General features: G+C 33.7%; 10 protein-coding genes and 2 long non-coding RNA genes across 21 annotated transcripts; 7 read left to right on the top strand and 5 right to left on the bottom strand.

The window, feature by feature from the left end:
* Positions 1-2,337: 2,337 nt before the first annotated feature.
* LOC142975502 (uncharacterized) lies at positions 2,338-5,002 on the bottom strand. Its single transcript, XR_012959621.1, has 3 exons — positions 4,714-5,002; positions 3,697-3,874; positions 2,338-3,179 (listed from the first exon to the last, which is right to left on the bottom strand). It is a non-coding gene; the product is annotated as an uncharacterized LOC142975502 (long non-coding RNA).
* Positions 5,003-20,536: 15,534 nt separating this feature from the next.
* LOC142975220 (uncharacterized) lies at positions 20,537-21,467 on the bottom strand. Its single transcript, XR_012959603.1, has 2 exons — positions 21,400-21,467; positions 20,537-20,772 (listed from the first exon to the last, which is right to left on the bottom strand). It is a non-coding gene; the product is annotated as an uncharacterized LOC142975220 (long non-coding RNA).
* A 3,061-nt stretch (positions 21,468-24,528) lies between these two features.
* LOC142975200 (uncharacterized) lies at positions 24,529-27,577 on the top strand. 2 transcript variants are annotated; one of them, XM_076117912.1, is made up of 4 exons: positions 24,529-24,600; positions 26,125-26,268; positions 26,789-26,920; positions 27,356-27,577. In XM_076117912.1, the coding sequence occupies exons 2-4, from the start codon at positions 26,137-26,139 to the stop codon at positions 27,518-27,520; spliced, it is 429 nt and encodes a 142-aa protein (XP_075974027.1). In that variant the 5' UTR covers positions 24,529-24,600; positions 26,125-26,136; the 3' UTR covers positions 27,521-27,577. The 2 variants fall into 2 exon arrangements, with proteins under 2 accessions (XP_075974027.1, XP_075974026.1); XM_076117911.1 differs by lacking the exon at positions 24,529-24,600 and adding an exon at positions 25,708-25,824.
* Positions 27,578-30,564: 2,987 nt separating this feature from the next.
* On the bottom strand, positions 30,565-34,439 carry LOC142975246 (uncharacterized). Its single transcript, XM_076117982.1, has 6 exons — positions 34,319-34,439; positions 33,032-33,172; positions 32,558-32,752; positions 31,835-32,059; positions 31,046-31,232; positions 30,565-30,744 (listed from the first exon to the last, which is right to left on the bottom strand). The coding sequence occupies exons 1-6, from the start codon at positions 34,437-34,439 to the stop codon at positions 30,648-30,650; spliced, it is 966 nt and encodes a 321-aa protein (XP_075974097.1). The 3' UTR covers positions 30,565-30,647.
* Positions 34,440-64,255: 29,816 nt separating this feature from the next.
* LOC142975245 (uncharacterized) lies at positions 64,256-66,169 on the top strand. The gene is made up of 4 exons (XM_076117980.1): positions 64,256-64,373; positions 64,888-65,031; positions 65,384-65,515; positions 65,990-66,169. Exons 1-4 carry the CDS (start codon positions 64,287-64,289, stop codon positions 66,167-66,169), a joined length of 543 nt encoding a protein of 180 aa, XP_075974095.1. The 5' UTR covers positions 64,256-64,286.
* Positions 66,170-72,295: 6,126 nt separating this feature from the next.
* On the bottom strand, positions 72,296-107,200 carry LOC142975754 (lipase member H-A). The gene is made up of 8 exons (XM_076118802.1): positions 106,903-107,200; positions 102,404-102,518; positions 101,503-101,648; positions 100,400-100,493; positions 99,704-99,855; positions 74,597-74,788; positions 74,032-74,203; positions 72,296-73,668 (listed from the first exon to the last, which is right to left on the bottom strand). The coding sequence occupies exons 1-8, from the start codon at positions 106,958-106,960 to the stop codon at positions 73,611-73,613; spliced, it is 987 nt and encodes a 328-aa protein (XP_075974917.1). The 5' UTR covers positions 106,961-107,200; the 3' UTR covers positions 72,296-73,610.
* LOC142975752 (aldehyde dehydrogenase X, mitochondrial-like) lies at positions 79,620-85,716 on the top strand. The gene is made up of 11 exons (XM_076118800.1): positions 79,620-79,769; positions 81,373-81,477; positions 81,620-81,887; positions 82,416-82,532; positions 83,021-83,208; positions 83,561-83,663; positions 83,966-84,147; positions 84,384-84,548; positions 84,763-84,920; positions 85,248-85,322; positions 85,551-85,716. The coding sequence occupies exons 1-11, from the start codon at positions 79,740-79,742 to the stop codon at positions 85,627-85,629; spliced, it is 1,470 nt and encodes a 489-aa protein (XP_075974915.1). The 5' UTR covers positions 79,620-79,739; the 3' UTR covers positions 85,630-85,716.
* Positions 87,979-98,637, top strand: LOC142975753 (aldehyde dehydrogenase X, mitochondrial-like). Its single transcript, XM_076118801.1, has 11 exons — positions 87,979-88,135; positions 90,684-90,788; positions 91,628-91,895; positions 94,118-94,234; positions 94,711-94,898; positions 95,354-95,456; positions 96,234-96,415; positions 96,709-96,873; positions 97,233-97,390; positions 97,910-97,984; positions 98,388-98,637. Exons 1-11 carry the CDS (start codon positions 88,106-88,108, stop codon positions 98,461-98,463), a joined length of 1,467 nt encoding a protein of 488 aa, XP_075974916.1. The 5' UTR covers positions 87,979-88,105; the 3' UTR covers positions 98,464-98,637.
* Positions 107,201-108,096: 896 nt separating the features above from the next.
* On the top strand, positions 108,097-115,296 carry LOC142975686 (sodium/hydrogen exchanger 9B2-like). 7 transcript variants are annotated; one of them, XM_076118680.1, is made up of 14 exons: positions 108,097-108,253; positions 109,350-109,472; positions 110,116-110,163; positions 110,855-110,878; positions 111,584-111,620; positions 111,969-112,111; positions 112,806-113,037; positions 113,198-113,367; positions 113,709-113,923; positions 114,013-114,184; positions 114,262-114,416; positions 114,495-114,659; positions 114,769-114,949; positions 115,032-115,296. In XM_076118680.1, the coding sequence occupies exons 3-14, from the start codon at positions 110,139-110,141 to the stop codon at positions 115,091-115,093; spliced, it is 1,581 nt and encodes a 526-aa protein (XP_075974795.1). In that variant the 5' UTR covers positions 108,097-108,253; positions 109,350-109,472; positions 110,116-110,138; the 3' UTR covers positions 115,094-115,296. The 7 variants fall into 7 exon arrangements, with proteins under 7 accessions (XP_075974795.1, XP_075974797.1, XP_075974798.1 ...); XM_076118682.1 differs by lacking the exon at positions 109,350-109,472; XM_076118683.1 differs by lacking the exon at positions 110,855-110,878.
* A 136-nt stretch (positions 115,297-115,432) lies between these two features.
* fy (fuzzy planar cell polarity protein-like protein) lies at positions 115,433-118,891 on the top strand. Of its 2 annotated transcripts, XM_076118686.1 has the most exons (8): positions 115,434-115,666; positions 115,901-116,022; positions 116,339-116,612; positions 116,929-117,126; positions 117,441-117,640; positions 117,834-118,012; positions 118,343-118,475; positions 118,555-118,891. In XM_076118686.1, exons 1-8 carry the CDS (start codon positions 115,589-115,591, stop codon positions 118,610-118,612), a joined length of 1,242 nt encoding a protein of 413 aa, XP_075974801.1. In that variant the 5' UTR covers positions 115,434-115,588; the 3' UTR covers positions 118,613-118,891. The 2 variants fall into 2 exon arrangements, with proteins under 2 accessions (XP_075974802.1, XP_075974801.1); XM_076118687.1 differs by lacking the exon at positions 116,929-117,126 and having other exon boundaries at positions 115,433-115,666.
* A 1-nt stretch (position 118,892) lies between these two features.
* On the bottom strand, positions 118,893-126,187 carry LOC142975685 (polycomb protein Sfmbt-like). Of its 2 annotated transcripts, XM_076118676.1 has the most exons (11): positions 126,055-126,164; positions 125,828-125,966; positions 125,542-125,759; positions 124,656-124,886; positions 124,163-124,335; positions 123,823-123,961; positions 123,215-123,690; positions 122,595-122,796; positions 122,188-122,365; positions 121,661-121,908; positions 118,893-121,366 (listed from the first exon to the last, which is right to left on the bottom strand). In XM_076118676.1, exons 2-11 carry the CDS (start codon positions 125,940-125,942, stop codon positions 120,980-120,982), a joined length of 2,367 nt encoding a protein of 788 aa, XP_075974791.1. In that variant the 5' UTR covers positions 125,943-125,966; positions 126,055-126,164; the 3' UTR covers positions 118,893-120,979. The 2 variants fall into 2 exon arrangements, with proteins under 2 accessions (XP_075974791.1, XP_075974792.1); XM_076118677.1 differs by lacking the exon at positions 125,828-125,966 and having other exon boundaries at positions 126,055-126,187.
* A 2,117-nt stretch (positions 126,188-128,304) lies between these two features.
* Positions 128,305-143,151, top strand: LOC142975684 (protein argonaute-2-like). Its single transcript, XM_076118675.1, has 22 exons — positions 128,305-128,491; positions 130,874-131,584; positions 131,688-131,818; positions 132,153-132,329; positions 133,234-133,322; positions 133,581-133,680; positions 134,335-134,455; positions 134,783-134,922; positions 135,239-135,408; positions 135,894-135,987; positions 136,149-136,253; positions 136,505-136,632; positions 136,723-136,834; positions 137,776-137,943; positions 138,267-138,371; positions 138,674-138,793; positions 139,127-139,216; positions 139,496-139,627; positions 139,846-139,955; positions 140,313-140,409; positions 140,730-140,932; positions 141,276-143,151. The coding sequence occupies exons 1-22, from the start codon at positions 128,479-128,481 to the stop codon at positions 141,370-141,372; spliced, it is 3,213 nt and encodes a 1,070-aa protein (XP_075974790.1). The 5' UTR covers positions 128,305-128,478; the 3' UTR covers positions 141,373-143,151.
* Positions 143,152-144,179: the final 1,028 nt, after the last annotated feature.

Genomic DNA, 144,179 nt, shown 5'->3' with positions numbered 1-144,179 from the left:
TATCCACTGCTGAGTGCAAGGATACCAGTAGCTCGATTCTGTACTATTATCGACTATCGACTACCGACAGCCGGCTTGTCATCGAGAAATTGTATGTATGAAAATCTGATCAGCGCCCCTGGTGGGGGTCGTAGGAACTATTTTGGTAGTACATTCTAAATGTCAAACTTTCGATACTCGACAGTACCGACTTTACATAGTCGCGCTACTGTATTATATGCTTATGTATGCATTTGACCCTGAATCAAGGTTCCGAAGAACATTCTTTGCTGTATGGACTGGCCAGCCTAAGGATGGAACCCAAAACCCAACCGATAAACATCTTCACAAAAATCAATTACTTGAATAATAGCTATATAAAATAACATGATTTACAACAACGTTTTACAACAACGGGTTACACAACATATTGTTATGTTATGTAATGTGTACACACCATTACAAGATTAACCTTTTCACCGCCACGGACGTTAAGAGACGTAAAATTGAAAATCGCTCACGACGCCATCGACGTGATAGCACGTCAAAAATATCACTTTTTTATAGTTCAAAATAAACATACAACAATACGTTTCAAGTGTTTTCTTTCTCCTGTTATTATTACCTAAACATATTTATTACATTATTACACAAAGACATATAATAATTAGACAGTTGTACCTGAAAAAAAAACAAAGTAAATCATCATGCAAAATGTATAAATTTAGCCCGCAAATCCACGCCACAGACGTGAAGACGCGTCAACTAGTGATGTGCAAGGAAAAGGACTACAATCTAAACACTTTATGCAATATTTCGAAAACAAATTGAAATACTTCACTCCTTTCTGAAAAAAAAATTTTTTGTCTGATATGTTTTAAATTAGATTCAATACAAACCTAAATATGTAATAAAACTACCATATCTAGTGATAAACTCATGACTAAATAAGTGCAAATCGATCATTTTGTGGCAACTCTCGCGCATCTCTATTAGCGGAATCCCTTACAGTGCTTCGTACGCCACTGACGGAATCAGACGGCGCGCTCTGACGTCACCCGCGCTGCTGGACACTCGTAGTGTTGTTGCAATACGTTATTAATAATAGGTACATAAATTCTTGTGTATAATAAATTTTTCGTACACCATCTGCGCCACAAAAATGTCTTCAAGTCAAATGACGACAGAAGAGCTGTTGAGAGTGTTAGAAGGTGTAGAAGATGATGTTACATATTCTGAAGCAGAATCTTTAAGGAGTGACGATTTAGAGGTAAGTTATTGTTTGAATACATTAAACAAACAATAAAGGTATTATTAATGTTGTAGGACTAACAAAAAAACACAGTTATCATGCCAATACGTACTATCTATGTTTATTGTACCTTTTAGGTATAGTTACTACTTTTGTCGTTATTCAATATTAGAAATATGTTATCACTACATTGTATATTTGTATGCTTAAATCTTTAAAACTACGCAACAGATATTGATGCGTTTTTTTAATAGATAGAATGATTAAAAAGGAATGTTTTATGTATAATATTACATTCAAGAAATAGTGGAGAAATATTGTTATTAAATACCCGTGCTAAGCAGGAGCGGGTACGAAAATTACGAAATACGATAATAATAATATTACGAAAATTTTATTTCTACATTTATTAAAATCGTAAGATACGAGTACGAAACAATTGTGCAAAATTGAGTATTGATTATAATTTAACGTATTCAGATGAATGATTAAACGTAACGATATATTATACTTCACTCCGACTTGCCACACTGGTACATCTCTAATATAAGGCGGCAAAATTTGAAATCGCAGCGCTGACCACGCCAGTGGCGTTTCTTAACGTCAAAAGGTGTCGTCACAACTGGGATTAGTGCTGTGACTTTTTGAATAAAATATTTGAATTAAGTACTTTTTTTATGCAAATTGTTCGTGTATATCATTGTTATTTTTGGGTAATGAGTACTGAGTAGTGTAAAGTTGACACATGGGAGAAATTCAATAAAATTTTGTGGTACTTTTATGCAATTTTTACTCATAATATAAGAACACGTAAAATTAATCGAAGTTTTATCGATATACACTTTTCCCGTGACTATTATTTTGTAGGTATAAACGAAGGAATTTATTGCTTGGCGTGGGGAACACCGATTTTCAATATTACTCTGGCGGTGAAAAGGTTAAGGTTCAGTGTGAATTTTATGTATCAGATATCTTAACTGATACATAAAATTGAAACAAATATTTTAAAAGAACTGTCAGAATTCCATCCCATTAGCTATTGGTTGGATATTTAGAAGCTGGACCTATAACTCGTTTGATGTTCTAAGTCAGTAAATAAAAGCATATGTGTTGTAATATTTATTAACTATCTAAAATTAATACAAACTTCGTAACTTAGTTCTATAACAAATTCCACAACAATTTTACATACTAACTGAAGCAGTCTACTCACACAAATGCTTATGTTCTCTTAATTAAGAACACTTGACACAGTACAAAAATTTAATATTGATATAAATAAGAACCAAAATGAAGAAGCAAATACAGTTTTGACGAAACATACATACGCTTATTGAGATAATCCGACAATCATAAACTATGTATTGAAATTAATTAACAATTCTTGCATTAAAACATTTTTTTATCAATAAATCCTTAATAACAAACTCTAACAAAAGTGATACGGTGGTAACAAAATGTTTATAATTCGCTTATATGCCGCCACTGTATGTACCTACTAGCTATCAAAAAAATTGTATGAAAATCTGATCAGCGTCTGTAGCGAGCGCCGCCGTAGGAACAATTTTTGCAGTACATTTGAAATGTCTAATGAGAAATTTAATGTAAGAAACCATTTAAGAGATTGCCCCCGATAATAATGTATTGTTATTACACCTAATTGAACAACGCATCGTCGCATATTGGCAAGCCTGTAAATCTAAATTGGGTCAAATCAATTTAATTTCTTAACTTATACAGACTCATCAATTATCATGTACTATTTAACATATTTGTATAATTATATGTAAAGTTAAAATCTGTGCTCCAATTGGCAAAATCTGCAAAAGAATCCAGGCTTCCATATTCACTATCATCACTTGATAATAATTTTGGTAGATTTAATGACTTTTTCACATCTTCAGTAATTATAAACATAGTGTAAAGGAGGGTTCCCACCAACAAAAACCTGCAAGAATACAAAATTATGAGAAATATATCACGAAAAAGCAGTGAAGCCAAGTGCTGAATGCGAATGTTTTTAGCACGAGCGAGCTTGGGCAAAGCCAAAGATCAAATAAGATTTTGACGACTTTTCGTATCTTGAAAAAAACATGCATGAAGGAGGATTCTTTGACCAGTTCTTGAACGAATACAACATTTTCAGCTCTCTGCCGGCTATTCTCTGCCAGAAAGGCGAATGCCATAGGTCAACAAAACAATTGCTACCGGTAGAAAACAGCTTAAAATCATCGGTTTGTCTTTCCGGCTGATAGAAAATTCTCCGTGGCATTTTCTAATTTCAAACGAAAACTTAATTATTCACGATATAAATAGGTTTACAGTAGTGCTACACCTTCCGATTCTAAATTGATTGCAACTAATTTATGTCCCAAAATAGAAAAATGTCGAAAAGGTTACTTTCATTACGCTTATTATACCTCAGGAATTTTATTTTAGGCTATTTTAGCAGAAACCATACAAACCCATAGTTTTCATTCTACGTATTCAATGAACTCTCCAGAAACAGTTGTCCAGTTTATAAAGGGTCTGGGCGTGATTCTAGGTATAGCTGTTGTTGTGTTCCCGGTTGCGCTGTAAACTTCCCGAAAGAACTTTGTAGTCCAGAAGGCAGTGAAAGCGAAAGCTCCAAATAAAAGGACTCTGTAGGAGAAAGAGAAGAAATTACGATTCTACATAGAATAAGGGTCAATTTCACAGTTGAAAAAGTCTAAAATACTCCAGTATATATCAGTTTCCACCTACCCGATATATATTCTAAGTCGTGAATCTGGCGATAAGTAATGTTTTTATTTGTTTTAGTGAAATTCGGTATCAAATAAAAACGATAATAAAAATGAATAATTACGACCATCGGTTCAGTTTACAATATATTTTTTTAATACTGAAAATGATTCAGTACTTTATTTTCTAAAATACACAATAGCCAGAGACAACAGATTACAGAAGTTTTCTCCCCTAAATAGATAATTGACACCATTAATAAGAATCAAATTTTTGTCTGCCGTTTTGCTACTAAGGCCAGTATAAATAGTGCCAAAATGTCAGGCAAACCGAAGTAAAAAGAAAATTACAACATGAGCCCAATAAAAAACCGAAGTTCACTTGGCAACATAGATAATGATTAATTTTCAGATTTTCTAAAAGACGTCATTTTCTGCAAGTTTTACGTAAAAATACATTAAACGCTATCGTCAATTTAGTCTTTGTATATTAATATAAAATTTCTAAACAAAAGTCGGTTCGCAAAAACGTAGAGTTAACCCTGCAAAAGTAACTTTAGAAATTTGTTTTACAATAGGAAATCACTCTCGTAACACAATACAGTAAGTCGCAGAAAGAGAATTAAAACTTTTCTAATCATGCCGTTATTATTATCAAAACTTTTCTAAACAATTTTGATTTAATTTTCATTCATTATTTTGATCTAATTGTTCCCTATTAAAAACACAAACAAGTAAAAATAACAAGAGTATACTCACAATCCCGCTGCCATATTTAAAAATGATTTACACAATAGTTTTCTTGAGTTCACTGCTGTTAACGGCGATCATGTAATGACTAACACTAAATCTGAAGATATACATTAAAACAATCAACAATTGTTCGTATATTATAAAGGAACGGATGTTATTTATTAGTTGCGGAAGTTATATTGATTTGATTTGAATATTATAAACTTGGGATGACAAAAGGTATTTGCACTGTGGATATAAGTGAGACTGGCCGAAGGGGACGAGCTAATATGACGAGATAGACCTAATGGGGTATATCCTTCAATGAAGACAGATGAGTGTACGGTCCAGTTCAAAAGTGTTGTAACATGCAGTGATGGATTGACATTCTAGTGTCGCTTACGACGTTTTTGTTTGCAGTCATTTTTATTGGAAGATTGCAAGCTTAAGGATAGATTACTTATATGATTTAGAACGCAGATCAATGACCCCTAATACAAGTACACTGAATAAAGATGTCAAAGTTTTTTAAAATAATTTGATCTTAACATCGATTTTCCGTATGTTTGGAAACATAACAAATAAAAAATGACAATCCGAAGTGAACTTGTCTTTTAAGGCCCGTTACCGAGCTTATAAAGCATGTGCTAAAAAGAAAGCATAACAAAATAACTAAATAGGACCCTGTAATTTTTAGCTTCAAACATTTCACACCTTTAGCCTTAGGGTACACCTTATGATCTTCATGTCACCTTAATCCTGTATCCGCTTTTACATAACAGGTAGGTAAGCTACAAAATAATAACTTCTTTTAAAAACGAGCTCTACATTAAATCATCACAATCACACATCATCGGTACTTTCTCCTTTAAAGCAAAACATCATAAATTTCGAGCATGGTTCCGTCATCTCATTGTCCAGAAATAATAGTGTCTATAGTTTTTGTTCTTTCAATGCAGTAAATATAAATAAAAAATATAATAATTATACAAAATGTAAGGCAGACATTTGGCCAAACTGAACAGGCATCTGGTCCAGACAACCGCCAGTACGTTTGGAGATATGGAGTATGAACTGAAGAAGTTTTAGTATCCCTATATTCAGTTTATCCCTAAATTTAAAGAGAACTTCAAGAAGTGAGAGGTTTTTTTTATAATAATTAATCAGTAAAATATATACGAATAAAAATATATCACCACATTGTATGTACGCGCATAACTTTTGAACAATTAAACTAAATTGGACAATTTTTTTTGTGTTTGTAACTTACTGGACAAGGGTATAAAGGATCGATGGGATCAAAATTCCCAGCGGAATGGCATAGAATAGAATTGTATTAAATCTGGACACAGCCGGGCTAGTGCGCTAGTAATAAAATAAAAAGACAAAATATAATTTTAATATTTTTATTGAATTCGGTGGTTCCTTAAATGATTACATTGCTATTTCAAATATGACATACAAAGGCATGTAATACAAATCAACATAAATATCAAATACATTTCGTATTAGATGTATTGACTTTTGTTACAATAGTTTATCGTCTGCATTGATTATGTTTTGTAGAATAAAGATATAACATGTCGCAGGGAAATAAAAAAAAACAGGCTTTTACTAAAATATCGCCATAATAACATCCCAAATGGATATTTATATCAACGAAGAAAGTTATAATAACTACTTATTCAAATCTCATAATACAAAATTGATGTGTTGAGAATTTTAAGGTTTACAATACGGTCAACCTGTGTAACTTTGAATCATTTGGGTAACATTGACAGTGAGAATTTGAACTAGTTTCGATTATTTTTTTATATGAAACCAACAAAATTGATAAAAGTTTGCAAAACTAAGATAAACCTTTATCAATTGTTTTGGTTTCATATGAAAAAATAAGCGAAACTAGTTCAAATTCCCACTGTCAATGTTACCCAAATGATTCAAAGTGACCCAAATTGACCCTTACCTTATTTGCTGCCCGACATTTCGATCGAATTGCATCGACAGTGGTCAAAATTTTCAATACTTAGGACCCGTTACCAATTTTGTATCATGTGTACATGCCGCGATAGTTTAAAAACTACTCAAATCTCATTTTTTATATTTTTCTGCGTCAATAAAATTCTACTATTCAGAATATTCTAGAAACTCAGGCCGTAAAGCCATTCTGATCTTCACGTGTTTCAGTAAATTTGGTACTTTAGTCGTATGTTTAATAATAATAATCCTTTTGTCTGTAGATATTTCTTTGCTATTTAATTTAGAACGGTCTTCATGTAAGTACTTTCCTGTCCAGAATGATGCAAAAGTGAGAGCGGCAAATAACAGAACGCTGCAACAAATTAACAGTTTTTGAGAAGTGACTCAATAGCTACTTCCTAAATGGGTTAATTTCTGAAATTATGTTTTTGTAGTGTGCTTTGATTTTTGGTAAGTAAAGGGCTATTTTCTGTTAGAGTTAGTTATTTACCCCCGCAACCTTACTTTATAATAATTAAAATCATAAATTAAATCATTATTACCAGATATTTACAAGAAATTTATAACAGACTTGAGAAATTAAAGACAAACTTACAAGCCTCCCGCCATGCCTAAAAGTACTGAACTGCGTATATTTACTGGTTTTTGATCAAAACAAACACTTATTTCGAAGTTTTATATTCTTTTTGTTTTATAAATCACTTGGCCATAGCAATACATAATTAATTTTAAATTTATATCCCAACGAAATATATCCTAATATTAAACTGCGAGTTGATTTTTAGGCTACTGTTTCACGAAAGTGCGACTACACTGTATGAACAATACAATCAACTAAATTCTCTCCAAAGGCCTGTAGAGAAACAACAAAACAATAATATTTGTATTTCAGTCTATTTGTTAGATGATCACTAACATCTAAACAAAAATAATACAATAGCACAAAGCGACATTAGAGCGCCTTTACACTAAGCGTATTTATAGCTTCTAAACTTTTTAAAATATTTGTATCACTAAATATTCAAATGCTATATTAACGACTTGCAGCCATTATTCTTACTAACGGCTGCCCACCACTTCGTAACGTGAATTTAAGTTCCAGCTTCAGTCCTATTTCCTTCCTGAATATATGTATATTCAGGTCAGGTCCATATGGACTATTCAACACAAAAAAGTTTTTGTGTTTTTGTTCCTGAGATTAGGGCGTTCAAACTAACGTTTACTTTTGAGTTTTATATTTTATTAAGTCTAGATAGAGATTAATTTATGCTGCATCTAGATCGGCTGTTTGTTTGTATTTTTTTCGCAGATTGGCCATTAAAACGTTGACCATTAAAAATTATATTGCATGCACTAACTTTTACATGTTATTTCCCAAATAACTTTAAAATTTTAAGATTCCCCACACTTTCCGCAAAAAAAAATGATTTGTCAACCCGCAACCATTGTGAATACATCCTAGTTTCTTCACTATGAAGGTAGAAAGACCCAAAGATTAAACATTTGTCACTGATGCAAGTTTGTAGTTACTAACAGAACTAACAGAACACAACAAAGTATCAATTCTATATACTTTGAACTTATACTGTCGAAACATGTTTTTAATATATGATCATGTTTATTTGAAAATAAATTGTATATATCCGGCACTTTGTTCTAACGGACTATGACATTGTGAAACTCACTTTGTGCCCTACTTTCAGGAAGAAATAATCACAAAAATATAATATAATAATAACGATTCGCGCTTGCGAGTTTAACGGAGTTCTTAATGGGTCCGCTCTGCTCGCAGTGGGAACCGAGCTTAAGTATCATACTTGGGCTTCATCTGCAAATGTCTAAAGCGATATCACTGTTTGAAAATACACAAAAGTATTGAAACACATAAACAATCACTTGAAACATTGTTAAATCACACTGTCCGCTGTAATTTTTTTACGTTGTCGTTTCGCTTTTCCTTCGATCCATCTTTGTATTGACGAAATTCTGACTTAATCAATGGATTTTCTAAACGTAGTTGCCTTAAGATTTTTGCCGTTTCGGGTAGATTCTTTTCATATTTATCTACCAGACGATGACGCGCCTTCGGTGGCATCGGTTCTTTTGGTAAATAGGGCCTTAGTACTTCGATATTAAATAGGCCCCAAAGTGTAGTTACAGCAACGACGCCAATAATCGTAAATCTGTAAAAACAAAAGTATGGTAAATAACAGAATGCCTTGAGATATTATAAAGTTATGATGATGATTTCCGACCGATTTCAGCAATGGCGACCACTTCAACTCTCCATATAATTGATGTTGGTCGATGCGCCCGGAGATGGCTTGTATAGCCAATTTTTGTAGATAATTCTTAAACGTAGAGCGCACAAATAAATAATTAATTATCTGAATGTTAATAATTATTTTGTAAACTTACGGTCCCATGGTGACATGGGCGTTTGGTGTGCACCATCGAGTTTTGTAATGGTACTAGACTACCATTTACATAAACTGTAACCTTTCACTGGTCAAAATGCTCCTGACACGTGGTACTATCTCCTTTTTCATTTGCAAGTATGTGAAATCTCGATTTCCATGAGTTTACTTTATCCGACTACTTCCGATCAATAACTAAGAAACACTGAAGTTATAATAATAACGCCTTTGTGGATGATTTTTATTGTTCAACGACTTCTATAGACATTATTCCTATTCTTCGAATTATTTGAATGGCTTTCCATACCGCGTATTTGCGTCATCCTATTTATTTTTTCTATCAATGTGGATTGTTTCGACGTTTCTATAGGTATATACCAAGATTTCCAACTAACTTACTTCTATACATATAGTCAGAGAAGAGGTATCGGTGCAGTAAGAATGAATGTTGCGATAACTGGGACTTTAGAAGTCACAAACAGCGAAAGTAATGTTGAAGCACTCCTGATTCATATTTTTCTTATTCAATCAATTTCTGCCCAAGAAGCATTAACTTTTACTAACTAACTAACTCTTAAAATGAACTATAGTTTTATAGCTAACGTAATAACATCGCTGACAGAACCACAGGCAAAACTTGCTATTCTAATACATAAAACCTGATTAATAGTTTTGATGTGAATCATACAAACTTTCAGAGATCTCTCATAAGTCCAGTGAGTAATTACTTACTGATAAAATTTGTTCAACTGAATATTAGGCGTCAACTTCTTCTAGGCTATCTAGTTGGAGTAAAAATATATATATGACTGTCCACTGAATTTTGCTCCTCTTTTCATATCAGTAACTTTATCATTCAATTCTCTACAGTCAATAATTTATTAAGGCGCGACCGCCTGCTAAGACGCAGATCAGATTTTTGTACAAAATCTCTCGATAGCTAGGCGACTGCCAATAGTGTTAGAGAATCGCGCTACAGTTTTTTTTGTCTGATTGCCCATCAAACAAATTTTGTGAAACCTCCAACATTTATGTTTTTGATGGGATTTTGCATTTCAGAGGATCAGGATAAGGCCCACACCGTAGTGAATATGGTATTGTGCATGCGGTTCCAGGATAGTTTCCCGGGTCGGGCAAATAACTATTGGTATTATCTAATAATAAATATTTGAATATTTTTCAATAGTGGCCCAAAGTTTGCCCGTTTGTATCGTGCCCGGTAAATGACAATTATAGGCTGACCTTCTAAATCGTAAATGGTGTATTTCGTACACTTCTGCCTACACTTCCGGGAATAACAGGCGTGTGTAACAGAGATAGAAATAAATGAGACAAATGCTAGGAACAGGTATTTATTTAAAACTACATTTTATAACAATGATAGATACACCCTTAATAAAAAAATACATATTTTTTTTTAAACAATATTTGGAAAAAAATAAATTTCCAAAATTACTGGAAGATTCGGAAAGATTTCTATCAATTATAACAAGCGATAACAAAGGTATTGGGTGAACCAATTTATGTAATCACTTTATTTGAAGATGTATCAACGTAACACGGTACAATAGTCAAAGAAAAAAAGGTTTATACTTATTGAATTTAGTATCGTAATTTAGTATTCGTCCTATTTTTTAACCAAGATTTTAAGGTTTAAAATGATTTTGCTCCCTTACTCTTGACTCTCAAATTCCTTAATGTTTAGTTCGGGCCTTGTCAAATCATGCTCTTCAATTATAATTTAAATCATGTTTAAACTCTGCATTCGGAATTCCAGTGTCAGGAATCAGCTCTTTAACTATAGAATAAGACAAAATAAACAGTATCTTATCTGAATCACATTATATATTTCAAGTAATCTGTCGTACAGTTCTCCTAGTACTAGTCTCTCATAAGTGTACCAAGATTATGAGCATTATTTCTTAAAAATAATAATTTCTTTGTGAAAGAACGAGTAAAGAGTACGAATAAACTATTTATTTATTTCATATTTAGTATTATTAACAAAAACCGTTACATTCGTATCACCTTCTAAAGATATATTCGTAAAATTAACACTCCAAGCTGCAAATTGTTCGTAAGACTCTTGCTCTCCTCCGGGGTCGTCTCCGTCCAACAGTACTTTGTGTGCTTTGATGTGTGCCGTTATGTGATCCCTTATTTCATGTGTTAATATATAAAACGCAAAACCAATCGCTCCCATTAACATTATTCTGAAAATATAAGATTTATTAAAATATATGTAAATATATGTAGTGTGTACTGCTTTATATACAAATTCTATAATACTTAAAAAAGATTTTGTGTTTCCAGGAACAATATCGAAACTCGGATAGTATTTTTACCAAAATTATAATATACATATATCTTAAGTATATTATATAATTATACCACTACATTATTTTATCAAAAGACAAGTTACAGAAAGTTCCATAGCTAAAAAATACAAATATCAGAAACATAGGAACATATAGGATTAGTACAAGTCGGAAACATACAGGCTTTGTAAACATAAATATTATTTCATATTCGAATCGAACCGATCACCTCGAACTGTTACACCATCCACGTCTACTCCTCTACGTCTCCATCTACTTAGTAAGGTACGACTACACGCAGAAACATCATTCAATTTAAGTATCAATTCAAAAGTATAATGATCGTTTAACCACTTCCAAATAAGAACAAGTTAGCATTTCAAGTAGAATATTTGAGATAGATATTTTCATACTTTTGTTTTCGCTTTATCTATTGGATTGGTTATCCGATACTTATTCATAAGGGAAGTAACTGGTCCTAAACATCGCAACTATCTCTGAGTCACTGTCAAAGTGATAAAGATATATAAAAGTTACATACAATTGAGGGATGTTTCTGAAGTCAGTCGTAATATTCTGTAATCCTTACAAAAATAAGTTCACCACATTACATAACAACCACAAACCATAAAAAGCTTATTCTATAGTTAAAAGCGTTGAATTAAGATTAGACGAAAGGCGACTCTTCTTCCGAATTCGACGATTCTGGTTGCTTGCGTCCCATAATGGAGCTAAATTCGTTCCAGTGTATCAAACTCCAGGCTGCTGTAAAAACAACAGCTCCCAAAAGCACAAAACTATAAGGAAAAGAAAATAATAGTGGTAGAGATAGAGAATTAAGACACGTTTTTATATAACAATACCAGAGGCAATTTTCTACCAGTATCGACTATCAAGAAATTTTGTATAAAAATCTAATCAGCGCCTCTTTTTCAGTCCATTTTAAATGTTGATATCTCGCAACTCGATTGTAAAAAATGGCGCTAGAGAAGGATAATTTTGTGAAGAGGATTTTATTCTTACTGCCAAACTGACAATAAAATGTATTATGATAAGTTACAGATAAATAGATAATCAAAGCTGAAAATGATAATCAAAGATGATTTTTAATAAAAATATTATAAAAAGTAGGTCGCCACAAATTATAAATAAATTTTACTTGTACACTGTATACTAAAGTCTGTGATGAATATCACCAAGTCATCTTATTAGTACACCTTGAAGCATATTTTGAAAATAAGTTTTTCAACTAGGATTAAATGCCCTCTTACATACCCATAACCTTTATAATAAATCACAATAATAGATAACCTATAATTACAAATGTTATTGCACACAACAAGTCATATTTACACAACCCCAAAAATAATAAAAATAAATAAACTCACAGGCCTGACATGTTTATAAATATTGTTAAAGCACTTCCACCGACGACCTCTGCCTAAAGACTAAAGGTAAATAAATATGGGGATTAAAATAACATCATAATATCATCATGAATTGTTCCACACTATAATGCGATTACGTAATTTATTTACAAGATTTTACATGAATGGAGAAACTCGGTATTCATTATACACGTAATGCACTTTCAATCCAGTAGTGTCTCTTAATAGGGCAAAGGTTTTCTGCCTTTCGTTCATTCCTATCCGTGGCCTCAGGCCGGTCTCAGGTCAGTCTTGGTAAATTCTAGTCTCAGTAAATTTTATTCACTGACGCAAATGCTATTCTTGTTTAATAGGCGTATTGATATCATTGGACTTTAACTTTCTCAATTAGTAACATCTATTTCTCCGTTGTTGAGCGATTTTTTTTCTTTTATTTTTTGTATAAAAATATACTTTATTTTCTTGAAACAAAGTCAGAACGTTCCAAAACAAATAGTGGTAAGAATTCACAATTTCGTCAAATACGTTAGGTTTTGCTCAATAAATCAATAAAACCCTACATAAGAACTCGAAATAAATATTTTTCATCAATTAAATACGACGCAACTGTTTTTGTAGCCCAATTTTTTGTATGCGTACAATACGATAAAACGTCAGATTATTTTGTTCTTGCGAGGACTTCAAGCTTATGGAAATAAAATCTGGTAATTATACGCTACACCATTTATTTAAAAACTTACATTCTAAATTATTTGTACATGCATCTCCAATTCTTCATATTTATATAAGATCAACAAGCATGATTCATTCAATACTGCTTCTATTAAAATTATTCTAACGAGTACAGAATACTCTCAACATAAACAAATATTTCTGAGGTAGAAAATAAAAAAAAGAAAGATTTACAAACTGTAGCAGATGCATAGGACAATTCCGTACACTCCTTAACCCTTTGACCGCCACGGTCAGCTATACTCGACAAATCAGGAAGTACTCACGACGCTATATTTTTGTCGACATTTGCCAACGAAATCGACCGTGGCGGTCAAAGGGTTAATTATATTATAAGAACAAGATTAAGCTATAAAACTGCACTTAAAATTAGCTCAAGAATTGTTTCTTCGTCATACAAAAGGTGCTAATCCAGTAAGATTCATAATAGGTATGTCATTGTTCTTGGCATCCAATCGGACTAGATAGAACCCCGTCACGAATACGCCGACCATCAATGCAGCAGATAGTAATGCACTGAAACACAAAATTAGGATTAATAAATAACCAAATAAAGAAAACTCGGCAATTGAATTGATACCATGGGTATCAATAGCGGTGACCAGACAGAACATCTTGCAAAAAATATATAATACGACTTTTATTGTTTCTTTTTTGTATATCTCGGGATTACAGTGTCCTGGACATTTGGAGGGCAGGCGTAGAGCTGAACCCAACACGTAGAGGCCTTTTTAGATGGCTTTTATCTTTCAGTATTGTATGGTGACACAATCCGGTGATTATCCATTTTTATACTATAAAATGCACCAGGACAATCGCCGGACAGTGTGGAACATATTATCATGTGTTGATATTAAAGAACTAATTTTGCAACCTTAATAAACAATTGAGAAAGGCAAGAACGATAAGTATGGGAAGTTTTGTCAGAAAATAATTACGAAAATCTTAGTATTTCGTGCAACCACGATTTTCTCTGGAAAACCTTAAGATTTACGAAAGCAGGAAACGACTTCATGAGTTTTGTAGGCGTTAACATTGATTCTTAAAATTGAAATTCTTAATAAAATAACTACCAAAGATTCTGCAAATGTAAATAAAGTAACCTTTATTATTTTTATTACGTTAATACATTTAAATTCAATCGAAAACATTTACTTAACATAAACATAAAATAATAATCAAAATATTACTTACAATCCTGCAACAACCATTTTAGCTTCCTTTTGCAAGCAATTATACAACACTGTTCTGCAACAGCTACAAGAAAAACTAAAGAAAATAATTGGATTAACAAGAGATTTGTTTGTTTATTTAAAACATTACTTATTTACTAACAAGCTTCCTGTTATGAATGGCTTGTCTGTAAACAATTATATAATTAAACACATTACATAATTAAGATGATGATTTCGTCGAAGAGTTACGTAGATATTTGCATCTTTAACTAACAATTACCACCAAAATTACTACTTCAGAAATGACCAAGGTTTTAAATTATGGTTTCGTATTTGGTAAAAGATGCTTAAGTAATTTGACACACATGCATACACACAACAATGACGCCTCCCTCCCATAGGGGAAGGCAGAGACCAAAGAACGCCATGTCTATGATCCCAACAAGCTTCCCTTGCTTCCTTCACATCCATACATCTTGTCATCCAGGACCGGTTACAAGTACTAAGCAGCTAACTTTTTTGAGAGGCATTGAGATAACAATTATATATCAGTCAATACTAGACTTTGAATTATTAAAAGTAAGTAGAACAAGTATGGTTCAGAAGTATTTTAGAAATAAAGGCAATTTATTTTAATTATAGTTATTTTCGTTGGGCTAAGTCGGGTTGGGTCGAAGCAAACAACAAAATATACTTATTTAACTGTTAATTTAATCTTAAACATAAAAAATGTACTATCGCCTTCCAAAAAATGCTATTTTTCTATCCATACACTACTTTGCCTTGCATTAGTTTCAGGAGTCTTTCTTCGTCTGAAAGAAAATAACATTATTTACATGAAAAACTGGCTGAAACACGAGAAATATAAATCAAAGTTGCTTTAAATAAAAAGACAACTGAAAGTATTTCATTTTCAATTTAAGTGTCCACAGAATCATTTGTAGGTCAGTCAATATTCCACTTTTCCGTTGAACAGTATACGAAACGGTTTTAAACTATTGCGGTTTACACACATCGACGGTCCCTACGTACATTCCCTCAAGTGGTACTTAGGGGATTTGTCTTTTTTGTTTCCGTGACCTTCCGATTGTCATATATTTTCGATTGATTAAAGAAAAATTAGTAAAAATGCTTTAATTCTACCCAAAATCAACACTCGACAAACCCCAGAACTACAACATTTCCAATGTAAAATGTCACTTGTGAGAGTTAAGTCATTTTACACTGGCAAGTCAACAACACCCCCGCGCGCCTCCCCCGTAACTCCCACATGCGGGCTTGTTGCGCTCGCGCAAAAAGGAAAATGAAAAATGTAAAAGATAAAGGTAAAACCAACAAAATATCATCAGGTAAGCTGAATTTGACGTTTTATTTTATTGTACCTTCTTCAACTTTAATTATTTGTCAGTAAAAAGTATATTTTTAATTACATTATCAACTTAAATTACTTTTTTGGTAATCTAAACAAGCTTTATTCAATTCCGACGTAATTAGTCGCTTTTGGTAGTTACGTTATTTTACTTGAGAATGTTTTGAATCAAACAAGTCTTAAGTGTTACATAAGTGTTTTTACGTGGGAGAACATATACTACTGTTTTAAGTAACTGCCGCTTAAGTTATTTTACATCGGGAATATTAAATTAAAAATGTAAGTAATTACCATTTCTGTTATTTTACGTTGTTTTTTGTTATTTTTTTCGGGTCCATTTTCGCTAGCATCAAAAGATGAACACTAAGATCTGGCTCAAATCCATGCAAAAATGAGTCCCACGCCACCCTCGGCTCTATTAGTTTCAAATTTGCTCGGTGATAAAATACTGTCAGATTCAAGTATAGTAGAAATATTGGAATCGCCACAACCGACGTCTTCTCTTTGGCTCCAGGGGGTTTCTCAATCACCTTCCAAACATCGTGTTCCTTCATGGACTCCAACTCCCGCTTCATCGCTGCTATCCACTTATGGTTACCAGGTCTTCGAAGGACTTCTTTGTACGAACGTGGTTCTTCCTGTAACTTGCATGTACTGTTGTAGCAATATAGTTCACTTTGTGCGCTATGAAGCCTATTCCTCAGAGGATACCTAGGCTCTTCCTCGATATTCACACTTACTGTTCTGACTCTTGTATCACAATGTTCAGCATCAGATTCATTTGAATTCACAGGCTCCACAGATTCAACACAAGGATCTGTATCCACATCTGCTGAGTCTGAGCTCTCCTCCGCATCTTAAATACTGTCTGGGTCTGTCAGACGTGTTTCGTTCTCAACATGCCTCACGAAGTCTTTGAAAAAGTTCAAAGCTTGAGATTTCTCCCTGAGAAAGATATTTACTAGTGAAATCGTCTACTATTACGAACATGTTACGAGCTCCACCATAAGAACGTTCCGACATGGGACCACACAAATCAGCATGTAATAAACTGAGTTTGTCTTTCGCTCGCCTTGCTTCACCCTTTGGAAAAGGTAATCTATGTGCCTTACCTCTTATACAAGCAGCACAAGGTTCCATTACACTTTTACCTCCAACCTCGATGTTAGGCAACTTCCGTAAATCATTCAAGTTAACATGCCCTAATCTACGATGCCAAAGTGCCAACGAGTCTTCAACTTGAACCGTAGCCAAAGCACCATCTACAATAGGAAAACAATCATCCAACTTATAGATACCTGAGGCTTCACTAGCAGTAACCACAAGTTTACTCGTTATCTCGCTTATCGATTGGTGAAACATCCTACAGCCAAAAATAACTCTCCATCCATTCTGTACCAACTTAGATACCGATAAAAGATTAACTTTCAAGCCAGGCACAAAGAAACAATCTTTTACAGTTAACAAAACTCCTTTGACATTAACTATAATATCACCTTCGCCTTCACTTGACATTCTATCATCATTTGCACACGTCACAATATTCTTATCAGTAACCTTAAAGTCTCTAAACCACTGCTTCTGAAAAGTCATGTGTGTCAAGGCTCCACTATCGAGATAAAACGTCGAGGGGCTGAAGGATTTGTGCACCGACAGTGAACACTTGAACAGCATAACGCAACTTTCTTCGACTTGAGGAAACCGTTGGTAATCGTGCACCATCCACATCCTTGTCCAGCATCGGACAATCGGACTTCTTATGACCTTTCTTTCCACACTAAAAGCACTTGAGCCTTAATACTGACTGTTGTTTCTTCACTACTAAAGCCGAGTTCGACGAGGAATCATTTGAAGAGTTCTGAGCGCTATCTTCTTGTAGAAGCTTTTGCCGAAAATTTTAATAAAGTAATCTTCATTCCTGAATGCTCTAGTGCCATCCGTAATGGTCGGTAAATATCAGACATACCTCGCAAAAGTACCACGGCAACCAAATCGTCATCGAAACTTTGATTGATTTCTTTACGCTTTTGAGCGTGACTCATGACAGCAGATCGGTGGTTTTCCAGTTTTTCATCCAAGAGACAGTCTTCAAAAATTATTGTCAATGAATCCCACACTTCTTTTGCGTAAGTAAGATTTTGAACATACGGATACAGATGAGATTCTAAGTAAAGGCATATTAACGTGTATGCTTCTTGATCCTTCTCGATCTCGGCTTCATCATCCTTCTTTGGAAGTGTTGATGTATACTTGAAACATTTTTCTCGAGCAACCATATTCAACAAGTACCTAATTATGATTGCTCAATATTATTACTATGTAATATTTTATATCTTTATGATGAAGAAAAGGGTTGCCTATTGTGAATTTAATAAAAAAAGTTTTTAAAATATTTCTTTTTATTTTATTATCAGCCCTTACCTCATGGCCCCCAGTATGAAAACACCGTAATTTAATATTATACTCAACGTAAAATTTAGTAAAAGGCAGTTACAATTTAGATCGTTGTTCAATCCCCCAAGTAAAGATCAGTAAGTACCACTTAGGTAAATGCTAGTCAGAATGTTTCCGATGTAAAACGACGGTTGTGACCAATAGCACATAAAATGAATATATTTTAACGTTTTTATTTTATTTTCTCATAAAAGACAACAAACAAAGACTTCGTGCAAAATTTCATAGCTCTGCGATTGATAGAACTTGAGATACAAGTGTTTGAAACTTCAAACCGCTCTCCTGTAAAATTTGCGTTTTGCAATTAGGTTATTGTACGTAGGGACCGTCGACATTAAACTGAATTGCTAAAAGGGTCTTAAATGCGATTAGCATTTTTAAGGCTACAAAACGTCGGGGTACAAATAAAGTATTGTAACCTTTTAATTCTCACCTCGTTAGTGTCCCGTTTGTTGTATGTTCCCAAATAAAAATCTTTTTACTTTAAACTTAATACTTAACTAGTATAATATTCACTTACTTATGCCAGTTAGGTTTGCTACAGGAATATCATTGTTTTTGCGATCTAATTCTATTATGTATCTTCCACCGAGAAACACCGTGATCATGAGAGCGGCCATCATCAAAGCTCTGAAAAAAACGATACTCTATTTGTGTATTCTTATAATATAGTCTTTTGCACTCTCTGGGGATACACGATGCACAGCTTTCTACGATCTGTGACAATAAGTACAATAATAAACAATGTTCTCGTCACGTTCTGTCAAAACAATAATGTTGTCGTTATCCAAAAAAAAGAGTACCGTATTACATACTTTTATATTCTTATTGTCATGATTTTAAAGATTAAATAATTATTTTAAAGATTGCTTATTGAAAATGGTCGACTACTACAACAATAAACGGATTGGCACAAATTTAGGGCCAAGAGCTAAGAGATAAATTGAACCCATTACATCCCCACTAGTGAACGTGGCCATAGGTATAGCCATAGGCTCCCAATGAACCAGACTGGCTAAAGCCGACATATAATTAATAAGGCAAATGACTCCCAGTCACACAGAGTTTTTTCACAATATTTTCCCTCACTGTTATATCAAGTGATAATAATCTCTAATACACACATTACTTCGAAAATACGTTTCTTTAACACGGTTATTATATTATTGATGAATGTATATTTTACTAACAATCCAGTCAACACCATTTTCTTAAAAGATTTAACTATCCCTCCTCACTGAAGATTGCAAAGAAAAGACAAATTTATCGTGAATTTTCCACAATAAAACTGTTTCGTGTGTTTATTTATTTCACTACGGAATGCATGTTTTCGGTAATGCTATAAGGTGTGTCGGATTTAAGTAAAAACAATATTTCCATTGTTTCTTGTATAAGATCAGTAACATATTATTATTTTGATCTTTTAAAGAGAAATTTCGGACAAAGAATCATTACAACAACAAGATCCGATTTGTTGCATTCTTTTATCCGAAAAATACGGGTTATAAATACGAGTAGATATAGCACTAAGATATTAAACTATCTGTGGATAGATATATTGGCACCTAATTTTACAAAAATACGAGATTAAAAAATGGCTGTGACGATACCACAAGGCAGGAACACGTTCACGGAAGAACTCAATCGGTCGTGATTGTGTTAGGAAAGGTAAGAAATTAGATTCTGATAAAATGTTGATTAATAACATCATTAGATTTCTGTTTATGCCCATTATTTTAAAAGCAATTCAAAAAATTAATAACCTCAGGATTTTCATTTTTATTGAAATTTTGTTCTCAGTACTTCACTATCACATCATATCAAACAAAATCCCTATTCTAGTATCTATATGTCTATTCGTCATAAACAAAATATGCAGCACAGATTTTCACCAATACATAGTGTTTTCTGTTCCAAGTTATAGTGTATAAAACGATAAGTTTAAACCTGTTAACCCAGTCTAAGCCGAGACAAGCCGCTAGACGTATTTATAAATGACACAAAAAAAACAACACTAGAATTTTCAAATTATTTATTATAAAATGTAAAATAACCTTAACATAAAACCAAGTACATATTTATTGCTACTTTATACTCATGGCGGGTTGGGATTGTGCGTGGTGTGTTGTTTAGAAACCGGGCATTGGTGTGGTGGTGGTGAGGAATACCGTGGTACTCGTGGGTTCAGGCATATTCATTAGGTACTTCGTCGTCCAATATGCACCGAACGCCAATATTCCCGTGATTAATATACTGAAATAATAATGAAAATCATTAGACAACTCACACATGATCATCTGATTCCAAATAAAGCAGAACTTGTGCTAAGGTATCTAGATAAATTATATACATCCTTCTATACTGACGAAATAAAGAAGAAAGTGTTTAGATAAATGTACAAATAGGCTTGAAACAGATACTCGTGCTCGTTAAATAAATATTTGCCACGACTGGGATTCGAACCCACCACACGGGGCTGTACGGTTATTGCGGCGAGGTGACCACGTCAAACACTGCTCCAAACGAGCAGTTATAAAAAATAAGATTTAGCAGAAAGTATTTAAAATAAACAAATTAAAGCTGTACATAACTGAAACTTAATTAATTGTAATTTGATTATTGCACTCTAATTTTGTGAAACTAGAACAGAACAGTTGCCAAAAATCATTAAAATTAAAAGACAGTGTCACATTATAGTACTACAAAACGAAAAACTACAAAAAAATATATTAAGATGGATCTAGCAGTCAAATTTATTTTAACTAACAATGTTTCCAAAAATGAAAAAATATCTGAACAAATCATACATTTGTTAAGACCAAATGCTTAATAAACAGTTACATATTATTTTAAAAAACGTAAAAAGCTATATGTACTTACAATCCAAAAGGCATCTTTGTATTATCTGCACATGAATCCTGCACACATCACAATCTAATACTAAAAAATGAATAGTGTAACGATGAATACTTTATATAGACTGTCAGCTATAGGCCGACGTTATACTACAAAGCGAGGCGATTAATAACATTGCGATAACTCCTCCTGACTTACCTCTATCAAAAACATTGAAATAAAAGAGAACATTTGAGCAAATTACATTTTAGTAGATAATACAGATATTTTAAAAAGGATTATGCGATTCTTCGAGAAGTAAATGAAAAAGAAACATCAGAGAGTAAACATTTACAGCAAAAAGGCAATACCTAAAAGAAGACGTAATAAGAAAAGCTTCTTATGTAGAATTCTTGGACACGAAAAATTAGCGTAATGATAAATAAATAAGTAAATGTAAACTGATATTTTCGTACGTTTCCTACGTGGTTTTTTGGCTAAATATCATGGAACAGTCGCTCGTGAGAAAACCTAATCGTGAAATTATGTTAACGTGGTACCTAAAATGGCAGCTATCATTATATTAATATATTTATTTAGTACTTTTAATGTACAACAAATTGGAATAATCTGTAATGTTGTGAATTTCTGGATAAATAAATACTAAAATGAATAAATTTGTATTTAGTTATAGTTCGTGATAATTAGGAAAGCGATATTTTATATTACTCAGTTAGTGTGACACAACTAGTTTATTCTTTCCGTCTTATGTTGAATAAACACGAATTGTAATGTATGAATATGTTGCTAAGAATTGTAAATATATGCCTTTGTATACTTAGTCATAGATAATTCTGAGTGACTTAATATAATGGACAATGTAATATTGACAACCTGTTACGGCCTATTATGGTTATAGGCCTATTGTAGTGAAGCCATCTGGTCCGTCTTCCGGGTGTATTGTAAAACCTACTTTGTAACCTACTGTTTTAAAGATAGTTCAGCGTTATTCCTAGGATTCCAGGAAGATTTTACACGGCGGCACTTGCGTGTATAGAATATGTCAGGGCTTATCATATACATATGTTCAAATTATAATTTCCCGTCCTAAAAATACATAAATCTTAAGTTGCTCTTTCCAAAAACCCTTCACATTATGCATTGAACTCTTTAAATAGAAATCTAAACATGTAGTTCCGATAACCTAGTTACCACCTTTTACATTACCCCTTTAGTGAATATGATATCACTACGCATTTATTCATTTATTATTCCTTTAATAATGTATGTGAAACTAAAAGGCTTCAGCAAAATAAAATACACATAATTTCAACAAAAACTTTATTATAAATAAATAAACAAGCAAAACATTTCAAACAGTTTAAACTCCACCAAGAAAACTAAAACACAGAAATGAATCGTACAATTTATTTAGTAAAGTACACTTATCAAAGAAATAATATCACAATAAAAATAGAGTGAGAATGAATACGCAGCTCTTGAGCAGTCCTGTCACGAGAAGTAAGAGTCCCATGCCAAAGTACACTCTGTCATAAGTACGACTGATAGTTACGTTACTTCCCTGGATTGGGTTCATTGAATGCAATTTTACTGTTCTACATTCTCGTACTATCTGCAATATAGATTTAATTTACGTACTATGAAAGGTAAAAGTACAAAATTCCAGGGCTAATTCTTATAAAACTATTCCTCAAATTGACGACTTGGGCTAAGACAGAAATCACCTTAGTGAAGGCTACAGTAGATACGTAGCCAAAGTAGATTTATCTGATGTGTAGCAACTAAAACCTTTTGATGTGCACGTACCACATATGATTACAAAACAATAATTGGCCATAGTTAAACGGAAAGGATCCAACCCACACTATTAAAACACTCCTTGAAGTTAAAATTTTAATATCACGAAAACAATCCAAGTAAAATTCAAACCCGCCATGAAGTTATAGTCCTGAGTTAGTCCCCAAAATTAAAGTGGAGAATCAATGACGGAATACGATCTGAACTTTAAAGTTAAATATCTCGAAACTACGTCTGTGTGGGTTGGATCGTTTCTGTTTAACTATGGCCAATTCATGATGAAACCGAAACCTATTCAATATTATTATTCATAAAGTTTTATTTCCCTAGTAAACGGAGTTATTCATAAGAAAGGTTCTGTCGCATAATTGATATCTCAAATTTCCGAAAAAAAATAACTAAGGTCCGAGGTAAAACGCTCAACATACCAGAACAATCGCTGTGGAAATCAGGAGTATAATCCCAGAAAGCAAATAAAATCCGTTCAGTACAATATTGAGGGGTTCTTCAATGATTTTTGACATTAGCAGGCCAATAGGTATAATGATCTGACTCCATATCGTGCCACCTATGAGGGTCTGTTCGTCTCGATACTTGGGTCTCATGGCTGATGTCGTACCGGCCCAAAGACCCCCGGCAGCCATTACTAACCCTAAACAGATAATTTCTGCTACTATTTCAGTTACTTTTAAAACAAGAAGCATTTAAAGCAACGAATGTGAATACATTATGACCTCAAATATTCAACAGTTTATTTTTGATATAACATGTCATCGCAAGTCATAATATGACTATACGATACTTCTGACAGAATTTTGTACGTTCAGAAAATTCTGTGAAAATATTGAACTGACCATGAAGGTTGTGATAATTTGAAAACAACCCGATTTATAGAGTCAAATGCTACAGCAATTTTGACTGATTATTTACTTAATTACATAGACTTAAACATAGGCTTATAGCTCGATTAATCTTGGTAAACGTGAAATATTATTACCTCAAGATAATTATGTACTGAGTCTACTATTGCTTTCATCAATTAAATAAAGAAACGGTTCCTAGCAACATTTGTACCACAAGATCGGTCTTAAAAAATGTATGAAAATATCAAGATGTCCTACAGTTGAACAACGACTTAGCCCTGAAAATCTTGTGCATGACTAATAACTGCGATCGCCTGAAAGCATCAAGTTCTCCCATCATTCATAGCTGTAATTGATAATAATACTTAGTACTATGAATGGGAATACATGAGTCACAATAGATATTATTCAAACATTGATTATGTTTGAATTAAACCATCCATAACATTCGGATGGACATTATATTCGTTTTTATCAAAATATATCTAAAAGTAATTAGGATGGACGGTATTATACGGTACCTCCACAGTTTTAAAATAAAATTATACCAATGTGACGGTTGCGAGTAAGTACCAACTAATATACTACTTTTTTAATAAATTGAAAGTAGTTACCAATATTTCTAAAAAACTGTATCAAGTGCATCAAACTCAAAATTATTACTAAGTGACTGAATTTTAATAATCTTTTATCTTTTATTTCTAACAAGTGGCGGTTGTGATACACGTGTAACGGCACAATATTATTACAATAACTTTATTATATTATTATATGAAACAAAGACTTCAGACCGTGTAATTCCGTGAGAAAACTGTAGGCATAATAACTACTGAAAAGATTTTCCCGTAAATCTAATAAGTGCGATTACTGATTCGTGAGAAAGTTATTAGTAATATAAGTTATAAAATATAGAGTAATGCTTAGTGTTATGAGCCTTCTTAATAATAATACCTAAATGTTTTCAACATTGTTATCGGCAGGCGCCATAGTCCCCATAGATCCACTGGTTTCTAGTCCATGAACACCCCATCCCAATAGACCAAGTAGTTTTTTCTCACTAGCTTTGCCAAAGTTCCACACAGTCCTTGGGTGCATTTTATATCGTAAACAGGAATAATGACCGGATTGTGTCACCATAAATATTGAAAGATTAAAGCCGTCTAAAAAGGGCCTCTACGTGTTGGCTTCGGCCCCACGCACGGCATCCAAATGTCCGGTACTCTGTAGTCCCGAGATATGAAACAGGCGTACATAATAATAATAGGTTTATTTTATATCCTACTGTGACAAGGGGTGCATGTAAGACTAGTAACTGTCAAACAACTAGAGAGCCTTGTATGGAGAGAATGGCTGGCAGAGGTATAAAAACAAATACAGCACGTCAGTTACCCACAGCCTTATGCAGCTGAAGATGGCCTTTGGCAAGATTACTTTATTTTGACAATACTCAGAATTGTTAATTATCTAGATAAGACAAGCATTCCAAGGCACTACCTATTGATCAGTAAATTTTTTTACGCATAATTGCCCCATTCGTGGGGGGAGTCTCCTCCCAAACCAAGGAGAGATTTGACCTTAGACCTAGTCGGCTGTAATAGGAAAAAAATATCGTAACTGTTACGATACGTAGAATATCATCCATAACTAATAGCAAATGTATTTTATTATGAACATATTTTAGTTAGTGTGATATGTATTGGAGTAATGATATATCATAATGAACAAATATGCAATGATATTTATTGTTCTGTGTACTTCATGTGATGTACTTAGCGGTGTTATTAACTATGTAAGTATAATTTATTATTATCCTTCAATATATTTTTTCTATCAGTGACATCTCTAAAGGCAACAATATAATTACATTAAAAATAATGTAAGATATGAATTTCTAATAAGTACACAATTTGGGAATCGAACCCAGAACTGATATACATCAATAATAATAATTAATAATTTCACAAACTTTTCCTTATATGAGAAGTAAAAACTACCTTTGGTTTAAGCTGAAATAATCCTAATCCCTAATCCTAGTAAATTAATAAATAGCTGGAGATAAATCCATTAATATTTTGCTGTTCTTTTTCAGGGCCAGTATGATATGGTGCTGAAAGAAGCCAAAGTTTGTAAGGGACCCAAACGCAAGGATTGTGCCAATACTACGATTCTCGTCACTGGAAAGTCAAGTATATCATGTAATTTGACAGTGCCCGAAACCTTAAATTCTATCAAAGTAAGGCATAGGGACTTTAAAATACAAATGTCGTATTTATTATCACTACTATTTCAATCACTAAACTAATTTTAAACATAAATAGGTACTGACCATTAGATTGGACAATATAAATATTCAACATTAGTCAATACAGTATAGTATACAGTATTAATATAATTAATGATACAGTCGAAAAAAATGAGGAAAATACTTTCGTCAAAAACAAATATAATCGTACAATAATGACCATAGTTTATGAATTCGCAAAAGCCACTCATAACTACCTACAATACAAGCACACATATACGAGTACAAGCGCAAATGGTAATAGATGTCTCGTATCTATTTATTATGTTTACCACACGTTTAGTTACCAAATTTTACGCAATTGAACAATTATTATATTCAATTTTAACACTATTTCCACAAGTAAAACTTAAGATTCTAAACTTAGGTTCGAATACGTTGATGATTTATCAATTTTCTTCATCATTGTATATAGTAAATAGTTGATGAAAATGTAAAAAATATTTTTCAGGTCAAAATCCTCGGTTGGGTGGATAACAAGGAGGTTATAAAGATAAGTGTAGCTAGGATGTGCGACCACATATTCTTTGCTCCTCTGATGAAGGTGCTTGTTAAAATGACGGATGACTGCAATATAACAAAAGTGAGTAACAGCTATTTTCAAAATTCTTGAGTACCTTGTCCTGGCGCATAAAGAAGATATTGTTCTAACTCTCCAAAAACACAATATTTCTAGATGCTAGATTTAGTCCTAAGCATGCCACATTTGTGTTTCAGTATAGTCGATTGCTTAGCCAAGGCCCACTTTCAATCAAAGTTAATTTCAATTTCAATTAAGCTCATAGGTTAGTTAATAACGCTTGCCAAATATTTAAGTTCAAGGAGCCTTTGCTGGAATCATTGTTTACATCGATAGTTAGTGAAGGATATTAATATAAACAGGGTCCAATAACATTTATCGAGAAAATCTTCTAATAACCATATTTCTCTTCACCTATCAGAGAAAAGTACGTCTGAGTAATAATAATATTTTGTAGTCCAACAAAGCTACAATTAAAAAGGTGTTTTTATTTTCCAGGGCATTTATTCGTTTTCACTGAATTTGGAAGACATAATGAAGAACTACCACGGTGCCAGCTTCATGTTCGGTGATTGGACTTACAAAGCACTATTTTATAACGACGACTGCAATTTTACGTGTGGCATTTTCCAAATGGTTGTCAATGCTAAGAAAAAAATATAACACTTTTAAAAGTACTAGCACGTTTTCTAACAAATATAAGATTGAATGTTTTGTGAAAAATACTAGACCAATAAACGTTTTTATTTCTTTTTCGTTCTATTTATTTTGTAATTACCTTTAAAAGTGGAAATTTACATTTCACTACGATAAGCTTGCTTCGTTTGATGTATGATTTTATGTGTACAACATACGTACATAAAATCACGCCTTTTCCCGTCGGCAAAGACCAAAGAACGCCACGTGTTACGATCCTAACAAACTTCCCTTGCCTCATTCACATCCAAACATCTTGTCATACATGACCGCCGGCTACAAGTACTACGCACCTGACTTGAGGAGTAGTATGTCTTTAACCCTTTGACCGCCATGATCGGCTATACTCGACAATTCAGAAAGTGCTCACGACGCTCTCGTCGGCAAATTTCGACAAAAATATAGCTTCGTGAGCAGTTCCGATTCGTCGAGTATAGCCGACCGTGGCGGTCAATAGGTTAATAAGAGAAGCTAAACCTAGAATGTTAGATTTCATTTTTCGTTTAAAACTTTCACGTTACATGACAACAACAAATAGTTTGTGAACACAGCCAGTATAATCAGCGCTGTACATCAAAGAAACCGAAGTAAAATCTAAAATGCATGATTTGCTTTAATTGCCGTTTAAAATTAGAATAAAATAGATGAGTATCAATCCCCTAAGTGTCATGTAAATTAGTGCGTAGAAAATAGTAGCTATAAATAAACATTGTACTGTACTTTGTGCGTAAAAAGTAGATAAAAATAAAATGGTCATAATTACAGCGTTTACAACGCTTTACTTTGTATTATAGATATGTACAAATGTATAATCAAAATAATAATATTTAATAGGTGTCTCATAACCTACTATAATTCGGAAGGGTCGCCACACAGTCGCCATTTTATGACGACGGTTTCCTGTGAAAAATTGTTAAAAAGTCATGTGTAACAAATATAAAATTATATTTTTTATTACATTTTCTCTTGGGGTACTATCAGAAAAGCCGAAGAATTACGTGAGTATTTTTTTTTTCAAATTCAAATCCGACTTTAGAATTCAGGATAACGTTGTAATTGTATAAAATACTCTATTAATAAATAGTTCTCTGTAACAGTTACAGTCCTTCTTTAAAAAAATGAATAATATCTAGATATAAAACATCTACACCTTTTGCCTAGTATCAACTTGATCCGAAAGACAGACTTAAAAATATAACAATATTCAGTTCAGTGTCTATATTTAGAAATTATTTCATTCGTTAAAAGTAATTTGTCACAGGGCCAATTCGACCTAACAGTAACAAGAGTGGAACCTTGCAAAGGTCCTATGAAAAAGGACTGTGGGGTGTTTACGATGGAAATTCTTGGCAAGTCTACAATCAAGTACGATTTCGACATGACGGAGAACATGTCACCCACTAAAGTAAGATGATTAAAATACTGAATATATTAGGTCGGCGAAAAAGTCTTTTCGCATTAAAGTATGTATGGACTTGTAATAAAATACACGGTTCATTAGGTTTCGTTCAGTGAGCTCATGAGGTACCCAAATATTTTTGTGTAGAGAAAATATTTTATGTTCATACATACCTACTATAATGCGAAAAGACTTTTTCCCCGACCTTATAGAATATATTTAAAGGAATAATAATTGAAGTTTTGATTCAACTTTTAAGCTGTATATTAAAAATTTTAACCTTTAATTTAAAACGATTTAAGTATAAAAATAAGTTGAAGTAAGGAAACTATTTTAACTAAATTTAGGTGAGCTTAATTTTTGTATGACGAAACGAAACTTTCATTTGGTTTTCTCGCCACCACCATAATGAAACTAGGCTTCCGGTCGATCCTGCTGTTGTATTTCTTATTTTAGAATTAAGTATTTATTTTTCAATAATGAAAGCACGTGTGGTGATAGTAAAATATTTTTTCTTTCAGGGAAAAGTGATAACGATGTCAAATGGCAACGAAATGTTTCGTCTGCAAATAAATAAACCGTGTGAGAACTTATTCATGAGACCACTAATGCAAGGTCTGTTTAACATCACGAGTAACTGTATCATTAAAAAAGTATGTTTCTATTTTAAATTAATTAACTGCAAGTGAATTGTTTGTCGCCTTTTTCACGCCTGTGTCTAAATGAAAAGATCACAATCGACACTGCTAGTTCATCACAGAGCTCGTCAATCTAGCTTTCAACATCATTTAAATATCTTCGAAAAAAATATATACCTATCAGGTTGCTCAATACGATCCCGACTGTCCTCTTACACTACTTAGCTACAGCATTATATTTCGATTGTTTTTGTTTGCATCGCTCAAACAGTAGTACTATTCTGTACAGTCGGTACTTTCGATCGAGAGTTTGACATTCTACCGCGATTCTCTACCACTAGTTATCGAATTATTTCGTATAAAAATCTGATCAGCGCCTCTAGCGGGTGTCGCAGGAACAATTTTTGAAGTGCATTTTAAATGTCAAACTCTTAGGACTTGATAGTACCGACTGTACAGAATCGCGCTACAGTTTGCTCGATTACCATTTGCTACAAAGAGATTCATAGACAGATTTTAAAAAACCTAAGCTAAATTCTTGTCATGTTTCCAGGGTCACTATACATTTAATATAGATTTTGAAGATCAATTGAGGAGATATTATGGTGGAATGCACTTGTTCGGAGTGTGGATGTTTAAATCTCACTTTTATGGTAACCACTGCAATATGGCGTGTAGTACCATCGAAGTAAAAATTATTGGACAAAATGAATAAAGAAAAATATTTCCATTAATATTAATCAATCATACATAAATGGATTTACTATGCATTATGTTAAATAATATATGCTAAAATTATTGACAAATTATATCAAATCGAGCAGACAACTGATTTATTATTTTGCCGAATCCACCCTTATAAATAAATTAAAATCCAGGCACTAGCAGGTCCAAAGGTAGGTACTACTAAAAACCAAATAAAGAAAAGAAAAAAATGCCTTCACAATAAAACAACTTTCGTCTTCTTATAATACTTTATTGAACATACAAATGTTATTACTGACTAATGATCAGACGCAACAGTTGCCAAAAACAACCACCGGGCTCTTAGCTATTACTATAAAAGCTCTCCTGGAACATGTAGACCGAGTGACTGTGAGAGTGCATATGTGGTTGACGGCGTAAAGGTCTCCTGAGCAAATTCTACTTGGGGCCTGTGAAAAATAATACTTATAATAACATATTAAAAGAAACACTTATTTTTATTAAGGTTATACTACTGCATGCCAAAAACAACCAGGCTCAAAAAATCTAAATCTCTTTGAAACCACCCTTTTTTTATTGCAAAAGCAAATATTATGAACCAGAAGGATATCGACCCTCTCAATCTAGGTGTTTTTTGTTTATTAATCATACATGTATATGGTAAAGCAAAAAGAAATTTTATCTTCACCTGACTGCCAATTCTTTTTTGTTTTAATTATGGAAACTAATCTATAATAAAATTATACATACATGTTTGTCTGTCTGGGCGGAAACCGAACAACTGCAGGATTTTTTTCGCAGACAAAAGATAATTTGCTGCTACAATCGGAGTCATCCAGCTGGCCGGTATACGTGTCCAGGTAGCCGCAGTGACGTGGCGGCACCACACGCTTCGCACCCTGCCACCATGAGTTGTAAAGCTGCTCGACTGGCTGGCCTGAAAATAGTCAAGATTACTTATTACGTATTATGAAATAGGTATATGAATTAAAACTTATAATAGGAGCTTGGGGCTAAGTAACCACAGCCGCACGGATCGATCTCTGAGGTTAAACTACGCTTGCCGGGGTTGTCGTGTGGATAGGTGACCATATTCTACGTATCGAGTTCCTCTGTGTTTCGGAAGGCACGTTAAGTAGTGCATCCCAACTGTCTAAATGATTGTCGGATAAAACAGTGGTCAGAAGCTTGGAAGTCTGACAATCAGTCTTCACTAAGTATATCGTGTCATAACCCAGGCAAATACTTTGTTGAGGTCCGATAGGCAGTCGCTCCATGTAAAATACTGGCATACAGCTGCATACGGGGAGCCTGAAAGACGTCTCTAACATAGTTGGAAGAAAGGCTAGGCTGACCTGTCCTATCCCACAAAACCGCACAAGCGATTTTTCTGTGGGCTATGAAACTGATATAATTGGAGTTCACAAAAAATTCGTAGACTGAACGCCAGGACCTTATAAATTTTAAAAAGTGTCAACTTTCAAGCATCCCACCAACTCACCACCCCTAAATTTTCCAAATACTTGCAGTAATTCTTACCATGGATACTCATCCAATTGTTATCAAGTTCCAAGTCTCGTAGACCAACATACAGATCGTATTGCTTGTCAACTATTTTGGCGGTATGCAACTTAGCTTCCTCTTCGTCATTAATAATGGCCAAGTATGCGCCTTCACGCGCACAGATAATGTTTGCTTCATCCCAAGTCTTCAGCTCCATATGGTACTTATAACAGCTACCCGTCGTCTCATTTAACTTGTACTCTGAAAAAGAAACGATTTGTCTAATTTTATTGTAAAACTATACGTCGTTCCGTCCCGAAAACTTAATAAAACATCTCAGAAACCGTTTACTTCTGAAATCTCTCTTTGTAGGTAACTTCTAAGTAGTCAAGCATAGAACTTACTAAGTAAAATAAATGTTATAGACATTTCAAAATGGCTCAGATCTTTTATTGATGTAATAACGTATTAAATGCTTATAATTTCGGTATATGATTTAACTTTTTCATTACTTGCATGTTGTTTAAATAGTTTGTTTCTGGGATATAAAGAACTAAGAAATCTATTAATCAGATAATTGTAAACTGTATATCGGTAAACAGAGTCGTACACATACAATTAACAAACACACGTTATTTATTTTGGCCAGCACCATTTATCAGATTATAATTTATAGTTCTAGATAAACCCAAAAAGAGAGAAAAAAAGTTTTATGTAACAAGACAATGTTAGCTGCATAAATAATAATTCTATATTTACCGTCATCATAAGTGCCGCATTCATTCGGTTCTCTGTTCTCCTCGAGATGTTGCTTTCGTTTGTAACACATGTAAGCCAGTCGGTGAGAACACGGCTCAACGCGTATATTAGTGAGATTCATACTAAGACACCTTCCATGGAGAGACTCGAGTCTAGTTATCATAGCCGTCTCGGGCAAGTCTTCTAGTTTAATACCTGAAAACATTCAAAACATTATTGGCCCAACCCAAATGGACTGGTATATCATACCGGTTCTTTAATTTATTTTTTAGCGATCTTGTTGAATTTAATTTTTGGCCATAGTAAATTTGGATTGCCAGAGAAATATTTTTTTTTCAAGCGTTTCATATCGATCTTATTTGAGCAATAATTAATTCAAAGCCAATATAATACGCGACATTTTACTTGTAACAATGGTACCTATTTACTCTCCGGTATCATGAATCTAATGTTGCATAAATATGTAATACAAACCTTCTTGGGACACAAACTGTTCAGGCGCAAACTTGGAGTTCATCCCGATAAAGAAATACTGGGACTGATCCCTTTGATCAAGAATAATTGATTTCATCGCACTTAACATCGGCTTGTCAATCGGAGATGCCATTATTGCACCTGTGAACACAGACGTTTAGATATAGCGTCGTCAAAAATAGTGATTTCATATGAGGCGCCCATAGCCAGTTGCGCTCACCGGTCGATAAACGATCAGTGGGTGAAGCAACCGTTGGCGCGGTCATTCCATAGATGGGTGACCGCATAGTGGTATTTGTACTGGGCGTCCCCGTGCTTCGGAGGGCACGTAAAATGTCGGACACGGTTGTTGTCGATCAAGATAACAGTCGTTAAGCCACGTCAAAGGCCTTCGGGCGGCTTGAGCAACTTTGCACTAGGTTGACCACTAACCATACGATAAGAGAGAGAGAGTGATTTCATTAGCAATAATTAATATATTAGTACAAATACAGAGGCAACTATAATACCGGCTATTGCATGATTGAGCACAAATGTACTGCAGGCCACTAAGACAATATTTACATGTACCGCTAAATTACTTAAAAGTAATCATTTTCTAACAACTTAAAAACAAAAATTGGTTCTCAGTGTCACTCACGTCTATACGAAATATTACTATTCTAAAATAGTCGGATGCTGACCAATAAACGATGAACATGAACAATAAAAGAAACCTAGTCAGTCTCTTTACATTTAAGAGCTAACTTAATATCTTTAAAAATAGTAGCTAAAATTCGTTTAAACCTACTCGTATAGTGAAGAAGAACAATCTTGAATAGCACGCGCCACGGTATTTGGTTAAGCGTACAAAGAATATTGAAGCGCCTACTACATATTTTACTAAAGCAAACTCACACAAACTGTTTATTCAGGGTTTGCTAATACAATAAACAGGAGCTAATAGTATTTAAATCTATAAAAGACTTTGCTCGAAGTATGTTATGTCAAGTGCATTAAAAAACTTCGCATTGCGTTGCTTTCGTAGAAAAAGAACCACTAACAGAGTAACTGGGCATAAAATCTAGGTCCCATGGTTAATCGAACACAACTTTTGACTACAAACCAATATTTCACTTATTTTTTTTGTAATCAGTTCTAGCGTTCTCCAGTAACACCGGGAAAAATATTTAGGAAAATCGCATGCTATTAAAATGTCCTTTTTTCAAATTACTCTAAAATATTTTTTGCCACTTGTTAACAATGCTTACTTAAAAATAAGTTATATACAAAGTTCGTATTTCTTACCTGCAGAGTAACATCTCTCGGCTGCTTTATCCCAGGTAGTAACCAGCTTAAATGGTTTGATCCATCCTTTTATATTCTCGTGGTATACGAAGCCACTGTACACGACATCTACGACACACATTCATTCAACATAATTAATTGTAACATTTTTTTTATAACAGTGAGAATTCATTTATTTATGAGGTCCTGAACAATACTATACGCACTGATAAAACTCTATTTACATCTTGGTTTTGTATGCGATTAAATAAACTTGTCAGACTTTGCTTGGATATCTAGTCTATACATATAATATCATTTGGTTTTTTTGACTATTTTGATACTTTGTATAGCTAAATCATAGTTAGAAGAAAAAAGAACAGCGAACATTAGGGATTTAAAACCAACTGCCCGACTTATTTTTTCTATTGGCATCATAATTTTTCATTCATGTATTACCCCCTGAAATTGTATTTTTTGCTGATAGCACATGATCATTGATTCTGACAGTAAGTATTGAAATAAGTACAAAATATACTTTTTAACTGAGTACGTAACTGAATTTTGGACAAACAAACACTTCTATTACTAAAAAGATAAGTAGTTTTGCATGTCCTATTTACGAATAAGATAATGACATTAATCTAGGGCTTGAGTCATGGATAATTCTCTTAACGTCACTAGTCGGTCAGTGTAATTTACGAAACTATACTACTTGTAGAAGATCACATTACATCTGTCATACCCGTCGGTGTCGTTAGAGCTGTAGCAAAAACTAATTTTGAATGCAAGAGAATGATATACTAGATGATAGAATAGATAAGCTAGTGGTCCCGCGTGAAGTCGCGCGAGTCACTTAGGAAAAATTAAGTTGACTTTCAACCATCTGTTCTAATCCGCTGGGGAATTATTAATTTTGATCTATTTTGTAGTGTTTAGCCAGCGTTTGCAATGTAAGCGCAAAAAAATGTTCTTTACTACTGCGCATTAGAAACGTGAAAATAATCAGTAGTTCTTTAATATATTAAGCAATCTTTCTATTTAATAATCTTAGCATACATGTTTGTCCAGACATGGGAAGCGACTTTGTTTTATACTATGTAGTGATAAATTATATTATTGCATTAAAATTATTATCATCTATCTTCCAAAAGTTTATAACATTGAAATTAATGACGTATTACAAACAGCCACATATTTCTCTTCAACTTGCAATTACTACTATTAAAATGATTAAAATTTTGCGTATTTAGTATGATTAAGATAATATCAGCCTATTCAGTTGGGATAGTAACGTATACAATTAACTATATTTATCTATAAATAGCAAAAAAAATGCGATTAATAAAATCAAAGCATTATACATGTAGCAGCATTGTAAAGTGTCGTTTTTAAATTTCAATTATTTTGCACACCTGACATTTGTTTTTATTGTTTGTCTCTAGGGTCATTTAAATTCTATTCTAATGGATATTATTGTTATATGTTGAGTCGTCGGTTAAAAATAAAAGGTCGAAAAACTTTTTTTAAGACGCTTTCGTGATGGTTAAGTTGTGTTTATTTATTGCAATACTTGCTTCGGCCATTTTATGTACACATTCAACGAACAATTATGTAAGTATAAAATATTATCATCATTGAAATCTCAATTTTGGTCTGAAAATCTTAATTTAGTTGGAGTTGGACACAGAATTCGATGTTTTCACTATATGCTATTCTGCCTTCAACCTGCAATAATATTGAGTCTGCAAGTTTTTTATCGAAACTATAAAAAATAATGCACTTTATAATAATATTAACACTCAAGGCTTAACAATTTCCTCCGGGAAGCCCCGCAGTGATCCAGAAACTGGTGAAAAAATAAATAATCCCTAAACAGTAATAGTATTACAAGACTAATGATTGCTTAGGCCGTACTTAAAAAATACCAAATGTCTACCCATTTTTTTTATTTCAGGGTACCTTTAACCTAACACTAAAAAGGTTCGAATTCTGTAAAGGGCCAAAAGCCAAGGACTGTTGTCAAGGCAGCACTAAACTGGACAACGATACAAGTGTAGCAGTCGAAATGATCGTCACTGAAGACGTTATACCCACTAGAGTAAGATTTATTACTAAGAACATTTTATTATAATGTGCCATTTAACTTTGTATATAAACACATACATAATGTCCAGCCTGTTATACCCGAAGGTATAGACAGAGGTGGATGAAATACACCCAATACCGTTTTGCCGATAATAATGATAGCCCTATGTAATAGGGGCGATCCCATCGCCATTTACCGAACACGTTACCGGAGAATATTCTATTATAAATTACAAATCCCAATAGTACATTGCCCGACTGGGAATCAAACCTGAGAGCTTATGATAAGTAGCCGAATATACTTCCGATTGCACCGCAGAAGCCGTCACTTAGCCGTTAACTTTGTGTGTTGGAATATAGCAACGAGTTTTACTTCCGCGCAACGGCTTGAACTAAATTCAGATTGCCTCTGTAGTCTGAGCGGATATGTATGCGGCTGGGTATCATAAAATCTCGGGTTTATTTTAACGGGAATACCTTTGGCTTTTTCAACACTTTTTGGAATATTTTCAGTAGTAAAGAACTTTAATAACCTCATAATATATGGAACCAATAATAAAAAGAGCTAAAGCCGATAAAAATATTTTCATAAACTCTACCTTCACCTTCTGGCATAACAAGCGGGATTTCCAGCCAAAACAGGCAAATTAAAAATAATGTCAAATTATAAAGTTTATCTTACAACGTAAACAACAGTTCAATAAGTCGGATTAACATGATAACGCGACCAATTATTCATTGTGTGAACTGTCTAATACTTTATATAAAAATGTGATGGACATCACTTAAAACTTAAAACATAAAAAAAACATATTGTTTTATGTGTAACTTAAAATAAAATTAGTATGTTTGTACAACTCACACACGGTCATTTGATTCCAAACTAAGCAGAGCTTGTACTATGGTAACCAAATAAGTGATAAACATACTTATATACTTCTAAATACATACTTATATAGATAAATTGACAACCAGGCTCAGAACAAATACTCGTGCTCATCGCGCAAAGATTTGTCCTGGGTGGGATTCGAACAGTTATTTATATTGATAATGTTTCAGGGCAAAGTGGTAGCATCTTCAACTTCAAGCCCAGACACTATGCGTCTGCTGCTAAACAAACCTTGTGACAACCTGTTAATAAAACCAATGATGCAGGCTTTCTTTGGAGTGAACAGCAAATGTGTTATACCAAAGGTATTAAGTATATTAAGTCATTTACAAAGTTTTTATGTATAATACAATGTATATTGATGGTATAAGAAATCTGTTATCCCTGCGTAAGCCTATGGGACAATCTATTATATGATGGTTAGTTGTTTAAGTCGCCTGCAATATAAGGTATCCTAAAGTATCCCATAAGGTCTAAGTACTGCAAATAAAGTAACACTATATTAAAAAGGATTCTTGGAAAGCATCGGATAGAATTGAACTCTTTTTTTCGCTTGGTACCAAATATACAACAGGGTGTCCCAAAACTCAACGATAATCCGAGACAGGATGAAAGGCCAAGTCATACCGGTTCTAGATAAAAATTTAAAAAAAATCCATGTCACTTAGTTCAGCAATAATAGACATTTTTCAAAAAAGTTAAAATTCCACACCCTTGCTCGCATTTTCAAGTCCTGTGATCACCAATGTCACAATTTCGCTGTGTTTTTTTTAATTTCGTGATCTTCATGAAATATGCTATTAATCGTAAAACAAAGGAGATCATCCATTTTGGGCCTTTTTTCAAAGTGCCGGCCAACAAAAAAAAGTGGCATGTATCGATAGAGCTAGCCATTTGAAGCAATAGTTAGTATGGCACGAAACCGGTAGGATCGCTTTGAACCGAGTTATACAGGTTTGAAGATTCATAATATTCAAACATTAATTCATTTCTGAAAGTGCTGTAAAACAAAAAATAATGATTGATTTTGCTAGAATTAACTATCTAAAGCAAACGACCACTCTGAAGTTGATTTAAGGTCGTAAGCACACGTATCAACTCGGAAACGGGTCGTCACCGTATCAACTCGAGCTCATCAGTATTATTTGTATGCAATTCCCTACTGTAACACACTTATCGGAATCGTTATGTGATCGCCCCGGCTCACGACCATAGGAGTGGTTCGTATGCGCATTATGCATACACCAGCACCCAGGGTGGAGTGCAGGACTATGTGCAAATTCCGATAGAAGGGCGGGCATACCTTCTAAACCGCAACATGTGTCCTCATAACAAGGGCCCTCATCACAAATGGTGCCCGAAGCACAAAATATTGTTCCACATGCCGATGAGTCGGACATAACAACCCAACGGCAACACTCTAGGTGACCTCTTACCTAGACGATGGTTTGATAGTTGCACACAATCGAGGGTGCGGCCTCTTAGGTGCGAGTTTGATTCCCCCGGCGCCTCAATGCGTCGCAACTGGACTGGTCACTGGCGACTAGCGCAAGGTCAGCGCATCCTCCCTTAGCGAACCCAAGGGGCCGCACCCTCGATTGTGTGCAACTATCAAACCATCGTCTAGGTAAGAGGTCACCTAGAGTGTTGCCGTTGGGTTGTTATGTCCGACTCATCGGCATGTGGAACAATATTTTGTGCTTCGGGCACCATTTGTGATGAGGGCCCTTGTTATGAGGACACATGTTGCGGTTTAGAAGGTATGCCCGCCCTTCTATCGGAATTTGCACATAGTCCTGCACTCCACCCTGGGTGCTGGTGTATGCATAATGCGCATACGAACCACTCCTATGGTCGTGAGCCGGGGCGATCACATAACGATTCCGATAAGTGTGTTACAGTAGGGAATTGCATACAAATAATACTGATGAGCTCGAGTTGATACGGTGACGACCCGTTTCCGAGTTGATACGTGTGCTTACGACCTTAAATCAACTTCAGAGTGGTCGTTTGCTTGAGATAGTTAATTCTAGCAAAATCAATCATTATTTTATGTTTCACAGCACTTTCAGAAATTAATTAATGTTTGAATATTATGAATCTTCAAACCTGTATAACTCGGTTCAAAGCGATCCTACCGGTTTTGTGCCATACTAACTATTGCTTCAAATGGCTAGCTCTATCGATACATGCCACTTTGTTTTGTTGGCCGGCACTTTGAAAAAAGGCCCAAAAATGTATGGAGCGTGGATGATCTCCTTTATGCACAAAACATTGTTAATTTCATAAAAAAAGTTAAGTTTTAGTGAGTCATGATTCACAAAAATATCGTTAGTTAACTTTGACGCTTCGTATTGAAAAAAAAATGTACAACACTACCCTTGGCAAGTTATTTCAAAAGTTGGCGCATTTAATCAAGATTTCAAAATGGTGCAACACTTGCCACTTTTCTTTCCATTAAAAATGTTATTTTTATTTGAACGAAGAGTATCCTCGCAAATGGATCGGACGCAGTGATTCAATTTTATGACCTCCTCGTTCCCCCGATCAAAATCCAGTAGATATTTTTGACTGGGAATGCATAAAAGAAAAAGTCTATTCGAAATCATACAAAATCTATCAGAACTTCGCCAGAAAATTGACACAGCGTCAGAGGAAATAAATGCAAGGAATTTTGCTTGACTGGTGCAAAGGTCTTTTGTAAGGCGTTGTAGAGCCTGTATTCGAGACAGACGTGGAATTTTAACTTTTTTTAAGAATGTATATTATTGCTGAACTAAGTGACATGAAATTTTTTTTAAATTTTTTCTGGAACCGGTATGACTTGGCCTTTCATCCTGTCTCGGATTATCGTTGAGTTTTGGGACACCCTGTATAACTACCTTAAATTAAAAAACGCCTATAATGTTCGACTATTTCGTTTATATAACGTTGTATTTATACTTTCACAGGGTCATTACCAATTTCGCATGAACTTTCAAGATATGGTGCGTAAATATTACGGTGGCAAGCATTTCTACGGCGCCTGGAAATTCAAATCACTATTCTATAGTAACGACTGCAATTTTGTTTGTACACAGACTGAAATACACTTGGTCCCTGCTTAGATCTTTAATTAAAATAAAAGAACTTGGCTTTTTTCTTTTTTTATTAAATGTGCTGCATTTTTACCTGAATCTTATTTTTTTATTACTATATTATAATGATTATATAATACACGCTGCCCCGATAGACTTAGATCTGAAAATCAAGCAACTTTTCTAGCATAAGAAATGATTAGTTATTACTATTTTCTTGTTCTTGTCAGTGTTTCATTATTTATCTAGTAATATCCGAATTGGTCGAACAATTCCCAAGTTGCACTTTAAAAAAATTGCATTGAACAGTACCTACTAAACTGTTCCAGTTAAAATTTAAACAGCTACTCATGCCATAGAACATTATCATGCGTTCTACAATAATTATTTTCGTTACAATTTAGGCCTAATCTATGTATTATACTTTACATAATTATTACAAAACCATTTAAAATCGATCAACTGATCATTATTAGTAAGCTCATATGATTATTTCATGTGTAACAGGCCACAGACTACGTGCCGTACCAATTACAAAATAATCTATTGGCATTCATCAATTTGTTTAAATTTATTTAACATTTAACGAATCTGAAATTCGTAATTATGTTGAAACGTCTTACTATCTTGTGTTCGGTGATCGTGTCTATAATATCAACAGCGGAATACGTAAGTAACTGATAAGTGGTACAACGAATTCAAATTTCGGTCAAAATAATACATCAAAGTATTTTATTGTATCGTAAATATATTGTACTGGATAATGATATAATAATTATTTGCACCAATTTGACATTTTCAGGGCGAATTCGATTTAAAGTTAACAGGTCTTGAAATATGTAAAGGACCTAAGCGTAAAAACTGCACAACTAGTTCTGCGACAATCGAAGATAGCGTTTTTATAAAATACGATATACTAGTCTCAGAGAATATGTCATCGCTCAAAGTAAGTCAGTTTTTATGAATATAAAGGCACATTGTTATATTATAATAAGTAATTTGAAAGTCTAGTCATAATAGTTGTAAAGAAAGGTATAAAGGCGTTCAATTTTCCATGATGCCTAAAGATCTGCTTTTGTCTCGTAATTCAATGAATGATTTTTACAACTTTTACAAATGAATCGATAATGTATACTAAAATTGGAGTATATAATAGCATGGGGATGGAATGGAACGTTTATTGGAACATTTGTAGCAGTGATAGCCGAGTACTGACAAATGAAAATGTACCCCACGCAAGTAGCCAATAGTTTAAACTTCAGGAAACAACTATTCGAAGTAGTGTGTGCATTATAAATAATAATGAATCACTTGTTCTAACGTTAAACGAAAACATCGTGATGAAGCCTTGCATGCCTAAAGTTCTTACCACTGCTCTTGAAGGAATGTAAGTCACCAATCGGTAGACGGTGACTTACATTAAAGACGGCAAGACGTAATTTAATTTATGTTGTACTAGCTGACCCGCGCAACTTCGCTTGCGTCACATAAGAGAGAATGGGTCAGAATTTTCCCCGTTTTTTGTAACATTTTTTATTGCTACTCTGCTCCTATTGGCCGTAGCGTGATGATATATAGCCTATAGCCTTCCTCAATAAATGGGCGATCTAACACTGAAAGAACTTTTCAAATCGACCAGTATTTCCTGAGATTAGCGCATTCAATCAAACAAACAAACTCTTCAGTTTTATAATATTAGTATATATGAAATCAACTGATTTGAATAAATTATATTATTAAACATGATTATCAAAAATTATTATAATGGCAGGCCTAACTCTGGCTAACCAACTAACTCTGCTTATTATACTTTCAGGCCAAAATTGTGGGCAGGTTGAATGATAAAGAAATGGTCAGACTGCAAGTAAAGAATGTGTGCGATCATGTGTTTTATAAGCCATTGTTCACCGCGTTGTTCCACGACAAGGATGACAACTGCGGAATCCATAAAGTAAATATATTGCTTCACTCAAGTTATTACTTAGTATCACTTTTATTGTTTATTGCTTACTAGTGTCAATGTTGTTCAAGTCGCTCTTCTGACATAGCTTAACGATTTTATCGAATTGACAACAACTGGTACAAAATGTATGTGCCCTTCAAAGCACGGAAACGCTTAGGTTAAATACCACTAAGCGGCTAACCATCGATGGAATATCAGCGCCAAAGGTTCCGTAACAATCAGAACGTTTTTCCGATTGGTCAGCGCAATTACCTATGCGCGTCTAAAATAACGCTTAAAAGGTTCTAATGTTTTTATTTTGTATAGGTGTATCAATCCAGTTCAGAATAACCATTATTATAGACCCAAATAGGATTTCAAATGTAAACCTACATTGTCCATTTCCGACAAAAACACTGAAGTTTTGGAGTACTGAATAACTGTTATCATTACTTTTTCCGATTTAGTGTATGTCTGCCTCACACGTAGGTAAAGTCCAATAAAGCCTATTACTCTACAGGGACACTTCGTATTCAAAGTGGACTTACAGACAATGGCAAGGAAATTCTATGGCGGCAAGTTTTTCTACGGCAACTGGACTTACGACATGCTCTTCTGGAACGACAACTGTAATATGCACTGTGACCATTTGTACTTCATGATGTTGCCGAAAAAAAATAATGTACAATAAAACAGGTTTTCCTTATAAATCGTTATTAAGTATGTACTCTTTTACTTTTTTTAGGTTATCAAGTTTCTATTTTAGTTCAATATACCTAAATGTATTTACAAAGTTCTTGTGATGCAAATGTTTTGAAATTTGGATTTTCATTTCGTTCGGTTCCTAAAATAATATTATAGCAATCAAATGCATAATCAACTCACCTTCTACAGGCTATCTTGTTATCATGGCTCTTAGTGTTCGAATAGTAAAGTAAAGTTTATTGGAACTATAATAGATACTCAAGCTCTTATTGCAAACTTTTGTCATCCAAGGTATTGGTATAATATACGGCAGCAGGCATATTTTAATAGAATAAAGTTTTCCAGAACAGATTTCGACATAATTGATGAGCAACCGACCATATAAACGTAAACTTGTACGCTTGGAAAGCAACATACAAATCATGTCACAGTTAAACAACTAATCCGGACATTTTGTCATTCGTAAATACTTTTTACTCACTTAGGCGTTTCATAAAAACGCGCATTTGCATGTTTTACAGCGACATATATGGCTAAATATAGATAGCAAGGTATACATTTACGAATGAAATGTTATTTTAAATAAGGTCCCAATCATGTTCAGATATCTGATTTGTGTTATATTTTATTTAATCGTAGCAAATTCTGCGCCGGAGTATGTAAGTACTTATCTATTTCATCTATTGTAACACGTGTAGTGTAGGCTATAAACGTCACATACAGCCTAGGAATACTAAAATATGGCATTTCTAGAGCACACTTGTTATGGATATAAAGTAAAAAAGAACTCAGCATAAAGCTTATGGGTGCAATTCCAAAAAAAATAAACAAAGCAGAAGGCAAGTATTTTTTAAAAGAATTATATTTGTAACGTCTCGCCGAAAACATATTAGGATTTAGCGACAAAATGGAGATATTGAGGGTGGGTAATAAAAAACTTCAAGTACCTTAATACTTGAAGACGTGTCAAATACTAAGAGAATCTCAATATAGGTCAATTTATGTATCCAGCAATAATTTACCCGAGCTCCCTTGTGTACTTCTTCTTGTATACTATTTTAATTTTAGGGAGAAATGGATCTGAGGGTTACAAAACATGAGCTGTGCAAAGGACCAAAACGCAGGGATTGTACGAGGGGCACAGTTACTTTTGACAAAGAATCGCTTCTATATTTTGATGTTGAAGTGATAGAAGATATGCCAGTAATCAGAGTAAGTCTATTTTACAGTCGACTTATTCGTTTGTTGATCAGTGAACAAGAATTGGGTCAATTCCTGTAACTTTTGTCAGTGAAATTAACGTTTCGGGATTAAAACAACATCGTTTACGTAGAAAGAAGAGAAGATACATTTTAAACTTTATTAATTACAGCTATTGAAAGCCTTCTGGTTCTGGCTATAAGACCCAGCTTGAGCAGACATTTGTTTATTAATATATCTTATATTAAATATATCCTAAATACAATTGTTCACAGTTTGGAATTGTTTTTTACAGGGAAAACTAGTCGGGAAGCTGAATAGGAAAGAGATAATCAACATACATTTTAAGGACGTATGTGACCATATATTTTTCAAACCACTCTTTCAAGCATTGTTTAACGAAACAGAACGTTGCGGAGTATACAAAGTAATATTCTTATAGTTAATATTTAATATAATATAATTGTGATATCTTACATTTTAGTCTTGAAATATTTGATATATATTTAAAAACAGTTTAGGCATCCATGCATTCATTGTCAATGGCAAAAGATTGTAGAAATTTTTGCATTGGATATGGTCTTTTTATACTTCTAGAAAGTTCATAACTGGTAGTGTAAAATATATAAATTCCCAAAAAAAAACCTAAATTACAACGTTTAACATATTAACAAATCTCCCTCAGCTCCAGTATACCTCTTAATATAATAAATGCTTAAGTTTGTTAAACCATGCCAAGGCTACTGAACGAATATTGATGTGTATTATTTTTCAGGGTTTCTACAAGTTCATTGTGGATGTACCAACAATTTCTCGAAAGTTCTATGGTAACCAATACATGTATGGAAACTGGACATTCCTATCTACGTTTTACACTGATTTCTGCAACTCGCACTGTGATCGAGTCCAAGTTATAATATCACCAAAGAAACGTCATTGAACCAACGTATATAATTTTAAAAATAATAATAAATGTCTTATTGAAACTGGTGACATTAATAGACATTAATAAAGCGCTCTTTTTACATATGTTGAATGGAATAACAAAATATGTATATTGTAGTAGCAATTGAAATAAGCAGGATTGAACTCGTGATCCGTTAATGAGTGATTAGGTAAATGTGTGTATTTTTTTCTGGTACAATATACTACGAAGATCTATTGTAATCTTGTAATTCATTCTGATGCATGGAAGGACATACTTGATCATATTATAAATACTGTATATTTTCATCAACTAAGCTTGATTTAAAGTTGAATGTGTATTAAATGATACTAGAAAGATCTTACTGCGTACTTTTTTACTTATCCCGCATTTAGTAAATATAGTTTACCATAATTTATTTGACCTTCATTATTAGATAATAAGTACGTAGTAAACAGATCGATTAAAACCCTAATTCATTTAACCCACTCGACTGTAACGTTCGTATCAATATTTTGTAAGTAGGCATTTATTGTAATAACTAATATTGTAATTGTGTGTAGATCCTGATAAAATGTTGAACCAACGGACCATTAAAATGTTGTTTATTATGTTGCTGGTATATTCGGAGATTCAAGTTTTGACATAAAGACTAGACATAGGACCAAACTATAAAAACAAAATATACGGGTAGAAACAAAAATTATGCACAATACTTACCTTTACACCAAACCGAAGAAAGATCATACTGCAACGGCTAAATAAATATGTGCTAGAAGCTTGTCTTACTTTAAGCTTTAAAAGTAAAGAAAAACTTTTATTATTTTGAGCTACAAGTCCAAAAAATAACGTAGCGTGGTACCTACTTAATTTACTCAATAAACCTGGATTTCACTATCTACCTGCCACACATAAAATAAACTTTATAATAGCAATGTTTTTTGTCTGTACATTTAATCTATTTAATATTGTTGTAAGGTTGTAAGCATTAACGTAAATCAAATAATGCTCAAATTTTTACTTTGTATTCTACTTTATTTCATTGAAATCAATTCTCCGTTGGAATATGTAAGTATATTTTAACTAAGAGGGTACCCTTCAGTTTATAATAAATATCGTATTGTATTTTATCCATTTTTGTCCCACTGCTTGACAAGGGTCTCAGTCCACGCTCGCTAAGTGCGGATTGAGGATATCGAATTCCTTGAAGAACTTTATTAAAGATATTTCAGGCATACCAGGTTTCCTGACAATGTTTTCTTCCTCCGTTCAAATAAGGGATAATTATTACTAATACAAAGATAACTTCGGAAAGTCGAAGGGGTGTTACATGGGATTCAAACCACCGACTTCTTAAAAAGGAGACGCACAGATTATTGATATGTATTTACAAATACTTCCTAACCACGTTAGCACAAAGGTACTCAACTACGTGTCGCAAATCAGCCATAATAATGTAAAGTCCTCCGGAACAGATTAGGCTTATATTGAAGGCCGGGCGCTTGAGAGGTTATTAACGTTTAACCATTATATTTTAAAGGGATATATCGACGTGAAAGTGGAAAAGTTCGAAAGATGTAGGGGACCAAAGCGAAGAAACTGCACCAGAAGTACTGAAACTTTGGTAGACGACGGATTTATTAATTTTGATTTTTATGCACTCGAAGATATAAAATCGATGCAAGTAAGATGTTTTTTTATTATATTTTATATCTTGCATTTTATTATTACTTTAACTCCCCATAATTACATTAGGCCGGCTCGGGGCTACAGATAAAATGAAGTCCTCCGGGCTTCTGAGTACGGATGAGAGCTGGGTTTCTTGAAGACCTGTGTAAAAACTCCTTATAAAACATAATGATAATACATACATAGCTTTGAAATCTTTTTGGCGTGTTACCTGAATTTTGAACTCACTTTCGTAAGAGACGAAACTTCTACATCTCAGTTATTTGGGATAACTATTATTACACTGTTATTTTAATTAATCTACCTTTTTTATTTTCAGGCCAGAGTGGTGGGGACTCTGAATAAAAAAGCCATAGTCAGAATGCAAATAAAGAACGTATGTGATCATGTATTTTTAGGGCCTCTAATCCAAACGTTGATGAATGGGACACATTGTGGTGTACATAAAGTAATTAGTTATTATTTTCTTGTAATCTTATCGTATGTATATAACTAGCTGACTCGCGCAACTTCGCTTGCGTCACATAAGAGAGAATGGGTCAAAATGTTCCCCGCTTTTGTAACATTTTTTTACTGCTACTCTGCTCTCATTGGTCGTAATGATATAGCCTTCCTCGATAAATGGGCTATCTAACACTGAAAGTATTTTTCAAATCGGTCAAGTAGTTCCTGAGGTTAGCGGGTTCAAACAAACAAACATTTCAGCTTTATAATATTAGTATAGATTTTAGGCGAAACATAAAATGTGTAATAGTGTCAGTATTAGCCAGTAAATTTAAATAATATGATAAACTTAAATCCTTTTTTCCTTCCAGGGTCACTACGTATTTCACATGGATCTGCCATCTATAATAAAAAAGTTCTATGGCGGTAAATTTTTGTATGGCAATTGGTCGTTTCACAGTGTACTTTTCACTGACTACTGCAATGTCCATTGTAGCATTATCCTACACAACATATCACCGAGAATAAAACCTTAATTGTGTTGAAATGACTAATAAATGTGAAATTTAAAAGAAATAAATAAAAAAGGGTTCTCCAGCAATGCAACTAATTAAATAAAATCTTGACAATAATTATATGCCCGTTTTTTTCCCTTTTCTTTTACTAATCGCGTTTTATCTACACAAAATCTTCCTGCTATCTCGAAAAATATTTTTAGCTTTGCTATAGGAAATGTGGAATATGTAAAATAAGAATACGAAAGCTATAATGCTCCCAAACTAGCTAGAAACTAGTGCACCTTCCCAATAACTTATATTTAGTAAGCTACAGATTTCTAACAGTAACTCCTTTAATACCCCTCTCTTGATAAGAGTGGCTAAAAGATTATTATTATTATTCATTCTAGTTTGCTGTAGCAAACTAGAATGAATAATAATAATAATCTTTGACGTGTAAAGTTACCAATATTGGCCCTTTAAACGTCAGTGTTTTCAACAATCACCTTAAATTTTCAATATTTTGGTCAAATTCTGTCATAAATTAATCAAAATATTTGTTAATTTCTGGTATCCAGCTGCATCCGGTGAGACTGGAAGCCGACTCCAACATAGTTTGGAACAAAGGCTAAGCGAATATATATATATATATTCTGGAAAGTACACAAATATAAAATCATTAATTAAAGGAGTGCCAGCAAAAGGGAAGTTTCTCTTTCCTTGAGGAAAATGGTATGTCGCTTATATTGGCATTTTGTTTTCATATAAAAAATAAGCTCGAATAAGTTATAATAATCGATACAAATTAATAACCCAGGAAACGCTATCGATTCGCATCAGAGCGCTGAAATGTTGCTTTCAATGTCGCAGACATGTTCAAAAAACATTGAATAGATAAAATGCCTAGAAAATGAGTGATATCCAAAATTCTATATCAGCTTGATACAAAATCAAATATAAGAGTACTATTACGAAGTCACTATTCGCTAACTAATTAAATCTTTTAGAAAAGAAAAAAGTACGTGACTAATATTTTTACCATAACTTACAATATTATTTTGTTAACTAGGTACCTTTATGAAAATAAATCGATCTATAACTTTTGGTTTATTTTCTCTTATTCTTAGTCGTAAAATATACTACAAAGCTAAGGCAACTGTACGTAATTTAACTCAACTAACGAGTAGCATTCCAACATTCTTAACTACACATGCTATTATTTATTTATTTCTATATCCTTTTTAAAACCCCTCAAATCTCAGCGAAATATGGCTACGAAATGTAACATTCGCTACGACTGGTACAAGAAACATACTTAGATTCCTTTCTGGCCTTTCATATAGTAAAATTAATTCACCAGTTTTACCGTAAACGCTTAAAAGAAAGACGGTCAAATTAAGTATATTTAGTATATTTTTTTAAACGGATTTGATTTCCTTCAAAACATCAATTTTATAACTACACTGTGGCATTAAACAAACTTTTAACCCGATGGCTACCAACTATGTCATAAATATCATTTATCGTTCAAACTGTGATTCAACATGAAACGTTTATTATTTTTAACATGCGTCATTTGGATCGGTGGTCAATTGACCGTAGCAAATACTATATTGAAACAAGTAAGTTTAGTATTCAGCAAATTAAAATGATTATTAATATTACATTCTTAATTTTTTACTGACAAATAGTCACCTAATACAATGAGACATTCTATCTATCTATCTATTCGTCCCATTTCTACCCACTGTTGAGTACAAATCCTACTGTGTTTGTCTCATTTATTGCAGCCTAACAATAGTAGGAATGTACATATTATTATGTGTAACGGATTGAAAACAATAACTACTTTAGGCTCGATGCTCATTCATTTCAGCAACGAAAAGATCCTACAGCATGCCCTACATGCATGCACGCGCACACTGTTGGAGACTTTGCCATAGCATGCCTAAGGACTTCCCGATATCCCTAAGGGAATTTCAGGGAGCTTTCTTTACCTACCTTCATATGCTATATATTATGGAGAACAAATATATCAGTATCAAAATCTGTCTTAAGGCCATCTCAACAAAAAGCGGTCTCAATTTAATTACCTCAATATCGAAATGTATATTTCTAACAAATTATGTATATTTAAATTTTCAGGGAGAATTCGACTTCAGACTAACCAACCACGTAGTTTGCAAAGGGCCGAAACGTAACAATTGCTCCAGAAGTACATCATTTATAGAACAAGAAACATATCTGAATTTTGATTTAGTAGTTACACGAAATATAACAACGTTTAAAGTGAGATGCCATCCATCATTTTATGAGTAAACGTTTTCAAACTACCATTACCATTACCATTCATAAAAAAATATATAGCAACTTTATAGTCCAACATCTAGTCTTACGTGCAAGTCTCTCTACAATATTGCTGGCCTATATTTTAAATACCAATAGCTTTCCGAATATATATTATACAAAAATCTTAAATTTTATACATGGTGCTTCTCTATCGTTGTTATAAAACTTTATTATTCAGAAACGAGCGTCTATTTTTGTAACATAATAATATTGCAGCTGTTTAGATATACTTTAATTTTTTTTCAGGGTATTATAGCCGGTAAATTAAACGGCCAGGAGTTAGTCAGACAACAATATAAAAATGCATGCGACAAAATATTTCTCCGGCCTCTACTTATGACGATATTTAATCAAACAGAACGATGCGGCATATTCCAAGTAAATCCTTTTTAATATTAAAATCAGTAGCTCAAAAAAAAATTGTACAATACTAGCAATTTGTTAATGCAATAAAGATTTATTTCTACAAATTGCCAACAGGCAACTTTACGATCTATCGGGGTTTCAATTTCAAAACTAGTTCAAAAGCTACTGAGTCCGTGCCTTTTTCTTTTTAACGAGAGAGAGGTAAAGCCTGGGTTGTTAAATAGGTCTCAACGCCTTTAACGTTCAGAACATCTCAACAAAGCAAACAAACAGAACTGAAAGTAAATGCAATAAACTATTTCTTTTTCAGGGACACTACAATTTCCGCGTTGACGTCTCATCATTGGCACACAAACTTTACGGCGGCCAGTTTATATACGGCACCTGGACTTTCTACACATCGTTCTATTCTGACTTTTGTAATATACACTGTGACGAAGTCATTATCGTGACGTCACCAAAGAAGAGCAAATCGACTGGCTGAATCGAAATAAAATTTAAGAAAAAAAATGTTTTTTTGAATACCCCTAAAATGTTATCAACGATGACTCTTTAACTCTATTAAAAACAAAAATGTACGTTAATAATTGATGGTCACTATTTAGTACATCGCTGCTTTGACGTAGCGTGGCTTTCAAATAGTTGCCAACTGAAATACTCGATAGCGCTCTTATCTGCCTATTTCAAAATTTTAATGTCAGAGTTCTCAAAAAAAAAGAAGTTTCATCATTTTTATTGTCCTGAAATTGTAATATCAGGAATTCTAGAATCTTTGATTTTATAGTGTGTAACTTTAAAATACATTGGCAACGTAAAAACTCTCTTTGACATATCTCAAAAAATATGTAATTTATTTTTAAATACGATATTTATAAACCTTCATGGTTTCCCTCAAAACAATAATTTGAAGTCAATACACAATATAATAATTCAAAATCAACCAACCATAAAATTTCGAAATATGTTACTGTAAACATTATTAATGGGTACTTTCGTAAAAACTAAATAATAAACACGAATAATAACATTTCTTATAAAAAAAATACTTTGTCTTTAATCAATTAGACATATTTTACCGATACAAAATGATAATGTTAAATAATTACCAATAAATAAAACATGCTTGTATTGTGATATGTAAGGCCATTTTGTGTTGTTTAAATATGACTATATTATAAGTCATATTTCAACAACACGCGTAAAATGTCGCGTAATTTCTTTAAAATCCGTATTCAGTAGTACTGCAGCGACACCGGCAAAAAGTTTGTAATAGGAAAATTATTGATAAAATTAATCTACATGTACTTTGCATTGAATTCACTCAAACAAAAACTTATTTAAAAATGTTCAAGTACATAATTTTTATTTCAATTTATTTATCATTTGGAAATTCTATGCCAGATCATGTAAGTAAGTTAAATTATAGTTTATACATTACTGTCCCACTATTGGGCACGGTTCTCCTCCCGGAATGTGGGAGGGATTAGGCCTTGAGTGTGGACTCTATGCTGGGCAAGTGCGGGTTGGGGACATTGTATACTGTTCTAAAGATTTTACACACATAACTTCGAAAAGTAATAGGTCTGTTGTCTCGAGTACGAACCCTCGGCCATTTGCGGCTATCATTGCTCGGCAATAACAACAAGGTGCTTTTATTATCCCATGACGGTCCCACAGCAAATCGATAACATTTTAATTCTGACCTAATGCCAATATGGTTTCAATTTCAAAAATGCTTAATACACACAATACTATAAAAATAAGCTATGTACTTTTGCTTCTTACAGGGTGAATTTGACTTAAAAGTGACAAACCACGAAATTTGCAAGGGACCAAAACGTAACACCTGTACCAGGAGTACAGCTACATTAGAAGATAACGCTTTCCTCAATTACGATTTTGAAGTCTTACAAGATATGACCAACATCAGAGTGACGTATCCATTTGAAATATTTATTTAATAAATCAGTGCCTCTAGTAAAGAAGGGTCCGATTTTGTCAAAATTAGTTAAGAAATTAGAGTGCGCTTTTGCAATATTTTAAATTTAAGTTAATAAACCGCAATATATGTTTTCACCAAATTTTCGACAAAATCGGACTAAGGTATTCCCTTATTCACTAGAGGCACAGAAATAAAGATGTAATTTTTAAATACCTACTAATTCCCATCTTTCGTACATAAGGGTTTGACATGCTTGATATTACAAAAACAATTTAAAGATTTTCTTTTGAAATACCCTTTAGCCTTTAAAAGCGCTCATTCGTTTTTAATTTCAATATACGAAAAGGAATAGTCATTTTTAATGGCCCCGCTGAATTTGACAAACCAAGCCTTTTTTAAAATTAGGTTATAACATTCTCTATACTACCAAGTACTACAACACTAACTACTATAACATCTAAACCACCACTTTTCATATTTTTCAGGGCAAGATTGTCGGGCATTTAAACGGTAAAGAGTTAATAAGGATGAACGTGAGAAATATATGTGATCATGTGTTCCTCAGGCCGTTGATACAGCTACTTTTCAACGAAACAGACAAATGTGGATTTTTCAAAGTAATCATAGAAAATAGAGCACCGGACTACCTAGTTATACTTAATAATGGTTCACATTTATGTTATTCTTTATTATGTTATTAACAACACGAATTCTCCCCGTGAATTATGTAAGCAACATGAAAATAAATGTCCGGGATAGCCATCCACATTAGATTCGTGGAGCTGTCACAAAAACAAACATTCAGAACTTAAAACAGTTTAAATTCTTTATTTTCAGCTTTACTTAATATGGTGATTTTTTCTTTCTTTACTAGAGAAACATAATTTACTAAGCTTTGTATATTGTCAACAGGGTCAATACTATCTTCGAGTGGATGTGAAGAAGATATCAGAAAACTTCTACGGAGGAAACTTTATTTACGGCAATTGGACAGTCAGCTCTCTGTTTTGGGTTAACGACTGTAATGTTCACTGTAATCGCATTTATATGACCATGTCACCAAAGAACAATAAAAACTTGTAACTCATGAATATTAAAAAGCTTTTTTTTTGTATATATTTCCTGTTAAAATGAGAATTTACGCAAAAACCTATTATAACAGTCAGAAGCTAACCAGGCAACGATACAGCAATGCAAGCCACAAAATATTTCTACAGTTTTTACTTAGGACGATATTTAATCAAAAAGAACGATGTAGGACATTCCAAGCAAATCCTTTTTAAAATCGAAACTAAGTTGCTACACAGCAAGGAACTTATAAATTAGTATCTAACTAACAATATATTTATGTAGTAGAAACCCATTTCTACAAATTGCTAAAAGAGAAATTAAAATTTACTACACAAGGGGAATCACCAAGGTTATAAATTTTATAACAGGTTCAAAAGCTACTGGGTCCATGCCACGAGCCTCTTCCTTTATTATTGTCCCGAAATTTTAATCTCAGGAATTCAAAAATCGTCGATTACAAGTTTTACCTTAATGCATTGCTAACCTAAAATCTGCATATGTCATAATATCTCAACATGTCGCTCCTTCAATGCAAAAGGGCCACAACTCAAAAAAAAATGAAAATCGTTTTATTGCAAAAATGACACCTGAACCGCCTATATTTTATAGTAAAAAAAAAACCCCATCATTTTTGCTTATATTATGGCTGCACTGACTTACTGCCCTTTTTGCATTAGCTCACTTTGACAGGTAATGTCAGTGCAAAACAGCCACTTTGTGAGTTGCGCCCGGAGATTCAACGCAAATGCTCGTCAGTTGCGTGAAAAAGTGCCACAATCCAAAATACGTCTGTGTTGGGTGCAAAATTTCAAGTTAATGTGATTATATTTTACAATACAAAACTGCCATATTTTGGAAAACGTCCTTTTTGCATTCTAACTATAGTATTTGTTACCATATTTTGTAATACAAAAGTGCCATATTTCTGAAAACGACCGTTTTGCATTCAAACACTAGTATTTGTTATTATGTTTTGTAATATAACAGTAGCATATTTTGTAATACGTCCCTTTTGCATTAAATTATTGTGGAATAAATAATTATTTTTAGCATGCTAGAATGGGAAGGCCATAAATATGGCCGTTTGGCATGATATTAATTTTAGTTTTCGTAAAAAGTTTCGAAATAAAATTTAACATTTTGATGCAGGGGAAGGCAAGGGGGGACCCTTCCCTTTCAAATCGCCCTTTTAGCGGCAAGATCCGACTAGTCCTTTTCAAATGCGTCTAGGACATCCCGCCATCTCCGTTTAGGTCTCCCGCGTCTGCGATGACCATCCTCTGGCATCCAGTTGGTAGATACGCGGGCCTACCTTGTGGCCGGCCCAGTTCCATTTCAACCTGGCGGTCTTCTTCCCTAAATCGGCTATGCGAGTTTGGGAGCGCAGTATAGAATTTTGGACGTGATCTGTTCTTCTTACATCTGATATACTACGCTCCATTTCTCTCTGGTAAACCTTCGGTTTCTACTTTTGGTTTTCCGTAAGGGACCATGTTTGGGCACCGTAGGTTAGGACTGGTAGTATAAACATTTCGACGAGCTTCCGCTTTAGTGACAGTGGAAGGTACCTTTCATTAGCTCTTTCATGGACCAGGAGCTCTTCCAGGCACTTGTGGCACGTTTGTCCAACTCTTTGTCCCGTCGGTTGTTAAAAGAGGTTATCTGGCTCAAGTAAGTGTACTCGTCGACATAGTGTATGACGTGCCCGCCTAACTCGACCCTACGTTTTGTGTTGTTGGTCATAACCTGGATTTTTGTACGGTTCTTACTTAGTCCACTCTGAAGGCTTGCCGTGCTCAGATCTTTGAGCATTGATTCGAGATCCAATGCAAAGGAAAGAAGAGGACAATGGCGTCTGCAAAACGAAGGTTTGTTTACTGTTTGCCACTAACAACAATACCTTTTGATTGCCGCCAGGCTACTGAAAATTTTTTCGAGGGTGCTGGTAAGTAATTTGGGAGATAGCGGGTCTTCCTGTTTCACGCTTCTTTGGATTTAGAGAGATTGTTGTACTTATATTGCTTTGATGAGTTTGATGTATGTAGCTTCGATTCTACATAGTATCTTTAAGAAGGTCTTGGTTATGGAGTGATGATTCTATGGCGGAATGACTGATGCTGCCAAAAGCTTTGGAATAATCCACGAATGCTAAATATACAGGTACAGGTTTATTAAACTCATAAAACTTTTATATTATCTCATTTCTTTAATACTCCTGCTGCACTCAGTCTACCCGTCACGTTACCTATTGATTGATCATGATGATTGATGTTTAATTTTACTGAATAATGAAAGTTACGCACAAAGTTGATCTCTATTATATTACTTACTTAATAATAAGTAAAGATTTTTTAATTTAGATTGTTTAATACAATGTTTTCCTGGTGTCTATTCACTTATGGTTTTATATACTAATAAGATTTAACTTTTTGATACGGTTTTTTACCAAAAAATGTACAATAAACCATTTTTATTTGCAAAACTGTGTTTAATTTTTGACATATTTTTCATGATATTGGTTAAAATTTTGAATGCAAAATGGACTTATATGCTTTTTTTTCTTAATAGGTAACAGCTATTACAAAGTTTATATTGTAGATAGATAGAGCTAAAAAATACGCATCTAATGATATATTAACATCTTATATTTAATTAATAAATATATAAAATATTATAAAAAAACAGTTTCAAAAATTTGTTTTGGCTCTCCTGTAAAATTTATAGTTTTCGATTTGTGTCCCTTTTGTATTCAAGGAGCGATGTATAATGTATAGTTTATTTATAGTCGTTATTTTAAAATATTCATGGTTTTCCTCAAAACAATAATTAAAGTCAATAGACCATAAAAACTGAAGCTATGTTGCTGTAAAAATGAAAAAAAAGCGGTTTTAAAACAACCATAAAACCTAATTAGAATAAATTTCAGTTCCCAAAAATTACATTTACTTACTTCGTGTACTATCAATTGGTCATATTGTAACATAATCATTTTACTTATCTAGAATTGTTTCGAATAACGCGTTATTTATTCAAAATACGTATTCAGTTGTACTGCCGCGGCAAATAGCTTGTAATAGGCAAATTTATCTACTTACATGTACTTTATATTAAATTCAGTCTAACAAAAACGTATTTTTAAAATGTTCAAGCACATAATTTGTTTTTCAATTTATTTATCATTCGGAAGTTCAATGTTAGATTACGTGAGTAAGTTTAATAGTTTAAAAAAAGTTTTGTGATGCCCATGTTAGACACCTATTATCATTTTACCAGGGCGACTAACACCTGCTAAAACAATTAAAGTCTAATCTTGACTTAGGGTCTACCTAGTTTAAGTTATGAAAAGCCAAAATCGATGCACAAATAATGTTAAATACACACTCATTATTATAATTATTATTATGTTCTTTTTCTTCTTACAGGGTGAATTTGACATAAGGGTGACAAACCACAAAGTATGCAAGGGACCAAAACGTAACACCTGTACCAGGAGTTCAGTTACATTAGAAGATGAAAATTTCCTCAATTATGATTTTGAAATTTTGCAAGATATGACAAACATCAGAGTAACGTATTTCAAATATTCATTTTAGTTATAATCCTGTCATTTTTACATAGCGCACATACTTATTCTCAGCTTTCGTATACCTAAGGATTTGATGTACTTCTGTGTGTGTATCTGATATTACAGAAATATTGTACTTCCGAAATATGTGGCAGCCGCGATTTGAGTTGATTTCTGTTTAGCGCTCATTATACGTCTTTTATTTAAACAGAAATCAACTTGAATCAATTGTGAATTGTAATCACGCTAGCCGCACTGTTTCTGCTGTTTCATATGTATTACCTAAAGTCAAGTAACAGTCAGTCTCCTGTCTCATGTCTCTGTCATGGCGCGAACCGCAACCTTTCGACTTTTGACTTAACATTTTAGAAACTATTTACTTGCATTTTACTAAGAGAATATTGACAATTTATATTATTGACATCATTCAAAATAACCTATTTAATTATTATATTATATATCTATAATTTTTCGGTCTCTATTCATATTTTCCAGGCCAAAATAGTCGGGCATTTAAATGATAAAGAATTGCTAAGGATGAATGTGAAGAATATATGTGATCATGTGTTCTTCAAGCCGTTGATACAGCTATTTTTTAACGAAACCGACAGATGTGGACTTTTCAAAGTAATTATAAAACGTCATGTTACCAAGTAAAAATTTAAAAAAATCTTAAAATCACGAAAATGTAGTTGCACTGAATATTGATTCATATTTATGTATTTCCTTTATTACTACCACTAACTCTTTGTAAAAATCGCTCGCACTTGTGTTGACGTAAACGTCAACAAAAAAAAAATTTAGAATAGATAATAAATATAAAACAAATCTTTTAGAAGATATAAAGAAAGGTGTAAATTTATTGCAGCTTTTTTTTAATGTTGTACATTCCTTGATTAATTGAGTATTATTATTCGCTTAGCTTTTAATATAATATGTTCAACAGGGTCACTATAGTTTTCGGGTTGATGTGAAGACGATATCAGAAAACTTCTACGGAGGACAATTTATTTATGGCAATTGGACGGTCAGCTCTTTATTTTGGACTAACGACTGCAGTGTTCACTGTAATCGCGTTTATATGATTATGTCACCAAAAAAAGATAAAAGGTCATAAAAATGTCGTTGTTTTATTTATTTATCCCTCATTCAGAACCATTGACAATTAGCTGATTTAGATTCACATTAAAACGAGAATTACGGAAATATTTGATTGATACGAAAAACGCATTCGTATATGTTATTTAATTTAGTGAAAATGCCTACCTCTCTATGAAATTACATGTTTTAAATTGCGATAGCAAAGTAAAGCTAAGATAATAAGTAAAATATCTGTTTAATGCTAATCAATAATTGTGTGTAGTATATGAAAAGATTTTTTTAAATTCAGATGACCATATTCGATTCAGTTTTCAATTTAGTATACACTTATAATTTCACTTAAAATGAAACATCACTTACAGATAATGTTGTATTTGGTGTCAACCCCATTTTATTGATAAGACGTATATTCAACACAACTAGAATAAAATATGACGTCACGGAAATATTTAAAATTAATCTAGATTATTTTGGAAATGATTTCACAATGGTTTGTAAGTCTGAAATTCTATTTTTAGCTAAAATGCGTGATTATAATAATGTTTAACATTTTTAATAGATTGTAGGATAATATGAGTATACTATTTGTAAGCAACAGACCGAAAAAATACAAATAATTATAGGTTACTATTAAAAACAAACCTTTAGATACACGTTCATAACTAAACGTATTATAATGTTCAAATATCTCATTTGTATTTTGTTTTACTTGATTCTAACGAATTGTGTGATAGAATATGTGAGTATATTACTTTTATGATATGAAAGGAAATCTTATTGATGCCTAAATAAATACTAAATGCCGGGAACAGAATAAACAAAAGAAAGACAATTATGAATGTTTTAGAACATTAAAGCGTCTATGGTTATTTTTTTTATTTTGTTTAAGGCTAATTTAATTTCGGAATTCAATTTAAGTTCTATAAAATGTTTGATCTTCTTTTTTATTGAACTGCCTCACTAATAGACATTCTGTAAGTTCCGATTAGCTAAACAGGGGTTTGCATTTTCACTCATAAACAGGTTCAAAATTGATTGAAAGTGATAAAACACCGCATTCTCATTCTTTCTAAGCATATTCTGGTAGTATATTATACGAATTATTTTCATAATTTTCAGGGTGAATTCGACTTGGTGATAAGAGGATACGAGCATTGCAAAGGCCCTAAACGAAGAGATTGTGTAAACGGCACTATAACAGTACTTGATAGAAGTAGTGTGCGGTATGATTTCTTTGTAAATAGAGATTTACGATTGATCAAGGTAAATCTGACTGTTTTACATATAATACAATTTAAAGCAGACTTTTACATTTTTATGATGTTAAAAACAGTTACTTATCTTATAAATTTAAGTGACAATTGCAAATGTTGGCCATAAAATTAATAATAGAAAGAAATAACTAGGCAAATTAAAATGCATCTGATTTCGTTTTGAGATTTAACTTTGAATTGTAAAACACTCAAATACGAGTCTGATTAAAACATTCTTTACCCATCCATTTTTATTAATTAGGTACTTTATGTTTTGTTAAACGTTTAATAGAGAATGCATTGAATACTGCGAGACTATTCTTGTTTCAGGGCAAAATGGTTGGTAGTTTAAACGACTTGGAATTATTACGATTACAGCTAAAGGATATCTGCGAACACATATTTTTAAGGCCGTTAGTTCAATCTTTATTCGGATTGTCTGATCGCTGCGGTATGTTCAAGGTAAATTTTCTAACATTTACTCCTTCAGATTAAAAAAACACGTTTGATTCCGTATCTATTTAGAAGATAGAACGGAAAATTGTCAGTGGCTCTATTTTGGTCAATTAAATTAAACGTTGTCGTTTTTTTTATTATTTATAATATTAATTCAATTATGTAAATAAAAACTCATGCAAACACACGTGCAAATTTTTAATTTTGTTTCACTTAGAGACAAAATGTTACAGATTTACATAACAAGGCAGTAAATTTCGTGTCTCTGTTTATCGGATATTTTTGAAGAATTATCTGTATAATTATATATCACTACAGGCGGCCCGCGACATCGTCCGCGTTGAAACCCTTTCTGTGTAAATCCTGACCCCTAAGAACTCTGGGATAAAAGTATGCTATTATTCTGGGTCTTCAGCTACATACATACCAAATTTCATCGTAATCGGTTCAGTAGTTGCATGAAAGAGTAACAAACATCCATACATACATACATTGTCACCAAATTTCGCATTATAATATTAGTAGGATTATTCAAATATGAAAGATATTTTTTTTCCAGGGCCACTATACATTTACTGTAGACATACAAGCCATGGCTCGCAAGTTCTACGGAGGCAAGTTTATGTATGGAAACTGGACAACTAAGGTTTTATTCTTTACCGACTACTGTAATGTACACTGTGGTCACATTTACATATCACTGGTACCAAGAGCAACTGATATAAATTAAATAAATAATAAGAATTAGCGTTGTTTTTCTAACCACTAATAGGAACTGAATCAATATTACATTGTTCATTTTTTAATAACTAACTGACTTCAAATAAATGAGGAGGTTCTCAATTCGACTATATTTTTTTCTGTTTGTTACTTCATAACTGTTTACTGGGTGGACCAATTTTGATCTGGGTGGACAATTTTTGATTTTTCTTTTTTTATTTGAAAGGTAATGCTTCTTTTCAATTTAAAAATGAACACATTTGAAAATGTTAAGAGTGAGCTTATTATCCGGCATTTAATAGTTATTTGGAAGTACTGCAACTAGTATATTTAGAATGTTATATTGACTTAAAATCAACTATAAAATATTCGCAATAAATACATAGAGAAATATTTCACACGTCGTAGTGTTTCTCTTTATCATCGAGTATGTACCCAAAATTCTAGCAGCATTGCTATGTGAAAAGAAACTTGTTGGATTCAAACAACATTTTCTTTTTTAAGTAGCCTGTTTCTGTGCCCCACTGCTGAGAAAAGTTCTTTCCCTTGAATTTCCAGTCCTCTCGGACGCTCGCTGCCTCAGGCCATCCGTCTAGGATCCATCTCGCCCTCTTTGGTAATAATATTGGCAAAAAATGTGCAAGCCATGTGGTCCTTAAATAATATGCAAATAATTAATTTTGTCTAATATAGAAAAGATTTTTCATAGCATGGACGGAATATTCATATAAAGTATTTGTTTGCTCTCATGTATGTACGTATATACGCATGTTTTTGAAAGTTTGCTACTTAATACTTATGAGTATAAACATCAGATTATGATCAGCGAACCGTTATAATGACTACAATTACAAATAAACATGTAGTATTTAAATTATATTTAGCTTGTGTATTGTTATATAGTTTAATATTAGAAGCAAACATTGTTAAACGTTGAACAATGATTAAACGTCTCGTTTGGTTTTCATTTTATTTTGCTGTTGTCAATTCTGTTATGGAATTTGTAAGTACGTTTCTGAATGTATCTACTCGAATGTAAACGCTTTAAACTATCTATTACCAACATTAGAATTTACATGAAAACATATAGTTCTTTTAAAAACACAGTATAAGCATTGAAAAATATAGTTCAATCAGAATACGCCAGGGGCGCTGATCAGTTATTAGCACTAATGCTACCTGAAATTCCACATTTTTATTACAATTATGTGCATTTACTAATTGCCGCGAATTTATATCTATATATCTTGGCAGTATAGTAAGTTGTACACCACATTATAAGACTGGGAATACTGGCCCGTATCGCAATTACATCTAATACTAAATAAAATAACTATTATTTTAGGCCAAAACTAAAGCTGAACGACCACCGCCAGCTGAAATAAGTAAGTGCAGTATAGCTTGCATAGTTAAGCCGGATTTTTTATACATAGGCGTCGTGATGCAGTGGTCGCACATGTATTAACAAAAGGGCACAACTGTATAAGCTATAATAAATTGACTTATTTGCCGTATAGCTAACGTTCGGGCTCAACTATGCTAATTTATTTTAGGTGACAGTAGACGTTCGGCTTACGGTTGTATCTAAAAAATATTTCAACCCAATTTCACAATATACGGATAAGTGTCTTATAACTTATCGTCTAGTTAGATCTTGTATTAAAAGAACTAAAAATATCCTTCTGATAAGAAAATAAATCCTTGAGGCGTATAACATTATGCAATGTAACTGAAATTTTCCAGGGCGAATTCGATCTGTCCATTAAAGAATACATACAATGCAAAGGTCCGAAACGCAGAAACTGCATGGATGAAACCATTACGATCCTTGACAACACGACTGTACGATATAACTTTAATATAAAAGAAGAAATGCGAACTGTCAAAGTAAGTAGAAATCTATAATGTACTGGCACTTCTAATATCCACGTAGGTAATGAACTTATAAACTAGCTTCTGATTACATAAATACACAGGCTTTAATTACTTCTTAAACAAAGTTTAACCTGCTAAAAAACAGGAACAAGTATAATACTAAAAATATTAGTTTTACCTAAGTTTGAAAGATATGCGAAACGAAAATTTTCAAAACTAACCCCACAGAAGCAGTGTGCAAAAAAAAATAATATTATTCAAAATTATATCAGGCTTAAAAAATAATACAGAATATTCTCAGACAAATAACTTAGAACTCTATAAACAAAAAAGGACATAATTCTGTTAAAATTGTTGATTCCAGGCTAGAGTGAGTAGTATTTTGGAAGAACAGGAACTACTGCGGATACAAATGAAGGACTTGTGTGATCACGTGTTCCTGAAGCCACTACTTCAGAGTTTCTTCCGTTTAAATGATCGCTGTGGCATTGCCAAGGTAAAAAGGAAATTGATACATCTTATGTTCTTGAGATTAGCGCGTTTAAACAAACAAACAAACTCTACAGCTTTATAATATTAGTGTAGATATACAACACGTCACTACTGTTATACCCAAAGACATAGGCACGTTTTGCCATTAACAATGTTTGTCCCGTATAATAGAGGTACTGTTGAGTAATAGTCTAATATTTATTAATAAGAAAAGGCTAATATCGCTTCACCCAACCCGGGAACCCTGGGCCTAACGTCTAAAAAAATCTAATCATTTTAATTCTGAAAAAACGTTTTGGAGAGTTTTAAAGTGCCCCTTCGACAGTCAGCCAGCGTGATCATTTTTTAAAGCCATACCTCTCCAAGTCTCCTTGTTTCATGTTTATTTTTATAAAGCGTTACCATATTTTTTCACCATCAGGGTCGCTACGTATTTACAGTGGATTTTCAAGCAGTTTCACGAAAATTCTACGGCGGCAAGTTTATGTACGGCAACTGGACGACCAAAGTTTTGTTTTACTCCGACTACTGCAACATGCATTGTGCAAATATACATATCTTATTAACTCCTAAGAAGTCTGTATCACCATGAGAAAAATAAAAAGAATCCTTATTTATTTCGAAATGTGTGTTTGCTTGTCCTTTTTCAAGTCAAACCAACTGTACTGGTTTGGTAAAAATTTGACATGGTGATAGATTTTTTCTGCGTCAGCACATTATGCTACTAATTGTAACAAAAAATGCATCACGGGTGGAACTAACATAACATAAACTGTTTTTTAAGTAAACTTGGTTGCTATTTTGCTGTTTCATTTCACCTTAACTTTCTTCCTCTGTATTTATAAGTTCATAATGGTACTTAACCACAAAACCAGTGTCTGTTATTTTCTAAAAGCTAAATATTATTGAGATTTTATTTGACAACTTATTGTTTTGGGTGAATGTTAGTAAACAGTGTCTATCTTCTCTTGTCTTTTTAAATAGAAATCCAATGTACCATAATTATTGCCTCCTGGTTTTTGTAGAAAAATTATATCATATTATTTAATTAACCATTTTTTTAAAATATTAACATATTTTCAAACTGAAAAATGGGAAAAGGAGAAAATAATTGAATGACAAAGCAGATTTATCACCATCATTATACCTTGTATCAAATTATTTCCAATAGCATACGAAATCAATGACAATGGACAATTTCCTACAATTTGGTCGTCCAACGAACCGTTTCATTATTCTCCGTGATTAAATCGAAACTATATTTATCACAAAGGTATTTTAAGTACATTTTATAAGCACTTGGCTGGTATTTCTCACTTGGTTTAATAGTTTCTTAGTACATAATGATTGGAAAGTGCTTAGCGCTGATTACAGCGTTGTACACATTGCGTCTGATATGTATTGTTAATTCGGAAGCGCAAAAAAACTATGTAAGTATTACACAATAAATATTTTCGAATAGTTTCGACTGTCTATTTTAGCATACTTTGAGCAAGTGCTTTGATATATACTATAAACATAATTCTAGAAATACGAGATCTTAAATAATAAAAATAAAACTTCAATCAAACAGATACTCTAAAACGAAAATATTTTCCTTATTTGGATCTTAAATGGGTAATTGTGGGGAGTTGACCACGTGCCCTACTGCATAGGTGCATGCAATGGAGTTGCGAAAACTGATATTATTGCCAAGATATATTATTATATGATTCAAAGACGTCCAGGCAAGTTGAGGAAATGTTGGCGTGACGATTAAAATTTGGACACATATCTGAAGGGGTGACAGGAAATGGCTGAGGATAGAGACCGGTTGAGGAGTTTGGGGGAGACCTTTGCCCGATAATGGGACAGTATACGTTAAAAAAAGATTATAGCAGTAACTGAGTCCAAAAGCTTCACTAGAACAACTTTCTTTTAACCAAATAACGTATCTTTTTACAGGGCGCTTTCAATTTATCAATAACACAATTCGATGTATGCAAAGGACCGAAACAGAAAGATTGTGCACATGCCTCAGCTACTATAAGCAGCTATAATACATTAATGTATAAAATAACTGTGACCAGGAACATCATTCCTTCTAAGGTAAGTAGATTCATTAATATGTTTTTGTTAGAACTTCAAGTCAACACAAAACTGCTATTAACATCGCAACGGAAAAAAATATATCCACTACTGGCTCGTCGAATTGCAAGTATTTGAGAATTGGTTTCGATATTCAAGTACCGGTAACTATTTAAGTTGTACGTCCAAAGAGTACCTGTTGAGATTATCGTCTCCGCCACCTCTACACACGTTTATTTGATTTCAATTCTCACACGAAATAAACATTTGCGAGATCCAATTTTCAAATTAATGTTTCTTACAGTGAAAGACAAAAGAAACTAGCGTTTATCATTTTTTATGAGATACTTTGTTTTTCCTTGATTTGTTTTAGGGCAAAATAATAGCATCTTCGAATGGTAAGGAGTTTCTTAGATTGCAAGTGAAGAAAACGTGTGAACATTTGTTCCTGAAGCCACTACTAGGAGCATTGATGAATCTCACCGATAATTGCTTGGTTCAGAAGGTAAAAGGTTTAAAATAAGCTCCTATAACTATGCCTTTCATAATAATAACTCATCTTTTAAACAATAATAAAAGCATAATAGACACATTTAATTACTTTCGCACTGAACATAGTCTAGTCTGTTTGAGTGTACCGCTGCTGGGCAAAGAGTTTCTCCCTTTCCTTCCAAATCACCATATCGGCAACAATTTTCGACCAGTAGCGCGATTCTCTACCACTATCGACAATCGGTAACTGGATAGCTAATAAGAAATTTTGTATGACTATCGAATCAGCGCCTCAATCGGGCGGCGTAGGAATTATTTTTGCAGTGCATTTAAAATGTGAAATTCCCAACTGTCGCTAGTACCAACTGTAAAGAATCGCGCTACAGGTATCCGCGCTTTTATATAACTACGTATTTATTTATATTTTGATTTTATTTTGTCCAGCGCTACCTCTCCCAACCACTTTTTTTAAATGTTTTGTTCACAGGGACACTACGAATTCTCGATTGATATAGAAACGATTGCTAAGTCGTACTTCGGCGGAACATTCGTGTTTGGCAACTGGACATTTAAGTCTGTATTCTACGGAGACGACTGCAATTTATCTTGCTCTATCATTAAAGTTGAGATGGCTCCTCGAGAATATACCAGCAATGCACGGATTTAATTTATATTTGTTTCATTAATAATAAACTGATCTAAAAAGAAACGTTTCTTATTTAATTAAAGTGCTTCTTCTTCTTCTTATCGTATGGTTAGTGGTCAACCTAGTGTCAAAGATGTTCAAGCCGCCTGAAGGCCTTTGACGTGACTTAACGACTGTTATTTTAATTGTCAACAAGCACGGTTAATATTAAAGTGCTGTAAAATCTATTTTCTTCACAGCAATCTATCATTTATCACCATGACAAATTTTAGTTTAAAAGCTTCAACTGTTTTGGCGTAAAAAATAAGATACGTTCAAACTCACATTTATTTATAATATTGATATCAAAAATGTAAATTGCGACATATTTTTTAATTCATTTACTACCACTATATCTATCGGATAGTTTATCAGTAAGTAGTGATACCGGTGTCAAAAATTATTATTTAACATATTTATATTTTCTGAATACTCTTATCGGATTAATAGCTTGTACATTTTGACCGGCTTCCAATTGAATATTCAATTTTAAAAAACACTTAAACTTTCATTTAATATTTAAAATTTTAGAAATTAGCACACACGCAACGTGAATACTTTTTGTACCCGAAGGTGCAAGTAGGCATAAAACACAGTCACGTTTTACCATTTGAAATATAGGTCCGTTACAGGGGCTATTCTGACCTCATGATCATCATCAGTTGTATACCTACAGGACCTCGTAGACCCATTTTTTTTTAATATCATGATTTTGGAAAATTATATCATACTTCTTAATATAAAAATTACCCTTTACCGTCTCAATGTTTTACTACGTTTTACCTCTTTTTCTTCACTGTTCAGAATATAAAAAAATATTTATTGATCGGACTATAGGGATTAATTCAACCTGATATGGTTTCGAATACTTATTAATAATTATAAACTCTATTAAATGTTATAGGTATTATTACAATTGAATCGATACGCTTTGAATATACAATATTTAAGTATATATTTCTGATAAATTATCTCGATCGACCAACCGTTAAAATAAACGTTTTAATAACTTTAATTGAACTCAAAACTTCAAAACGTATTTTTAAAATATTTTGCTACACATTTTCCTCTACAGTTTCCACAATTCTGCAAGAATGATAAAAATATATTTGATTGTATTTTTATTTTTGCTTTTCTTTGCGTACAATAATGTTAATTTCACTAACGCTGAAAAGAAAGATTATGTGAGTATTCTTAATATTTTAGTAAATTTACGAAAAAAAAATTGTTTGATCGGGATATAAGATGTCATGTACACTAGACTACTTTATACTTATGTAATGTTCGTAAGATCCAAAGATTCTTGTCTCGCGTGTTATTTAGATTTGTGATATATGTGTCTGCACAACTGATCAATCTTAGCAAGAGAGGTGTTAAAAGACAGAAATAAACAATTCATTTATTTACACGTTCAATTTATCAGAAATTCGAACATTGTGTTTCAGGGTATATTCAATCTGACATTGAACAATTTCACTCTATGCAAGGGCCCAAAACAAAAGGAATGCGCAATTTCTGACGTCACAATAGTCGGACACAATTTATTGAGTTATCGCATTCAGGTTTTGAAAAATGTCGTTCCTAATCGAGTAAGTAACCCACTTTTTTTCATTATTATCGTAGATTGCATTAATATTCCCATAACTTTATTTTATGTTAGGTTAAATTACAAGGCAGTACTTTTCACGCTAGCTTCAGTGAATGAGAAAGAGATGGCACTATACATATCCTATAGCGCTATCCTGCTATTACGCTAGATCTTGGATCGTTGAGTACGGACACAATTCTGTGTCGATATTAATTCAGTAATATTAATGTGGGTTTAAAACAAAGGCATTTGTAACAAAGCAAAGGAGTTATCCTGAAAAATTATTTTATTTGTGCAGTCATGGGCACAAAAAGAATGTTACAAATTATTGTAAAGAAAATACAGAAATGACTGTAGTACTTACAAACTTTTTGTTTGGTGATAAACGGTTCCAGGATAAGAATATATTATAGTAAATATAGACAGAGATAATATATCTATCGTCTAGATCTTCCGTTGGTGTAGGTATGTCTAGGGTTATTGTACCTACATTGATAAGTAACACCCTTTTTCTTTAAACCACTGCTGCACTGTGGACATCTTATCAAGTTTTGTATGAAAACCTTATCAGCGTATTATGTTTTCATAGGTATAATTTAAATGTCAAAAGCTCACTACTTGTATTTTGTTGATTACATTGAGTGGTCTGTAGGGAATGGCGCTATGCGGCGCCAACAAATACGCAGTATTATTAACATAACAACATTTCGTAACCTTATGCAATATTTTGTGTATCGATTTTCTGTTTACAGGGAAAAGTTATATCTGAGAAAGGCGGCGTGGAAGTCCTCAGATTTCAAATGAAAAAGCCGTGTGACCATTTGTTCTTCAGTCCCCTCTTTCATTCTCTTCTGAATATCACAAAAGGTTGCGTCGTTCAAAAAGTACGTTTATCTATTCTTTGTACTTACTTTTGTAAATGCGATAGTTTTTGCGTCGTTCAGAAAGTACGTAAATTATATTCGTTCTACTTCGTTCTAAAGTTATGCGGTAGTTTGTTATAATTTGCAAAGGCGTACTGCTCTTTGAAGCAACAACTACTTACATACTGTTTTATCTGAGGGTGGATGTAGAGGCATATGAAATACTCTCAGGTCCCGCTATTAACAATGTATTACTATTATGTAGTCCCATATTATTATATTATGTAGAAGGCTTACTGCCTCTTACCGGGCGCGCTACTTTAAAATTCTTTTTATGAGCAAAGTCGCTAGCTGAAACAGCCTTACATCATTTGGAAGACCGTGACGTCAAAGGAAAAATACTGTTAGGGTTGTTACCACACCCCGCTATGAAGGTCATGGATTCCCATGCGGAACTCGTATATATTTGTGTACTCAGCAAATATTTGTTTCGGGTCTAAATATACTTTCGGTCCGTTACTTGTTAGGGTTAATGTTTGTACTGGTAAATACAAATTTATTGTGTTAATAAATTTTCTTAGATTGATGTTATTTTATAAACTGTTCTTCGGTTTAATTTTAGATCAAACGGTTCAATGTCCCACTGCTCAGCAAAGGCCTTGAAATGAAATTCCGTTGAAATTTAGTCGTTTTGCTATCTACTGTCGTAACGTTTTTGAAAATATCAAGGACTGCAATAAAAGGAAGTAAAATAAATAAAAAATTAATTAAATTAATAACAGTAGTTTCCTTAGATCCTTAGTCAAAAGGGGCCAATGATTGTATTAATATTACGCGTTACCTTAGTTACTAAGTTCCTTTATTGCCGCTTTAATTGTTTTTCAGGGCGACTATGTATTTAATGCTGACATTCAGAAGATCGCTCAAAGCTACTGGGCCGGCAGTTTCCTCTACGGCAATTGGACCTTCAAATCCGTCTTCTATAACGAGGAATGTAATCTTTATTGTTCCATCCTTTATGTGACAGTTTATAAAAATACTAATTGAATTTAATAGTATTAAATGAAGTAAATACATTTGTTATTGTTCTTATTTGTTTAGATTATATCACCCGGCGACTAATTATCTTTGAAATAATACAGAAAAGACACTACATACTAGACAACTGTAATATTAGGTATACCTAAATACTTATATCAAATTAGATCATTTAATGACATCGCAAATGCGAATAGAAAAAAATTAGGTCCAGATCCTAAAAAAGTTACCTATCAAAAATATATATTATTTGTCGGAGATACAATGCCATACGCCCACTTTCATTTAAAATATTTATGTGTTTTATATACAGATAGGAGCTTGTTTAATATTTTATTACCTTTTCTGATTGTATACTTACGGAAATAATGTTAAATTGGGTATTAATATATTTTCTGAGTTACCAATGCTAATAGTGTTAAAGTGTTTGCAAAAAAACGTCTTTTTGTCTCATAACATATCACAAAGAGGTGATACCTTATTTACATATAAATATTTAAAATAGGGCTTCAAATCAACATATATGTTTTACTAAACCTGTTATTATTTAAAACGAAAATCACTACATAACAAAGATAGATAATACACATTATTATAATTTAATCGGTCTTGTTATCTTTATATTATTCAAATCGAAAACAGAACACATGACATAATTCCGTTAATTATCTAAATCAACTATCCGAAAAAAAACAGTTTAATAACTTTGAACAAACAACCAAATAGCAAAACATATATTATTTAAAATACATAGTTTGGTCTATATTGTTACAAGAAGGTTTTGTTAAAAAATGCTGAAATATTTGATATTGTTTGCATTTCTTACTGTCGTTTTCGCCAATGAAAAAGAGTTTGTAAGTATGGTTATAACTAGTAATTATAAACATAAGACCTAGGACACCCTTTAGCTATAATTATATGCTGTTTATACTTACGAGCAAAAAACTATGGATTCCAAAGCAAATTTTAAATATAGTATTTTTTATAGAAATTGGAGCCTGATTTGTTTGTTTTAATAATATTATGAGGCTTAAAAATTAACCAAGTAAAACTTAGACATAAGTATTATATTAATTATAGAGATAACTTACTATTTATTATAAATAAAACCTCAAAACGTACTTTGTAAATTGTTGTAGGCCTATTTTCACAGAATTAAGACTGTTTTTACCGACGGTAAGTTTCGTAATAGCTACAGTTAAAGACAGCAACGGATTATAATTAATGGATTTTCCATATATTTATTTAAAACATTATTGTGCTTTTCTAGTGAACAATTAATTTATTTTAAACTTTAACTTAAACACTATTTACTATCTATATAAATTACAAAATTATAATTTTCCAGGGCATATTTAATTTAACTTTAAAGAGTTTTACTCCGTGCAAAGGCCCAAAACAAAAGGAATGCGCTTCGTCTGATGTTACCATAGTCGGACACAATTTATTGAATTACCGTTTACATGTTTTGAAAAATACTGCACCTAATAGGGTAAGTAAAAAACATAAATACATAATATCACGGCCTTTTCCCATACGGTAGGCAGAGATCAAAAAACGCCACTTCGTACGATCCTTACAAACTTCTATTGCCTTTTTCAAATTCATACATCTAAAATTGTTATACATGATAAAAAAAGCAAAATTCATGTAATAATGAAAAAAAACCGCTATATAATTTTACAGTTGATTTTTAATGGGATCCTAAATAAAAATATTTAAATATGTTAAAAATAAAGAGATCGTTTATTTAATTTTGAGTTAGTAAGTTATACATAATTGTCCTTTTTACCTATACAGGGAAAAGTAATATGCCAGAAAAGTGGCCTAGAAGTCCTAAGATTTCAAATGAAAAAGCCTTGTGACCATTTATTCTTCAGCCCACTCTTTCATTCCTTGATGAATATCACCAAAGGTTGCGTCGTCCAAAAAGTAAGTACCTAACATGTTTTTTATTCCTACTCAGATAAGAGTAACGGTGCGAGTTCATTGGTTAAGATTATCACTTTATCATTTTAGTAGCCAATTAGGTTTACTTGATTCTATCTCAAAAAAAATCATGTCATGTAAAGATAGGTATTTCAGTTTGACTATCTTTTGACCTATATGTGTCAAAATTATTATTTTGTACATTTTTTTTCTTTTAAAATGTCCGAAACTGCTGATAACTTTCTACGTGAAAGTTCTCGAAATCTGCTCAATAATGGTATAAATTCGATCACTTAATTTTTTTTTACGCATTACCTACTCACTGTTCTACCGTTGTCCTTCCCCACTGCTGGGCAAGAGTCTCTTGCCGTCTTGAGGGAGGGGTTAGACCTTGAGTCCATCACGCTTGCATCACTGCAAATATTATTTGCTAAAAACATCCTAACTACATGAAAGGATTATAAAGCTTATAAATCTCCTATAATACACACTTTTGTTCGCTTTCAGGGTGACTATGAATTCAATGCCGATGTTCAGAAAATCGCTCAAAGCTACTGGGCCGGTAGTTTCCTCTATGGTAACTGGACTTTCAAATCCATCTTCTATAACGATGAATGCAACTTCTATTGCTCTATCATGGAAGTCGTTATGTTTGCAAATACTGATTAAAATTGGTATTTAATAAAAACAACATATTATTATTAATTATTACTATTTATTTCTATATTGTTTAATTGTCTTCTCTCTGAAAAGTGTAAAAAAAGTAATCGATGAAAATATATAAAATAATAGTTATTTGAAAGGAGTACCTCCTTCTTTTTCAAGTCAGTAAAAAGCACTGTTCAAAATACTTAGTTACACATACACATTGGAGACCGATATCATCATATTTATACGCGAAACAGCAAACAACTAGCTATCTCGTCTGACACCTGTGTTACCAAACAACACTACATAATATTATTTGTGTCAGTTTATAGCAGACATTTTATTCGTAAATACTGAAATGATTAGCAACGCACAATAAACGAATATGCATCAAATCGGGAAGGGTTGTTGACAGGGTCAACGAAAAATGATTAAACTTGTACTCATAAAAGATCCATCTAAAATACTGAAGCTATGTCATTTTTTCGTAAATAATTTTGAAGTTGTAATTATTACAGACTGAAGTATTTTATTAGGCACTCATTTGATACCAACGAAAATGCAAAAATGTGACGTCACTACACCAAATTTCTATGCTAAAAAGTGTTTTTGTCGTTACATAAAAAGTACATAGCTGATTTGTGTGGTCGCCAAGTACCATATTGAACTTGTCACAGCAAATGTAATGACAAAACCTACATTATAGTATTGGATAAAAGTAAATATTGTTTGTGAATACAGGTATGAACTAAGTAACGACGAAATCCTCATATCTATGCGACGCACGACGCGTCCGCTTCATACTCCTCCCATATTATGGTACTCATAGGTATATTTCGTTGTGTCGTCGTGTTCGACAAGTACGACCATTATCTATACTTTATTGAATTACGCTAAAGTGGTTTTTGTTTGAACGCTCTAATCTCTGAAACTAATAGTCACTACTATTAGTTTCAAAGATGTTATTTCACATTTCCTGAAACAGAAGTATTGTATACAATAACAAAATTTTAACATAAGAGCTATTGAGCTATCAAACACACTTCACAACAATATACAAGAGTTTAGTAATTACTTCAAACTAAACACAGTTTGTTATTTCTATTAAGATGAAAAACCAATGACACATGTAATTAACAAGCGGCATTACTCATACTTTTTTCAGTTTTTCAAAAATATTTAATAAGAAACAGCTAAAAATAGTATAACTAGATAACAAAAAGCAGTAAAAACTTAGATAAAGCAATAAATTACTTAAACGACATTTGCTTTGGAGATTATTAGGCTAAGTCTAACAAAACCTTTTGGGAATCAGATCACAAATACTATTACAACTTATAACTAAAATGGTAAGTGGTTAGTCAAAGGGACAATCTTCTGTATTTTCGAAGCTAATGCAAAACATTCCTCGTGATCTGAAACAAAAATATATCAATTAATATAATTAATGACTTATTATTTGAAAGTAATCATTTCTCGATTGTTTGTAAGTCATTTCCTATTATAATTCGCCATGCGAATTCATATTTTATTTTTTGGTACTATGTATTACAGGACTTGAGGAGACTATATTCTGGACAATACCCAAAGAAATTAAATTAAATAATTACACAAACAAGAAATCTTACATGCCCTCTTAATCAGGGAATTGCCAACAGCACCGCTTTGCTCTTAGAAAAACTTATATTCACTCTTCTATCAAGACTTATATCAATTTTTTCAATAGGTTTGAGTTTTGTATATGTATGTATTCTTACATAATAAATTAAAACGCTTACCCATCAGGAACGTCATCGCCTAACACCACCGCTCGCCTCTGTGGATTAATGCCCCAATACCCTCGCTCCTTGGGACATGAAGTGTCACACGGAATTCCTACTAACCGTCTACTTCTCCGCACACTTGCGGCAAAGTAGCAGGAGCTCATGAAATGACTGCATCTGGCGATACCTGGGATCAAAGGAATATTATATTACTAATCTTTATTTAATAGCCCTATAACAATAAAACAAAATGATCTACATAGTTAATTTCTTAAATCTACTAAGTATAAAAGCACAAACAAACTTAGCATCCCTACTAACTGGATAAATCAAAACAACTAAGGACTAAAATCGATTCCAGAAACCTGTTATAGGATACCGACGTCGAGACGTTAAGATTCAAGACATTGTTAAAGATTTTTTGTCACATCCTTGCTCACGATTTTGCCGATGATCCACAAAGAGCAGTTGCACTAGCCATGACACATTACTGGTTGTAGTTTTACTTACTTTGTTCAGTTAACTCACTCAATAGCCAAACAAATAAAAAAATCATCGTATAAAATTACATCCAACTTACGCATAATATGCCCCTTACAGCCAGGTTGTTTCTGTCCTCCATTGAAGCAGAAGTCAGCGTGTCCGACGAGCCCGCTCTCTCCAAGGAAGCCAGCGTTTGTATGTAATACATGAACTACGTGAGCATCATCACGACCCAGCCTGAACTGCCGTGATCCGTAAGCGGACACCAAAGGCCGACCTGGATCTAAACCTGAAGACAATAAAAAAATTTATAATTAATATAAAGGTGTGTTTGTTTGTCACAATTTTACTCGAAAAAGCCTGTATACCGATCTGCGGGCTGATCAGGTATATCAGTTGACATCGTAAAATTCGTAAATGATCATCACTTTCTAAAAGTTGCCAACGATTTCGTGTCAAACTACAATTTCGTATCATCTAACTCTGGTTGCCTACCAAATTACGTCATCAAAACGATAGGCCTTAGTGGACATTTAGGAAGGTTCAAAATTATATAGGCCTTTCCATATAGACTGTCTTTTGAGTCTACAAAACCGTGAGCGTAGACTTGAATATTAAAAAAATTACGTCAATGTCATGTGAACTGAAGTATCTATACGGGAGTTGTTTAAATTGACTGTACAAAGGTCTATAGCCCGGAAGAACGGTAGACTGACACAGGTGGGGAGAAGTAAAGCCAAACTGTATTGTAAACATATAGTTATCCTAACCTTCATAAAACGGGGCAAACATTGAATAGATATTTTATTAGCAGGAAAACTCAAGGACAATGTATTGATTCAATTAGGGAATCAAACTGTAAGAGCAATGCAGTATAAATGGAGTTAGGTATAGGATAATACTGACTTCTGACTGCCGTTTATCGTCAATACCAATTTCCTAAATTACAAAATTACTCATTCTTTCTGTGCAACATTTTTACCGGCAATTGACCAGTGTCAGCTTTATTGAACAAACTTAATTAGAGTTTTAATTCATTAACACGCACAAAAATAAATTGCATTAAACCACTTAATGTAATTAACATAATAATATTATCATTCATAACACTTTGATTGACCTGTATTGAAAGAAAGTTCAATCATCAAATAGATAAGTAATTCGTACCTCATTTACCTTTGTAAATATTATCTAAACGACGTGTTATAACTGAACTATCTCAATAAGATATTAAACAAATAATATTTTACACAACAAACTCAGTAAAAAGTATTCTTTAATTATATTTTTATATAAAACTTTTTGTGGCATAATGCAGGAAACACACAAATGAATGCACACCGAAAGATGGGCTAACATTGCCACGAAGTGGACGCCACAAGATGGTCGGCGCCGAAGAGGAAGGCCTAAACGGAGATGGCGGGATGACCTGGATGCGTTCCTGCATGGATGGCCAGACGCAACAATCGACCGAGGGGACTGGAAACTCAGGGGAGAGGCCTTTGCTCAGCAGTGGGACATAGAAACAGGCTAAATAAAAAAAATAAAAAATGCAGGAAACTTATGATATTGCACAAAAAGACCATCATTTAGCAACATGAAAATATGATAAATAAACGAACGTAGGTATTAAAAGAGGCTATAAGAGGTAATAATATACTTCCAACTAATATCTGATAATAGTGATCTCCACTATAAATATCTTATTTAATAATTATAATTAAACTATCATTCAATGAATAAGGCCTAGTCAATATTCGGCACTGGTGGCCATATACCTAATTGAATGGATAAGAGTTATTATCAAGAAGATGTAATACGCAGATACTCTTAATTTCTTTCATAACCTGGTGCAATAGTGGTCCGACAGGATTGGCGGGAGGCCAGGCACGGAAGTCTATATACTAAACTTCTACTCCAGGCAATCACTTTGCCTGAGAATTTTGTGACAGATAAACTTTGGGACTATTTTTAGCCCAATTTGATTACGCGATCTGAGACCTCTGCGAGGTATTCGTGCTCTATACTCTGCGTAACATGAAATCAGTAATTTACTTATAAAATGGTATATGTAATCCAGTACTGTCCAACTGCAAGATACAAATCTTCTTTTTTTTTATTTAGACTCAGAGTCAAATATTACCTGTCTTATATGTGAACATGAATCGCCAAAGGTGTTGCTAAGCGCTAAACTTATTAGAACTTTAGAACGGCTGAACCTATGGCACTAAATATCTTTTTATTATATTCCTTGAATTGCGAGGATGGTTCTTACGTAGAGAAAAATTAAAAAAATACAAAATGGCGGTACGAAGTTCGTCGGGTCAGGTAGTAGCTTCATAAAGTTGTGTGTCAGTTCCAGTTGGCGATCGACAATAAATTAGTACATACATTTTAAATGACAAACAAACAATTTTAATTTTCCTCTTGATATATGGAAATGAAACGCTAATGATACCTATTTACTTCAATCACTAATTATATTATGATTATCACACCTTGTTTGTTAGTAAACTTATCTATATTATCTTGAAAACATGTACCTATAGATATGATTGATATTGTTCTATCAATGTTATGCATTATTATGTAAATTTCTATTAGCAAATACATGTTACCTAAAAAGTTAGATTTGTTTACTAAACATATACCTATTATACATTGTTTCTACATATTTCACCAAACATATACCTATACACCTAATTGACATTTGAAGGTAGTTAAAATGAAGGTACTAAGTAATCCAAAGGGCTTCGTTCACGCATTGTAAAGTACAGTCGGTTGTTATTTTTCGTAGTAAGTTAGTTCAGTAAAAATGTATGCCGTCGGCAATAAATAAACTCTTGTCTCGGAAAATAAACTATATATTTAATCGTTTTGTTAACTACTTACTAAAATATAGAAAAAATATCGTCTGTTTAACTAATATCTAGTTTATCTTAGATTTTTTCCAATTTTCTACTATCTTTCTTGTTCCTCACAGTGCCCTAATGATCTTATAAATTAAAATTTGATATTAAACATAAAATAAATTATTGAGTAGGTTCCATAAATGTACTGTTTATCTGGAACCCTTACAAGATCTGTAAGTTCTGATTAGGACCAAGCAGTTTGGAAAATTTCATACAATATTTTATCTTGATAACAAAATCGTATCTCTTACTGATAACGATTATCAATGCAAATAATACAACTTTTTGCGGTTGGAGCACTCGAAATAAAGACGCGAATTTGATGTTTATGGCCAAACACCTTAACCCACTACACTGAATTAGATACAAAAAAATTTGAATATTTCTACGCCGTAGCTAATAAGAATAACCAAAGGAACCATGTATTACATAATATTTGTAACAGCAAACCGTGCACGAATTCTATATAATATGTATAGTTTATCCTCACACACCCATAGTAATGTATTAATTGACCTCGGTTTTGCACACGCACACATAAAAATAGGTACCACACACTAGCACAACGGGCGAACCATACAAAACAAATTTAATTTTTCGGGATTGCACAACATGACATAACATTGTGCAAGTACTAACTAGATACAATGACTTGTATAAATATACAATATGTACCGTATCCCGTATGGGAGACGAGGTACCTACAATATTTTATTAGTTTGAAAGAAATCTGAAGAATTTTTTGACCCTTGCACCGCCAAAGTATGAAATACGCTACTTTTCGATGACGTCATATCTACGACCCAAAATATTGGAAGTGGGCACCCAAATGTACAGTCAGCAACACTGCCGTTCAAGGGTTAACGCACATCTCGTGTTTCTGTATTTCACGTTGACTGGTTAACCTTGACTCGCCTATTCAAATAACTCTTTAGACATGTCTATTGATATAACGACGAACATCGCTATAACGACAACGACCGTTCACTACCACTGTTTTGACAATTCGGTGCAAGCTATTCTATTACTAGTATTCTAATAGAGAGATATTAGATATTAGACTAATATTCTATTCGTTATAAAAGACGCTTAATTAATACGAAAATTTATAAATAAACGCTGAATTAAGCTACTGTTACTGAAATAATGGTCTCATTCAAGCCGAATGCATCCGTTATCTTAATGCCTTTCATTTCACTGTATAGTTTATTATTTATTGTCAGTGGTTTGATAAGAAAACCTTATGTTTTTAATAAGGGGTGATAAGAGGATGCTTCAGCAATTTTTTTATATCTATATTTTTAATAATGTGAAATACTGTGTAATATAAGTTTGAGATATGATGTCTATATGCGTTAAAGGGGTGATCAGATTTTCGGATAACAAGATATTTTTTAACTAAAGTGATAATTCTTTATCGCGCTTTTGTGTTGTTATTTTTAACTTGTTAACAAATATGTTGTAATAGTATTATTATTGGAATAGGAAGCTTTTTCTGTCTATTGGAAAATTGCACTAGACAATTTAGTGATGATCTTTATTTTTAGGGATCAATCGTCTCCCGTAACGTGTTGACAGACATGCGATATAAATAGAAACAACATGCTTAGAAAAAGTAACTGCATAATAGCTATTTATGATCAGGAAATTTTCTGAATCACAAAGTTTACGTCTATTGAATAAAATATATAAATTATGGAATTATGGAGTACTGAATCATTAAAAAGTTATTTTTAATTTTACAATTAAAACATAAAACTGGTGTTGTTATGCTTGAAAGACACGTTTTTTGAAATAAAATATTTGCAGAAAATTACAAGTAAAAGTAACTATTTTATAAAACCTCAAACACATTATACTTTTATAGATTATTACATACCTCATATACATTATTCCACAAACCATGAAAAATAACTCACTGAATATATACTGCTATATTTCTTATTGAAAACATTTTCAGTAAGAAAAATAAAGCACATGTACTTTATAATTTCCATCACTGTACAGTTTAACAGTCACCCCATTAGATCCTTAAAAATACATTAAAGAAAACCGAATAAAAAAACAAATAATTTTCTCATTTTATAACCCTACAAACACGATTTCACAACATACCTATCCACGAAAAATTTCTTTACAGCTGAACAAATGAACAGAAAAAAAATATACGGAACTTTGTTAACGCAAATCGTCGTTGCCGGCGTTATCTACTAGAGATGTTGTGACGTATCGTTCCACTCGCCCTGTATATAACGTCTAGGCTCCGAGCCAGGAGTATTCACTTGTGAAAGAACATCACAGGCGACACACGTACGACCAAGCTTCACAATGGTTAAAGTAGACATCAAATACACCAAGGTATGTGTATTTCTATTACTATCTGTTAAATAGTAAATATTTATTTAATTGCAACTCTAATTCGGTAATTGTGATTTATTTGTGGTGAGAATAGAAAAATATCGAAGTGAAAGATTAAAATTTTCGATATTCAGTTAATTAAATTATTTGGAATATCGCGAAATGTAAATATTTGGTGAAATAGTTTCATAAAAAAAATCATTTGTTTTAATTTTTTTTTTTTCAGTTTCATTACTAAATAATAATTTCAATATACTTATTAAAGAATATTTTTTAAAATTTAACTAAAAATCTAAATACAATTAAATAATCCAATAAACGTTTCTTATTTAGTAAACTTTGATATATTCCCATGTTTCTCGATTCAGACGCACCGCAGCGTGTAAACATAGCAACGAACGGTTTAATCATAATTTTACTGAAATCTAAATTTACAAAACATACTATGAAAATTATAACATTTTCTTTATAACATTTCTAATTGAGCAACTTCCGCGTTATTCAATTTCGTGTTTAAAACAAATTTAGGAGACATAGAACTTGTATCATAAAACTTATTTTTTGTGTATCACAAACAAAATTATAATTATTTTGTTTTTACGAGAAACACAATAATTTATTGTAAATCCAAAGAATTTACATATTTGTTCAAAATACGTTACCAAAACATTAAAAGCCGGTTTTTCAAAACTTGATCGTGTTCAAACTAAAAATAATCTATTGTCAATTCTTTTACTAAGTAACCATAAAATAAAATTCATACAGTCCATGTTTCAGTCATAAACATTTCAGTTTAAATGCATCCCACGGCAGTTAAATAAAACGGCTAGCAACTCGCAAGTAATTTCTAACTTCCGTACATGCTACTTGTGGTTAATATTGCAACAGTATGTGCCGCCCAATGGCTCCGATAACCACAATAGGTGATTCTCGGTTCAACACGCACTATTATATTGATTTTCATTCGTTGTATTGACCATTGTATTGAGGGAATGTCGATATTGCGAGTAGTAAATGGTCCATGGTAAATACAGGAAAATGTTATCTTAAACAATATTGGAAACTCGTTATGTCGTATTTTGTTACATTTATATTTTTGATTTGTATTATGTCCGAACTGCCTCTAAACCAGTAATTTCAAAGTACTGTTTCTTACAAATACATAAATAAGTAATTATGTTAATGCCTTTACTTTGCGTTCTTACGCGAAAAAAATGTTGTCTAACAATGAGCCATTTTAAAAACCAACAGTTTGGTTTAACATAGATACAATACAGACGAAATAGTACATAAACATAACGTTAGGAAATAAAAACGTTTATTTACTCGTGCCTGTGTTTGTAACGGCGCAGTGCCAAACAGGTACAAAATAGGATCGGAAAGGAACGAGTAAAAAACTCAAGGCCAGACCGCTAGACAGCCAAAACTGAATCTGGAATGCTATTGTTTTTGGAAAATGTTTTTTACATAAATGTTTAACCAAACTAGATGGAATTTCGGCCTACTTCTAATATTTATGAATGAACACAGAAACGTTTGAATCTTTTTAATGCTTTCAAACATTATGTTCAAGTTTCTAATTTGTATTTTTTCCTTTGTCTAGTTGTTCATCAACAATGAGTGGGTGGACTCAGTCAGCAAGAAGACCTTCCCCACCATCAACCCCCAGGATGAGACCGTCATCGTCCAGGTGGCTGAAGGCGACAAGGTAAGCATACAGGGACTTATGGCTAAAAGTTTTACAAGATTGACTGATTAAGTAAAGTTTCTAACATATTTTATACAATATTTTAAGTAGTTTAGTTTTTTCTTTTAAAGCTTACTAATATGACAATAATTGTTGTTCACAGGCTGACATTGACTTGGCTGTAGCCGCCGCCAAGAAGGCTTTCTACCGTTACTCTGAGTGGCGCAAGCTAGATGCTTCTCAGAGAGGTCACCTTCTTTACAAGTTGGCTGATCTTCTTGACAGAGATGCCGACTACCTCGGAGAACTCGAGACCCTTGACTGCGGCAAACCCGTGAAGCAAGCTATTGCAGAGGTTCACTGGTCTGCCAATGTTGTCAGGTACTTCGCTGGCAAGGCTGACAAAATTCTCGGCAACACCATTCCCGCAGGTAATTATTTGTTCCTTTCGAAGAAAAAAAACAAAAACATACTGAAACAGTAGAAATTTACGAGACTGAACAGTCCATAGTTATCGCTGTATCCTTATCCAACCTCAGTAATGACAATTCACATTTGGCCCATATCATCAAACCGTCTAGTCGCTGTCCAAAACATACATATTTCTATTTTTATCATTGTATCAGTCACACATACCTACTTTGTAAATTATCTGTTACTCTATATCTGGTAGCTTCATTATCCCCTAGCTACGAAGATAACATAAATTGAAATATTTATCAGTCACGGTTTGTTTATGTCAATTGTTGCACAAGTTTACATAATAGATTATACTATCTTCTTACAATGATTCGCAATTTTTAATGCGTATGCGAATTAAATAAAGATCAATCAAGCTCGAGCTGGGATTCGATTGAAGAACTGCAAGAGTTCTTAAGCATGAAATAGTCTTTACAACACATAACACATTAATAGTTAATTGACTGGTTAATAAACTCTATATTATTGTATTTTTTCAGACGGTGAAGTCCTGTCTTTCACCCTTAAGGAGCCCGTAGGAGTGTGCGGTGGAATCCTGCCATGGAACTACCCCATCCCTATGTTTGTTTACAAGGTTGCCCCTGCTTTGGCTGCTGGTACGTATATTTTTTACTTCAATAATAATATGTTACAACATAGGCTTCATATTGACAAAATAAATCTAATTCAAGAAGAAAGTCGAATAAAAATAAATAGAAAATATTCTTTCAAGGCTTTGAACTTAACCTTCAGTATGTGCTGAAGCAATAAAGACTCGTATTATCGCACGATAGTAATAAACAGTTTGTACTCTGTGTGGTCTCGGCTGCCTGCATTACGAGAACTTCCTGTCGATAAGATACTTATTGTACATAACGAAAGTGTACAATGCGAAGTATGCATTAATTGCACATTTCATCAGTATCAATACTAACATTTGTAACAATTTGTAGATTTAAGGTTACAATGGTTATTTTCGTCAAAAAAAGAAGTCGCTTTAAGATTATTTCGCTCCATATACTAAAGTAAAAGTTTATTTCAATACACTAATTAAAACAGGAGTTGCCGCTTCACATGATATAATTTTATCATTTTCTGATTTTAGGTTGTACCGTCGTCATCAAGCCTGCAGAACAGACTCCCCTCACGGCTCTGGCCGTCACTGCCCTCATTAAGGAGGTCGGCATCCCCGCTGGTGTTGTCAACGTAGTCCCTGGCTACGGACCCACCGCCGGAGCTGCTCTCAGCTACCACCCTGATGTAGACAAGATCGCCTTCACTGGTTCCACCGAGGTAAGATTCCCTTAAATATGATTAAACTACTCTCATGAAACCTCAATAATTCCCTTTGGTACTAAAAAAAAGTTGGCGCTACACGATGGAAGGTTCAATTTTGTGAGGGGAATTTCTAGTCTTATTACTAGTCCTGAACCAAATTACTCCAAAAGACCAAATCTATAACAGAAACAACTTTTACTAACGTAAATATGTCACAGTCACAACGAGTCAAATTTATACCACGCATTAATAAAGTGAGCACACTTACATATTTATATATTCTCTTCAAAAAGCGACATAAGGAATACATTATACGAGCCACTAACCTACTATGAACAATATTCTGATTTTTTTTTTGCATTTCCAGGTTGGTAAGCTCATCTTGACCGCTGCCCCAGCTGTCAACCTGAAGCGCATCACCCTTGAGCTCGGAGGCAAGAGTCCTCTGGTCGTCTTCAACGATGCTGACAGTAAGTACCCAACTTATAAAAAAAAGCCTTTTAATTTATAATAGCAACAATTCACACAACCGAGACAGTGTACAGTACATAAACATACTTGATTGCCATGATTGCTACTCTAGTTAAGAATACCCGTACCATTCAATTGGTCGTAAAGGATCCAATTGAGGAGACTAATTGAATTTATAGCTTATTGAGACATCGAAATGTAGAATGCAATTTTTTAGTTCTTTAACTGAACCTACTTCATATAATCATCGAAATAATGATTTGCAATATATTTACTAAATTTTTCTTTTTTCTTTTAACAGTCGATGAAGCCGCTGAGCTCGCACACAAGGCTGCCTTCTCCAACGGTGGTCAGTGCTGCGTTGCTGGTACAAGGACCTATGTGCAGTCTGGCATCTACGACAAGTTCGTTGCCAAGGCCGCCGAGATCGCCAAGAGGAGAACCGTCGGAAACCCCTTCACTGATGTCCAGCAGGGACCTCAGGTAAATAAAAGCAACTGTTTTGCCCACTATTGCCGTTTCAAATTAGCTAGCTATTGCCCTTACTAATAATATTTGCAATTCGATGCAAAACGATAATGCCGACGCTGATTGAATAAGCACAACATTACTCTATGAAGTAAGGATTTCGCTAGTTTCTGAATGGTTCCAGCTAAAGTCTGCAAGATCGACCTAAATCGAGACCATACAATACTAATGTACCAATTTGTTATTTCTAGGTCGACTCAGACATGTTCGCTAAGGTCATGGGTTACATTGATGCCGGTAAGAAGGGAGGTGCTCGTTTAGTAGCTGGAGGTGACCGCCAAGGAAACAAGGGTTACTACATACAGCCCACCGTCTTCGCTGACGTTCAAGATAACATGAAGATTGCCAGGGAAGAGGTAAGAAAACGAAAATTTAAAAAATCCTTCTTGAAATATATAAGAATTTTGATACATCCTAATACTATATACCATTTATTACATTTGTATCTTGGTCAAAATTGTTTAATGGATGCTTGATGTGACAAGGTTGTCGATATCTCAAAAGATACATACATCTTGGACGCTTCTAAAATTCGAAGTAAACTCTATAATATTAATGTTTTTCTTTTAGATCTTCGGACCCGTCCAAAGCATCCTGAAGTTCGACACCTTCGAGGAAGTAGTTGACCGCGCCAACGACTCCAACTACGGTCTTGGAGCTGGTGTCATCACCAACGACATCAACATTGCCCTCGCTTTCGTCAGACACGTACGCGCTGGATCCGTCTGGTACGTAACTTTGATCCAGTTTACTTCTCGATTCTCTACCACAATTGACTACCGACAACCGGCTAGCTATCGAAAAAAATGTATGACAATCAGTTCAGCGCCTCTAGCGGGCTTCGTAGGAACTACTTTGCAGCACATTTTAAATGTCAAACTCTCTATACTCGATGGTTCCAATTGGAGAGAACATTGGCTACAGTTCACTTTGATGTTCTTGAATATTTTAATCCTTTTATTAATAGATGAAATGAATCTACAAAGTAATATTGTCAGTTCTATTTTAGTAGTTGTTACGAACTCTTCGATTAATTGTTTGGTTTTCTCTTACAGGGTCAACGTATACGAACACGTGTCTCCTCAGTTACCCTTCGGAGGTTTCAAGGAGTCCGGTCTTGGACGCGAAATGTAAGTTTTCTTTTTCTATTATTCTACTCTAGTACAATGCAAGACAAACTTAAGTAATCCCTTTCCAAGCTAAAGATAAATTGAATCATTGCAACAATTTTCACTAGCGTCAACTTTTGACCTAAATGATTAATTTCATATAGAGCAAAATTGAACTTAATTTCACCAGCTCACAATAATTGCATGTTTGTAGGTGAATATTTAACTAATATAAATATTTTTCTATAGGGGTGAGGACGGTATCCTGCAATACGTAGAGAACAAGACCGTTGCCGTGAGCCTACCAAAGAAACCCCTGCAAAAGTAAAACGACGAACTGAACACTATACCAAAATTCCATTGCCATGTAATACTGTAGTCATATAGTTTTGATTAATATAAAGTTTTAATTAAATTTCATGTCTATTTTTTAACTAACCCGCTATACTAAAAGCAACTACCTAACATATTACACTCAAAGATACTGTTTACCTTTTTAATACAAGTCGATAACTATTGAAATTACCTATCACATACAAAGAGTTTTTACTTTAATATAATATAAAACATTTCTCAAATACTTCTTAATTAGGAACAGTATATATTTTGATAAGATGCTTAAGCTAAAGTCCAACATAGGCTTTCTATATTAACACATAATACTTTCCTTGAAACATTTCAAAGAAAAACAGTGCTTACTTATAAGATGCTAGTGTTCAACATAGCTAGCCTTACAACAGACTGGAACTAGTTTTACAATTCAGGTACTGAACCCGTATTCCACATCGGTAGGAGAGAAATCCAGTTTTACTGGACTGTTGAACATCATTACTCAAAAAATAATACCATGTTCGATAAAAAAGGGATCTAGGGTTTTATGAACGTGCTTTAATGATTATAATATTATAATATATACAAATTTCGAGCCTTTAGAATAGCTAACTTTACAAGGCATTAACATTATTTATATTTAAGCCATCTTAAAAACAAAATGATGTTTCATTCTCTAAAATGTAAAGGTATAATTACATGATTTAGCTGCTATTTGATAATTTTAAAACAGCCTAACAAAAAAAATCTTTTAAACATGAGTGGGTGGATGTCATTGTTTGCATATGGTTTGCATATCAATATTTGCACATTGTTATAGCTCATTATAACACTTAGAAAGATAATTAGAACATGTAGGTAATTTTACATTTATAATGACGATGCAAATTATTTGCTCGATAAGATTCTAATCTAAAATTTATCAGCTCACTTTTGCCCGATACTAAATGTTTCAGATAGCAAAAAGACCAATGATTATGTTTATAAAACTTTGAAGTGTTTTCAAAATGTGTGTGACAGTTTTGTAGATTACCCCCCACAAACCAACAAAGTTTATCGCTTACCTAATGGGTACCTGTCAGCAATCATGATAATCTTTGAACTTTGCAGAACTAGCAAAAAAGTTTTCTTCTGTATTTTTCTATATGCCCATAAACAATGAATGCAGGCATAGCATTGTTGTTCAAATGCCTAAAGTCGACAAAAGTACATAGATATCATATGTTAAATAAGACAATATGGATACTCGACTAAATAAACTTTCGTGCGTATATTTATAACAAACTTCACATCTATCCACCTTAATCTATACAATACACAGCTACATTCGTTGTTGACGATATAAAAATAGAATCTTAAAAAAAAAAGCTGTTCTGAATATTATGTGTTCGTTGCCAAGGAATTAAGATCAAAATCACATAATTCCTGCCATATTATCTGTTTGCGCTTACCGCATATTGATTAGAATTCATTCATTTCTTATATGACCTATGAGATAATAGTGCACAAATGAAATGACACCTTATGACGTTAACATACGGACTATTTCGCGATGTAAGTACTATCTATAAAATGGATAGCTCACGGGTTCAAGTCCAAGAGCAATGTTGCCAGATAATGAAAATTTCCACTACTTGTGTTGTTGAAAGCTACAGTACCCATATATTTAGAAGTAAATCCAAAACCTATACGGATTAAGTACTACGAATGTTATCTATACTATACTAATATAATAAAGCTGAAGAGTTTGTTTGTTTGTTTGTTTGAACGCGCTAATCTCAGGAACTACTGGTCCGATTTGAAAAATTCTTTCAGTGTTAGATAGCCCATTTATCGAGGAAGGCTATAGGCTATATAACATCACGCTACGGTCATTAGGAGCGGAGTAGCAACGAAAAATGTTACAAAAACGGGGAAAATTTTGACCCATTCTCTTAGGTGACGCAAGCGAAGTTGCGCGGGTCAGCTAGTGTACCCTAAATTGTAACGATTTTCCATAAGGCATGTGTCATAAGGTAATGCCACAAACTTATTACACCAAAAAATGTGTTCTGTTGAAAAATGTCAACAAACGTAAGTTGTAAGCGTATTGATCACTATTTATTTATTTCCTAACATTTGTTAGTAAATGTATTAGTGTGAAAAAAAGTTTGTTAACATATAAACAGCAGTGTGACAGCACCAATAGAAACACCTGTTCAAATTTATATTACTATAAAAATCCCGTTAGTAACTATGATTTTCAGTTTTCATAGATAATAGATAAAGTGATAATTATAAGTGATTCGACACATGATACATTAATATTTGTTTTCTCACGCAATCTGTTTAGTGTACAAATGTTGCATATCATTGGAAATTTACCCTGAAGTATGGCAATACTGGGAGTATTTAACTCAGTTTGCTCGAAGCCGGCTTTGAGCGCGCTCGTTTCAAGTCCCTGTACTAATAGAAACTAAACTACTCCTACAAAAATGGTGAAAGTAGACGTGAAATACACTAAGGTAAGACTTTATAATACTATATTTTAGTTTTTAGTACTATATTCTTCATATATTTGATTAATTGTTGGTATTTAGACGCAACATACGGAAGAAATTCTCTAAAGAATATTTTTAGACGCGTAGTTCGCGATATCTAGAAATGTTATGCCGGTACGTCTCAGTGTTTGTGTTTGCTTGTAAACTTTTCTAGATTATGGAAACATGATTAAATGCCATAGATATATGAATTAAAAAGAATTAGGACAAATGTCATGTGCGACGAATCGAACTGTTAATATTATTTACAAACTTGTGAGTATCTAAAGTTTTCCAGTTTTAATTTAATATCCCGTGATTAAGGTAATCGCTCTTATATTTTCTTTAAAATACGAAACATTTCGTCGCACATTACATATAAATAATAATTATAACTAGGTACCCGCGATATTGTGTTTTTACTATCCCGCCAGAGTACCGTAAAAAATTGCAATTAAAATAAATTATAATAATTTTAAATCTGCAAACTCTTCACTATCGCTACAAAAATTCTCTTGACAACAACGATAAATAAAATTCACGAAGATAAGTGTAATAAAACAGCAATAACAAACATCCAACCGGCTGTAGATATTATTTCAGTTAAACGATAAATAGGTACAATTTGAACGGGTTTTTTTTATTCAATATTGTTTTAAGCATTCGTCTCCCATTATCAATAGGTATTAGAAAAGATACCATTTAATTTAAAGAATAGTTTATTAGTATTGTGAGGGTAGAGGAAGACCGTTAAAAAAGTTAAAAAATAATACAAAAATCAAGAGATCCTGTAACTCTAATGCACTAATGAAAGAAATAAGTCCAATGTTTTCATTTACTAAAAAACATTCGTTGCAGTATGTGACAAAGGAATCTGAATATTGTTTTCATATTCTTTAAACTAGGGTAGTTGACACAAACCAGTATTTTTCCAATACAGTTCATTCTAGAGCAATTTCCTTTAAAGAATCATAATTACGCTAATCCTCAATTAATATGCAGAATGAGTGTGCCTTGATCACTGATCACTACCTTAGCGTATAAATAAACGCATCGTTGCAATAAATAACTACATTACTGCCGATGACAAATTCTAGGACAATCTTTTTTTATTCTACACTTTATTAAGTACCCACAGGATCATTAAAGTAAATAAAATAATACTAAAGTAGAATTTTTTATGTATTAACGGTTTTAAAGTATCGCGATTTCAACGCATTCGCAAGTTTCAATTCTTTATTCCAATATTGTTTGCAATAATTCATAACAGTTTTTCATATCGTATATAACATTTCATTTGGAGTTATTCCCCGCACAAACAGTTACTCAATAACATTAGACCTAGACTTCCATTATTTAGATAATAGTAAGTATAATAAAGACTAAACAATACATATACTTATTGTTATGACACTCTTATTATTGTTCAAATGAACCATAAAATGCTTTATTATCATGTTAAGCATGCTGAGTTTGTTTGAGATTAACATTTCTGATGCAAAATAAACACAAAATTGACCATAAATGTGACAAATGCTAGTATTCACATAAAAACCGTTTGCTAAAGTTTATTATGGTACTGTCTATAGCAAAAATTAAAACAAGAAAGTGTTTCTCGGTATCATTTATTTTAATTTATTATAGTGATATTATTCCCAAGTAACTCCCAAATAAATAACCGTAAAAATATATACCTATAATATCACACGTTGATGAAATGTGTATCTCTTTAACCGTGATTGCTATTCCTGAATTATCTAGCACATTACCTACGCTTTCATTCATCCTTTTTAACAGTAAACAACTCATTAAATTAAGTATACTGTTTATCTACTTCGAACAGAATCTTATCATAATCTAAAGTAGACACTTGTAAGTAACAACTTGAAATCATGTACATCCATTTGTTAAACTACTAGGAAGAGTATATTGTAAACTAACTTCAATTTTATATCAAAATTATGACTTCAGTTTAAGATCAAAAGTACTTGTTATAAGAGCTATAACCAAACTTCTACGAAAATGAAGAATGTCAAGTTAGTACCTAATGCTCAAAACAGATATAAATCAAGGAAAGTAATTACCGATTTCTTCAAAACGAATACGTGATATTCGTATTATCGTATAATTTCGTCTATAAATAGAACTGTGGCGACAAAATATCATAATTTTATTGATTCTCAATACATGTTTGTAAATTAATATATTCAACAACTTCGATTATGAAAAACATGAGTAAGTATTTGATTTACTAAAAATAACATGTCGAAAAACAGAAGTGGCAGTATCTATACTATTGGATTAAAGGTCCTTATCACACAAAAAACATAAGCAAAAATAATGTTATAAAAACTAAAATATTTATTCAATTAAGTTTTTACGGTTACTGGTTTTATTTTTGTCCATATTGCCGTCAATTATCGAGTTACTATCGGCAGGATGTTGTTAATTTAAGTTACAACGATATACAGGTCGTTATTTACCCAATAAAGAATTCTGCAAAGAAACTAATAGGATCAATTGCTTGTTACAGTTGTTCATCAACAATGAGTGGGTGGACGCAGTCAGCAAGAAGACCTTTCCCACCATCAACCCTCAGGATGAGTCAGTCATCATTCAAGTGGCTGAAGGCGACAAGGTATTTAAAACAATTTACAATTCGATGTATTTGGACCACACGACACGATAGTCTGACTCCAAATTAAACTATCCAGTCTTCAAACAGACACTCGTGCTCACCACATAAATATTTGTCCCTTCTGGAATTTGAATCCATACCCAAGCGCTACGGTTATTGAAGACCACTGCGTAAAATGTGAAGTTAAATTTAAATGTACCTTCAGTTCTTTAAAATATTCATCCAGGACATACGATTTGCGTCTGCATCCATCAACGTCAACATTTTCCTTGCATAAAGCAGCAAAATATGGAAATTCTGAGGTCAAGAAACGCATTTGCGTTTGCTATTTTCTGTTTTACAGTGTACTGTGTTGTAAACACTCGGGCTAATAATATTTGTTGCCAGAAAATCATTGTGTTCAACTTGATGGTTTATCTTTTTAAGAGTTATGATTAAAAAAAACATACTGTTTCACCCATCAGATGTCAGGCCTCTGTTGGCTTGACAAGGTCAGCCGGTTTATTCCAACGAATGTCCCTTTGTAAAACACAATGCGATATTTCCTCTCATTGCGAATACGATGGGGGTCCCCAGATGTTAAATCTAGTTTTGGGGATCAACTTGTCTGTGTGACTAAGCTTAAAAATAAAGTATGAAAAGGATAAGATTATTATATTTCCGAACAAATTAGTTTGAGCGATGAAGTATAGTAAATCCTAGGATTTAAAACGATCTGAATGGGCGCAAATTTTCGCATTTCCATTCGGTATCGTGTGAAGTCAATTGACATCCTAAAAGAAGTATTTACAATATAGTTCCTCCAGTAGATGTTTGAGATAACCATTATTTTCTTTTAGGCTGATATCGATCTGGCTGTAGCCGCAGCCAAGAAGGCGTTCCACCGCTACGCACCATGGCGTACTATGGACGCATCCCAGCGTGGACTCCTCATGCTCAAGTTGGCTGAACTCATTGAATCCCAAGCCAGATACTTAGCAGAACTCGAGACCCTCGACTGTGGCAAACCCGTCAAGACCGCCGAGGAGGAAGTTTACTACTCAGCGACGGTGTTGAGGTACTACGCTGGCAAAGCTGATAAAATCTGCGGCAACACCATTCCTGCAGGTAAAGGATCAATCGTACTGGTTTTTATTGCTTTAGATATTTTGTTGTGGCCAAAATATCTACATTGTTAAGTTAACCCGCAGTGTCGTTAGAAATTCGATGTTTGATGACTATCATGTGTTTAATAGATTTTTGATAACGTATTTTGCGAATTAAGTAGGTTTAGAAGATTCAAATGATATTCAAACGAGGCTTAGACTGGAAACGTGCGAAGATTCGAAGTTTTTAAGTTCTTGGGCGATAAGGAATATCTACTAATCCACCGGTTACACTGTCAACTGGGTTATCAAAGTAAGCTTCAGTCAGACAAGTAACCCGAGTACTCATAAACTCATACCAAATACTTGTGTGGTGAAATTTGAATCCAATACGTTATTATAACGATATTGTTCTTTGTGGTCAGGTCTCAAATGTTTAAAATTGATACAATGAATAATCCAATATGTAGTCTGTCTCGTCTAGACGTATTACCACAAGTTACGCGTGTTTATAATACAATATAACGCAGTCATGAAAATTTTATTGATATTTATTATGAGATCGTTGACTTGTAAAGCCACGCGTGTAATTACTTATTGGAATAGTTAAAATTGACTACTAAAGCAAACTTTCTTTGGTTATTATAGTTAAAGGTGCAAGCAGACATGTCAAAAATATACTTACACGTCCTTTTGTATTTATAGTTTCATGTAAAAGAAAATGAACCCTTTTAATCTTAAAGAATGCTTGTAAATATTCATTTATAAATCAAAAAGTCTACTAGTCATCTGAGGAAAAAACACTAAATACTTTCATATTATTATTATCAAATATAATATATAATAATTTAATAAGATCGTATGATGTTGATTAATGTTTCATAACAGGTGAACTTTGTACCAAATATAATTGACGGATTATGCATAAGGAAAACATTAGCAAATAGACCAGGTGTTTTCTTATATTATTTTTATCTTTAAGAGTAACTGATAAAAAAGATTTCTGTTATCATGTAATTTTTATCAGACAAATCTACAGCCTTATCTCATCAGTTCTATGACTAAGCAAAAGCTTGACCATTTCTTTTACATTACATCATATCAAAAGTATTGATTGATTGATTGTAATGTAATTTGTCAACTTGTAAATATAGGAAAACATAAACATCCATAAAATTTAAACATTTTAAAACAAAGTAACGAACATAATGATACTATAAAATAGAAAAATCTATTACAATTTGTCACCAATATCAATATTTTCATCAATGGGATCTCAAAACACTCGATACCACTAGTATGGTAGAAATTTCATTTCGACCACAGATTTAGTCATCCAAGGAAGCATTTCATTAAAACCAAAGAGTTTCGGAATCAATTGGAAATTGAAGAAGCCCGAAGATTTAATTATGCAGACTCTCATTCACAATCAATCCTCTGTTGATAATGTTTATTATTGTTCTCTTCGTTATCAGTTATCTGCTAGTCACTGAGATCACAAATGACGTTCATTGTCACGATATCCCCGACACTATTTAGCGTGATTGCTCTCATACTGATTGCAATGTAACTTATTTACTATATTCTTGATTATTATCTTTCATTAATTAATTATGTATTTAATAGGAAAACTTTTGTTTGTGTAAATAAACGCGTAGATATGAAATGACAGTAGAGATATAACTGTAATTTTCTTTACCACTCCCACATGAATTCATCATATATTATATCACATAATATTTCTACTCCTAAAGATGAATATACCATTACCATTTACCACGGTTTATTTTGTATAAAATTTGAACTGGTGAGATCTTAACAAGAATTGTGTTACGCGGAAAAGCCTCATAAACATGTAAAACGCAGACTACAAAATAGTTTAAAGTTTAAACAATAATAAATACGGCAAATATTTTTCCGTCTGGGATGAAAATCAAACAATGTTTCGACTACCGCAACAAATTACATAATACACATTTAGCTGGTTAATGTAAATTAGTAGTAGTTTGTCACTTAATGTTCTGAGTACATAACAACCTGTAACAAGTGTTAATAGTCACAACACTATTAAGTATTAGCACCAACCTTTTTTTAGATTAACTTAGGAGTTTTTACAAGATTAAATCTGCACAAAAAATCAGCAAGAAAAACTTTTTATGATTAAAAAGAAATACGAGTACCGTTTTTACCGTTTGGTTTTTTCTAGAACTATGTAATTTAGTGTTATGTATGATTTATTTTCAGATGGTGAAGTATTGTCCCTTACACTGAAAGAGCCTGTTGGTGTGGTCGGTCAGATCATTCCATGGAACTACCCCATCCCCATGATGTCATGGAAAATTGCACCGGCCTTAGCTGCAGGTAAAAATCACATCATTATCTTAAGGTCGTACATATGTATACTGCACATCTTTATACAGTTGTAACTGGTTAGAGAGTGGAAAGCAGTTATGACCTTCTGCTATGAAATTATCGGATGTAGGTTTCTATAGGTAGTAAATATTATGTGAAGGCGCGTATCTTTGGAAAAAACCTTGACTTCTTCGAATAAATAATTGCAGTTTGCACAGCCGCCGCCTGGATAATTTTAATGTGGGATGAGACAATACTAACTATTCACAACTGTTCAAATAACATAGTTTGCTTTTTGGTGCTATTATTAGTCACCGATCAGTTTACGGAAGCGGTAATCTTTTGTCAGTTTCGACCAGTACTTTAAAGAAAAAAAAATCAAATCTATCCTCATTGTTGACTAAAATCACATATAAGCGACTAGAACAATCGACAATAACAGACAAAAGAAGAACATCATAATTTAACGCCTAACATTTCTCTAGGTTGCACAATCGTGCTTAAGCCAGCCGAGCAGACACCCCTCACGGCGCTGGCCGTCGCTGCCCTCATCAAGGAGGCCGGCTTCCCTGCTGGTGTTGTCAACGTAGTCCCTGGATACGGACCCACTGCCGGATCCGCCCTCACACACCACCCCGATGTCGACAAGATTGCCTTCACTGGATCCACTGAGGTAAATTTAACTATGTACTTTACTATTCTCATGAAATAACTAAACTCCAGCGCCAAAGCTGCGTCATGAAACGTCTACATAACATGGTTCACGACCAAATTTTTCTACTACTATGATCATGTCTAGTGTAACATGGCCGGAAAGTCAATCAAACTAAGATAGCAATGCTTGATTGCGTTTGATCTTATAGAAAATGTAAAAAAAAGATAATAATGCAACATAAAACTTTATTAAACTAGATAGTTAGATATTGTTTCAATGATATAGATCTGTAAGTATTGATAAAGTTGCAAAGTGCAGTTATAATCAGAATATTGACAAACCTGTCAACAAATTATGTTTATTATGCACTCGAAAGTTCCGCAAAGTGCTATCAACGACTTATCTAATCACAATAAATCATCGCAATAATAATGATTGATTGTTTTAAATCTAAGAGAACTGTTTGTTTCCAGGTCGGTCGTATTATCTTGGGTGCTGCAGCTGCCGTCAACTTGAAACGAGTTACCTTGGAGCTCGGTGGCAAGAGTCCACTGGTTGTCTTCAATGATGCCGATGGTTTGTGGCCTTTGTTTTCCATTTGTAGATTTTGCCAAAAGGCCAGGCCAATCGTTCTAAATATAATTTGACTCTTATTTCAATTTAGTTCTAATCTCAAAGACACTTTATTATTGCGTGACCGTCTATCTCATTTCTGTTAACTGTCGTGTGCAGTGAAAAAGAATTCTAGAATTAGTGTACAATTGCTTTGGTTTACACAATAGGTACATGTTCTTTTAATTACACAAATACTTGACTTATCAAGCTTAATAGGTAGTAAAACAACGTGTTAATGAAACGCATAGAAATACATGCTTTTTTACTAACATCCACTTGACTTTAAATTGTTTACATTATAATAAACAGTAATGTCACCACTCCACTTTGATGAACAGGTACTCAAAGATAATCACATAATAAGCGTCATACTTCGATTGACTTGAATAATAATATAATCAATTCAAGAGCACATTGATAAAGACGGCAATTTGTTATAGCGCTAATTGCATGTTATAATAATGTCTTAACAATAAAGAATAGCAACAAAAAATCCACATCCACATCTACATCAGTCTCGAATCCAGGTTTTCTATTTGCTCATGATGATCCTCCTTTTTCTAGGGGGGAAATTTAATTTGCTGTTTTCTTCGGTACCGTATAAAGCTTATATTTTAGCGAGGAATGTAAAGTCCCTGTCCAAACCTATAGGAACTGGGTCTTGGTAATCATTAACTGCCCCAAAATTCTCTGCAAAAAACCCAAAATATTTCTAACTCAATCTGTGTTAATGTACAGTGGAGAAGGCGGCTCAGATCGCTCACGCGGCTGCGTTCGCCAACGGCGGTCAGTGTTGCTGTGCCGGCACCAGGACCTACGTGCAGTCTGGTATCTACGACCAGTTCGTCAAGAAGGCCGCCGAGATTGCCGAGAAGAGGTCCGTTGGTAACCCCTTCGATGATGTCCAGCAAGGACCCCAGGTACATTCATTTTAATCGTAAAGCTTTTCTGCATTTTTTTTATACCGGATCCCCATTTAAAAAAATAAAATAGAGATCTGAAGAACGCTAGAGACCGTAATTTCATTTTAAACTTAACTTCTTTAAAATTGAGGGTAATTTTAATTAAATCGCGTAAATTTTTTCAAATGATTACTCTTTTAAACTGTCGCAAATTTTAATTGTTTGAAATAACACATCAGTAATTTTTTGCTATAAAAAATAGCTACATATTTCTGAAGATCATCTATCAACCTCTTTTCTTTTTTGTCCAGATCGACAAAGAGATGTTCAACAAAGTCCTGGGCTACATCAGCGCGGGTAAGGCTGGCGGCGCCAAATGCGTGGCTGGTGGTGAGAAGCTCGGAGACAAGGGATATTACGTCAAGCCTACCGTCTTCGCCGATGTTACTGACGACATGAAGATCTCCAGGGAGGAGGTAAGAAATCATATCATTATATTGTTAATTATTTATTCCTTATGTTCCCGTAAGAATAGGATTTTCATTGATCAAGCTGGTTTTTCTTCAATGAAAGAGGTTCTAAAACTTTTTTTTTTAATTTATTATTTTCTTTTTAATTGCATTTGATAAGAGATTAAACAGTTATGACAATACTTTACTGAGGCCGCAGAAGAAAACTGAGGTTAAGTTCTAGGATAACTACGTCAATGAGAATCTTATCACAAAAATACCCAATTCCAATTAAGTTACAATTCCAATAAACTCAAGTTTGACAATCTTCTTAAATCCTTAATCTGGTTCAACTATAAATAAAGCTGAATTACTTTGTTCCTTAGATCTTCGGGCCAGTCCAGAGCATTCTGAAGTTCGAGACCTATGAGGAAGTAGTTGACCGCGCCAACGACACCAACTACGGCCTGGGAGCTGGTGTCATCACTAATGACGTCACCACCGCTCTTAGCTTCGCCAAGCAAGTTCGCGCTGGCTCCGTATGGTAAATATTAAACCTCTAAAATTCTTAATTTGACTCTGATTATTCTAGGAATCTAGGCAATTTACGGAAAAGAAAAATATTCCCTTATTTGAACTTTCCCATACTAACTAGTAACTGATCTATAACTCTTTGCTATTAAATTTATAATTCCGGTCATATTCTTCATCTTTTGTATTAACCTACGGGCAATGTACCTAAATTACAATAATGATGTAGTCAAAACACAAACATTTGCATGTATGTATGTTCAACTTAGTACGTATTGTGAAATCAGTCATAAGGAACGAAGTGTCTAATTAGATGATAATAGGACGTTAATTATTCTAAGTCAGTGTCCCGTGTGCTTATTGTTTTGCAAATACGACTAGGTATATATATATATATATATTATCTATAAAACATTCTATCTACTTAATTAAATGTGTTCTGGGTGTTTATTTTATATTAACTATAAAGTCTCAATGAAAAGTTTACTATTAAAAAACTGTTTGATTTAATACATTTAATACATCTTTTCAGGATCAACACCTACGACCACGTCACAAGTCAAACTCCCTTCGGTGGATTCAAGGACTCCGGTCTTGGCAGGGAATTGTAAGTAACAACTACAATAAGAAATACTTTATACAACTACTATCCATTATGTACCTCCGTTGTACATTGCAAATTACTTGATTGACCTTTTCAATACCGTATGAGGAGAAAAACTGTCTTCGTGGAAATAAAAGTCCATCGATGACTGACTAAGAAATTTTACTTACGTAACTTTTTTACGAATATAACACTGCCCTTGCGGTTTTGCCTGCGCCTAATTTCACCCCAAGATGGAATTACCAAAAATCCTGTCTTAATGCTCCTCTACACTTTTCAAGGAATAAACTTGCTAAATTGCAACTTCTTGCGTTCAGTAGTTTGTCAGTCACTCACTCACTTAGTTACAGAAGAATTTTATACAATGTATGTAAATAGATCGGTCAATGTATTTTTTTTTCTCCAGGGGTGAAGACGGAATCAGCGGCTACTTGGAAACCAAGACGATCACCCTAGCGCTCCCGAAACAACCCCAGCTATAAACTATATACAGTTTTACACATATGTATGCGACACGTAATCTAACAAATGCGCAATGTTATTAATGCGATTCGTATAATACTATCGCTAATTTTGTACTGAGATTTAAAGGCTATATTTTATTATGTACGAGTGTAACTCGCTAAAGTATGTATAAATGTTTTTTTGTTATTTTATTTATTGTTGTTTCATTATTCGTTTTTCTTTTGACCTTAGATTTTCTACGCCTTTGGGACTGTGGTTAACCGTTTAACCGAACAAAATGTTTTTGATTACAAATTAAATTTCACTAAATTACACTAATTTTGGTCCTACCACACCATATTTGCCATCGAACAATAGTCCAACTTACAAAATAGGATCTGAGTAGTAATCAGCGGAACCATCAAGCACAACCAAATGCTTCGACATTTGACCGACAGCTCAATGATATCGAAGATATGAAAAGCTTATCTATTGGCAACAATAGTCTCCATCTGTTTAGATTAAAGTATTTAACCCATTCAGTGCCGTGCACGCCCATCGGCGGGTGAAACGTTTTTACTGACACGCCGAGCCCGCCCATGGGCGGTTGGATTTTAACCTCCGATATCTAAGCCAATAACCATTAGAAAAATGAAAGATTTTGTGAAATGATTCGTTTTACTAAAATTTATTCGTTATCAAAACGGCCTGCAGATATCTCAGGTTTGGAAAAAAGTCAATTCCGACTTTTCATGCTGAACCCGCCCATGGGCGGGCATAACACTTATTCAGGATTTAACAACCTTTTGTGAAATTAGATAAGAACTATAATTTTAACTAAAATTTTATAATTATAAATTTTAACTAAAATTAAGTTACCTTTAATAGAAATTGATGTTGTTTTGCGTCGATAAAATATAATAAGAAGATTTATAACCTACACGCATAAAAAAAATGTTCTGGCCAGAAGCGCAAACAAATATCGCACGAGCTAAATCATTTTGCACGAAAAAACAGCAGACATAATGATCATGGTAGGACCCAGAAGTCATAAACCATATTTACCTGTGTATAACAAAGTTACTTGAAACAAAAGGACACATGCGCAGTTTATGTCGAAATCTACAGCTACATGCCAAAAACGCCGATGGGCGGGCAAGGATACTTAATCGAGATGCCGGACCCGCCGATGGGCGGGCTGATATCATAATACAGCGGCATCTGGGTAATGTCGTTAATTTTCAGCTAGGCAGTGAATGGGTAGATATTTTGACTTACCAACAATTTTGTACTGCTTCTCAGTAAGATGGTTGGATATCATCCCACAGATGTGTGCGCCGAGTGAGTGCCCGACGCAGGTGATCATCTTGGCCAGCGCGCCTGCCTGGGTGATCGCGGAGTACAGTTGCGCTGTGCACTGCGCAGCCTTTCTAGAAAACATGTGTTTCTCTGTATATCCTTTATTTTATAACAACATTTAAGTTTTATAGTTATTCAAACAAAATTCGATGGCATTATCTACACAGACAGGATTTTGGATCTGCAAAAGACGATTCTACAGTCACTATGAGACTGAAGAATCGTCTTTGTCTTTGTCGGCTAATTCCACATTATTATGGTCAATTTGTTAATATTTGACATTTAATTTTAAAATGGTTACAATTAACTGTTTCAAAATGCTCTTTAAATCATTTTTAACCCATTTCTGTCATATTGCTGGGCAAGGGTCTTCTCCCGAACGAGGGAGTCCACCACGCTGCCCAGTTAGAATGCGATAAACATTTCAATATAAATTTAAATAAATTTAACCCATTAATGTCCCACTGCTGGGCAAGGGTCTCCTCCCGTAATGAGGGAGGGGTTAGGCCTTGAACATTTCAATAATGATTGATTAATTTAATTATTATTGTAAATACATTAATAGTCATTCGATAGTCAGTCAGTCAGTATAGGAAATAATATCATAGCACTTACTTCATATTAGACAAGGCGGAGAGATAGCACGGAAACCTGGTGAGCTCCGACCAGTCCACCATAAACACGTTGTAATCCTTACGTGATAGGTATGCTGCGAAACAAAGTTCTCAATAAGCCACTTTCACCCTTACAACATTCTACGCCGAACAATGATGATAGTACAATGTAATTACGTATATTTACTCCGTAAGGTAACAGACATTGTATATTGTGATAGGTAGGATGCTATTGTGGCAAGTAATTTGTATCAAATAAGGTAAGTTCCAAGTACTCTCATTGTCAGAGTTCAATTTCATGTTACTGACTGTGTCTAAGTGCACACAGCGCACACACACGTTTGTAAAGCGTTTACATGTCGCTTGATTATGTTTTCATTTACATTTATTTACCATCTCCAGATTTGATATTTTTTGTAAAAATGTCTGTCACTTCTTTCATTTGATTATCTTCTAGTAAGAGATAATGGCCGCCCTTGTACAGTAAGAATAATAGAGCATTGCAAAAAAAGCCTTGCATTGTTACATTACTCTTAAATCGGCTCTACAAGTACCAAAATTATGGTTTTCAAGTATGACGTAAACGTAACTATAAATTACAATGTGTATTCAATCTGTCCTCGAGAGCACAATCATGAAGCAACAAATCAACAAGCGGAACTCATCGTCTTCAGCAACAATCATCACAGACTTTGTTTTACCCGCATCTGCACGCTCAGGGAAATAATTGTAGAGTTACCAAAGTCATGATAGCCCGGCCGGCACTTCTAGCTGATGGCCAAAAGATTAACTATAGAGAATATCTAGTATTTATTTCTAACTGATTTTAGTTAATCTCTACGTCAGTAGCAGTTCAAGCAACGAAAGGTGACATAGCTTTATTTTCTGGTTACAGTAAATACACAATTACCTGACACATAGATTCCCTTTTTGTGTTGTAAAGGGCTTCTCTGTTTGTAAACAAGCGTCAGTTAACTCATACGTTGTCTCTTGTGAGATAAAAATGTATGAAAACAACTGTCAAAATGACATCTGATAAACTATCTAATAGATATCTAGAAGGAATGAAACCGGGCCGAATTGTAAGTTATAAATAAATCTTACCATCACGAATGAAAGTCATAGGTGATTTAGAATAGGTGCCGTTGAAGCCATGTATGATGAGCACATTCTTCCTCATCGGATCCCAGCCGAAATCATGGAGCAGCTTAGGATATCGAGGATCTATGAAATGCTTCCGTGGATGCTCACTAAAAACAAAAAATAAATAATGAATGAATCACACAAATCGTAAGTTGTATGCGCATCTGATGCTTATCAGCGTTTAAAAAGTAAAAGTTCTTTAAAAATGCAACTGAAAACAAAATGCAACCAGTATTGTCTTCTTTTGAGGATGCGTTTGTATTGCTTACCGAAGTAAGGAAGTAGGTATTAACTTTGCGAAGCCGAATAGATTTTATCTAGCTCGGCTTCCGGTATATAATAAACCGCTTATCTTATGACCAAGCTGATAGCTCGGTCTAATACAGGAACTATAGACTGACAACTTTGTAAAGAGCCTTGTATGCAAAATTCGCAGCGTTTAGAATATAGAGCATCAGTGACGTACAGGCCTTTGCAGCTAACGGTGGCCTGTCTTATACAGCTAGTTTATTTTGAAACTACACAGAATTTTTTATTATAACCTAGATAAAAAGTTAAGCCTAGGCTCTAGGCTGTCTAGTAGTTTAGTATAGAAGAGAAGTCAGTCAATTTATACACGCGACTAGCCCCAAATAATATTTACCCTAGGCTAGTTGTTGTAGAAGTAAAATTTTGGCACGGAGCTATACACATGGTAGTATAAATTGTTTACGCTTATTACAAATCGTACGAACGTCCCAAACGTGCCCAGTATTAGGTCACACTTTACGTAAAGCGTAGCACGCGAGCGCGCTGCAAAACGCATCATTAACAATTAACGGCTATTCTATGGTAAAAGGCCATTTACATTCAATATACTTACGGTGTGTACATAAAGAAGTTGATTTCACTGTCCGGACACTTCCACTCTCGTTTCATTACGCATCGAAAGTAACGATAGTCTATCATCGACATCAGATCTCCGTCGGCTTCAGAAACTGCAATAAAACAAAACGTTAGCATTTATTACAGTTTAATGTTCTTTTACATTACTGGCGGCTATTTGTTAAGTGATTTATAGCAGTCATCGGTTTTTTACAGCCATTTGTTTTAGTCTTGAATGTGCGTCTAGTTCACAATAGTTACAAATTAAAACGCAGTTCAGACACATTAGAATTTACTAAAAACTGATTTTTCCTTATTTTCAGATACAAATTTTACGTAAAACATTTCGTAAATAATCTGTTTATTCACATTTCAGGACTCAAATTCCCACATTCGTATACGAATCATTGAGTTAATATTAACCCCCGCGACACAAGAGCAATTCTTAGTGCGGGAGTTGAATTAAAAAAAAATGATACCAATTCTGTGAGTTCGTGTTGAAAATAACAGCCAAATAACGCATCTACATGGATTACAAAGTATAACACTGTGATCTGCAGTTCTACAAAGGCTCTAAAAATCTGGCTTTAAAAAGTCGGAAAAAATCACATGATTTTCCGTGACCACAACTGTTTACATCACTTCCATTAACACCATAATTTTAAAATCACTAGTCATCTTTATAAACAAACAGATCTTATTCAGTATCAAAAACGTTTTTATTTCACTTCCGTACTATAATATTTAGTATCAAAACCGTATTTATTTTACTTCCGTACCTACCTACTATAAGTGAAGTGAAGTTTTAGGATATTTCTGAGTTTACTTCGCAATCGCAAGTTCGGCAGAGTGACTTTTAAAGTCGCTAATAGTAAGTATTTTATAGCGTAGCAGACTTTTGTGTAGTTTGTTAAATGACTGTTTCCCAATCATCCTGTTAACATATTTCACAATTATCGTGGTACTTGAACAACCAAATACGGTAAAAAAAGGCGGAATATAATCTGCGAATAAAATTGTAGTTAAGCTCTCACGTAGTACTCGTAGAACTAGTTCAAATTATTATAGGTGTTTAAAAACAAAGGTATTGGAAGTAAACTTGTCTTTAACCGAGAGAGGGAAGAGTACCACCACAACCGCTTTCACTAGCGGACTGACCACCTCGTAACAGGCTGCCTTTACAATCTTACATTATTTATCAACTAGGGGTTAATATTTACGACATTCCTACGTAATGTTTGTATCTCTTACCATTTATTATAAAAAATGCTCCTATACCCCAGAAAAGTAACACAAAAGAGCTAGTTCGGTCTCTATGTTTTGGTTTTAAAATAATGTCTAGGTTTATTCATGCAAGTTGTCATTGATCATCATGATGATCTCATCATGATGTGTGAAATAATTTAAGACCACAAACCACGGAATAAATGAGTAGTGCAAGTACTCTAACACCGTATTTAGGACCACAAACCAACTAGCCATTCTATGAGGAAGAATGCCCAAACTATCTCGTCTGTAACCTACGTCAAATATTCCATAACAACCAATTTGTAAGTCCATTCCGATCGAACAAATTAACACCGACGTAGAACACCGAATACATTATGCAAGAAATATTCACAAAAAAAATTAGTCGTCTAGTCACCGTCTAGACATCTGAATGCAATTATAAAACCGTATCATACAAACTTTCTATATAAGTAACAGTAATCTCTCAACCTAGACATTCTAGACAAGGCTAGACGAAATACTAATAATAACTGCGGTGTACTAAATATAGAAGCAGACACACGTGCAGGTTTTTTATGGCACTATCATTAATCTAGATTTTGAGAACTATTTTGTTGGACCCGAAGATACTTGTACGATGACTGCCGATAAATAAGGAAGTCATATGCAACTTAATTTGAACAAGAATTATCGATAATTCTATTGTTGGATTTCATCTCTTGGCAAACATATACCTTTTTCCTTTTTAATTAACTTTTGCCGTCTCATTGCTCAGCAAAGATACAACAGATTTCATTTCACTTACCAGAATAGCAGATGGTCAATGAAAGCGCATAACACGATCTTACTTAATCGTCCAAAAAATATTTCCCAAAATAACTTATGTTTTAAAGTGCAATAAAGATCAACATCCATTTACCTCATACTTAAAAACTTAAATATCATCATATAATAACCCTAAAACTGTCATATTCACTTCAACGGTAAATTGCGAGAATATTTAAAAACCCCTTGCACTTTCAACGACCGTTTATTTTGATTTCTCTGAAAGTTGTTCTACTTTTTATGCATCATCAAGTATGCACTTGACCGGTTGATAACCACTGTCGACAAGGCACGGTCGCAATCCGCACGCAAAGTTATTGTAACCTGTTGTCTTTATGACATAAGGACTATGTAACTGGAGCGAGTAATGCACATAATTTTAACTGATAAGTCACACAAACGTGGCTTAGAACTTCGATACGATTTTTTTAGGGATGGCAGAAGTAGTGGTAAGTCGCAAGAAACTTATAATATAAAGAAATTACTGTAGGTCGGAAGCTTAACTTACAAGCAGACCTTATTTTACGGCAAGAGCGGAAGTAATCAAGCTTAATGGCAATTTAAAAACAACTAAAAAGTAAGTTTTTATATCCTTAAATAATGTATTCAAAAGTCTTCACGAACGAAAGTATCATAGCAGACAATCATAATAATATGCGAATTCAAAAGTGCATTCACTGATTTTGATGAAATTAATGATTAAAGACCTTATATTGAGTACAAAAAATACAGGAAATAATATCATAACATGTGTTAAATTCGCACAATCGTCAGTCGATTGTAGTCAATGTGTTAGTTATAAGAAATAGGGTGATCGTCCTCACAATGCAATCATGATCTTGTTGAGAACATAGCTTTTACTTTCTTATGATTTTTACTTTCGGTGTTATTGTCTGAGACACAATGTGGTCGTAATAATTATTTTTTCATTTATACCGCCGACAATCTAGACACGCAACGCCAATCCGTTATACTAACAATAAGTTCTAAATCAACCAAATAGACATCGTTAAGTAAAGAAAGACTTAAGAATTACGTTTTATGTCATCACTAGCTAACCCGCGCAACTTTGCTTGCGTCACATAAGAGAGAATGGGTCAAAATTGTCCCCGTTTTTGTAACATTTTTCACCCGTACTCTGCTCCTATTGGTAGTAGCGTGATGATATATAGCTTATAACCTTCCTCGATAAATGGACTATCTAACAATGAAATAATTTTTCAAATCGGACCAGTAGTTCCTGAGATTAGCGCGTTCAAACAAACAAACAAACAAACAAACTCTTCAGCTTTATAATATTATAAAGTATAGATATAATTTTTAACCATCTTTCATGAACATGATTTTTTTATTTGTATAATAAAATAATAGATGGCTTTCATCTTTGTCGCATAATTCGAATATAATGTCATCGAGTAACTGGCAAAATTGACAGTTGTTAGAAAGACATTATTATTAATTACGTTTGATTGTATTCCTATTTTCAAGAGCTGTCATATCACCTCTGCGACAAGATAGATTGAAACGTGGTTTAGTTAAACATATTTGATTCTGGTGTAATAACAAATCCATATCTGGGTAACCATCCATGCAAGCTAATTGATAGCATAACGTGTTATGTTAAAATACTTATGTCGATAATAGATTGCGCGTAAAACTCATTACACAATGGTATAGTACCTAAGTATGGAAAGCTCTATTTAACTTCATTTTTATCTTTTCCCATCCTTAAATATTCATTGTCTTATGTCTAACGGAGCAGCAAAGTTGAATACTGTTATTTATCTTTTAATTGCATTATTTAGTTTACAATAGAAAATTAGAACTAACGTAATTGCAAACCTCACAAACCTGATGACCATTTCCTATAACCGAACTTCATGTAGAGATAAAATCTACTAGATAAACTATTATTTGTTGTATATAAATTAATATAACGCCATATTAAGCTACAACTTTTATTACCCTATCCGTATCGAAAGATAGGTTATTGGGAACGGCGGGCGGCTTAAAACAATTTCTCTTCATCATTGGCTGACTGCTCATTCAAAGCAGTAGAGTGGAAACATTTACGTTGATTGCTTTTGCGTGTTACAGAACAACGTATACAACTGATAGTTGATGTAGTTAATAAATTATCACTCGGTTAATTGGTTATTATTTCAAATGTTATTAGACGTTTTATTGTTGCGTAGACAACTATAGGCAAACGTGTAAAGATTTCGTTTGGCGACGAGGCGATCCAATAATGACTATAATACATTAATTAATTGAGAACAACAATTTATTGTATTCGATAAAAATATGCAAACAACAATTATCCAAAAACTATCCTTGGTTCAGCCGATCAGAACAATAAAGTATTATTAAAAAAGTGATTTTAATAAAGCTTCCGTTTTCCTAGTACCTATGTTATTGCACGAAATTTAAAAATATACTTGCCCAAATTTGTAGCCATTAATGTAACGAAAAATAATAATCCATATTTCATTGCACACATTATTCCTTGCACACACAACACAGTCAGTAAAAGAAAAAAAACACAAAACAATTAAAAATTTAAAAAAAGAGATTATTCGTTTAAAAGAGTTCCTTTTTTCAAAATGTAAACATTTTCTTTTTTAATTGAGGCACGGGAAATGCGCGATGCAGACTGCACGCTGCCGTTGTTACGGTGACAGTGCGAAATGCACGGCCAGAGAAAAGTAAAATTCCCAACTTTGTTACCGCCGTGGGTTGTAGTTCAGACCAAAGCCGGTTTAATTTTAAAACGAGTAGGTAATTTGTATGCCTTCCGTTTGCCGATCCTTTTTATGATTGTACTAAGAAATATAAACGAGTATTGCACATTCGTTATTCACATTTGATGGATCTGGGAAATAATCTGAGATAATGAAGTGCAAATAAAATTCTATGAAGGTCTAATCCACGTATAATAAATATACTTAGTCCTTTTCGCTTTTGTCTTTAAGGCTAACAGTTTTTGTTTAGGGATGGCCTATTTGGTAACCATTTCATAATTAAGTTATTTAGTTATTGTAGATCCTAGACTAAATTGCAAGTATTTTATCCTCATGAAGTAAATGTAAAAGGAATATCTTTAGCAGGAATGCGGACTTCAACAAATAAAACTAAATGTAGGATAAGATATTATATGCTTTATTCAATATAAATGTTAGTAGTTTACAACCGCTATCTACAACTATGCACGCTTTGAAAGTAACTTCCACGAAACGTTAAACTTTATTAGTGTTACTGATATGATATAGGTACCTAGACACAAAAGAGGTGAGGTCTGTATTTTTTTAAACCGTGAAACGTTACCTCTTTTCTATTCATTAGAGCCTCTCTAGAAAAGAAAATTAAACGAGTAATAAATTAGGGTAGGTAGCCAAATGAACAAATAAAAATATTTGCATGTATGTGCGTAAATAACTGCCGGAATCTCAATAAAGTAAAAACTCGTCAAATTCTGTATACTATTTCTACCAGATAATTATTAACACATTACACGATGTTATTAAAAGAGTTCATAATATATGTTTATTTAAATAGTGACATCTAGCGAATCACTTTTGAAATTACTTTCATTCATTCAGTGCTATTCTTTTCCACTCATTCAATTACATAGTCGTAGGTAATACTCATTATCGTATAGCGTAAATAAATAATTGTAAACATTAAATTATTTCAAAGTTAGAAATAATTCCCACCTATATTAATAGACGGAATTAATCGCATTATTGTGCCTTTTTAGTCGTTTGTTACGCATTGACTTGTTTGGAATAGTTAGGTAGGTAATTTTTATAAATTATTCATAACACATTGATTTCTGTGTTTTGGTGCCACTTTGACCATCTTAAAGTTTTCATTTAACATTAAAACTTGAAGTAAACTACTCAGTAATAGTAATTTTTACTGATATTAGAGTCTCTCGTTTGTATTTTTTAGGTTATGTTTGTTATTGATGTCATATTGTAATGTGTCAAGTCTGTTTACGCTAAAGGTCATTGTCAATGGAGTGCTTTCACGCGAATGATAAAACTCATGATTGATTTTAAATGAAGCGATTAGATTTCTAATCTTTTTATCAACCGTCTAGCACGGATCGAGTCTAGATAGAATACATGCTCATCTACTTTTACTTTACATTTTGCATCTATATCATTTTTGTGTAGATGTTGAATAGTACATTATTTATTCTCTCTTTTGAATTTTATGTAGGTAACCTAGTCTCGAAATTAATAAGTTGTAAATATCAATAATCTTTTAGGTAAATGATTGACTACTGTCTTTAATAATAACTTGTATCCAACTGCTACGAATATAGAGGTCTCGGGTTCGATTCCCAGTTGGAGCTTAGAGTACAGGTTTATAAACGTAATAGCTTGGCCAGTATTTGACACGCTCGTCTCAAAAAATTCACCCATCTCGATGGTCAGGTACTCTATGTAGAAATATACCTAATCAGTTATACATAAGTTAAATACAAATAAAGCTATAGGTAGTTATACTAGACTAGTGATGACTCACGGTCAGTCGCGGCCGTAAAGAGCTTACGTAGGGTCTTAATCAAAACAAATTACCTAACAGTTACACAATGTTATGACACCCTGAAACTTTAAAATAATTTTCGAACTTAGGCTTAGAAACAGAACCTTACACACTTGAAATGGTATAACTAAATATCATTAAACTTAGATATGAAACATAAAGTATAAACTAACCACATGATCATTGATCATACAAGTATTTGCTTCATGTAGGAATCGAACTCACGTCACTGAGCGTAATAGTTGTGCGTCATACACCATCGTAATATACAACCCATTTAGATCGACTACATTCAGTCAATCCTACTATACTGAGAGAAACATTCCTTATTGTAGGTACTCAAGATTCTGATTAACAGAAACTCCTACTCATTGATAAACAAAAATTAGGCTCACTAATCTGTGTATCCATGAGTGTTACCAGAGCAAATATAAAATAATCACGTGCGCTGCAAACTGGTGAGTGTACATATTCATTTATCTTGTTGACTTTTGACTTCAGCCGGCCTTCGTATGTTTGCCGATGTAGTTCAAGTTTATTGGTAGTATGAAAACAAAACTGAAACTACGAACACGCTTGTTGTTTTAATTTTGTATTATGCTCGAGTAGTCGACCATCGCTTTTGCATACTAAAGATTCCTTTTAGTGTTAATTTATGTCTGAACAGTTTCTGCTATAAAATATAGGTTCTAGGGTAATCGGTAAAATTTTATAAAGTTCGGTAAGTTATTTCATAGAAATTTCTAATTACTGATCGACTTGAATCGACAGTATATCTCAAAGCTTTTGACTAGTCTTATTGGTGTTACCGCGCGCCGTCTTATCTAGCAATCTAAACCGAGCATTGATTTTAGTACCATTTCTCAATATTTAGTAGCGTAGAGTATTATTTCAGAACCGATCTAATCTGAGTATCCACTGTCTGTTATGAAACCAATTAAACTTAATTCCTACTTGTTTCTATCTTATCAATAGTATCTAGAACTCATTCATATTTTATCATATTCACCTTATTTTATAATCACACACTCACTACTCGTCGCTACTGGTTTATTTATTTGTTTTCGTTAATCATGAAAGTTTTACAAAATATATTTTCAGTAAAACGTCTCAGTTACATAGACATGGACCAAAATCAAGGCACAAGAGGTCAGAATCTTTTTTGTTTTTATTTATTTACGCCATGTTTTTAAATAATAACCGTTACTACTACATGTTGTATTGCTTATAATTTGTCAATTATTTGATACAGAGAGAAAGTGATATATTTTATCGGACAATCAGTATTGATCACATGAAAGTAAGAGTTAGGATACAATAGGTACCTTTATAGGTATGGTATACTTTTAAAAAAGGTAGGTATTTCAATGTACTTCCCGAGTATCCATTGAAATAGTTGCGAGTTTATTACTGTTTGAATGCAATCATGTATGCATCAAAATAAATCCTATTCAACTGTTAACGTTGGTGATACATCTACTGTCATGTGGAAAAGCATTCCAACAAAATAAGTGTTTATATCTGGAACTGATAAACTCGAATGTTTAGTGGCTGATTTTATTAAAATTGCAGTGGTTTAGGTCGCCACGCCAATACCATTGCGTCAGGAGGCCGTGGGTTCGATTCCCACACATTGTTTCGGGCCTGGTTGTACTTTGTGTCCGTTTTTGTATGTAAGAGCAATTCTTAGTGCGGGAGTTGTCTTTAAAAAGAAAGACAAAAAAGAAAAGAAAATTAGAAATATCGCTGAATGTTTATTTGTGTTGTTAACTAACTTTTTATGTTGTTGTTTTTGTGCTATATGCATTGCAATCATTCTCATGCGTTTATATGTTTATAGGTGCCCGTGTCTATACGTTCGTAGGTAAACAAATTTTGATAATGATTGGGGAATGACATTTTATATTTACTTATAGTATTTTATTTTTCTTACTTATATCGTTTTCATATCCAGCCTATAGTGAGCCTATTAGACTGCATCTAATTTAAAGTTAAAAAGGTTAAAGATGTTTGAAAGTCCGAATAACGAGTAGATATCTGTGCAAGTAACGCGTATCTTTAAAATATTTCATCCCCGGTTTCTGAGTAAGTGCATTTAGCAGTAGTTTATCTATTGAATAGCGTTTAAACTCGTATAAAAACGTTATTGAATACATAACCTACCGCTAAATGTACTCAAAAATCAGGCATTGGTCGACTAAAACTACATATCCACGTATAATTAATTTTAATATTTGTTTTCTGGCTCACTTAGCGCTGGACATGAAAGTTTCTTCGACACATTGTCTACTTTTATTTTGTTCAGAATGACATGGTCGAGTTAATGAACGACGGCGATTGTTGGTACTTTTTGCGGATTAATTTATAAAATAATACTTAGAAAATCTCAAAGTAGATAATGTGCGGCGATTACAATACACAAGCTTTGCTTTCACTACATTTTGTCTTTCATAATACCTTTGTTCTTACTTCTCGTTTCATTTGCTATTTACGTATGCATGGGTTTTGGTTGCAAGATAATTTATAAATTAAATTAAATATAAACTAATCTTATTGTACTTTTCCCTAGATGACAACGATGAAAAACATCAAAAACATAATTATAGGTAAGTATTTTCCCCAACATTATGTATGAATATCGTGCCGTAGTTTAAATCATATTTTAATTTATTATTATTTCTCGTATGTATTATGTCGCATCTTTTTTGATACTTGCAGGAACTATGATATTTTATATCTTATGTTCTTAAAAAGGATCTTTGATCGCTAACTTCCGACCTCATTTTGAACTTTTCGTCTTGACTGTGTTCATAGACTGCACAGGGGCTGTATGTATACGTCATGAACTATAAGCAAGAACTAGTCTTGGTTACGTCTGTGTACATCTGTGGTTCTGTAACTTTTTAATAGCCCTCTAAGTGTTTTTGTCCTGATCCGTATATCAATTATTGCAGTTGGTGGGAAAGCCTTTGTTTACGATGTCACCAAAAAGATACTACGCCTTCTTGGCAGCCGTCGTGGTGGTCAAAGTTGTGTCCATTTCCAATTTTCTCCACATACAGACAGACGGCACAGCAAGCCTGCATCATTATGTTCTGTGAGTACTTCTAAAACTATCATCTTAAAGAAAATTATCTCTATATTTATGACGGAGGGAACCTAGAAGTAAGAACCTAGTACCTTATCCATCAGTCATATTATACAGGCTTCATAATTGTATCTAAATGAAATTATCCATTGTCACAATGACCAGCAACTTAGAACAAATCAATAAGGAACAAAAATGAAGTGCGACAAAAGCGTAACAAGAAACTATACTAACTCATAAATTCTACACATGTATAGATCTTATACAAGGTCCTAACAGTTAAACAAACATTTATATTAGTACCTAAGTGTATGTTAGGTTAGTCATAGACGGTAACTTAATTTACATGGAGACAATGACGCTCTTACAGTTAAGCAAATTGTAATACGATTACTTAGTAATTATCGTATCTGTGAAGTGTAAATACGCTTTATACTAAACGACCACGTCCTGAAAAAAGTGACAGGGGTGAAGTTGATTAAATCGTGCACCCATTCTCACTAGAAAAACATCTATTTTGTTTCGGGATTCTGATGAAAATCCGTAGGAGAATCCCTAGTTATGCTTATACCGGTAAACATAATATGTAAGGTGACTAACTAGAATACAAAAGACTGTATTCTGTAGAATTCTTGATCGTGATGCCTGAAACTACACTTTATTATTGGAAAGACACAAATTTAACTCTTCATTTATCTTCTAGGTCTCCTGACATGGGGTATCCTGTACTCGGAGCTTGGAGAGTCATTTGGCTTAAACGGCCAGCTGCTAGGCATGTCTATACTGGTGATAACTGCATACTTAGTGGGGTGGATTTGGCAAAGGGTCACCACTTTACCAGCACTCATAGGCATGTTGGTTACCGGAATACTGTTCCAGAATCTGAATCTGTTTCAAATGTCAGCTGAGTACAAAAATCTTAACCAAGATTTAAGGTGAGCTAATGATGACCGTTTTTTCAATACTTTTGCAGTAGCAGAAACTTTTAAAAGTATCTAAGTGCTTTAATGAAGTACTTAAATAACACCCCATTGCTAGCATTTCTCGTTGATTACTATTCATGAACTTGTATTAAAGTATGAATTACCTTTACAGAAAAATAGCTCTAGTAATCATTTTAACCCGAGCTGGTCTTGGGTTGGATGCAAGCGTTTTAAGGAAACACTACGCGGCAGTTCTTCAGTTGGGTCTGCTTCCTTGGCTCGTGGAGTGTATCCTGATAGCTGTTAGCACACATTACCTGCTGCAATTACCTTGGATTTGGGGTAAAGTTTTTTCCGATAATATTTTAATGTTTAATAAATCACTGAAGTACCGAAAAGGTACTTTATAGAAATCATATGATTCACGAACATAAAATAAGCTATGCGGCTATTATGAGTCATTGTATCGACATCTGTATCAAATAAAGCATATCATTTCCAATTAAGATTACGCGAGATAAAACGGCGCCGATATTCTTTAACTTTATACCTAGAATTATTAAGGCATGAAACCTACAATGCAGCTGTTACCGCTAATTCGAATGATGTCCAAATTTTTATGAAATCTTTAAGTGACAACATCCACTTCGAGTTTAAAGCCTAACTCTATACACATATTTCAGGTTTCCTCCTTGGGTCAATGATAGCATCAGTATCACCAGCTGTGGTAGTACCATGTCTATTTAGACTACGAGACGTTGGGTACGGAGTGTCGAAAGGTATTCCAACAATAGTGGTAGCCGCAGCTGCGATAGATGACTCCATCAGTGTTGCCATATTCGCTATTATTTTAAATGCCATGTTTTCCACTGGGTCTCCAACTTTTAATATTGTTAAGGTTCGTATCCAAACAAGTCATCATGGCATTGCAATATTGAGATAACATACCAATAGCAATTGGCATTTATTATGTTAACTTGATTTCAGGGCCCTCTCTCAATTATAGCGGGTGTTGTTCTCGGGTCATTATGGGGTGCAATGACAGCGTACATACCAGAAAAAGGGGATACTTATGTCGTACCTCTAAGATTCCTTGCTCTATTCCTTGGAGGATTATTTTCTTATTTTATATCGAGCATGATTGGCTGGAGCGGTGCAGGTATGAATAGAAATCACGTAACTCTGATACTCAACAAAGAAATCAAAATTAGGTTGCAATAATAAGGGTATTTTCAGGTCCTCTGGCTATTGTGTCATCAGGATTTGTTGCAGCATACTTTTGGGAAAAGCAAGGTTGGCCTGTAAATAAAAATCCTGTTAGTAATATATTTAGAATCTTATGGATTTTCTTCGAACCGATTTTGTTTGCGTTCACAGGCGCACAAGTAACGGTAAGTCTGCTTTTCATTGCCGTGATAAATATTCTTTGATGAAGCTTTTAACTACCTACCTACTTCAACTGTTTACAGATCAAGGCATTAGATCCAGAAGTTATAAAATACGCTGCCATATGCCTGTTATCGTGTTTAGCTATACGAGGAATAGCTACTTTCTTTGTAAGCTTCGGTTGTGGACTTAACAGTAAGGAGAAAATATTTATCGGCGTTACTTGGATGGCAAAAGCTACAGTACAGGTAAATACATTAAAAATTATATTTGCTCCTATTTTTGAATCTCATTCTTGTTTCAAAGTTTATTAAAAATAATTAAGACTATTGAATACAATGCATTTGTCATTTGTAGGCCGCTTTGGGTCCAGCTGCATTGGACTTAGTTACCAATGGACAATCAACGGGTGATCCTAACGAAGAGACCTACGCTAAAACCCTTTTAGCCGTCAGTGTTCTTAGCGTCGTTATATCAGCTCCATTAGGTGCCCTGCTCATAGCTATTACTGGCCCCAAATTACTTACTAAAGATGACAGTAAGTATATTTACTAGTAATTAGGTAGGTACATTTGTAAAATATTTATTCACGTTATAATTGATTAATAATTTTTTTTTAGCAAACACAACAGTCGTTGAAGAAATAGAAAACGGAGTAACCGCATCCACTACCCATATTTAAAGTATATTATAAGCGTAATTTAGAACAATTATAGAATTGTTGGTAATAATTATTGTTTTATGTACTTAAAGCTATACTAAGTACTTAAAATTGTATAGATTGTACTTAAGTAATAATTGTTTTAGGAAAGATCTGAAATTACGTGAACCTAATGCCTGTACAAAGTGATAAATCTTATTATTAAAATATATTTTTATTTGAAAAACTATCGTTACAGTTTTCTTTTACGATTAGTTAATTCATATTTTAATAAAGTTTCGTAAATATACCCAGTCCAATAATATAGGTATATTAAAATGTTCTCTCGGATTCACGTTTCAATGGCAATACCAGCGCCGTAACGTCAATGTCATGAACGAACTGAACCAAATCCAAAACATGAATGAAAACAAAGTTCAGTTCAATAAACTTTTGTAAACTTTGCAAACTCCACCTTATTTTTTTTTATTATTATAAAATAAATTTGTGTAAATTGATGCTGTATGAAACAAAATAATGTCGGTTGTCGTAATAGCGGTGGCTACAGAAAGTGGAGTGCCGATATTTTCACGAAAACGCGGAAGTAATGAAAATGTAAGTAAACTATAGCACCAAACTTTAAAATTAGAATTATTTACATTTGCATGATAACAATGCTGATAACATGTTATTGACCAGATGGGCCTATTGTATTGGCCCAAAGCACGCTCTTTTTTACAAAATTTTGTCATTAACACTTTTCAAGGAGACTTTAAATGTTACTATTAGAAATTGAATTTATTTATAAAGCTAAGTTTACGATTATTTTTTCCTATTTTATATTTATAGGTACAATTCTCAACTATTGCGTCATTGCATGGCATCAACATGTTCAGCAAATGCCACAATCTATCTATGATAGAAACTGCCGTTGACAATGGAGCTATACTCTGGAAGGAATACTGTAAAAGGTAAACAACAGACTTGAGTATTCACAATTCTAGAATAACTGTTAGAAAATCTAGAAAATGTTTCTACTAAGCAACATTACCCGATACAGACTATTAAATAGTAGCACTGCAATGGTTAATTCCATAGTCAATTAGTCACTTACATAAGTTAGTTTAATAATGTATGTAGTTAAACCGAATTAATGAACAAAGGCTCTTGCTATTATGTTATTTACTCATTTTGGCTACATATACTATTCCTAAAAAAAGTTTAGAACATTTTCAATATTTGTTTAAATTGTCATAAAGTTTGTAAGTTTGAATGCTAAACTTTCAGTGTCACACTAATTGGAATAGCAACTGGCGGTCTTGAATGTGACCTTGAACTTCTGCTGTCAAGTGTACATGATGCTATGATATTCTGCATTGGAAAAAAAGAACTTGAAAACTTAAAAAACATAGACCAAGTTAAGAGAGATTTAAGACAATGTTATCCAATATTGGACTACTTGTTGGAATCTTTGGACCCCAATGCCTTGTCAAGTCCACTACCAACATTAGTACTGGATTTAATTCAGAGTATTTTATGCCCGCAAGCACAGCAGTTACAGGTTAATCATAATTATTAGCAGCCCATACTGTCTCATTGCTGGGTGATGGCCTTTCTTCCCTCCTTCCACTTTTATCTACCTAAAGCTATCTTTATAGGTTGGCTTTCTTTTCCCTCTATCTCTTGCTGACAACTGCTACTTTATAAACAAATACTATGTTATTGGTGATGGCACAAGATAAAATACTAACTGTTCTGGCAATAAATAAAGTGTGTATTAACGTTTTTCCTATCTATTGAAATTAATATGTGCATGTAACATTGACAACACAACAAACAGTAATAAATGTAAACCAATAATGTTTTTAACATTTTAGCAAGCACTAGACCACTATGCAGAGAGTGTAACAGGTAGGTGGGCGTGTCTCATAATACATGGGCACCTTGTAGCAACCAGCTCTGATTTCTGTGAGCTTGATCCAAGAGAAGCTAGGCTGATGTTATTGCTCGCGGCCGCACAAGATGGCGCTCCACTACGTGATACTCCTGTTTATTTACCTCAAATGAGCCCTAATGTAAGTGGAAAATAGAAATAAAAAGTAGATGTTTCACTTTCTTCTCTCACTTGCGGTAAAGACAGCTTTGGCACCATCCTGAATGAATCAAACCAAAACGCGAATGTCTGAAAAATCTAGCTTAAGCACAGTTCATCATCTATATTCTACATACTTACTTGTAATTTTAATGTTTTAGTCACATCACCCGAAATAACCAAGTAGGTAGTTCATAATTTCAGACCCAGCAGGCCAGATTACCAAGCTAGCCAGTGATAATTATCATCACAAAAATGTGCTTTCATAATTTAGTGTCTTTTGATTTTTCTTTTCAGGTTGCATTTAGAGCAGTGACATGTAAACTTCTAGCAGATGTGTACATTTTAGTAGTGTGTGGTGCTACGCCAGCGTTAACGCAAATTGACGAAATAGTCCTACAATGCTGGGAAGTATATGCACCTATTATAAAAGAAGCCAAATTTACACACCCACGAAATTTTCCTATGAGTATGACGTTTGAACCAAGTGTCTTAGGGTGAGAATTTATTTAGATACTGGCATTCAATCATTTTTAAAAGAATAAAAATACGTAACCTTCACTTGGTCAGCGGTAGTCAACTCAAAACCCAACCCCTCTTTCATTATGGGAGAAGACCCTTGCCCAGCTTATTTATTTAACCGCGTACTGTCTCCTCGATAAATAATTTCATGTTTATTCTGCATTTCAGAATACTCATAGTAAACATAAATAAACGTAGGGGAGTTTTCTCCCGTCACTTGCATGCGTCCAATACCAAGGGCCGTGGAATGTCAGGAGCGCATCGGATAGACATCCTGCGAACATTTTACGTCACCAGCGCTAGAGATTTAGCACCAGAACTGAAACATAAAGATGCTAATAACAAAGGTATATATAATAGTCAATAATCGATTATTAAAGATAGACAATAAACAATAAGTAATAATACATAACATTTTGCCATACTAGGCTATTGCAAAATATGTAATGTTTATTGATAGAACACGACCTTTATTCAATAAAAACTGACATTGTCAGCCAAACCGCTTTTAATTATGTATTTTGTTTTGTAGTAGCCTCTTAAATAACTCTTTAAAACATTAATATTCTGAGTGCTAAAGTCACAAGTAGTGCCACCTAGTGAACGGATCCTAGAAGCTTGTGCGTATACGCACGCACAAAAAATCCAAACAATTTAAATGGTTTTATTTTTTTCAGACTCAAATGAACATTCATTATGTATGACTGAAACATATTGGTGTTCTGAATATCACAAGTGTCACGCGCAGCGATCAGGAAATATTTTGTGCTGCGCTCTTTATTCCTCTTCAGTACAGCTGCATACAATACGGTATACTATAACACCTAAGAACAGATTATTGTATCTCTATATCTGAAATCAAATTTTATAGCACATTTTGTATTTTCAGATTAATAACAAGTCAGATTCTTCAAGATTTAAGCTCCAACAAAGATGTCTGCTGGTGAATTAATTATGGGATATTAGAAATAAACATATTATTATTATAACTGACTGACAAATAAAATAATCTCCGTCCAAAGTAATTAAGGAAGAAATACAATATTGAACATAATATTTGGTCATTTTGATGTATGTTTATTAATAATAAATTAAGGGAAGTTTGTAAGGATCGTACCAAGAGGTGTTATTTAGTTTCACGCCTTGTTCCGACAGGAATAGGCAGCTATTCCTTTAGGAACAAGGCGTGGTTTAATGTATATATGATTATAAAATAAAAACACTGCATTATAGTTTCGCTTTTAATATTAGAACATTCAATCTATTACATGTAATATGCCGATGGTTCTAATTGATATAGATTCTTATGTAAGTCACTAACAAAGGCATTCTTATCACTGGGTATAACGTTTCTAAGCGTAAATCTGTATATCCCTTTTGATACAATTTATAATTTAAAATAACGTCATAACCCACAAATGTGATGTAATAAAATGGTATGATTTAGAAGTCACGGATATACTGGGAACAAGTGTCCCCACGACATGTGTAATTGTAGACGACATGTCGTTATTGCGCGACTTTTGTTTTAGTAGCGCCAAGCATGTCCAGCGAAGTTCAGCAACGTCACACCATTTGACCCGACATCGCTGGCAACACTTCTCATGGGTTATTTGTCCCCTAGTGTATCCGCTTCAGGTTTTATACGGAATTACATGAAACGTAAGCACAGTCAACTATTTTCAGTTTCGAATCCATGATTTATAATGATTAAAAATGGCTTGTCAGAATTTAAAATCATTTATAACTTAGTCGTCACATAAATAAGGACTATTTCATTATAAATACCAAAGCTCGAAATTTGCGTCATACCACACTTGGCTGGTTTATAACATGCACTGGGAATTTAATGGTTGGTAAATAAATAACAACATTTTGTTATTTTAAATAAAAATGATAAAAATACATTTTATCATGCATGAACAGTCAACACCTGGACCTTCACGCAATGCTCTTTCAAATAATACACTAGTATAGTAGTATTTGCAGTTTCAGACAAAATCTCAAGCCAAAAACTCAGCCATAAACTATTATAAAACGTGTATCCAAAAAGTGCTATTTTCGATGCCTCACAATATTTATGTCAATACATAACTTTCATCAAATTTCAGGAGGCATTTAGTTCAATACAACGAAGATTTGCCGGCGGCAGATGAATGCAGAACCAATTGTTTTAAAACTATTTCCTAAGAGTTTGTTGTACTGTAGAGCCAAAGTCCTTATTTCGAAACATGGAACAATCACATTCAATTAAAATCCTATTACCGGAAGATTCGAATATTCCATTTATCACTTTTTTATACCAAATTTTATATAACTATTATTCGATTCTATGATATCTTTTTAAATTATCCAATATTATATTATTACTAGAAGCACTCACTCCAAAAGGGATAAATTCTTTTGGTAAAATTACACTTAGATTTGAATACGTAATAGTTTTATCTGTTCTAACATTCTTTATTTCTTACAGCCATTGTAAATTGACGAAACAAAATTAAAATCGCCCCTGCAACGATACCAAAGCGTATTACTAACCTAGGAGTAAACTACATTGGTTCAGTGAATCACAAAGCCATTCACATCTAAATGAGGACTAATAAATATAAAAAAAGATATAATGGCAATAATACAAAGACAAGATTGTCTTACACACACAAATCTGATATCAAACATGACTTTCCGAAGTATTATTATTAAAGTAGAAGTTTCTTGACGCGTATACGTATACGTTGTTTTCACGTACAACCCCGCCCTTTTTAATGAGAAAAGACAATATCCGCTTGCGCCTAATTACTCGTATTGTGGGCGTGTTAGCGCCAAGGAATAACCACAAATATTAAAAATAAAGTTCAGGTATTATGCGATACCATTATAGGCGGGAGTATAAGAATATGATACTAATTTGTTTAATAAGCTAAATAAGCTGCTTCACTGCACGCTAATAGCCACCGTGACAAAGGCTACGGTTTTTAACTCTGTCATTTTCTTAGTACTTGAACATGGCGCAATAGTAAACTATCATTGTCATACAAAGATAGATTTACATCGTTCTGACATGATTTTATACTAATTTGATAGTGAATAATTGTGATGATGCCGTTTAAAATCCTTTAAGAAGGCGCGAAGAGAAGAGCTTATTTGGCCAGCCAAGAAAATGAACTAGAAAAACAATAAGGACCCAAATATCACGCACGCGAAATGAGAGAATTATTATAATATTTCAGTTACAATAACTGTGGGCTGATACAAATCTTAAATTTTCTAGAAATTAGTTACTTATTTTCTGGACTGGCCATTAAAATAGCAGCTACCTACTTAAAATTAAGCATTCTACACTGAGGTTGTTTTATCTTACATTTTAACTGCTGTATCAGATCGAATATTTTCAATGAGGGACCTACTTTCATTTCTAATAGTTCGATGATTTCGTCTTTAGTTAGTTGTAGCATCATACGACCAGTAATATTATTGAAGTTGACACAATATGGTTGACAGTCATTGACTGTGAGGAACTTGGCTACGTCGGCAGTCGTCCAGTTCTCTGGATCGACGGTGTTTAAGACGTCTAAGGGCACTGAGGTATTGACTAGTCTGGGTATCACCTTGTCGGAGTCCTCCTCCTCTTCTAATATATTTGCAGGGAGCGCGTCGCTCTGACTTAAATCGTTGCCTAATATGTCTGGAGCTGTAGGTAAACTCTGAAAGGAAAAATAATTGCAGTTAATAAAGTGTATTTACTAATGTATTTAAGCATAATCTTTGAAGCTCCAATCTGACTGTACATTTAAGAGGAGGATGGGTTGAATTAACTACTTCTAATCAGTGGTACAAACGAAAAACTACAGGGTAACGAATCATTGAGCCCTAATTTTACTTCAATATCTCTTTTTTATAATTTGATTGCTTTCTTTTGTGAGATTGAGGTCCCCTCTTCATTGTTCATTTGTTCATTCATCAAAAATATGCTATATCCATAAATTTTTAGAACTCACCGTATCTCCAGTAATATCAGCCAGTAACCGTTCTTCAGCCACTTCAATACTATCTTTGGACTCAGGATCGATGTCCATTTTCGCCGTATTAGATTCTACGTCAGGTTCCGCCCGTTGTTCAGCATCGGCCGACATTTCTGATACGCTAGTGGGTGGTGATAGACTTTTAGTATCACTCTTTGTATCACCCATATCTGAGTTCTGTGAACTCTCCTCTGTTGTGTTTGGCGGTTGTGATGCTTTTAATCCTGAAAGAATATTTACAACTTTAGTCGTGACTCGCGAGCAAGATTTTTCTTCGCACCTTTCTTGGAGACAATATCCGATGGACGATGATATACGTGATATTTGCGTGAAAGTTTGTGTATGGATAAATTAAATAACGTTTGTTGGCATTGTTATTAAACGTGAAAGCTACTGAAACAATTTCGATGAAGTATTGCTTACAAATCATAAAAAAGCTATGTAAATGTAGACATGCTGGAAAATACTGAAACGAAACACTTTAAAAAGATCGTTGGTATTACCTTGTTTCTTCCGTCGCCTGGGTTGTTTGGGCGGGTGCTTGCGCGGCGGTCGCGCCGGCAGCTGCAGCGGACCCTCGAGCCGGTGGCCCACGGCGCGGCACCAGCCCACCGGGTACACGTCTGTACTGTGCGCCCACAGCCATTGGTCGTATTCAGTGCCCCACCCGTCAAAATGCACCTATGGAACAACAATAAACAAATTATTAATGTCATGAAAATGAGCGTATTCCACAGAACACGCTGCTTTAACAAGAAACCCAATCACAACACAAAAATTTCTTTCGTATTCTTTAACATACTGTCAGTTAATTTCTATCTACTGACGGTAATAAAATCCGTTTACGAGAGGTTTAAACCTGATCTAGAGATAGCTATATGTTCTCTTTCCGCACGTCATCGTAACAAACCTTAAGTAGATCAGAGACGACTCTAGCGACGGTAGCAACGCAGACAAGGCGCGGGTCCATAAGGTCGGCGCACTCCAGGCGCATGCCGGCCACGAAGCCGTGCGACACCACGTGGCCGCGCGCCGCGAACAACGAGCTGTCGGACGCGACACCGCCACATACTGGCAAGTATTCCTCCCAACTAAAGTCTTCCATTCTGAAACTGAACAAAAATAAAAACGTTATTAATAAAATTGTGTCATTAATTTATTGTACTGGTCAGCCTTAGTGTCAAAGGTGTTCAAGCAGCCCGAAGGCCTTTGACATGACTTAACAACTGTTGCCTTAATGGGCAACAAGCTGGGACCAATTTTTCCAGTTCAAATACAGTTATGCTGCCTAACTATCTATGTTAATGTTCGCAAAGGTTGCTTAAAACCCAGTGATTGTTCAAATTCAATATGGATCTCAACCTTTGCTCTCTACTAACTCCACATCAGTGGCAAGGAATTTAAGTTGTGTAAAGGTAAATCAGTCAACAGTTAAGCTAACTATTTGAAGTATAGGCACTGGTGGGCTCCTAATTCTGTTTACTTGAAACAAATTGGTAAAAAAATTATTAATACAATAAAGCAACTCACCCTACAGGAGGCACAAGTGGAATGTTATTACTAGCAGCAAACCCAACTGGGAATATGCAGGGCGATCTCTGATGATAGCAGAACCAGTCAGCTCCTGTCCCATCTGGCGGGTAGCAATCTATCTTTATCATCATATAACCTTCGTTTAATATCTGCATCACAGTCGCTGCACACACCGATGACAAATTTAGTGGATCAACAGCCTCTAACTTCATCCCTTCAGAGAATAACGGAGGCTCGTTACTTGGATACTTGTAAAACATATCGGGTGTAGAGTCAGTTGCTATTAGACGACCGGCGGCAACTCTTTGGCAATAACTTTGAGGCGCGTCTAAAGGATGACCGATCCTGAACGCCCAGCCAACTGGGTGAATGAGTGGAGAGTCTTCGTGACACCAAAAACCATTGTCTTCAGGAGAACTATCGTAGTATTTCACGTGTAAACGTTTTCCTATTATTTCACAAACTGTAGCTACCTGGAAATACATACATGACAATTAGTACCTAACAATTCCAAATATTCATTTCTTAACATGTTAATTTTTAAGAGTATTATTTTGAACAACATAATTTTCGAGTTACTTTATTCTTAGAGCTTTATTTCTTACCTTGACTTGTGAAATCCTATTTTTGTCAACAACTTCCATTATGGAACCAATAGAAAATCTTGATACTAAGCTGTCATTTAGTTTACTGTAGAAATTTGCTGGCAATGTTCTTGCCCCAGTCAGCTGCTTTACTAGGAACCTGGAAAATATATTTTTAAATAATTGAATAAGAGAAATCGATGACCGAACAAAGTTCATATGGGAATCACTTTTATTTTCAATCTTTACAAAAATAGTTGTATAACAACCAAAGGAACAAAATGCTTTTCGAATATGTAGGTAAAGAAAAAATAGACGAAAATCTAAACTTAGAAAATAGCACAAATCTAATCTAACTTACTTTTTCCAATCTGTATATTTGTCTTCAATGCTTCGTGGAGGTATTAGAGGCTTGCCGCGAGTTGCACACCATCCTACTGGATGCACTTCAGAACAACACAGATTCACCCAAAAGTCTTTTGAATTGTCACTACCACAACCTTCATAGCGCAACAAGCCCATATACCCTTTTACCTGTAAAAATATGTTCAGTTAGTTAGGACAAATTAATTAATTATGCTTACTACTTATGTATATTAAAATGATAATGAAAACTAAACTAGTCTATAGTCTGGAAATAATAGTGGTTAAATGTTGATTTCTGTTCTTTAAACACTTTTAAACTGCAATACCTCCTAGTACATACTGATTCAGGCTACTGAATTTAATGCCTAACAACTGCTGACAATCATACTAAGAGAGAGTTGGAGAAATGCTAGATAGATCATAGAGAACTTGCATCAAACTATTCAAAAGCTAATTTGAAAATAAAAGATATATATTAAGTTTCTTACCTTTAAAACTGTAGCTACCCAAAAGTAATCACCTAATTTTTCTGAATAATTTTCACAATCAGTATTTTTGACTTCCACTTTCATGCCTTCAAATGTGTTATCCCACATTTCGTGAAGGGGAGCATGTTTGAACAAGCTCACAGGTGCAGCAAGGAAGTCACATCCAAAGAGTTCATCCTTCCACTCATAGCTGTTGGCTACTACTGCTGCTGATTGCTTTATAGGGCCCGCCTGAAATTATAAGAATGAAGATTATTTCTAAAATAGTATCAGCATCAGTAACGAAGTCTGAAAAGATTCCGTATGATATACATTAACTAGAAAAGAAAAGCACATGAAAAATCACTCTTCAATTTGGAAATGGAATTTAAAAATAAGATACCATATATTATGGATTCTGTGAGAAAGAAAAATATAGAATTGTAAAAGGGATAAGCAATAAGTTGATGTCATGATTAAGATACTTGAGAAAATAAATATTGTTTAATCAGTATGTGATCAAAGAAATTGGTATCCATACTAATATTATAAATGCGAAAGTAACTCTGTCTGTCTGTCTGCTACTCAATCACGCTTAAACTACTAAACCAATTTGCATGAAATTTGGTATGGACATATTTTGATACCCGAGAAAGAACATAGGCTATATATCATCACGCTACGACCAAAAGGAGCAGAGTACCAGTAAAAATATCACAAAAACGGGGAAAAATTTCACCTATTCTCTCTTATTGGACGCAAGCGAAGTTGCGCGGGTCAGCTAGTGAAACCTATATATGAGTTGAGCCAACCATGTTCAATACTTATTCAAACAAACCAACTGTTTACACATGATATCTGACTACTACACTGTACTAAGCTGTGATAACAAATGCAAATTAAATACCTGCAAGTCGTTTAAAGTGGCCTGCCAGTGCTGCAGCTGAGGCAGTGGCTCCAGTGGAATCATACCCGCCATATGTTCAGCTCCTTCCATCAATTGGAACCTCCAATTACAATGACGTCTTCTCAAATTACTCGTGTGACATCTAAGTGAACAAAACTTAGTGTTTCTTGTATAAAACTGTCCCCTTCGGCCAACACGACCACATAACTCGCATATCGCTGTAATACAACAGTAAATAAATTGATAGTTCTGCTTGTTTTCATTGCAATCATAAAAAGGTACTCACCGAAACTGTCTTTTTCTAGAGGAATAATAGAAAGTTCATCTGTGATATTAGTATCATCAGTGTAATCTACAGATTTGTTTACATTTCCGTCATTGCCGGCATTGTAATAAGCCATATTTCAAATAAAGACACGGCAGAACTGTCGAATGTCGTATCCGTAAACACTTCAATACACATGACTAAAATTGCACTATTTTTGTTTTTAACACGGATCTAAGCAAACATACCAGTACAGCGCATCCACATACGATAAAAATGGTAATTCTTATACAATTTGATGGTGATTTACTTTATTTTCGCATCAACGCAAAAATACCATACCACAACAACAAAGATCGCAAGAAGAACAGAAGAACGAACGTAAGTCCACTGGCTGCAGCCGAGTGAATGAAATGAAAGTGATGCACCGAATTGATAGTCGATACTTTTTTTGATATTTCGATTTAAGACATCGTTCCAAACTAATTCCTATGAAACGCTGTCTAACTATCTTTCAGTTTCTGATCGATTACTTAACCACAAGAGACTTATTTCTATCGTTAGAACTCTTTCAATAAGATCTTATCGAAAATCATTCTACTCCTTTTAATTTGTAACGTCATCGTACAGAGAGGCGAGTTGAATTTCATGTTTCATGTTCGTGTATACTTATTCTCTAAAATGAAAACATTAAAATTCTAAGTCCGTTTAGTCACAGGTTTAATCCTCGATTATTTCTATTTCTTTTTATCAAAGTAGGCAAGGAATGAAGGAAATAGGATAATGTTCTCTGTGAACATAGGGTGGCGGCGATGAGAATATAATTTTTAATGGAGATTTTCTTTAGAACGACCTTCGAAATAGCAAGATCCTTGACATAAGTACGACAGTTGACTTAGAGACAATTTTTAAGTTACAAAGAGATATTAACTCTTCTAAACTGAGTTAGCTTAATAAAACATTTACTTTGTGATAAAATAGTATGGCGACACTTATAAATACTTCATAAAAAGTATTTTTTTTACTTATTTTACATAAAAGTCACTTCTAAAATACCGTTATCGGTATTTTATTTCGTAATAATAAATAAGAAATGAATTTATTTTTATTCTTACGTGGCATGACAAAATGTATACAATCAGTTTATGCGCCGTGACCTCGTTTTGTTTTTTTTTATAATGGCAATTATAAATCGGGGAATTTGTCATTTTACTCACCACGTAGGTAGGTAGTTCTAGAACAATTAAATTAGAGATGTCGGAAAAATCGATAATCGATATTAGCTCAAACGGCCATTGATTGTCAATTTTTGTTTATATTGCATTTCTTCAGATTCGGATTTTTTTTCTTTATCCTGCTAAAAAAAATGATACGGGTAAAATATTTACTTTTAACTGCACGTTTGGTGCAATGGTTTAAGCGGTCACCTCGCCGCAACAACCGTAGCGCCGCGTGTGGTGGGTTCGAATCCCACCCGGGACAAATCTTTGTGTGATGAGCACGAGTATTTGTTCTGAGCCTGGATGTTAATGTATCTATGTAAGTATGTATTTAGAAGTATATAAGTATGTTTATCAGTTATTTGGTTACCATAGTACAAGCTCTGCTTAGTTTGGAATCAAATAACCGTGTGTGAGTTGTCCAATAATATTTATAATATTTGTATGTTACGCAGGTTTAACAACGCCATGTTCTCATTTTTAACTGAGTGCTGCAAACATTCGCCATTCGCCCCAGACAAGTGGTTCAGGGTTTGACCAAAGGAAACGCACAGACGGCTTTATAAAATTATGTCTTTTTAAAAATCATTTTCATGTTAAATGAAGAAAAAGGTGATGAAATCAAGTCTGATAGTTTTTTAAGAGATGCAACGTCCTGAACTCATACAAGACCTGCATGGTGGACACAAATACACAATGCCTAACCTCTTCCTCGCTGTTCAGCACGACAGCTGCAGTGGGTTCAATAATGACTAAATAGACACGTATGAAAGATATGAAATGCCTAATATCCTTATATTCCTTATAAAAAATCGATTTGTTTCCAATTTATTGTATGTCTATTTGAATAAGATTTGCGCTTCGGGTCAAAAAGGCCTCAGTGCAAGCAAAGTAAGTGACATAGTTGCCAGTATTGATTATAATAATATTGTACCATCACGCCCTTGCTCACATTCCTGCGAGTGCATTTTCGTTCCATATGCACATGCGCTCGGGTACAGGATGTGTGCTATTTTACACTTGTACCTATACCTGTGTTGGCTTTTGTGACAACAATGATTTTGTACTGTCCCATTTGAATATTTTTGATATCTGAGAACAGCTTCCAATAAAAAATATCGTTATTGTATTATTATTATATGTTTGTCATAGTTGTATGTGGGATTAAGATTCTTTTCAGCGTCGAAATTTTAAGCGACAGCCATTTGCAATGGCGCGCCTTTATCAGTTCTGTATCGATTTTTAGGGGTTTTCATCGGTCATGGAACATCCCTAGTTAACACTCTCCTTTCATTCATTGGTGAGATTTGGTTGGTTACTCTATACGATTTGGATTGCAGTCGTGAATAAAGATTTTTGCGAAATTAATAGATGTGAAGGATTTTAACGTTATAAATTCTAAGCTAAAATACAGATTAAGATAAAGCGAGCGTGCCGAAGGCAGATTGAAAAATGCCGAAGGGCGGTAAGTATCTTTGAATTATTACTCCTCGTAATATTCAATCATTTACAGTCTTTATTGTTATGCTTGCGAATACAAACAAATGGACTTATCGCTAGTTTTGTTTTGTCGAAAACTATCGTAAATCTATGCAAATGTATTAATATTTCTAACATAAAATGGCCGTGTCTGCTAATAAATAAATAGTTGATGAGTATTGATTTTCTTCGCAACTGGTCATGGAGGTCATTATTGTTGTTTATTATTCTGAAATAAGCGATAGTAATATATTATCATGTTTGAAATTTATGCTAACACTAATTCTGATATTTATTGGTGCTTATTACCTGTAAACCTTAATATTTACTGTGTTGCACAATTTTAGTGCAGTTCACAACATTTTGGAATTAAAGTAAACAAATAACTATTTCATCATTTAAATAATAAATAAGCTATAAATCTACTATATTTTTATTTAATTTTAAAAAGAAAATTATTAACTATTGAATCAAATAAATATATTAATATTTTTGTGGACTGTTTGCCATGGCATAATAAATTATGCAGTGCAAACTTTTATTCATCAAATCATCACAGATTAGAAATAGTAATAATAATGATCTAGCTGCAGACCAGCTGCTTTGAGCATAATAATGCTGCTGAATATAATTTTATGATGCATACCACAAATTAATTTCTAAAACCATTTAGGAAAGACGTTGTTGATAGGTTGTGGTCCTATATTATCTATCCCGTCTGAGCGTGTATTTTGGACTTTTTAAGTAATAAAGATAAGTGTTGTTCGCTTGCTATTGCTACACAACTAATTACACTAGCAGTTTATGCAAGTTGTCATTTGCCTGTAAAACAAGAGTACAGTTAATTCTAGAAAGCAGAATATAGTCCAGATAGGTAGTAAGCAGGATTTTGCTCACTGTGACTCATATTGAAAAATAACAAATGAAAACATAGTCTATATTTTTTGTCTATTTTTAAATATATTTATTGGCACAGCAGTAGATTTTCTCCCTGTAGGGGATTCCCCCTTTTCATAAACCTACATACAACATTGGTAAACAAGAACACACAGTAACATTGGCTTAGATTAAGATCAAAATATGATAGGTATGTTATTATAATATGAATACAGAGATCCATCCAACCCGAAACTTTCTTTTTATGTGATCATTATATTGCATTGCAAAGTAATAACTTTCATTTAGAAGAGTGAATAAAAAATGTAAAGTATTCACTGTAAAGCCTAGCTGACACTTGAGTCCTATCTGGCCACGTTGATTGTACCTTTAATCCCGTGTGCTGTAGAAATATACCTTCAAACCAAACTATAGACAATAATGGCTATCTATCAGCCTTGTGTTTCTTACAACAATGTTTGAGTTGGCTTCCAGTCTCTGGATACAGCTCGCTATACCAGTATTTTAAATGAAGCTATTGCCTAAAGGATCTCCATAAACCAGTTACCTGGGTTATAACACAATACCCTTTGGAAAAACTGGTTGTCAGACTTTCAAACTCCATACTACTGTTAAGGACTGTCAAAGACCTTAGTAAATTACAGGCAACAATAATACTATTGCGCAATAACTATAGCTACATGATGCAATAATGCAGATTATTTACAATACAATATAAAACAGCTCAAAATTATATTCAAAATTGTGCACTCTTCACACCTTACTAACCAGTCAATAATATTTTAATTATGCCTCGAAAGTGAGAAGAATCATTTTACACAATTTGTTACCCGATCTCAGTATAACAACAATTTCAACACTGTTTGCAATTTGAAACCACCTTCCAACACACTTTAACACCTGTTTAAAGAATTTATAGTGGGAATTATAATGTACATTATATTATCTGTGCTGAAAATACAAAATGTCATCATTATTCTAATTAGAATGACAAGTGAATGGTGTCTCTCTTAGTTATCGTGAATATTTTGCAATGTCTTGCATCCCGAAGACAGCAATGGATGGTAAAATCTTTAAATGCATATCATATAAATTTGTTTCTAATAATATGTCAGGCTATAAGAGATTGTAATCCTAGCTAGTTGTAATCTGTCTGCAATTTTTGTGAGAAAAGGGTATATAGGCTTTTAAATACTCATACATATTCTATTTTTTTGCATATATATTTAAACTAAGCCTGACAGTATAGCTAAATGCAGGCTGTTGTCATTAGTTAAGAATTGTTGAGAGCAAATCAGCACATGTGGCATCATTACTCTGTGGTCAAAAACTTGCAATTATTTGAATTTATTAAAAGTAATATGTACCACATATGAAAACCAATAATTAAGTATGAATGTATTAGTTATTCATTTATTACTTTAATATACCTACATATGAATATATTACATGATCTACATTTTTTCTGCAGGTAGAAAGAAAGGACACAAATCAGAGTCTCACAGGGAGGAGACTCCATCACAATCTGATATAACCGAGCCAACTGTTCAAGAGGAAGAGGAAGGCCTTGAACTTGGCGCTGGCAGCAGGCGTAAACAGAAGAAGAAACAGAAGCAGGAGGCTTTACAACAACTACTTACGACTTCAACTAGTCATGGCCCAAGTTCCTCCAGAGAACATACCGAACCACCAGCTCCGGCGCCAGAAACGCGTAAGGCTGAGGCAGAGAAGTCGGAGGAAATCACTGAAGAATTCGAAGGTTTAGGTTTGGGAGGCCCAAAGAAAAAGAAACCTAAGAGGAAAAAGACAGATGCAGCGGATGCATCTCGTCAAATCTCTTCTCCGGAGCAGCTTTCTTCACCATCCCAAATGTCCACACCATCTCAAGTTTCCTCACCGCCTCAGATATCTTCACCATCCCCTGGCCACAGTTTGAAGCAAATGCAGCCGTCTTCTACATTCCCACCTGGTTTCGTTCGTTCTACACCTTCTGAGCAAGGTCACGTGCCTGCGGGAGCTTGGGGAAGAGGCAGGGGTAGACCAACCGCCGGCGCACCGCGAGCTGCTCCCCCGGCGTTCCATACGTCTCCGTCTACACCTCAATTTCCCCAGCAGCCGCAGCAACACGCCCAGTCAAGACCTCAGCCCACTATGATGAGACCAACGAATCCAAGACCAACAGGTAACAATAACTTTAACCTAAAAGTAAGATGGCATACAATATCGTTAGAATTTTAGACATGTAAACATCAACGAATATAACACATGTTTTATAATTGTTATAGGTGAATATTCTCAAGACAATGTTGTGTGCCGGTATAAAATACCGTCTAAAGTGCCGGGTAGGTCTGTTGGTGGTAGAAACTTGACTGTTCTGACCAATTATCTGGAAATGACCTTCAAGTCTTTGAATATAGTAAGTGAAATATTTACTACTTTTAAACATTAGTAAGTAGCTAATGTTTGCTAAATGTGGACTATACATTTTTGGTATGCGAATATCATTATCTTTCTCATATTATAAGACGCAAGTGACGTTATCATTGATGCACTCGTAGGGGTTCTGGTTCGATTCTCACGTACATCAAATATTTATATGATACATTGATAAATATTTCAGATCTGATTGTACTTTGTGTCCATTGGTATATTGATTAATAGTTCCCACAATGTATTCTGCCTGTCTTGTTTTATATTTTATTTAAGTGCCAGCTAGAAATGCGGTGGTTTGAATGCCCTTTTTTTTTCAGTCGCGTTATGACGTTTCCTTTACGCCAGATAGACCAAAGAAAATGATACCAATGGTGTTTAAGAAGGTGAAAGACGAATTTTACCCAGACGAGTTACTTGCATTTGATCAGACGAAGAATTGCTACTCCCTACGTCCACTACGAAATGTACCAGCAACTGAACGTTTCAACACTACGGTAAGTAAAACGATGTATTTTTCATAATATGGCCAGTCATCTGTACCTCGATTCTGTAAATTCGATACTAACGTCACGCTATCGAGTACCATACATTCCTATCGAGCTACTCGTTAGGAAACCGGCAGCAATCCGGCAGAGAATCGCGAGCTATCGAGTATCGAAAACTTGACATTTAAAGTGAGAAAAAGTTTAGTTCTGAAAATTTGTTCTTTAAATAAAATTTTATTGGTAATAATTGTGTATAAACTAATTTTAAATACATTCTATAGTGGATAAAAAATAATCATGAAAGGTATTATTCTCATAAATAATAATTATAGTCTACTTTAAACGGTATTAGTAAAAATAAATCAATAATATAAAAATATCATAATTAATGTTGTTCAACGAAACATTTTCACCACAAAAAAAGAATCAGCGTCTTTTTTTTTCTAAGTTGAAGCAGGCAAAGGAGACAATACCTTTTCAGCCTCGTTGGCCTCGTCTTCATAAAATCATCTAATGTAGAATATTTAAATAATTTATTAAAATTAAAAATGGAAAGAATGTTTTATTTCGAAATTCGAATTTCGAATTGCTCCTAAGTGCGCTCCAGCAAATAAAATAATTTATTAAATTTGATTTTGTTTTAATGTTTGTTGGAAAATGGCGCCATTGAAGAACATAGTTGTTGCAAAAATCCGCTAGGGGCGCTGATCAATTTTTCATACAAAATTTTTCGATAGCGAGTCGATAGTCGATACTCGATAGTTGTACAGAATCGCGGTACTTCAAGATTATTATTAACTTACTTACAAAAATCGACAAATTGTTTCGGAAGATTATTCCTGTGACTGTTACAACTAACTAAATATTTGCTTCAAAAAAATATATTTGAGTATTTAATTTTTTATTGTTTTAGGTTGATATGGAAGATAGCAATGGAAGGACAATTCGGTTTGAGGTCTCTATTAAAGCTACAGGCGTCGTCGAGTTGGATAAAATAAAGCGGTAAGTGTATATTGGTTTTCTACAAGCAGCAATAACTACACATGCCGAGTTTTGATACAGTTATATCTTATTAGGAATAAATAGGTTGAGTTTTTTAAATTATCGTAAGCTAGCTTGTTCACGTGGCTCCGTCTGCATTGATCATTTAATTTTGTAGATATCCCTATTCCAACTCCTCCATCTCAATTCGTGCTTGCTCTATGATAATAAATTATGTTTTATTTGGGTAGAAAGGATTTAGAACTTTTATTATTATAGGTATATGGCCGAAGGTGGCGCGTCCATCATGCATCCCACTGAAGAGGTCCAGTGCATTGATGTTATACTCAGACAGGGCACTCTCGAATCTTACGTAAAGGTAGGGAATATCCCATTAATATAAAATGTATTGTGTTTTTTATAGACCTAACTCAGCTGTTATATATTTCTTCAATATGCGAATTTTGATGTGTTAGCGAACGGTGTGGTATAACGTAACTATTCTGTGGAGAATAGTTACGTATACCACACAGAGCGTAAACTATCGTACACGTTGTTTGCGGAGGCAAAGAACGTGTACCATAGTTTACGCTCTTCCGTATTATATTTAGAACTTTATATTGATTTAATTTATTAATATTATGACCTATGTGTAATCGGTAGTTTTGGTAGCAGCTCCTTACATCATCAAAGATTTATATCTAATGGAAAGATTGTTAAAATTAATTGGCGATTAAAAAGAGTGGCCTGGAGTTTCTTGCCAGCTCTTCTCATTGGCCCTACCTTCCGAACTGGCGGTAAATTCACTCTCTGTATCATTGACTATCATAAGTGTCAACATTTGACCTATATGAATAAATGATTTGATTTTGATTTTAGAATATCCAGTGAAATGTAATGCCTGGAATAGGTACCTTATAATTAAATGAAATAAAAACATTTTTTATACATTTTTGAACTTAAGTCTTTTGTGTAATTTGAATCCTCTTACGTTCATTCAACTCGTTTCCTTACAATTTTACTGTGTTTTTAGGCCGGTCGTCAGTTCTTCAGGCGTCCCATGGATCCTATTGATTTAGGGCACGGCTACGAGATGTGGACGGGGTTGTTCCAATCGGCTATATTTACAAGCAAAGCTTTCATCAATATAGACGGTACATTACATGTTTCTTACCTTTCGCAAACTACCAAAACAAAAAAATTATAGAAATAAAATAAGTATGTGGCATTTTTAACAATACACAATATATACATAAAGTCACGCCTTCTTCTCATATGGGGAGACTTACAATAGAAAGTTAAACAATATTAAAATTAATTTATACAACAAAATTTCCTTTTTTATTTATGAGCATAATGAATTCTATTTGGCACATTTCGTATACTTAAACTAATGCAACTACTTTTCTGTTGCATTATAGTGTATTACTATAATTTTACCTTTACATTACAAAGATGTAACTAATGTATTGTCATCACAGTTGCCCACAAAGGATTTCCGAAACATCAAACCATGATCGAGTCTTTGGTAAAAGATTTTCGACTGGACCCACACTCTAATATCGAGAATCAGCGCAGTTTCGAAGTTGATAACTTTATGCATTTCATCAGAGGTCTTAAGGTAAATATGTAATCTTCTCGCTAGGGTTACTCAGCCTATTTTTATTATCAGTTAAAAAATAAAGAAAATGTTTCAGTGTTAAATATCTGAAAACGAAAAAAAAATAATATTTTCACATTATTTTAATGAAAGGAGAAATGTCAAAAATGTTCAGATTTCATGCTATAATATGGCCATTACAAACGTGCGAACTATGTCATAATAAAAATAATGTCAGGAATAGGAGAGTGTGTAAGTGCGAGCGAGAGACTCCGAGAAAATGACATGACTTAGTTCGCACGTTTGAAATGGCCTAAGTAAAGTCATTTTGTTCTAGGTGGTAGCAACTTTGGTAGGTGACTGCCCAAGTTCGGGTCAGAAACGTGAATACATTTGCAACGGCCTAGTGGACCCGCCGGGGAAGGTGAAGTTCTTACTCAACGAACCCGACGGCAAGCAACGTCAGATTACTGTTGGTGAATACTTTGCGAAGGAGAAAAAATACCAGTAAGTATAGATTGAAGTACAATACTATTAAGTCAAATATGCCTTTATGAATTTTCCCTTAGTGAATGTGTACTTCTTAAATTATAAATCGCACGAAAAGAAAGGCTATTCGTGCTATTCTGCAGCACAAAGATGGTTTGGATGTCGACAGCGTTTCTCAGAGTAGAATTCCGTACATTGATCGGCTACAGTTGATAAATACAGGCAATGACATACTTTAATAAAAAGTTAGCTATTTAATAATTATAAAAAGAAAATAAAATTATACTGCTTAAAAAGATTAAGGTTTCAGGGTCTTCTAGACTATAAAGCTTGGTTTTAGACCTCATTCATTCGTAAGTCGTGTAACTAGCCCTTTGTTAAATAAACTGATTAGTCTGTTTTGTTAAATAAACCGGTCAGCCTTTTTACATTACATTATATTTCTTGTCATTCGTAGCCTCTTTGTATTTAGATATCAACCTGACTTAATATTCTCGTTTTAGCATCAAGTACCCTCACCTGAATTGTGTGTGGGTGGGACCTAAAGAGAAAAGCATTTACTTCCCAATGGAGCTGCTGGAAATTGCATATGGACAGGTATTTTATTATTATTTTAATATTAATTCAATTACAAATTTAGTTGATAATGTTTAAGTCAAATACGGCCATTAATGCTCTAATAGTCCTACAGTAATCAATATCATATAATAAAGCGATAAACTGGATAAAGTGAATTAAAACATTAAAATGTTTTTTAGCCTTTGGCCAGACAGCTCAACGAGACTCAAGTGTCGAAAATGGTGAGAGAAGCTGCCACTCCTCCTGACAAACGTCTAAGGAAAATCACTGAAGTGATATCCAGCGTAAGTGAATTTTATAAACCAACTACTTTTCGACGCGTGGGTATAAGAAAAACTTTATCCTGTTGATCCCATTCCCATGGGATTTTGGATTCCGTCGTTCCCATACCAACTCATTAAAAATGAATTATATCAGATTTAATTCTATTTATTATAATTTTTATTTACTTATTATTTGTAATGTCAATGTTGTAATAAATTGAATAGAATAAATATCACGTCATAAAATTTATACTTATGGACATATATTACAGATGAAATACTCTACCAATAGAGACTTCAAGAGGTTCGGCCTGGAGATCTCGGACAAATTCTATCAAGTAAATGCTAGGGTTTTGGAACCGCCTTTGTTGGATGTGGGCCGTGGTAACACAGTACCCAGGTACCATATCTGTATAATATGACAACTAATATATTCTGACATCATTATCCATTTAAAAGAGGTAGAAAATAAATGATTAACGTTTTACAGAAAGGGTATGTGGCAAGCCAATGGATTACTGAAACCCGAAGCTTTATTGTCTTGGGGCTTCATTGGCCTAGAAACTGACCCTCGAAATGATTTCGATAACGTCATTCAAATGGTAAGTGTCTATAGTACTACAAAAACAAAAGTCTAAACATTACTGTGATTGCGTGCATAACTGCGTGCACGTGCACATTATCAACGTACTTAATAAAATAAATAAATAAAAAACCTTTATTATTCCATTTGGCATGTGTACAGGGCATGTTAGTTTATCATTGAGTAATTGAGTATCCTTTAGTCTAATGCCACCTGGACCCCTCTACGGGTGAAGGCCTCCTCCAGAGATCACCACATTATCAACGTACTTACATTGCATTAATTAAACGGCATCTTGAACTTAAAGGAGATCGGCAGAATTCGTACAGCTTAAAGTTTGTGTTGTTTCGTAACAGAATTTGTACCACTTATTAAGGGGACTAAGTCACTTATTTTTATTTGGGAGTATTATTTTTAGAAGTCCGGATTAATTAGAAAGCATTTGTTTATTTAAATAATAATTTTTGGTCCATGGCTTATATTTGTTGACAACTAAAGAAAAAGAAAATCTCATGAGACGTCACTTTTCGTCTGACGTCTACGCATCCGCCAATTTGCTGTTGTTTTGAATTGTGGTTTTGACAGCATCAGAGCAATTTAGCGAACTATCGGGGCTTCTAAAAATGGACATAACTTTTACCTCCCAACTTTTAAAAATATAAGAATTTAAAATAAGCTTGTCTATCATATTAGCTACCAATTAAAACAAAAAGTAAACCTAAACATGACATTTTATAAGCTGTACGAATTCTTCATATAAACCTGCCGTTCGCCTTTGCATACGATCAGTAAAATTATTTGGATTAGAAAAATTGTTTAATTAAATTTTCATTCAAAGAATGAATCCTTTCCCTCAATTTCGTTAAATTCTGACTTGCTTTTCCAATGCAATATTTTGTTGCTTGCGTACTTATTAGTAATTAATTTGGTACGTATATTTATTTAGCAATTTATTTTCAGCTCATAAGTACCGGAAAACAAATGGGCATGAACATTGCTGAACCTACTTGTAAGAAGTTCGACGTTAAATTGATGAGTTTAAGTAACCTACTTCGTGGCGCTCTTGATCGTGGCATCCGATTCATATTCGTCGTAGTCTCCACCCGGGGACGCGACCACTATCACCGAGTAAGTAAACAGTTTAAAATATTAGACGTAAAATAGTTAATCACCATAATTTTTCTAACATTATGAACCTATATCTAATCCTGACGAGTTTGACGACTAGTTTCACAGCTTATGAATATAAGTAGTAACGAAATCACAAATATCGTGATGAGATCTTGTATGCTTAAAAGTTTTCGCATTTCTTGAGGACAAGCAAAGTCCCCAACACGTACTTGCCAGCGTGGTGGACTTAAGGTTTTCAAAATGAATCGCCCATTAATCGGATTTGTGTGTTGAATCTTTTCTACTTATAAGTCTTGTTAAAACGACATTATTTTTATCAGGTTAAGCAGATGGCTGAGCGAGAAATTGGCATACTTACCCAGTGTGTGAAGGAGGCAACCACACGACGCATGAACATGATGACCGCTAAGAATATCCTACTGAAGGTAAATATATAATTGAAAGCGTCTTAATATATGTTACTTCTGATCACGAGGTTTTGGGTTCGTTTCCCGGTCGGGCAAAGGACTGTTTCTGTATATTTTCTAATTTAAATTAGCATATTCTCAATAATAGTCCGGACTAATCTAAAGACAGAAAGACACACTAACGTTAACGACGTCTAAAGTTTGAAGTTGCAAGAAAGACACACTAATATAAAGTTTGCTTGAAAGTCACTAGCCATTTTGTTTAAAGATATTCTGCTAGATGTATTGAAACATGGTTTAACAAAAGCCGTTTTTTGCAGGTAAACTCAAAACTGATGGGTATCAACCAGGCCTTGGGAGACAAGACCATGCCGAGATGTCTTAAAGATGGCGGAGTTATGATTGTGGGAGCTGACGTCACACATCCTTCCCCTGAACAGGTACACTATACAACGTTTAAACATACTATATTATTATGTATTATTTGTAGCTTTTGCGACCGATATTACAACTTTGTGGAGAAATTTAGCAAGTCTAGGTATTATCTGCTAGTCAGGAACAGACGGTAATATATTGACAATGTCGCTCTTCAGACCAATTTAGTATTTGCCGTGACGACGAAGAATTGATTCAACCGTAATTTAAGTTCTTTTTCGGTAGCCAAAAAATTAAATAAACAGTAACTAGAATTTTAGAGGATAACTGACGAATGTAAGCAGCACCTAAGCATTTCTTTGAAATATTGTAAGTTTGAAATATTTTGTTTGTTACAGTCCAACGTGCCCAGTATCGCAGCTGTTACAGCATCCATTGATTCAAGGTGTTACATGTACAACATTGAACTGAGTGTACAAACGCCAAAGGTAAGATTTACAGTTTTATCTCTACTATTACAGCGACTGTCTTCCCACCGGAGCGGAGACATGTCGGTATATTAAACAATAATGTCGCAAAAAATCTCCGTTTTTCTTCAATGGTTCAATCCTGTTGGCGACTTAGGGTTTTTCGCTTTCTCGCTCTTTTCTGGTAGACAGGCAGCCTTAACACAAATATCATCTTAAACAATTCATTGTGACGCGATGACAACACAAGGAAAATAAATATAAAGTAATAGTATATTTATATAATTTTTGTTTTTGCAGAAAGAGATGATTGTCGAGTTCGAAGACATGATGTTCGATCACTTGAAGGTGTACAAAGAACGGAATATGAATCAATTGCCGCACAAAATATTCGTATTCCGCGATGGTGTATCTGAGGGACAGTTCGTTCAGGTATGTTGTACAGTATAATAAATCTTTCTTATTGCTCAGGGAAGAGTTGTTAAGCCTAGATAAAAGCAAAGCATAAAGGTCTCGTTTTTCAGCGACATTTTTGCTGTTGTTGTTGTTTCCTTTAATTTTAACGATGTTATAATGAGTGAATATATTTACCTTTCTAGCAGCTTTTCTTAAAGATGTGAAAATCTTTAATTGTAATTGATTATAAACAGGTAATGAACAGCGAGCTAGCAGCCGTCCACGCCGCTTACAGGCGCATGGCAGGCAGTACTAGAAAACCTGAGATTCTGTTCTTACTTGTACAAAAGAGACATCATACGAGGTAAGAGATTATAGGCCAAATACTCAAATAACACTCAATTTTAAGTGATGCTTAAAATTATGCATTTTTTGAGCGCATTCAAGTCGCCAACTCGCACTTGGCCAGCTTGGTAGACTCGCGGCCTAACCCCTCCCTTAAATTCCGGGAGGAGAGCCTTGCCCAACAGCAGGATAGTATTGGGTTAAAAAAGGTTATATCTACAACTTCAACACTAATTAAAAAAAATAGCGATAACATGAAAATTAGGTCTTCAAATTGAGTGTCGTTTGGGTATTTGGCCGCAATACATACATCATTGTTATGGAATATGCTTTATTCGGAATAATACATTTTAATATATCTTTTGTTTTGTTATAGATTCTTCAACAGGGGCGAGAACAGCCAATACAACGTCGAACCGGGAACGGTCGTGGACACTGACATTGTGCACGCGTCAGAACTGGACTTCTATTTGGTTAGTATAACTTTACATCAAAGCTACGTATACATCCGTGCACGCATGTTCAGGTATACTCCTACAACTTGGGTGTTCGTAACAAAATACAGTTGATGCAAAGTTAGCCTGAGCCATGTTAACTATAGCAATAGTTAAATGTAGATGTAAGAAACTAAAGAGATTAAAATTAATATTCCAGAGACAACAAACTATCACCTATGTATAAACGAATTAATATAATCGAATTAACCTTTATTTAGAAGGCACATTCATAAAATCACGCCTGTTATATCCGAAGGCGATAACAAAATTATATAATAACGTATTTTTTTATACAGGTTTCCCACCAAGCGTTGAAGGGCACGGCTCGTCCTACGCGGTACCACGCGGTGTGCAACGACGGTCGCATCCCGGACGACGAGGTGGAGCAGCTGACGTACTACCTGTGCCACTTGTACTCCCGGTGCATGCGCTCGGTGTCGTACCCCACACCGACGTACTACGCGCATCTCGCGTGTCTGCGGGCTCGCTCGCTTACGCAGTACGTATACGTTTATTTATTTTTGACTTATGTTAGTAATTTGCAGTCTCTTTTTCTACTATTCTAATTAAAATGTTTCTGCAATCAATAATATTGTAAAATAAGCTAGTAAGCGAAACTTGGACAGTAAGCCATACAGATCCAAATTGTTCTTAATAGTAGCTTGGTTGTCTTAGGTTTAGTCCTTACTCCTAGTAATTATGTGTTATAAAAATCTTAATAAAAGTTGTGTGTTACGTGGTTTAATTTATGGGTACAAATCACACAGAATTTTAACTTGAAAGTAGTAGCTTTGATATTACACTGGATTCAAATTACTTGACACATAATTTTCTTGTTACAGCGGTCAGAAGTTCAACAACAAAGAGTTGGAGAAGAAACCCGAGCGTCTACACGTGCTCGACAAAATGCTGCAATACAGCCGCATGTTCTTTGTTTAAATGTTAATAGCCGGATCCTCAACAAACGATCCGTCTGTTGTCAGCGACCTCGTGATCCGTAATCCAGGATCGGATATCATGGGTCGGGGATAGCTTGCGCTTCAACTACGAACTGTATCGTGTGAGGCATTTTACCACCAGCCACTCTCGAGTGCTATTTAGTCACACGCGATCGAAGCGCGGCGGACCGTTTGGTGTGGATCCGGCTATTTATGTATAAATTTTATTGTAGGTGCCACGAAACGATCCTAGTTCCGCCTATGAGATGTTTGAAAGAATTGAAGGACATCATTCATTACGGCTGTTGATGACTTGTCGATATTTTTAGAATTTTTAATGTTGTGTGTTAAAGTATAACTTAGTTTGCGAGTGTGTCGTTTTTGCAAATTTGGACATCGTGTCGATATAATACTCCTGCTTCAGCTGCCCATAATTATATTATTACGTCATTTACTAGTAAAAACTAGTAAATGACGTAATAATATAATTATTACGATTTAACACAACGAAGTTATTCGTTTACCTCTATGAAGCGTAGCGTAAGCGTATATTTGAAGATCCTATGTGTTACATAATAATGCTTCATGATTAAGAATTCTAAACTGAACGACAACTCATTAACGGTGTCGACTCGAGCGATGTCCTTAAGTTACAAAACATATACCATTATTGTAGTTTACACATTATAATATAGTATTTGATAATCTTGTTCACACTGTTTAATAACCTTACTCTATAGAAATAGTTTTTGGACCTATTAAAACTTAACAAAATATTTGTAACTAAAATTCTTTTAATATTCTCGACTTTGCACGTGATCATTTCGTGGCATCTTATTTTCTCAGTAATCATTGTCGTTAATTTATCACGAATTAAAATTAAGGTTTAAAAAATGACAAAAAAATCATAAAAATATCTCCGTTCTTTACATGATGAGTTTATTTAAGTTTTTTCTGAAATCATTTTATTTAATTAAGTACTCATTTATTATTTGTGATCGAATAATCAAGCTAAATTAGTAGATTAAGAAATCGTGTGTCGATGTGTTATAATTTTGGTTTATATTGCCTTACATATTTAAGGGATCGATTAGCAAAACCAGGGGAGACTTAGAAATTTTAAATCAGTAGAAATAATCATATAAAGGTTTCAAATAAACATGTTAACCAATTTCAATTCTCTATTTTTGGATTATAAATGTAGCTTAGATGATAAGTCTTTGTACGAAACTAATAATATGATGAGTGGTTCAATGAGGAAATGGTTGCTAGGGTGGGAAGGGAGGCTGAACTTTTGGACTGTATTTTTATAGTATTTGAAATAAAGTATTAAGCATAAGAGTCTTAAATTCAAAATGTGTATTATTGGCATATGAAAATGACCCCCTTCAAAATTCTGGGTTTTGTAATCAGATGTGTTTATGGCAAGAAAGAGGTCGAGCCCTTGAGTCCAGGCAGTGTGTTTTGCCAGTGTACGTGGTAGGAATTTAACTGATCTCATGATAAAATTGACTTCAGCAGCTAGATTTATGCCAAAAGATCTGTCTCATCGTTTTATTAGTTTTTTTTTATTACTAGATGTCATTAAACCGCCCTGATTCTTACCAATTGGTATAAAAATAATTGGCCATATTTTTATTTCAAAATTGTAATCTTTTCCAAAAAGATTGTTATACAGGGTGTCTGCTTTTTTTCTTTTCTGTTATGTAATGAATTATGTGTTTTGTAGTTGTATTACACATTGTAACATTCTGTCTTAAATAAATATCTAAGGGTAAAATGTGTTTTATTTAAAGTAGGTACCTACTATTAAGTTTGACTTCTTACAGCTTTTCATAGAATATGATATGATTTCTTGGATCAGTTGCGTGAAACATATGACCAAGGCAGATAAGTAGTTATATAATATACTAGCTGACCCGCGCAACTTCGCTTGCGTCACTTAAGATAATCATAATTTTCCCCGTTTTTGTAACATTTTTCACTGTTACTCTGCTCCTATTGGTCGTAGCGTGATGATATACTTATACCCTATAGCCTTCCTCGATAAATGGGCTATCTAACACTGAAAGAATTTTTCAAATCGGACCAGTGGTTCCCGAGATTAGCGCCTTCAAACAAACTCTTCAGCTTTATAATATTATAGTAGGGCCGCTGAATTATTACCGATTTGACACATGACAAATTGACAATACTAGTGAAGTGACTAAACCAGTAACCCTAATATAATTTTGGATCAGTTTGTTTTTAAATATTCTAGTATAGAGTGTAATTAAATAAAAACAAAACCAATAATAGTTAAAGACACAAGTTCTTCATTAGGTGGAGTATCCTTGATGAAATAAAATAAATATCCATATTCCTTACTCCTATATTCCATCAATATTCCTTGAAATAAAAATGATACCTATTCCAATGAATTCGGACCGAATACTATTAAGCACATCACTATGAAAACAAGACGCACGAATCCGCACCATGTAACTTTATACAAGCGCGCCAAAGAACAATAAATAAATGTTTTCATATTATTTACAAACTATTTTAAGTTTTGAAACAGTGTTTATTGGAAAATTACTTAATTCCGATATTTTGACATAAAGTTTTATATTAAAGAGGTATTCCAAATCATTCCGCAGATGTGACGCTCGTGCAAGGTTATATCGATTAATTTAAAGAATAATCTGTCAAATCGGTAATTAATCAGCGGCCGTACTATAGTATACATAGTATAGATGATAGACTCGCTACTATAACAAAACAAGATGTGTATGTATTAATGACGGAAATTATATTCTACTAGTACTT

This window comes from Anticarsia gemmatalis, chromosome 9, assembly GCF_050436995.1.
Source record: "Anticarsia gemmatalis isolate Benzon Research Colony breed Stoneville strain chromosome 9, ilAntGemm2 primary, whole genome shotgun sequence".
Classification (NCBI taxonomy): domain Eukaryota; kingdom Metazoa; phylum Arthropoda; class Insecta; order Lepidoptera; family Erebidae; genus Anticarsia; species Anticarsia gemmatalis.
The sequence above is the reverse complement of the archived record's forward strand: the minus strand, read 5'-3'. Positions and strand labels throughout refer to the sequence as shown.

Excerpts from the sequence above, each read along its gene's own strand:
- LOC142975200 (XM_076117911.1), top strand. The coding sequence starts at position 25,753 with ATGAACAAATATGCAATGATATTTATTGTTCTGTGTACTTCATGTGAT. Across the intron at positions 26,269-26,788 it reads AAACCTTAAATTCTATCAAA|GTCAAAATCCTCGGTTGGGT; the intron begins GTAAGGCATAGG and ends AATATTTTTCAG. Across the intron at positions 26,921-27,355 it reads ATGACTGCAATATAACAAAA|GGCATTTATTCGTTTTCACT; the intron begins GTGAGTAACAGC and ends TTTATTTTCCAG.
- LOC142975246 (XM_076117982.1), bottom strand. The coding sequence starts at position 34,439 with ATGTGTGTCGTAGATGTCGTGTACAGTGGCTTCGTATACCACGAGAAT. Across the intron at positions 31,233-31,834 it reads CAATTGGATGAGTATCCATG|GCCAGCCAGTCGAGCAGCTT; the intron begins GTAAGAATTACT and ends GACTATTTTCAG. Across the intron at positions 30,745-31,045 it reads CCGCCCAGACAGACAAACAT|GCCCCAAGTAGAATTTGCTC; the intron begins GTATGTATAATT and ends TATTTTTCACAG.
- LOC142975245 (XM_076117980.1), top strand. The coding sequence starts at position 64,287 with ATGATTGGAAAGTGCTTAGCGCTGATTACAGCGTTGTACACATTGCGT. Across the intron at positions 64,374-64,887 it reads CGGAAGCGCAAAAAAACTAT|GGCGCTTTCAATTTATCAAT; the intron begins GTAAGTATTACA and ends ATCTTTTTACAG. Across the intron at positions 65,516-65,989 it reads ATAATTGCTTGGTTCAGAAG|GGACACTACGAATTCTCGAT; the intron begins GTAAAAGGTTTA and ends TTTTGTTCACAG.
- LOC142975752 (XM_076118800.1), top strand. The coding sequence starts at position 79,740 with ATGGTTAAAGTAGACATCAAATACACCAAG. Across the intron at positions 83,209-83,560 it reads CCTTCACTGGTTCCACCGAG|GTTGGTAAGCTCATCTTGAC; the intron begins GTAAGATTCCCT and ends TTGCATTTCCAG. Across the intron at positions 85,323-85,550 it reads TCCGGTCTTGGACGCGAAAT|GGGTGAGGACGGTATCCTGC; the intron begins GTAAGTTTTCTT and ends ATTTTTCTATAG.
- LOC142975753 (XM_076118801.1), top strand. The coding sequence starts at position 88,106 with ATGGTGAAAGTAGACGTGAAATACACTAAG. Across the intron at positions 91,896-94,117 it reads CGGCAACACCATTCCTGCAG|ATGGTGAAGTATTGTCCCTT; the intron begins GTAAAGGATCAA and ends ATTTATTTTCAG. Across the intron at positions 96,416-96,708 it reads ATGTCCAGCAAGGACCCCAG|ATCGACAAAGAGATGTTCAA; the intron begins GTACATTCATTT and ends TTTTTTGTCCAG.
- LOC142975754 (XM_076118802.1), bottom strand. The coding sequence starts at position 106,960 with ATGTGTGCAATGAAATATGGATTATTATTTTTCGTTACATTAATGGCT. Across the intron at positions 101,649-102,403 it reads AACTTCTTTATGTACACACC|TGAGCATCCACGGAAGCATT; the intron begins GTAAGTATATTG and ends TTTTGTTTTTAG. Across the intron at positions 73,669-74,031 it reads GGCGATGACGTTCCTGATGG|ATCACGAGGAATGTTTTGCA; the intron begins GTAAGCGTTTTA and ends TTTTTGTTTCAG.
- LOC142975686 (XM_076118678.1), top strand. The coding sequence starts at position 110,088 with ATGAAAGTTTTACAAAATATATTTTCAGTAAAACGTCTCAGTTACATA. Across the intron at positions 113,924-114,012 it reads CAACTTTTAATATTGTTAAG|GGCCCTCTCTCAATTATAGC; the intron begins GTTCGTATCCAA and ends ACTTGATTTCAG. Across the intron at positions 114,660-114,768 it reads TGGCAAAAGCTACAGTACAG|GCCGCTTTGGGTCCAGCTGC; the intron begins GTAAATACATTA and ends TGTCATTTGTAG.
- fy (XM_076118686.1), top strand. The coding sequence starts at position 115,589 with ATGTCGGTTGTCGTAATAGCGGTGGCTACAGAAAGTGGAGTGCCGATA. Across the intron at positions 116,023-116,338 it reads TGGAAGGAATACTGTAAAAG|TGTCACACTAATTGGAATAG; the intron begins GTAAACAACAGA and ends CTAAACTTTCAG. Across the intron at positions 116,613-116,928 it reads CGCAAGCACAGCAGTTACAG|CAAGCACTAGACCACTATGC; the intron begins GTTAATCATAAT and ends TTAACATTTTAG.
- LOC142975685 (XM_076118676.1), bottom strand. The coding sequence starts at position 125,942 with ATGGCTTATTACAATGCCGGCAATGACGGAAATGTAAACAAATCTGTA. Across the intron at positions 124,336-124,655 it reads GGGTAGCTACAGTTTTAAAG|GTAAAAGGGTATATGGGCTT; the intron begins GTAAGAAACTTA and ends ATATTTTTACAG. Across the intron at positions 123,691-123,822 it reads ATAGGATTTCACAAGTCAAG|GTAGCTACAGTTTGTGAAAT; the intron begins GTAAGAAATAAA and ends ATGTATTTCCAG.
- LOC142975684 (XM_076118675.1), top strand. Across the intron at positions 136,835-137,775 it reads TCGATAACGTCATTCAAATG|CTCATAAGTACCGGAAAACA; the intron begins GTAAGTGTCTAT and ends ATTTATTTTCAG. Across the intron at positions 140,410-140,729 it reads CAGAACTGGACTTCTATTTG|GTTTCCCACCAAGCGTTGAA; the intron begins GTTAGTATAACT and ends TTTTTTATACAG.